Here is a 130,349-nt window from a genome sequence, read left to right as displayed (position 1 = left end):
AAAGCATTGGGGGAAGAAGCACAAAAGAGCAAGGGAACACGAAGAGAAGCACACAGGCGAGAGAGTAAAAGGGAGTGTGGCAAAGGAATGAAGAGAAGAACACGAGGGAGGCAGATGGAAAACAGATGCACTCTCATGCAGTGCTTAACCAAAAAGAAAAACAAATGTGCCTCAGATATAAGCCGTGGAAGGACACATATAATAAGGCCATGCTCAAAGGGAGGGACAACACAATAAGAGGAAGGAAAGCACACACAAGCTAACAAATAAAAGAAAGCACATGAGATTGACAATAAAGCCAACCAATGGTAGCTTATTGACAGTGAAATTGCTCTCCCACCCTCACAGTTCCACCATCAAGTGAGGCCCTCCTGAGCCCCTGCACTCCTGAGTGTTGGTGTTCAAGGCCCTCCGCCACCCGCAAGCTATACCTGCGCCTCATCCCTGGTGGTCCAGTGGACCTCTCGCTCCATTTTTCTGCTTGCCTTTTCCTTTCACCTTTGTTTTTCACTTTCCATCCTCCTTTTCACTTTTACTCTGTTTTCACTCTACTCTTTATTCTGTGCAACTCTCTCCCGCTTTTCCCCGCCGCTGCTGCCACCATGGCCCCTCCCCCCTAGCGCGACCAGCCCAAGCTAGTTTCCCCTCCCCACCTCCCAGCTGTCCAGCCCACCCCGACCCCTACTTAATGGCGGTCGCTGCGCGGGAACGCCACAAAGGCAAGCCCGTCCGCCAGTCCGCGACCCAAACGCGACCAGCACTAGGAACCCTGGACCTCTGAACCGCCAACGTTGCAACCCAGCGGCACTCTACGCACTCAATCCAGGTCACAACAACAATTGCAAGCTAGCATCACCAGACGCACCCACGGACCCTTCAGCTGTCACCGCTGCCGCCACTCCTGCAGCACCGTCAAGACCACGGATCCAGCACAACCCGCCTGCAACAACGAGACTGCACCAAAGACCCTGCAATGCATCCTCCTCAACGTCCGATCCCTCCACAAACATGCCACTGAAATCTAGGACCTCCTCGACAGCACCACCCCGGATGTCGCATTCTTCACTGAAACCACCTCGGGACCTGACATCGCCATCGCCATTCCCCAAGGATATAAGATCTCCCGGAAGGACCGTCCCCCCGCCCTGGGGGGGGGGGGTGGGGGGGGGGGCAATCGCCATCATCCAGAAATCCACCCTCTGACTGAGCACCCTTTCCGAGGAGCCCACAGACCTGATGGAACACCTACACTTCAAGATACAGGCCGTCCCTACCACCACCCTCCGGGGAACCCTCATCTACCGACCCCCGGACCATTCACCATGAATCATCCATCATGGACAGCATCACCCCGCAGGCCATCGTGTCCACCAACTACACCTTGCTGGGAGACTTCAACTTCCACCTCGACAACCAACAAGACACCAACACCACATCCCTCCTGGACAACCTCCACAACGTTGGACTCCGCCAGATCGTGCCTGAGCCCACGCAATCAGCAGGACACACCCTCGACCCCATCCTCACCACAGGAAACTCCATCACTTTCAGCCACACCACCAAACTCCCGTGGACAGACCATCGCTGCATCCATTTCACCTTCAGAACACCCACCATCCACAGAAACCAGCACTTGCTCCCACGCAGAAATTAGACTAAAATCACTGATGACCAGCTCACCACCTCACTCGGCAACTCCACCCAACCATCGCGGACAACAACGACCCCAACACCACAGCTCGATCCTTACACAGATGGATCTCCGACTGCGCCAACGCCATAGCCCCCCTCAAGAAGAACAACAACACACACGCCAGGATAGCCAGCTGGTTCACCACCGAACTCCGAGAGTCCAGACACACATGCTGCCGCCTTGAAAAGGCCTGGAGGAACTCCAAATCTACAGAAGCCCACAACAACTTCAGAGCCACCACCAACACCCACCACCAACTCATCAGAAATACAAGAAAGAAAGCGATCCAAGAAAGAATCTCCACACAAGCGCACAACAGCAAAGAACTCTTCAGCATCATCAAGGAGTTTGCCCAACCCATCAGCGAGTCTGCAGACATCCCTCCCTCACAAGACCTCTGCGACAAACTCAGCACCTTCTTCCACCACAAAATCAAGAACATTTATTACAATTTTGACGAAGACAGCCAACACACAGAACCCTCACAAACCATCCCCAACACCTTGAAGCCAAGGATTGATAGCTGGACAACCCTCACCACTGAAGACACACTGAAGACGATGCAGTCAATCCACTCTGGGGACCCCACGGACCGCTGCCCCCACCACATCTTCAACAGAGGTGCCAAAACCATCGCCCCCATGCTTCGCCACACCATCAACCGCTCCCTCGCGAATGCCTCCTTCCCCTATGACTGGAAGCACGCTGCAATCAACCCCCTCCTGAAGAAACCATCGGCGGACCCCACCGACCTCAAGAACTACAGACCCATCTCCCTGCTCCCTTTCCCAGCGAAAGTCATCAAGAAAGTCATCAACAACCAACTCTCCACCTTCATCGAAGAGCACAACATCCTTGACTCCTCCCAATCCGGCTTCAGAAAGAACCACTGCATGGAAACCGCCCTCTTTGCCGCAACAGACGACTTCCACTCCCTCCTGGACAGAGGAGAGATAGTAGCCCTCATCCTCCTCAACCTTTCAGCGGCGTTCGACACAGTCTCTCAAAGCACGCTAACACGCAGACTTCACAACGCATGGATCCTGGACAAGGCCCTCAACTGGATCCGCTCATTCCTCTCTGGCAGAACGCAGCGGGTCAGACTCCCTCCCTTCCTCTCGGACCCTACACCGACCACCTGTGGTATCCCCCTCCCTCAGCCCCACATTTTTCAACATCTACATGACTTCGCTCGTCCCCATATTCAGAACCCACGGACTCAACATTGCTTCATACGCAGACGACACCCAACTCATCCTCTCCCTATCCAACGAACCCAACACAGCCAAACACAACTTTCAAGAAGGCATGGAAGCAGTCGCCAAATGGATGAAGAGCAGCTGTCTACAACTCAACACAGACAAAACAAAAGTACTCATCATGGGCGCACTCCCCGATCCCTAGAACGACACCTGGTGGCCCCCCGCCCTCAAGAGCCCCCCCATCCCCACGGATCACGCACGTAACCTCGGAATCATCCTGGACTCCGAACTCAAAATGGACCGCCAGATGAACTCTATCGCATCCTCCTGCTTCCACACCCTCCGCCTCCTACGCAAGACCTTCAAATGGATCCCCCTTGAACACAGAAAGACCGTCACACACGCCCTCATTACCAGCAGACTTGACTACGGCAACGCACTCTACACCGGAATCAACAAAAACCTCCCTCGCAAAGTTCAAAACATCCAGAACGCCGCCGCCAGACTAATCCTCAACCTGCCACGTCACTGCCACATCACCCAGCACCTGCGCACACTACACTGGCTCCCCATCGAGGCAAGAATCACCTTCAAGATTCTCACCCACGCACACAAAGACCTCCACAGCACCAGACCAGCATACCTGAATAGCTGACTCACATTCCATGCACCCCAAAGGACCCTGCGATCAGCCTAGCTCTTCCACGCAGTGGTCCCTCGCACCAGGAAGTCCAGATCAGGAGGCCGCTCCTTTTCCTTCCTAGTGGCCAGAGCCACTCCACCTCAGAAAGACGACATCACTCCCCAACTTCACGAGGGACCTCAAGACATGGCTCTTCGATAGGCCTCCTCCTTGATAGACAGGACCCTGCGCCTCCCGCCCTCCCCAGCACCTTGAGACCCTTACGGGTGAGTAGTAACGCTCAACAAACCCATGCTTGATTGATGAATGGTAAGCAATGAGCTCCAAGCTCACCACAAGCTGACAATAGGTCTTTTCACAGACAGACAGCTTGCACTGTCTGAAGGGTGAGACATAAAATCTTTGGGTAAAAGTGCTTGAATTAATCTGAACCACTGGTACTTACTCTGTGCTTATTCCATAGCATTGTTTTATAGACAAGGCAGAGACTGATGGATGATCCCTGTCTATTCCAACAGAGTGAGCAAGAAATGATGGACTGCAGCTAAATCCAAGAACACCATCCAACACTTTTTTGAGATACCGTACTGCAAAGGGTGTGTATAGATGTAGGTCCTATGCTTGCTGTGCATAGGGCACACGCTGCACCTCAGTGGTGCTTAATTTGAACCAGTGGTTTCCGGTGCTCAGCCCCAGCACTTGATCATCAACACTGGTCATGAGCACCAGTTAAGGACACATTCATTTATGGTAGACACTGTGATTAAGTGATTTGCGCAGATTCACAGGGTATTGAGCCGACCCCGAGACTCGAACCTGGTTCCCCAGCTCCGAAGTCGACAGCTCTGGCCATTACGCCACATCCACCACATCCACCCCCCCACTTTTATGGTTTGTAGTTGGTTCTGTTTTAGACGGGGCTAACAGGAGAAATGGGCTGATGCAAGCTGCCTCCTGACGAGAGCCCCAGCACTTTTGTTCTTGACAAATTAACCACTGGGTGTGTCCAAACCGCTGAATCATGCCTGGTATTGCTTGTGTTCCCTTTGCAAAGGCGACATACGTGGCCTAGCATTGTGGGCTACATTGGCCCAAGAGGAGGATGGCCCAGGCTATTCTGCATATGGTTGGTCCCTATCTGAGAGGCACAGAGGCAAAAAAGATGAGTTAGTACCACATTTTGAGATTTATTCCTGCATTTCAATATAAACATTTTGCATGTTTCTCAGTGAGACTCTGTAAGCGTGACAGCTATGCCCAGGGTCCCCTGCTCACTCTGACTTCTGACTCTTGCACAGGGCATGTAGTGTCGCCAGTTTGTGCTGAAATTTCCCGAGAGTGGCAGAATTGAGACTGATTTGCTCATGTTTGATTTCGATCTTAAGTGGTACAGAGGACACAATAATTATGAAATGTGTCCTAGAATAATTACCAGTGGCTGGGATTAGCTCAAGCCTTGCATTCAGCGCTTGATGACTTTTTCTATGTAAATTCATGCCATTTACATTCATAGGAAGTGCATTTCTGCCACAGGGATATCCTGAAAATCTGGCCTGGATCTAGCCCTCTGGATCGATGTTGGACACCCCTACACCAGGCATTACTTGACGTCAAGGTCCTTTTATCCAGCTGTTATTGATGAATTTTGTAATCCGATTAGCAGTCTGGAAAGGTTTTTCCCAATTTCACCGCGCTCATAAGGTCAAACGCCATGAAATCAATTCTACCTGGTAGGTCAGTGGAAATAAAATATCTTTTATTGATTCCAGAGAAGCTCACAGAGTGACATCACCAAAGACTGGACTTCACAGCCACAGAGCCACGGGTTGCAGTGAGTCCCTTAGGCTGTCCCACCAGGTTTTGTGTCACATATGCGGAGGAGGCGCTGCAGATTGTCACAAGCAAGCAGGGAACACAGAAGCCAGTGGGTAAATCCAGGAACACATTCTGCTGATCCACAAGAAAGTAATGAAGTGAGCTAATTATCGCTTCCTTATTCCAAGCGTTGTGCAAAGCAGAGTTAAACTCTCGCTTCTTTATCAGGTCATGTTTTGAGGATTAGCCATTAAATCGGAAAAAGAGAGTGTCTATTAAAATCAAATTAATTTCATTTTTGTGTAGCGATAGGTCAGAATTTCCATAGGAATAACGATTTTTGTTTTCTAATAACTTTGGCGCTGTGTTATAGATCTGCACAAAACTTTTAAAAAAACAATGGATTATCTACCTCGGCTTCTGCATGGAAAGTTTCGCACTGGTCCGTCACGCGGGGCCAAAAAAAAGGGTGGAGGGGATCCCAAAACATTGATTTCCCATTTTAATGCCTATAGGAAATTTTGCTATCCTATATGGAGAAAATGGCTGAATGGGAGTTCTACCAAATTTTGCAGAGCGTTACACTGTACTCCTAAAGCGTGCTTTCATTATTTGGTGTAAATATGTTCAGAAGTTTTTGAGAAATATACATTTAAAAAGAGGCTCGGTGTAGCTAGGACGGAGTTAATTGCATAGAAAGTTTAGTGCTATCTGGACTGTTATTTTATTTTTGGGAGTTTTATATGGTTCAATCTTGACTCGAAGGTATCGGAGTACATTACGTAAGCACCAGTTGCCTTACAGGTGCAAACATTCATTTTGTTGGGCACGGGGAGATTTAGTTATTGGCCCAGAATCACAGGATCTTGAGCGTCCCTGCCCTGGTTCCCCAGCTTCGAGGTTGACCGCTCTAGCTGTTTGGCCACATCCTCTCCTCATGGGATATACCATGGGACTCCCGGGGTAACGAAACTGAAAGAATGCTTGAAGAATCTCATTGGCTGAGGTAGCCTTTTCTCCTGTCAGCCAATGGTGAACCATGGTACCTGGCTGGGACCATAATATGGTACCTCGTGAGCTGATTGGCTAAGCGCAATATCTCAGCAAAATGTTGTGGGAGGCCATTACATGGCATGAGACTCGATCCCGGTCTCCTGAGACAGTTAAAACAAGCATTGCAATGCAATAGGTCTCGCATTTGTTGCAGTTGGAGCTACTGGCATTGTAAATGGCAGTGTTTTTTATCAATGTTTTTGTTTGCAGTGGAGTGATTATTTAAAAATTACACACTATACCATATCATAAGCTATTCTAGCAACTGTACAGTAAAGCTATGGCTATGGCTATTTTAACGCAAAGGAGTGTGAATGGATGAATAAAAACACAAAAAACAGGATCTAAAAATTTACGATGGAATGTATAGCAGGGGACAGGGACTACCGATCACAACAAATGTACTTGAAGCGATTGGGGCATCATAGGCAATAAAAAAATCGGTAGTACGGGGTGTCAGCGACGCTTGTGCAAATGTTGTTCAGCTGGTGAAGTGGTCAGCTCTGTTTGCAGATGCAAAGTGGTGAAAGGTGAAGTATTCAGCTCTGTTTGCAGGCACAAAGGGATGAATGGTGAAGTGGTCACTCTCTTCAGCGGTGAACATGCTCTCTACTGTTGCTCATGGGCATCAAGAGACTCTGCCAGGTCTAAGGCATTCCAGAGACCTTATATGATGGCTGGGGTTTGTAAATGAACCTACATTAAACACCACTAAGAGATTAAGCGATTTCTGCAACATCACATGATTTTTCTCCAAAATGTGTTTTTTCAGTTTTACTTTTTGGATTCCTGGGATGCTCTGGCATAAGATTCCCGGTTCCACCATGATTCATTTGATACAGTAAATAAACACAATAACCAAAAATACTCTCAAACTGCAGTTTAACGGAGACGTGTTTTCTGTGTAACAGACAAACGCCTGACCATGGTCCCAGCAGGGGCACGTGCCACCTAATCTAGAGACACTTCTCTCACAGGAGTTGTGCCAACTCACCTGCAGCCAAAGCTATGGGTCACGGGAAAATGGGATGGAGAGTAAGGGGGGTACAGGGAAATAGAGAAAGGGTGCACAGGGAGAGAGAAATGGGGGCATGGAGATAAATGGCGGACCGAGAGAGAACGGGGGAAGAGAGGCTGGAAGGGTGAAAACGAAAGGGAGAGAGGGCATTAGTGAGGGGGGTACCGGAAGGGGAAGGAGGTGGACAGGTGATATACATTTTAAAAAGCAGGTCTTTGGCAGTAGGTGATGACTGCTGGCAAGGACCAACACCCGGAAAGGAGGTTTGACATCCGAGCCCCCACTATTATAATGTGAAACTATCATGCAACTACAATATCACAAAAAGGTGCTAGTTTTCCAAAGACACATGACCCGCCTGATGTACACACTACAAGATTCTTATAAGTCCCAAGAACATAAAGACAAATTCATCGGGCACATTGGAAAAAAATTATACTTTTCAAATAGCCCTCCATATTAAATTTGCTCCATTTCTACGCTCGGTTAACAGATATAACTACTACCCAATCAATGGTATTCAATTGATCCACCTCGGAAGAATGAAGGCCGAGGCAGACTTGCCAGGAGTGTAACCTCTGCCCCTTACAAGTGTACGTCTCACTGAGCCCTTCTGCCGGTATTGTGTTGGACAGCTGGTTACAATTCGATCAGTTGAGCCCCTTATGTGTAGCCTTTAAACAGAAACACAGCAAAGCCCGCTTTTGTATTCGCCAGATAACTAGGAAAACCAGCTATACACGAGGCGCGAGCAGCAACCGGAGTCACAGAGGTAGAGAGACCAGCCTTGGCTGCGCCGGTTATGAATAACTTAATATCCACGGACCGGCTGTGCAAGCATCCACCCTATAGTACTGCGGTACTGTGCAAGCTTCTCTGAGGAAGGTGGCATTTTATTTATTTATAAGTTTTATATAGCGCTAGCTAGACCCGCAGGTATCTGAGCGCTTAACAAAATCGTGAACAGGAATACAGTAAATCATGCACGGAAAAACAAAAATAGGTGAGAATTCAAAATACCAAAAACAAGAGAACCCGATTTGAGATGATCAAAAGGACAGCCACCGACTATGAGCGAAGGGACTAGACCTGTACATGTGATAGTATTACTGTGTGAAGCTCCATGGGGCATTTCAGAGTTATGCTAACTGCAAAAGAGATTTTCTGACTCTTCACATGGTACCGTGATACCACAGGGTGGAAGATTGTGTGGTAGGTACTGCAGGATTGCTTCTCTTCTCCCCACGGGAGACCTGAATGTGTCCCGGGCTGGACCTTGCATCTGTAGCATTTTGATTCTTTTTAGTACAGTGAAAAAAGTAGAAAATCTGTTTGTCGTACTAGGTATCCACTCCCCGGTCCAATATGTTCTACGAGGAGAGGAACATGTGAGGGAAGTCAAGACAACAGGAGAAGAAAAGGGAAAGGAGAGGTTGAGAACAACATAACAAATCAGGAAGGATGCAATGAAATAGCCAATAGTGTTACCAATATTTAATCTAGAGCGTTAGCTAAACTGGGGACTAGAGTATTGAACAGGGGTTTTAAGTTTTGCACCTATGCACCTGTTTAATGACCCTGTAGCCAAATCGGATCTACTTAAATTCACATGAAAATTGAGACTTAAACCACCACAGGCAAAACATATCGCTGTCAGGAAGGAAGCAAGCAGTACTATTACTCTATAGCTGAGGGATATTTCTCTACTTATGAGCTTGGAAGATGGTCAGGAGTTAGACATAGAAGATATAGCAAGGCAGTAGGATATTGATGTAAGCAGGGCAGAGAGTAGTGGCCTGAAGGATAAGTCAAAATTTGTACCACCTTTGCAGGCAGAGAAGGTCATTGATGTATTAAAATGTGATGTTACATGATGTGGATGACCCGTTGAATTAGGGGGAGGATCTCGCTGTATCAGGTGCGGGAAAGAAGAGGGGGTGCAAATAACAGAGCCACTTATCCAATGTTTAATGGTACAGTAAGGATGTGAACTAAGTACAATGTATACAACATACTATGGTGAATGGATTAATTTAGGTATTTAAATGATTGTTTTCAAGAGAATGTTGAATTTTGTAAGGTTGTAAGGTTGATGAACACTTTATGGCTTTGAGGTTAGTTATACTGGTGTTTTTTGTGTTACAGCTCCGAGGAATTGGCAGAAGCCGTGAATCACGTTTTGGCTGTGCGATTTACATTTTTTATAAATAAAGAAGATAACTTGTGTTGAAGCCAACAACAAATGTTTTATGTATATTTGGAGTAAGCCATTGTGAAACACTCATAGACTGTTTATATGGACACAAAACTCTCATAGTTTTCAGGTTTTATGGCTTTGGCTGGCATCCAGAGAATGAGAAAGCGCTGGGCTTGAAACCTCACTACTGTTCGTTGCATACTGTGTGTGTATATATATATATATATATATATATATATATATATATATATATATATACATACATACAGAAAATCACAGTATCACAGTGGTGCAAGTTATGGTTACACATAACTCACAAATTTCACTATTTTTGGGCGTTTTCAAACTGTAGTGGTTTTTCTGTGAATTTCTAAGTTTTGTTTATCATAAGTGCAAATCTTACTACCTTCTTCACATATAACTCTGCATCCATCCCCGCGAGCGGCCCACCCACGGCACGCATGGTCTTCAGTGGTGCGCAGCAAGGTGCTGGTCACAGGCTCTGGTGGCCCTATGGGCGGTCAACAACCCCACAGTTTGCCATCTGGCCATAGACACATACCCTCATTTTTTACAGTGTTTTAAAATGGCAGCCACACCCTCTTTCTTTATGTTATGGTGTCCAATCACATCGTGCCGTCCAACATCGTGCATTATGTGTTTTGCTGTTTCTTCCCCACAGGGCTCCCGTGGGAGTCCCATGGATGTCCCAAGGCAACAATATAGTTATACATTTTGAAACTTAAATTTTCTAAAATGGCTGAACTCAATGACACCAAATTCCAAAAAAGCACTCTTTTTGAGTAAATATCTAGCTTTCTGCCAAACTTGGTATAATTCTGTTTGGCTGTTTTTCCTGTATCATTGTCTAATTTTGAAAATGCATGGGGAAGAAGTGTTTTGGGACCCACTCTTTTTCTCAACCTTCTCTTGACGGATTATCCTAAAACTTCCAGGAAGGACCTGGGGTGGGTGAACTTTTTCCCCCCAAAAAATTCACCCACCTCAGCTCCTTCCTGGAAAGTTTCAGGTTGATCCAGCAAGCAGGGGCTGAGAATTAGACGGTCCCAAAACCTGTTTTCCCCATGCAATTTCCCATAGAAAGTTTGAACTGTGCTACAAACAAAAAGGGTTGAACGGAAATGCACCAAATTTGGCAAAAAGCTAGATTTTTACCCCGAAGCTTTCTTTTTTGCTATTTGGTCTAAACCTGTTTAGTAGTTTTTGAAAAACTAAGGTTCAAATGTATAACTATTTCAGGCCATGGTAGTACCATTGGACCGGCAGAACAAATTCTAAGAGTTTTTGGCTGCCGTCAACATCAGCAAAGATGGTGGCCAGCCATTTTAGGACTCGGGGACTCAGTCTACATGCCCTGAAAAAATCGATCAAAATAACATACATGGGGGAAAGGCCTTGTCCGGAGGACGCTGCGGCACAACCCTGGAGGCAAAATTAATAAAAATTAATTTTGCTGTGCAGTGGTACTACCGAAGCACTGCGTCCTGCCCTTTTTCAATAAAAGGCTAGGGCCCAAGGGGGTTGGCACAGTAAATATTTTTAATGAAAATAAATACATTAAAGGAAGGGGGTCTTGGGAGGCCTCTTTCCTGCGCCATGTAATGGCCACACACCCAGGGCTTTGCAGCCAGTATGGTGTCTTGGGGACCCCATCCCCAGGGACAAAGAAATGGTTTAATTTCTTTTCCTCGTCCGCACCCACACAGGTAGAGGTCACTTGACTGCTCCTGCCCAGCTGGAGCAAAAATAGAAGCTGCTCCCACTGAGCAGGAGCACATTAAAGAATAGCTGGCTCCCACCAGCACCAGAGGATGGCTGCTGGCAGAGAAGCGGGTGGAGGCCCGGGGGGCCTTGGGTCTCCCCCTGTGGTTCCAGAGACAGAATGGAGTTGTGGGAGACCCAGGTGGGATCAAGGCACCCACAAAATGTTTTTTTTTTAAAAGTGTGTCTGACTCCTGCCCACATCCCAGGATGAGTGCAGACTGGGGAGGTGGCAGGGCTGCAGGGGGCTCAGGCCCGTCTATGGCCCCCAATGGAATGTCAAGATGTGTGTGTCTCAAGAGGGACTAGGATATCCCTAAAAAAGTGGCCAAAAAAAAATATATGAGCGGCCAGAGCTTCTCATTTATTAATCACTCCTCCTTGGCAAGGAGCGCCCTTCGTGGGCTAATTTGCATGTTTTCCTGCTTTGTGGTGCCCAATCTGGGCAGGGGCACCACTAGCATTCTACAAAAAAGTTGTGGAGTCTGCAGGAGTGCAGGAAGCCCCCATTAAATCATTTATTAAAAGTAATCCTATTTTTCCAGGGATGAATACAGCGAGGCTCCCAGGGAAAGCGAACGGTGTTAGTACCAGATCTAGAGCTGGAGTTTGTGCTCTTCAGCTAAGGATTGCAGGGGTCCCTTGTGGTAGTAAAAGAAAGACTCTAATATGTGTTTAATCGTGTTGACAAAGCCAACAGACTTAGCTTATACATTGATGCTGTCACCCTTTGACAAAGCTAATAGGCTTGCCTTTATATAATGATGTGGGCACCCCTTGACAAAACCAATAGGTTTGCTTTTATATATAATGATGTGGTGACTCCTTCAACAAAGCCAATAGTCTTGCCATGTATGTTGATGTGGCCACCTCTTGACAATACCAATATAGGCCTGCCTTTTATATATTGATGTGGTCACCCATGACAAAGCCAATAGGTCTGCCATTTATATATTGATGTGGTCACCCCTTGACAAAGTCAGTATATCATGACTCCGCTTTGTATTATGATGAGCGCTCTCATTGCCTGATCTTGTGGGGGTGTGGTTGTTGGCTGCCTCTGGTGGGGTTGGGTGCATGGGTGTCCATCACAGGCCAGTAACGGTATAGTTAGGTATAGTAGTAAGACAATATTTTGCTTTATAAGGCCCTTGAAATTCACTGAAAGACTCCAAGATGAAAGTGACATTATAGTTTGGTAGGGTAATAAGATTTTACTTTATGTTAAAAAAAATCCTCCAGAAAACAAAGGTTAAGGTGACGTTACAATTAGGGCTGGTAATAATGTCTTACTTTAACTTAAAAAAAACCTTAGCAATTCCCTGCAAAAACATATTACATCACTCATGATATGTTCACCTACATACTGGTTGACATCACTAATGACCTCTCAAATGACATCATTGATGACATCACTGATGACATCATCCAATCAGTTTGCTATACGCTTCTGGCACTGAAAGGTATTTAGTGAGCTACATCTAGTGCAAATTTTCAATAGCTTCTGTCCCGTGAATAAGTGCAAGATTTTGCACAATGCTTGGCCTTCAAAGAGGACCTGCGTGCGTGGATGACTTGAGCTGTCCGTGAAGAGTTCTCCACAGGACAAAGGCTGTGCATAGTAGAGCCTTCATCACCCAACAGGGTTTGAGAGTCTATAATTAGTACGCTGTCCGTAAAATGTTGTGCATAGCACAACAACTGTACGTAGTAGGGGCTTAGGGACTTTCATATATCACTGAGAAAAACAAAGGTTAAACTGATACTATAGTTAGGTATGATAATAACATCTTATTTTACATTTAAAATATTTGTGCCCTAAAGTAACTATAACTCACACTCTGGCTTTACACAGTGTTGTTGTCAATTATGTAATTTCAGATGTCATGAGGGATGTTATCAATGCAGTCATTGAGCATATCATGAGAGATGTAATATATGAGGGTACAAGCAGTGCATGCCAAGTGCGCCAGTTCTAGTTACTTTAGTGCACAAGTTCTAGTTACTTGAGATAACTGGAGAATTCCAGTGGTTTTGTTAGTTTAGTACATTTTTTTAACAACATTTTTCAACCTAACTATAACATCCCTTTAACTTTTGCGTTTCATTGAATTTCTAAGCTTTTTTGTTAAAGGTGAAGTAAGATGTTATTACCATACCCAGCAATAACATCGCTTTAACCTTTGTTTTTTTCAGTGAATTTCTGAGGTTTATGTTTAATGCAGAGTAACAATAAACAAAGGCTGCCATTTTATGAATTTATGTAAGGCAGGCATACTGGCTTTGTCAAATGGTCCAAGTCCAAAATAGAAAAGGCAGGCCTATTGGCTTTATCAGAGGGTCAGCCCATCAGCGCATATAAAGCAGACCTATTGCCTTTATCAATCAATCACCACAATAATTCATCAATACCTATCATTGAATGTATTCCCATGTGCATATGTGTATGTCTATAATCATTAAAAAAAATATGGTTACTCAAATAATCTTAAATAAAAAGTATTCTTATTCAAAGCCACCATTATCATGGGTTGAGTCTTTGTTTTCACATTCTTCAGCCCTCAAAATGCAGACATAGAACCAACCACAAGATGTCTAACTCCAGCTGAAGAGCATACAGCTTCAGCTCGGAGTGGTTTGAAAAAGATGTCAAACTCTTCCGGGGTCACTTATTCAATGATCCACGAGACTTATTGACAGTTTTTTGTAATGTTCTAAGGGGTCTGCTCTGCTCCCTGCAGCCCCCACAACATTTAAAAAATATGCTTGCTGGTGCACCTACTCCTTCTAGGGATAACACCAAGAGCTAAAAAAGCAAGGAGAAATCCCTTGCAGGGAATTATGGGGAACTCCCCAGCATTAGCAGAGTAGATACTGTGCTCATTTCCCCATGTTTATTTTTAATGTGCTTTTTTGGTTGTGTGCCCCGGTTCCAAAGAGGGCACCCAACAACTTTAGGCAATGTTGGCCTATGGCCCCCGTGGCTCTGCTGGCTCCCCTGCTAGCACCCAATCAGTGTGCAGCGGGACCTGGCAATCTTAATTTTTATTAAGTTGGTTAAGTTGGTGCCCTCTTCCCACCCGTGCACCCACAACCTTTTCTGCCAAAATTATTTAGCAAACCAAAAAATCAATTTCCTATGTAAATGTGGTCCTAACTGTAACTACCCAGTGGCAACTGCCACTGGTATGTATGTATATATATCTATATATCTATATATCTATATATCTATATCTATATATATATTCACTGAAAAAACCATAGGTTTCAGACATGTTATAGTTAGCGGAAATTTTACTGATAAAAAACCAATGAAATTCCCCCGTTATAGTTAGTGCAGGCAACTATAACTCACGCGACCGCAATCCTCTGCTGATGCTAATACTGTATTTAGACACTTATTTGCCCATGTCTTCTTCCATAAGTTTTTAGCTATACATATATTAGAAATATTTTTTTTTCATAAAGACACATATGTCATCAGCAGAAGATTGCGGTCGCGTGAGTTATAGTTGCCTGCACTAACTATAACGGGGGAATTTCATTGGTTTTTTATCAGTAAAATTTCCGCTAACTATAACATGTCTGAAACCTATGGTTTTTTCAGTGAATTTGCAAGGTTTTTTAAATGCTAATTCCTAACTATAACGTGTGTGAAACCTATGGTTTTTTCAGTGAATTTGCAAGGTTTTTTAAATGCTAAGTTACTTTACGCCATTCGTGGCTTGCACGCCCACTTAACGCAGTTCGTTCCGTGCGCGCACGGTGCGCTTCGCGCACCGTGCGCGCACGGTGAGCACGCGGTGCGCTTCGCGCACCGCGCGCCCACTTTACGCAGTTAGTGCCATACACGCAAGGTGGGCACGCAATGCGCTAAGCGCACCGCGTGCCCACGTTACGCACCGTGCGCACATGGAGGACATATTATGCGCTTCCTTGTGATAGGTAATCTGTTAAATTTAATTTGTAAGTGATGACAATAATATGCCATGCACAGAGAGTGTTTTTTTTTTTATTAAAATTTTTAGCGTAAGCGCACCGTACGCGTACGGTAAGCGTAATCGGCGAAATTTTCAAAAAATAAAAATTTACCGTTTTTGGCCTTTGAGGACTCAACTAACATGGCTATGTGCATGGGCGCTGTCTAAACAGCCCCTTTATATGTTTTTTGCCTTTATTTACATCCCCCCCCCTCAGAGTGCGAGAGAGAAAATGGCGGACGCCGCTTCCTGGTTTCGACCGATTCGAATGTTTACTTAGATGTAACAGCCAATCAGAATCGCGCTCGCGCACGCCACCGTACGCGTACGGTAAGCTTACGGTAAGCGTACCGTAAGCTGGCTCAGATATATATATTGATTTAAAGGCTATTTTCTCAGAATCTACTGAACAGATTTACACCAAACCTACAAAAGGCACTTCCTTGACCTGAGGACTACCTCTCTGCCAAATTTCTAGTAATTCTGTTCAGCCGTTCGGGCTGTAGCCCTGTCTAAAGGTCCTATGGAAAAATGCATGGGAAAAACGCGTTTTGGGACCCCCCTTTTATCTCAGCCCCCGCTTGACGAATCCCCCCGAGACTTTCAGGGTAGGAGCGGAGCGTAGCGCCCCACCTATTTTGAGAAATTCGCGAGGATTCGTCGACCGGCGCCAAAGTTATTCAAAATAGAATGTTGCGGATTTCCTATGGAAAAGGGGTCCTAACTATAACTACCTACTGGCGACCGCCAGTAGGTAATATATATATATATATATATATATATATATATATATATATATATATATATATATATATATTCCGCAGAGTGGCGTCTTCATGTTCTGGGGCACCTGGAGGAATGTTGTACGCGGCAGGCTCCAAGCCGCGGAAGATGCACCACCTGAAAATGACAGGACTGCGAGGCTGTGAATTTTAATCGCCTGCCAGCACGAGGGATGCGTAATTTGAACCAGGAAAGCAATCCAGCAGCCCACTGGAGGGCTGTGCAAAACAATAAAGAATTTGGGGTTTAAAAACATTTTGGCAGGAAAACGGACCCTACTGGAAGGGTTAAATTGACTTCATTACCCAGCATGCCACTTACTGGCAAGTGACTGCATTTTGGGAGTAAAAGATGTGAAGTACTCACCGGATCTTGCCAAGTTCCCCCTCCCCCTATGATTAAGGTGTTTGTTACATATATATATATATATATATATATATATATATATATATATATATATATATATATATATATATATATATATATATATATATATATATATAGATAGTATAACTTGTGCACCTCCATATACAGTGCAGTGAACTTAATAGCCACACTACATCAACTATAACTCGCGCCTCCTCCATGATACACTCCTTATATCATTTCATTTTATATCACACTCATACCATCTGAACATATAGCATTTATAATAACACCTATGACACCACAAAACACATCATTTGTCATAACACAGTGCATGGTAGAGTGGCGAGTTATAGTTATCGTAGAGTGGCTACTAACTTCATGGCACTGTATATGGAGGTGCGCAAGTTTTGTTAATTTGAAGGTTGTGCGTAAAATATAAATTTAAGGTACAACTATAACGTTGGAATATGTAATGTTTGTATAGTTTGAGCTTGGTTTGTATAGAAGGTATAATCATTGAAATGTGGTGCCTAAATTATAAATTTAAGGTATAACTATAAATTTGGATTTCTAATGTTTGGATCCTTTAAGTTTGGTTTATATAGAAATAATAAATATTGTTTTCCTAACTATCCAACAAGGGCTTAACCTTTGTTTTTTCCATTGAATTTAAATGTTTTTAAAAAAAAGGGTTTTAAATCACAGAGTCCAGTGTCGAGTAGAGTGTTGTACAGTAGAGTGGGGGAGAGTGTCATAGAGTGTAGTGTCGTAGACTGGAGTAAAGTGTAGTGTAGTCGAGTGGTGTAGCATACAGTGGAGTAAAGTGTGACAGAGTTGAGTGGTGTTTTGTACAGTAGCATGGCGTGCAGCGCAATAGAGTGGAGAGTTGTAGTGTAGAGTCAAGTAAACCGTCATCAATGGTTGTGGCATCTTGTACAGTACAATGGAGTGGTGTGACGTAGAGTGTTGGAAAGTGTTTTAGAGTGAAGTACAGTGTCGTACAATGGAGTGTGCGAGCATAGAGTGGAGCAGAGGGTTGTACAGTGTAGTCTAGGACTATAGAGTGGTGTACAGCATGGTGCAGTGGCACATAGTGTAGTAGATTCTTGTAGAGTGGAGTAGAGTGTGGTAGAGTGGAGCAGTGTAGAGTGGAGTGTTGTACCATGGCATATATTGGGGTAACGTGTTGTGCAGTAGAGTAGAGTGGAGTGGAGTCCAGGGGTGTGCTGTAGCATAGAGTAAAGAAGTGTGTTGTACAGTAAAGTGGGATGGAGTAGAGAGGAGCGGCATAGCATACAGTGTAGTAAAGAGTTATAGAGTGGCATGATGTGCTGTACTGTGGAGTGGACTGGTATGTTATAAAGTATTGGAAAGTGTCGAAGAGTGGAGTAGGATGGAGTGCCACAGAGCGTATCACAGTGTTGTCTAATCGAGTGGTGTGGAGTAGAGTACACTGCTGTACAATATGGCAGAGTGGAGTGGCATAGACTGTCATAAAGTTGAGTGGCATAGAATAGAGTACAGTGGAGTGGCTTAGAGTGCAGTAGTGGAGTACAGTGGAGTAATGTCTCATAGAGTAAAGTATAGTAAAGTGGGTTGGAGCGGCAAAGAGGGAGTTGTGTAGAGTATCGTAGACTGGAGCAGAGTGTCGCACAGTGGCATAGAGAAGAGTAGAGTGATGTAGACTTTCATTGGCAGGAGTAAATAGTTGTACAGTGGAGTGCAATAGAATAGAGTATAGTGTGGTAGAATGGAAGGACATACACTATCTTTTAGCATGATGCAATATAGTTGAGCAGAGTACAGTGGAGTGGTGTGGAGTGGAGATGGGCAGATTTAAGTAGCATACATTGGAATAGCGTTGAATTAAGTGGTGTAGAGTGGAATGCCATACCGAGAAAAAGCGTATAGTGGAATGGCATATATCAGAGTGACATACAGTGGAATAGTCTTGGGTGTACAGTGGAGTGACGTAGAGTGGAAGTATGCACAGTGGAATAAAGTAGAATACAGTGGAGTGGCAAAGTGTGGTGTGGTGATGACTGGAGTGGCGTACAATAGACTAGCAGAAAGTGGGATGGAGTGGTGTAGAGTGGAGTGGCATAGAGAGGAATGGGGTAGAATAGAGCACATTGGAGTGGTGTATAGGGTAAAAGCATACAGTGGACTGCCGTAGAGTGGAGTGGGGAGAGTGGAGTAGCGTAGAGTTGGATTGCAATGAGTGGAGTATTGTAGAGTGTTATTGCATGTAGTGGAACAGCATGTAGTGAAGTGGGGTGGAGTACGGTGGAATGGAGTAGACTGAAGTGGCATACAGTGGAATTGGCATAGAGTGTAGTGGCATACAGTGGAGTTGCCTATAGTGGAATAGCGTGGAATGGCGTACAGTGGAGTGGCGTGGACTGGAGTGGCATAGAGTGGAGTAGCACAGAGTGCAATAGCATACAGTGGAGTGGCATAGAGTGGAGTTGTGTATAGTGGCATGGCATACAGTGAAGTGGCGTAGAGCAGAATATCTTACAGTGGAGTAGCGTAGAACCTATATTGGGTAGATTGGAGTGGCGTAGAGTGAAATAGTGTAAAGTGGAGTGGCGTATAGTGTATTGGCAATGAGTGGAATAGCATAGAATGAAGTGACATAGAGGGGAGTTCTATATAGTGGAACAGCATAGAGTGGAGTGGTGTAGAGCGGAAGAGCTCACAGTGGATTTGCATAGACTGGAGTGTCGTATAATGGAGTGGTGCAGAGTATAATAGTGTACAGTGGAGTGGGGTAGAGTGGAGTGGCACACAGGAGATTTGCAGAGTGGAATGGCGTATAGTGGAGTGATGTAGAGTGGAATGCCATAGATTGGAATAGCATACAGTGGTGTGGAGATGAATGGAGTGGCATAGAATGTACTGTTGTAGAGTGGAATGTGGCATTTTAAAGAGACATAGCGTGAAAGTGGGTGAACTGATGTAGATGGAATGTAATTTGGTATTAGGTGTAAATAGTGTGAGTAGTGTTTAAGTTATAAGTGTCAAAATACTTAGTTATATATTGTGCTGCTGTATGCCATTGTAACTTTGCAGCATTCCGCGGTATGTGCCGATGACATGGCATTATATGATTGCTAATGGCTGTCTTTAAAAAACATAAAAGGCAGTCATGTAGTTTTCAGCATACTTTGGCTGTGTTCTGGCTTTGGGCCGTAGAAATAGGTTAAGCAGTAGGTTTTATTGTTGCACCATAGCTATTACCACTTTATTAAAGTGGTAATACATTGTGTATCTGTTTATGTTTTTCTATATATTTGTAAACATTTTATGGTGAACTGCACTAGTACCTAAAAGTGCAGTGGTAGTTAAAGAAAAAATTAAAAAATATCTAAAATTAAAAAGACACTGTGGTACACTATATTAGCGTTTTGACCTTGATCAAGACCGAGAAGGTCGAAACACGTTGGTGATGGCAAGGAAATAAAATTGCTGAAACAAAATTCTGGGGTGTGAGGTATTTTTGTCAATGGTATATAGTGTGTTGTGAACAGCATTACTGTACAGGATTGTAAGATTGCTCCATGTCGGTGGATCATAATTACAGGTGGTTTGGTGTTTATCCCGTCTGGCATTTACTACATATGATAAAGATCGCACCTTCTGATTGTTCACCTGCTAAATTTTGGCATAATAACTCTCCTTCGAATTATCGGGAGGAAAAGACCTGTTAAACACTGGCACTAGTGGATTTTGGTGCACGAAAGTCCTCAGTTAAGCCCTGTTTTTGAGGACAAAACCCAGAATAGGCAATAATTATGGCACCTGGGTAATTATGATGCCCAGGATAGTGAATTTTCTCTGCATCACTGATCAAATATTGGAAACAAAAATATAGTGTGGACAGAATATCGTGCTAAAAATATTGACGACAAAAATATCGAGAAAGTAAGTGCAAATAGGTAAGTCTAGATTTACTATTCTTAACTCCACATCTACGTACCTCGCAGATATATATATCGTCAAGGTACATATATGTGGAGTTATATATAGTAAAACTTTACTTACTTATAGAAACGCATCTTCGCTATATTTTTGTCGACGATATTCATGAAACAACATTTTGTCCCACAATATCGTTGTTTCCAATATTCTGTCTAAACACCAGTTTATCGGGTGTGAAAATTGCTGCATCCAATAATGAGGCACTGGTAATGGAGGCCTTGCTCTTTTTCAAAGTACCCTCTAAATAAAGTACTTTTATTAGCTACATGCCTATAGCTTAAATGCAAACAATGAAGTGATATCCTAAAACTTTTTAAAACATTTAATCTTAGCTGATTCAGTGATTGTTTGTGAAAGGACTCACCTTTTATTATTGCCATCAGGTGCAGATGATAGCGGAGGTCTAAACCACTTCTATGCAATGCCCCCTTTCTTGAAATGGTTTAGACTCCCTGAGTGGCCACTGTTCAATAAGCTTCTGAAGTCTAACAGAACAATGATTATAGAACCAGCTGTATTCTTGTCTTCCAGGTTGACCCACTCTACGCAGATCTTTGTTAACAAGGGCGTAAGCTTGGCAGAGCACAGATGACAGAACCATTTATCTTTGTCTCCAAGGCTGATCCATTCTGTGTGATCAGTGGTCAACAAGACTATACAATTTGGCAGGACAAGGATGACAGAACCACCCCTATTATCATTTCCCAGGCTGATCCACTCTACAAGTGCCCACGGCCAACAAGAGTGTCAAGTTTGCCAAGACTTGTTGGATAAGCCACCCTACCTTTGTATTCTTAGTCGACAAACTCTATGAGCAAACTGTGGTCAACAAAGGTGTCAAGTCTGGCTCGGCATGGAGGCCCGAAAAACCCCTATCTTTGTCTCCAAGGTTTATATATTCTATGAGCAACTGGGTCAACAAGTTAAGTCTAGCACTATATGGCCAATAGAACCACCTCTAGCCTTGTCTCCAAGGTGAGCCACTTGGTGAGCAACCAACAGTCAACAAGGGCATAGAGTTTGGCTGTACGTGGAGGAAAGAGGCACCTATATCCCCTCATCTTCCAGGCTGACCCACTCATTGAGCATCCCGTTGATCTGCACAAGCACATCTGTAGACCTACAGAAGCAAAATTTCTTTGTGAGTCACAGTAGAGCTGGGTATTTGGTCGTGGCACAATGGACAGTGTACAACCTGTGCTTGAGTACCCACCATTGTTTTAAGAACCAGACACATAGTCATTCTGCCACAACTGCAGCTCTGATTGCAATAAATTAGCAGCATCAGCAACCTTGACTCCATAACCAAGAAACCCATTATCACAAAGAAATTATGAACAAAAACACAAGCATATTTTTGTGGGGGATAGGAGAGAATGGATGAGATATGAGCTTCACATGAATGTGGGGAAGTAGAATTCAGGCCTTTCCCATCAAATAAGAAGAGAAATGGCCACAAACATACATTATGTTAATGATAATTGTCCACTCAATTAGAGATCCCAACTGTTTGGGGTGGGAGGTTGTCTTTTTGCCAAACATTCATCTGCTGCTGTGATGGGCACACTGCCAGCAAAACTGATGCTGGATATGTCACCATATTGTTAGACCATGCTAGGCATTGTTTCATTTTTAGATATAAACCCTTTGTGAAAAATGCCACTTTTGTGTGTACACCCCCATTTGTTGCTGTATTTTATTTCGGGTTTGTAGACTGCACACTTTGGTTTCTGCTTCCATTGCCCATTGTATGTGCTCTGATCCTTAAAACATGTAAAATGTGGATAATACCTGATGAGCATACTTAACTTTCCTGTAAGACCATATTATATGGTGTAGAAAGTACACTCATTGTATAGTAAGTTAAATGTTACCTGTGGCCTGCAGCACTTATTTCCATCCACTAATATTATGAGGAAAACAAAGCTTCGGGCCTATTAATGCAACCTGGCTGCTGCAGTTTAAACCTGCAGTCCAACTGTCAAATAACCCTTTTTTTGACATGAGAAAACCCTACCTTTTGAATATTGTTAAATCATCCCTAAGTGAGCCTTGTAGTCCTCAAAGTAGGATGCTAGTATTTAAAAGTGGGACATTGAGAACTTCAATGTTGCCATTGTCCAACTGTGACAATCCCCCAAAAGCTATTTTCACTGTGGAAAGCTAGATTACAGATTAAAATATTAATTTTACCATCTCAGGCTTTTGACACGCTAGAGACATGAATCAACCACAATTTCTAATATTTATTAAAAATTCTATTCAATGATGAAGTTAGAATTTTAATAAATATTTAGGAAAAGTAGCTTTCAGAATGTTACCTTTCCCTGCCTGAAACTCATTGAGGGTAATTTGCATTAGCCTGCCAGCAGCTGCCCCTGTTAGTGCTTAGCTTTGATGATGTGTGAAAACTGCTCCTACAGCAGAGACAATGGCTTGGGCTTCATGACAGGATGGGCTGGGAGTGAGGTGTGGGAAACCTGTCAGCCCACAAAAAGGAGCTGGGAGAGTTCAGGTTTTAATTTACTTCAAAGGGACAAGAGTGAGATCTATCTATTTACAGTCAAGTATAAGGGGAAGCCTGAAGAAACAAGCCATTGATGGTTAGGCACTCTGTAGCCAATTGGGCATCAACCTAGAGGGAAAAGAAGCTGGTTTCAGTACCAATTTGGAGTAGCTGAGGAGGAGGGGACTTCTTGTTTCCCTAAACAGACTCCTTGATGGCCCCCAGGACCTTTCAGGGGCAGAGGGCTTGTGCCAGCTCAGATTTCCCTTAGAATAGTGAACTCTAAGATTTGAAGTATGGTAAAGAATGCGCTATAAAAGTAGTAAAGGTTGCCCCAGGGAACCTTTTCACCATTGGTTATTGAGTGACTAGGAGTGACCCCCACCCACTGGCTAGTGAAAGTTACAAACCTGGCACCTCACCTTGTGGCCGAACAGTAGTTTGCTATGGTGGATACTCTCCGCCATGGCCAAACTTCTCCAACGGCCTGACAGAGTAAAGGCCATCAGAGAATTGGCTATATGTTCACCCACCTAATTTAGATGGGTGGACATATAGCTATTTTTACTGCCCTTCAAACCCTGGTGAAAAGGGGTCATAAAATACTTTAAATGCTCCAAACCCACCATGGGAGAGAACGCCTTCGAAGGGAGCATTTGTTTTTTATTTCCAAAAAGAAAATCCTGCTTTGTGATTTTCTATTAAAAAAAAAAAAAATGTTTCATGGATGACTCCATCAAGTTGACGGAGCCATGCGTCAAACTTAAAAAAGCTTTGACAGGAAATGCCATGATGGAGGATCAGTCTGCGAGATAGGGTTTGTGATGTGCCAGAAAGTGTGGCGCCTTGCTATGTTTGCGTTGTGTGTGTTCAATAAGTATGTAACACGGTGCAACCAGGATAGGGGAGGTACCCTATAACCCCTATGTGTGTGTGGGAGAAAACCCCACACTTTATGAGAAAAGCAAAACCACTTCCGGAACAGAGGTGAACCAGTGCCTGTGCCTCGTACCAGCGTACTCGCTGAAGGTCATGGTCAATGGCGCACCCGCCTGTTAACTGTCGTTGGAACGCTGCAGTTTTAGGATCGCCGGTGCTCTGGTACTCTACGGCATACCCGCTGCGCAACTTACTGCACAGGCACTTTCCTTTCAGGATCTCCGTCTTTTCGGTTTTCCTGCTTTCTAATACCCATTATTGGTTTGATTTTCCGCTTCCGAACTTAGATCAGCCGCTTGGATTTTTTTCACCGGCGAGGCGGTTGCCTTGAACAGTTCTACGTGTTGCGTTACAGGCATACCCACCGCACAACCCTCTACACAGACAATTTCCTCACAGGTTCTCTGTTACTCCGGTTCATTTGCTCCTGTAACCATTGATTTTTTGACTTTCCATTACCGAAGACAGACCAGCTGGTTTGGCATTATCACCGGCTAGACGCTTGTTTAGAAGGTTCCATGTTTTGCATTACAGCCCTGAAGAAGTCACGGGATACTTCCCACTGTGACGAAACACGTATTGGCTGGTTGTGCTTGTCGATAACAATGAGTTAAACGAATTGAAAACTTTCCGCAAACCTTGAATGGAGTTATTAAGGATATTTGTGATATCAGAAACTCTGCTACTAAGCATATCTACCTAAAAACGTGTGCCCCGGGTTTTGTTTTTATGATGGTGGATCATGCCAATGGTTTAAAAATTATAGCCAGCTTGGCGGTCATTTATAAATTTGGCTGGCGGGATTCTGTTAGGGCAATGGAGTAATACACTCCATAGTTCTGACAGAGGTTACCCACCCGCCAAATAAGAAATCAGGCTCTCATTCTGAAATCTCAGAAAATTTCTTGAGGAATGGGACCAACCACCCAAGTCAATCCACTCAAGGTACGGATTTTTTGGACAAGGAAGCCAGGTTGGCCCCTCTCAAAGCTTTTTGCCACCAGAAAATCCAGTTCTGCGAACTCTCTGGGCAAACCTATTCAACTTTGGTGTGAGATTCTTGATACCGCCTGCTGCCTTGTCCCACTGATGGAATACTAGTACCAAAAAAACTGAATAAATCTGAAGGTAGAATTCTTGACTGGGTAAAGCACCAAGAGCATCCCCGAAATGTGTCTGTCTCCCATCTGAGCATTTCCTGCCAAAACCAATGGCTTCAGTAGGTCCTGGCTCACCTTCTATCTAACTTTGAAGGAACTTCACCAGATGTAGCCTGCTGCCTTGTCCCACTGGAAGATTCTCACTTCCAATTTATAGACTAAGTCAGAAGATCACAACTTTGGGATGAGCCTGCTTGGCATATTCAACCAGAACTCCATCACAGATGGCCTGAAATCATGCCTAGGTCAAGGTCACATGAGAAGAGTACTTTTTGGCCCAGCTTACTGGATTTTTACTGTTTTGGTGTCATTTTGTTTATTACATTTTTCTTCATTTCTTTATAAATTGGACTGGGATTTTTAGTTTATGTTTTTGACTTTTTAATTGCTTTGGTACTTCTAAATGCTTCACATGGTATTCAGACCGAATATCGAAAACACAAATATTGTGGGACAAAACATTATGCCAAAAATATAGAGGACAATATTATATGGAAGGTAAGTTCTATAGGTATGTAAACTTTTACTATACATAACTCAACAAATATGTACCTTGAGGATATATATGTCTTTATGGTATGCAGATGTGGAGTTAAGAATGGTAAATCTATACTTACCTATCTTCCCTTACCTTCTCGATATTTTGGTCCTCGATACTTTTGACACATTATTCTGTCCAAACGATATTTGTATTTTCGATATTCTGTCAGTGATCTGCATTCCACATGCTCTCTAAGATAAGCCTGTCTATTCTGTACCACATCTACCAGGGGTTGAACTAATTTTTAATTAATTGAAACCTTTGCTTGTCCCTAACAGGTTAGTGACTTTATTACTGGTTGTGGACCACCATCCACCCAATTAATAATTCATGCTATTACACCATGACAACTGGATAGCGGGATTTTTTGTCTAGGAAAGAAAAAAATAGCCTTGAGGTGCAAGGGGGTTTCTTCCTGTACGTCAACAAAGACTTTGAGGGGCAGCCAATGGTTGCATCTGGCATCTGGCAGCTGGCGACGGCTCCTCCAGCTCAAAATCAGCAGTTGTTGCACCTCGAAATGTCAGTGCTTCTTCTCAACCAAACTTTAAATGAGGCCCATAGTTCCAGGACACTTCATTGATGATGACAGCTGCACTTTAAAAGATCCACAAAATATAACATAGCATAGTATAACATAATACAGGATAGATCTCATGACATAACACACCTAGGTTTTTGTGTCTCAGTAAAGGCACAGATTTATGGATAAGCTAAAGATACATTATCCTTTTTTAATCCGACATTTAAAGTGTGCCCTCCCAGAGGGGTCATCTGGAGTCAACTTGAATTACTAGGATGAGTGTAAGGGTCAAGTATTGAACATATTTGTAAAAATGTTTTTAACAGTACAGTTATACATAACAATGTGTGTCACAGTAGAACTATGAAATGTATCTAGCAGCCCATTCCATTTTAGGAATGGAGAATAACTCAGCAGTTGACTGGGAATTGACTGGACACACAAGGTGGCATATTTAACACAATTTGTGTTTAGGTAATTGACAGATGCTGGAACATCATGGTCATTTTACAACTCATCTTTCTTAGCAACAACAGTTAGATGTGATGAGGACTGAACATTGTACAATGCACACCCACTAACACTCGAATGGGCATACGCTAAGCTCCAAAAATAAAAGAGCTGTTGTTCGCACCTTCCCTCGTGGAATCACTGGCAGCAGTGGGCATGAAAGACTGGACATGGTCCCTTTATAATGCCTCATTTCCAGCACTTTTTGAAGGATGTGTGTGGCTGGATCTTGAGCTTCTGGGGGCACAACAGTTTCCTGAATGCCCGCTTGAAGCTGTAGTGGCAAAGCGGGTACAGAATAGGGTTAACAGCCGAGTTCACCCAAAGAAGCCAGAAGGAGACCTCATACCAGTAGTCGGGCACACAGTGGTCCTGGCAGGCGGCCCTGATGATCATGAGCAGCGTGTATGGTGCCCAGCAGAGCCCAAAGATGCAGACAATTACGGCCAGAGACTTAGCCACTTTCCTGTCTCTTGAGAGACGGAATCGGTGGGCAATGTTCTGCGACATCAGCTTCATCTTCTTCTCTAGGGAGGGTGTTGAGGCTGTAGGGTTTTTGCAGATCCTGTTGAGGGACCTAGTCATGCCCTTGCATGGCACAGTGCTGCCCCCAATGGATATCAGTGATGCCCTCTTGGGGGATGGTGCTGGCGCCTGCGGGGCCTCTTCAGAATCATGGAGGTCCACTGACTTCCTCTGCTTCTGATGCAGGGATGTCATGACCCTTACAGAGCTACGCTTTGAGTCTGGAATGCCCCTAGCATCATCAGTAAAGGACGGGCTCCGGATCTCATGGGGATGATCCGACCGGCCACGGGCGCGCCTTTGGATGTTCAGGTAGATGCTCAAGTTGAAGAAAGTAACACTGAGGAAAGGTGTGAAGAACTCAAGGGTGGAAGCGGTGATGAGGAAGTACCAATTGTAGTAGAATTCTGCAAAGCATTTTCCATCCGGTATGATACTGTGTCCCACAATGTACTCCCAACTGATGATGGCTGGGCCATAGAGGAGAAAGGCCAGAACCCACACCATTGTCATCTTCAGCACTGCGCTCCTGCTGTTGCCCTGCTGGGCTCTATAGGCCACCTAGAAAAACAAGAACATAGTAAAACATTATATTAAGATCATGGAATTAAAATGTATGTTAATAATAATTCATAATTGTGATGGCCTGTGGCAGAAGGGACCATGCCAAGTCCAACAATATTTTTCATGGGTATTTGGATAAAATAAATTTACATTAAGAAATAATATTAAATTTATATAGCTTGTTCTCGCAACTGTTGCGCCAAGGGAGTCCAAGGTGTATATTGCACTGCTAACACCTGAGTCGGTTGCCACCTGCCATTGGACCAATTTGCTGCTCCCATTGCGGTGTACTATCCTCAACCGAGGCAGATATGAAAGCTGTTATTGCAACAAAAATAATGAATTTGCTCTGTTCCTCCCAGACTATTTTATTACAAATTAATATCAGAGTACCTATTATATTGTTATCTTTTTAAAATTAGAAAACATAATAACAGTACAGTTCTGACACATAGGTGCCGATTCCGATCCGGTAAAATTATTTCCCGTACGATTCGTATCCGTATTTTTTTACGTACGAGTCGTACAAGTCCCTTACAAGTACGGGCAAGTACGATTCGTATGTGAAAAATACATACGAATCATATCGGGAAAATTCCCCGACACGTCCTCGTATCGGGAAAAGTCCCCGACACGTCCCCGTACATTTTTACGTACAATTGGTAAAAATGAAGTCCGAGCGCGCAAGTACGATCCGTCCCGTCCGTACGAATATACAACCGCATGTAAAATGGCCCGTACGGAGCGAACGCTGAACCACACATGTACACAGATAAACTTGTGCCCGCGTACGAGTCACACAGCCCCCCCACCCCCCGCATATGTCAGCACCGTACCCCCATACGTCCGCACCGTACCCCCCATGTCCACACTGTACCCCAGCCCCCTACGTGTATGCGCCGTACCCCACCTCCGTACCACAGCCCCATACCTGTGTGCACCGTACCCCAACACTGTACACCAGCCCCGTACCTGTGCGCACCGTACCCCAGCCCCGTGTCTGTACACACCGTACCCCAGGCCCATAAACCATGCCCGTGCCTGTACGTACCTTACCCCAGGGCCGTACACCATGCCCGTGCCTGTACGCACCGTACCCCAACACCGTACACCAGCCCCGTGCCTGTACGCACCATACCCCAACACCGTACCCCAGCCCCGTGCCTGTATGCACCGTACCCCAGGCCCGTACACCATGCCCGTGCCTGTACGCACCGGACCCCAACACCGTACACCAGCCCCGTGCCTGTACGCAACGTACCCCGGCACCGTACCCCAGCCCCATGCCTGTACGCACCGTACCCCATGCCCGTACACCATGGCCGTGCCTGTACGCACCTTACCCCAGGCCCGTACACCATGCCAATGCCCGTACGCACCGTACCCCAACACCGTACCCCAGCCCCGTGCCTGTACGCACCGTACCCCATGCCCGTATACCATGGCCGTGCCTGTACGCACCTTACCCCAGGCCTGTACACCATGCCCGTGCCCGTCCGCACTGTACCCCAACACCGTACACCAGCCCCGTGCCTGTACGCACCGTACCCCAGGCCCGTACACCATGCCCGTGCCTGTACACACCTTACCCCAGGCCTGTACACCATGCCCGTGCCTGTACGCACCCTACCCCTACACCGTACCCCAGCCCCGTGCCTGTACGCAACATACCCCAACACCGTACCCCAGCCCCGTGCCTGTACGCACCGTACCCCATGGCCGTACACCATGGCCGTGCCTGTACGCACCGTACCCCAACACCGTACACCAGCCCCGTGCCTGTACGCACCCTACACCAGGCTCGTACACCAGCACCCTCACCCAGCATCGCGTATGTACGAGTTGTACAACACCATTGCATATGTGACCACTGTACAACAACATAGCGTATGTACGCACCTTACATACGCGAAAACGACTCGTACTGAACCAGGATACTGTCAAACAGCACAAGGAGGGTCAATTCGAAGGCACAACACCACAAAACACGTCCACAGGATAAAATCCATCGAAAACACTGACCTGGCACATCCAAACAGGCAAACAGAGGCCAAAACCACAACCACCTCTTATAACACACCCACCAAAAGTTCAAACCCAGCCACACCCACAAATGGACCAATAAAAAGGGCCCACACGCACAAACCATGAGCCTTTGCAACAGACCCACTGCTGCCAGACCCCACAGACAAACAACTGCACCTTACTCACACCTTAACTACACCTCAAACTCACACACCTTCACACAACCACCTTCACAAACACCCCCTCTTCACATTCACACCCACACCGTCACATCCACACCCACACACCCACAACCATCCACATCCACACCCCACACCATGCCCACAGACAAGAATCCAAAGTTCACAAGGGAGGAGCTGGACATCCTTGTCAACAAAGTCATCAGAGTCGAGCCACAGCTCTTTGGAACATTGGTCAGACAGACCAGCATAGCTGAGAAATCAGCCATGTGGCAGAGGATCGTCGATCGGGTCAATGCTGTTGCGCCCATCAGAAGGGCCAGGCATGAATGCCAAGCCAGGTGGTACGATCTGCGCAGGGCAGTCAAGCGCAAGATGAACGAACAATATGCCCAGAGTAACATCACTGGAGGTGGGCTGCCCCGCAGACCGGTACATTACCATCCCTGGGAGGAGAAGGTGATGGCCACGCTTCCGCCGGTGGGAGTACACAGACTTGAAGGAGTCGCAGAGCCTGGTGAGTACACAAACAACTCACGTAACATGGGGGGAACGGCATCCACACCCCAACCACAGCTAATGCACGCAACTACCCCAAAGCCCTCACCGGACACAACCACACTCAAAAACCACGCACATGCCACTAACGGGTCCATGCCCCATTCACCAAGCAAGGCCATGCCAAGTCACAGGCTACATGAAACACAAACCCAAGACTGGATGTCCGCGATGCTGGGAGGGTGGGGCTCACCAAACACATCATGCAACTCTGAAGCAGACGCCAATGCCCTCAGCCCATATGGCCTAGGGACATACCCATGCACCATGCTCAATGCACAGGGACTGGCCAAGGACTGACAAGGTAGCTGACACTTGGCCCCGCTGTAGACAGCACAAGGCCCTCCTGTGACCACTGTACACTCAAACAACAACTCCACATGCCACAAGCCGAGCACAGGAACTCACACTCACTGTCATGCCAGCATGCACCATGAGGGGACAGACACAGCACCTGGGAGACCCAATGCCAAATCACACTTCACCCAACAGCATGCCCGGTCACACCCCCCCACCCCTTACACAAGCACCCACCCCCGCCGCAGGCAACGGATTCAGCCACTCCCACAATGGACATGTGACACAACAAGACCAATCCATAGCCAAATAAGCATCCTAGCAGTAATTAGACAGGCCAAAGACTCAGGAGAACATATCAATCTCTCCCCCGCAACATACCCATCCACAAGTGTACTTTGAGAGGAATGCTAGGCATATCCAACTACCTAGAGGAACTGTGGCAACTTGAATATGTATGAAACATGGATGTTGCATGAAACACCATTAACATTGTCTCTCTCTCACACACAGGGCAACATCATGGATCTTCCCCCAACACTGGGAGGGAAGAATCACAGTCCCAGGCTCGGCGTGAAGATGATCCCACCGGCAGCGACGACTCTCACCACTCCGTGGATGACCCCGACCAACCTGGCCCCTCTGGTGCCCAAGCCCCTGCAGCACCTGCGTCAGGTACATCTGTGCCAACCACCACCCCCATTCCTGCCACATCCCAGGAAACACCCAGGAGCCCTGCTCGCACTGAACAACAGAGCCTGTCTGACCAGGAGGGACAAGGTTCTCCGGGCAGGGGTGGTGGGAGTGGAGGCAGGCAGGCGGAGGCGAGAACCTGACCAGCCAGCTGAGGGAACCGGTATGTTGCACATTAGCCACATCCTGGACACATACCGGCGTGACACCAGGGGCATCAGCCAGGTAGTGTTGACCCTCACAGACATCAAGGGGACCCTCGACGAGATGAAGAACCTGCAGGCCGAGCAACATGCCAGTCAACAACAACACCAAGGGCGGTTAGAGGTAAGACTGGCTGAGCTCCTGGCGGTGCAAACGGACATGAGCCGGTCACTCCGTCGGATCGCCGACAACATGGGCAACCCTCCCTGTGCCACCAGGCGAAGACCACCACCAGCCACAGGGGGGGGGAGGAGGAGGAGGATTAGTCCGACGGAGCATCACAGGCATCGTCAAGGCCTGCATCTGAGGGTCCCCACAGGAAGGTGGGTCGTCCATGGAAAAGACCGTGAGAGTCAGCGGACCATCCACATCTCCCAGGTCACCTGGCCTGGCACCTGGCCGTCTGGCGCAACAGCAGCACCTCATTCAATGACATTCTCTGCCACATGGACTTGCTGGTCACAGTCTGACCAATGATGACCAACACTGTGGTCTGGACTCTGATGACTTCCAATGCAAAGGATCCCCTGTGAACTTTGGATTCTAAGCACCCAGCGAACACCTCATTTTATCTAACAAAATACTTACCCCACCGCAAATAAATTCTTATTTAAGTCATGAGATGTTGCAGTGAGTTTGCATTAGTCCACAACATCTGCGTGTGTAAATGTCAAACTATGCCTGAGTGTTGAAATAACTCCACCCATCCATACCCTGGGATCTGAGTCTGGCACAGGACAAACATGGGTCACAATGTATCATTCAATACAGACATGGAGCACAATAGTCAGCCGTGATGGGCTCAACCTGCTGAGGGAGGGCTTGCAATACTGTGCGGACAGACCTATGTGGAAGAGTATCATGAAGGCGCAGAGATCATGGCTCATGTGGAGTTTCATGGAGAGGGAGTCCCAGGTATGTTTGGCCAGGTGGGAGAACTATGTCCTGCATGCTGGAGTAAGGTGGATGTGAAGAATGGTGGCCAGGGCAAGGTTGGATGCACGGAGATGTCCCAATGGGGTCTTGGATGGCAGTGGTACAAGGTTGGTTTGGGGTCGGGTCGTGGCCTGCCTCCTGAGTGTGGGTGTGGAGTCTGAAGGTCATCCTGCAGCAGACAGTGATCCATTGCAGCTATATCTGCTGGACGGTGATGTGGCTGGGGCGCTGGATGTTGAAGCTGAGCTGTGCAGATGCACCCTGGATGTGGACAAGTATCTTTGGAGTCTTAATGTACTTGCTCCGTAGAGGGCAGGGCAGTATTTGACATGGATGTCGCCGTGGACATGGGTGAGGGCGTATCACTATGGCGTACGCCTACGGCTACACTACCATAGGGATACGACCCCTACACACGCGTGTACGGCCCGTATCACTATGGCGTACGCCTACGGCTACACTACCATAGGGATACGAACCCTACACACGCGTGTACGGCCCGTATCACTATGGCGTACGCCTACGGCTACACTACCAAAGGGATACGAACCCTACACACGCGTGTACGGCCCGTATCACTATGGCGTACGCCTACAGCTACACTACCACAGGGATACAAACCCTACACACACGTGTACGGCCCGTATCACTAGAATAGTGGTGCCCTAGGGGTACCTGTGTGTGGATTAGAAAATTACAAAGGGGACACATAAGGGGCGACAAGTATTAGGGCCTAAATGCATGCTGGTTGTCATGAATACCCAGTTCCAAGTTAAAATTTTTCCATCATGTGGCCTGGAAAAAGCAGTTAGCCACATTATACATTGTTGCAAAGTGGTTGTTGACTTGACATGATGCTGAAATTTTGAAAAAATGCTAATGCTGTCACTGGTGTATTTTCAAAGGGATTGGAGGAAATGTAGGATGCAAATGAGTCTGACCAATCACTCTGTACTCCTGTACATGAAATAGGCCAGCAAGGCAGATATAACCCATGAGAGGGCACTTTCCTGCACAACCTTTGATTCAACACCACTGCTGCTGTCTTGGCTACCTCTGGCACCATGTCGCGGACTGTGGAGAGGGCCCAGCCTTTCACCCAGGAGGAGAATCAGGCGTTGCTGGACGTCATCCTCCCACAGTACCCCAGCCTGTATGGTCGACCAGGGGAGCAGGTGAGTGCTGACTCCACTAGCTTAGACTGTGCCACTTCTTTTTGTGACTGGCACTTCTGGCATTGTGCCCAGGTGTGACAGACATGCAATGTAGTCTAGAGTGGGTCCCGGGGGGGTGAATGGCTTATGTCTGTCATGCAGTGCATGATGTGGTTCATGTCTGCACTCCTCACTTGCATTGTGCTTACTGTGACATTCACTGCATGGTGCATGGCACATTCAGCATGGCTAATCCTCTTGCCCATTCTAGTTCTATAGTCCTGAGGTAACTCTGCGTTCCCCCCGGTGTGACAGGTGACTGTACCCACAGATGTGTGTGAGTTGAGTGGAGCTGTGGTGAGAGTGTCCAGATGATGTGTACGCCCCCTGGACATTGATGTGTGTGAATGTTCCTTGTCATGTGGGTGAGTGTCTATGTGGAGTGTTGCACCACAGCTGCATGGAGGAGGCAACTGCTCTACCCATCTGATGTGTGAAGGAAGCCGTTCTGTGTGTCTGACTTGGTGGGCTAGCCCCACGCCTGTGACACCCCCCAGGCAAGTGGCACATGTGCAGAGTGAGGTTTATAGCCTCTGTTGCCACTGGCAGGTGAATGATCTGTGCCTGTGTGTGTCTGTGTACTCTGCTGAGGTTGTGTCAGTGGCCTGGGGCATGTGACTGCTTGGAGGTGCTGTCCATCAGCCTTGTGTTGCTTGTGATGTACAGTGTGTGCCATGATCAGGGAGTGTGTCGCATCCCTCATGCCACCTGTGTACTTTCAATGCCATGTAGTGCATTGGGCCTTACACAGAGGCGAATGTCCCTATGACAAAGGTGCTATTAGTTGCCAGCATCCGATGACCTGTTCAACAAATCAAAGATGTTCTAATGTGTGTCTCTGTGACATGGAGCAGGTGTAGTGATCTATTCTCACTTTATCATCCTCACAGGTAACCGCCTACGAGAAGGGCAAGATATGGAAGCGGGCCGTCAGGGCCGTGATCTCCATGGAGGGTCGTAGTTGGCGCCTGGCCCAGGCGAGGAAACGCTGGCAGGACATCCGGTCCTGGACCAGGAGGATCGCCCGGGTCCTGCTGGGGGACTCACCTCCACGCAAACACGGCGGGCGTCGGCGCCTGACCCACCAAATGAAGCGTGTCCTGGCGGTGGTCTTCCATGACTTGGATAGGCGGTTACAGGAGAAGCAGCAGCAGGAAGGGGGTAGGTACATGTGTGTTTGTTGTGTGTCACCAGCTTTTGGAAGTGCTCAGTTGCATGGATGCACTGCGAGGGTTTATATGTGCAGTGCATATCCTGTTCCCCAAAGTAAACCGCTGCTGTTCTTCCTCCCTTCCCCTCCTTGACATGTGTTCCCTGGTCTGTGTGTAATCACTATTGCACATGGTCATCTAGGCTGCAAGGTCATTAAGGTGCACTATGCTTTCTGCATCATGTGTGGGGGTGGTCTGTGACATCTGTTGGTACCTTGCCTGTGCCCTGTCCTGTCCACTCATTTGGGGGTCCATCATTGTTGGCACTGGCCTGAGGGTCCACATAGGAGTGTGAGGTTTAAAATACACACACTTGCAGCATGCATGACCAATGTAGTGGCATCAGACATGGTGTGCATGAGTGGGAGATATGCATAGGGCCGGGACGGTTGCTCCTGTTACAGTCAGATCATTCCAGGACCATGGACCAGTGTGCCCACTACTGTCCTCTGAGACACCTTATCCTAGGAATCATTTGTGGCATCACACACTGTGGCCAGTCTCTGTGTGTTCAGCGTAGTTTGGCCTCTGTGGCATTGTTCCCTGCCCTAATTTGCATTTACGTAAAGTGTGCAACATGTGTCCACTGTACAGGGTGACCCCATTAGGCTTGTGCATACTCACACTGGGCAGTGCCTGTGTGTCTATGTACAACTATCAGTTGATGGTTATTTGTCACAAATATGTGTGGTCAGCCTCACGAGGTGATGTTGAGTCCATTTAGGAGTTCTTGATTCCCCTTTTAGTAAACACAGATTCAGAGGTGTACCTACTTGCTCTGTCTCATTCACATTGTCTCATGTATGGGGGGGTTTGTGCATGAAAGGCCTACATGTCCAAACCTTATGTCTCCTTGCCAGGTCTGACCTGTATGTGATAATTTTCGGGACAGACACTCAAGGTGCAGTGACCCAGGCATGTTGTGCAGGGTGTTATGTTTGTGCTTTGCAGCATGTGTCAAAAGTCAAAAGACATGTTTCCTGCTCATCCATCATTGGCACCGGTGTGTGCTCCAGATGCTATGTAGTTTTGTCTGTGTGTGCTGACATCTGTGTGGACATTCTTCGTTCCCATCAGGGTGTCTCCTCAGTGCAGGTGCTCCTTATTCCAACACTATTTCAGGGCCATTGTCTAATGCACTGTCCTGTGTCTGGCCATGTGTGCCAATCCACATGACAGGTAGTGTGTCAGATGTGTTGCCAACTGTGTCATCATGGTACGGATGGCCATGTGACAGATGGCATGTTTTAAGTTGTTATTCATGAAGTCTTGTACCTTGGCTCTCACTACACTTGTCAATATGTCCCAATCGTTTATATGCTTCCCTTTGATTTTCTGAAGGACAATTATGTGCCTGCATGACAGATGTCTCCCAAGGAAGTGCACAAGAGACCACCTTTACACTTTGGGGGAACACGCTGGCACATTTCAAACAAAGGCACTGTTCTGACAATAATTTATTTTTGTATTATACATATCCATGTTCCCACAGTGTGTTAGCATTTGGGTTAGTCCTTGGTTTTTGTTGATGTCAACTTACCGGTGTCAAGTCATCCGGCCCACCGTGGTGCCATGTATATGTACTTCCTGATTCCACATTTCTTCTTAACAATGGCTTCTTGGCATTAGGCTGGCAGCTCACTCAATGACTGTGTAAATGTAGTTCTGTGTGCACCTCCTTGTGTGACTTCTGATATTCATGCACATGTGTGTTCTGTTCCACAAGTGTAACATTCACACATTCCAAACATGTCAATTGTGTAAAGTTTTGTGATTCCCAATGGATCAGAAAGTGTTTAATTGGTTTTTCTAAAGTACTCACAGGTCTCTGAGTGTGGGCACCCCTTCAGCATTGGCGTCTGTTATTTGGCATTGGGTGCAATAATACTGTTTCGTTCACAGCAACCAAGAGGTGGCATGCATTCATAGTCTGGCTGTGCTCCACTGTTCACAGACACTGGCTTCTCTGTATAATTGGATATACTGTTATTTGCTCTTGTGTCCTGATTTTCATTATTTGAGGTGGCATGGTGGGTGAAACAACTGGGGAGTGCAGGGCTTACATATGTGCGGAGTATTCTAGATGTTACTCATGATGCATTTCCTGATATGCACTGTGACCTATTTAGTTTGGACTCATGTGTCAGATGTACACAGGTGACTGATTATTTCCTGTCTCTTCACCTTGCCCACAGCATCATCGGGGGACACCGAGGGAGACACCTGCACGGACTTGGAGGAGGGATCCAGCACCAGTGCCACCACTCCTGGCGAGTCGTCAGCATCAAGTGGCACGGAGGGCGAGGGGAGTGCGGCGGAGGACCTGGGTAGTACCAACACCGACTACGACACAGACGGGTCCGAGGCTGAACTCCCTGAGGGGGCGGAGGCTGCTCCAACAGCTGGCAGCAGCACTACAACTGTCACCACCCCCTCCATTCCAATCACCACCCTCCCAGTTGCTCTGGTCCCTTCTGTCCGTGCTAGGCACCACCGTGTCTCCTTCGTGACAGGCACCGCACCCCCTGCCCCTGTCCCCCCTGCTGCCCTCACTGCCGAGTCTGTGGACATTCAGCGGCAGTTGCAGGTTGGGCAGACATCGATCCTGACTGTCCTCCATGGCCACACCAGACTGCTGACACAGATGGTGTCGTACATGGAGGGCATGTCATCAGCGATGTCTGACCAACGGATGTTGCTGAGGTCCATGGACTCGTCACTGATGGCAGCAGTGAGTCTCCTGCAGCGCTTCGTCCCCCCACCTACCCCTGCACCATCCACACTTCCCACTCCCATGCCTGTCCCAAGCACACACACACATTCCACGGCAAGCACCACACCAGACACAGCCAGCACACCAACAGGGAAGGGAAAGCGCACACCTCCTGTCACACACACTCAGGGGGAAGTAGGCACACCCACTGGGTCTAGGGCACACAGGCAGATACGCAGCCACAGTCGGACTCCGCATGCCTCACCACCCAGTCCCTCCCATCGCACTCCCCTCGGCTCCCCTGCCCCACAATCGGAGAAGGAAAGCTACTTGGCTGTGCTGGGCCTCAGCCCCACTGGCTCACTAGCGCGCAAACAGGCAAGGCACTCCACGGGTAGGGGAGTTGAGTCCCCCCCCCGTCCACCCCCTCCCCCAGTAGCGCTGCACCCCATCCCTCCGACCCCCCCCTCCTTGGGGCCTGTGGTTTATTCGGATGCAGGGGAGACGCTGGGCGACCTGGCAGTAGTGTGCAGCGCCGTGCTCGAATCCACCTTTGGCGCTGCCCCACCCCCTGTGGTGGAATCGTCCGTCCCTGCACCCACAACACCTACCCTTCCCCCTCCTGTCCCTGCAGTGCCTGGTCCTTCCCCACAGGATGCCCCCACCCCAGTCGATGAACCAGAGGTTTCAGATGTGCAGGCAAGCTAGGGGAGACACGTTGCGATGTGTCCCCCCCCAGGACTTATGATCTGGACTGGCCTATGGCCTTTGTAAATATTAGCCTTTACAACTTTTTTGTTAATGCTGAATAAAGCATTTTGTTTTTCCTTTGAACACAATTGCTTTTCAGGTATTGATGTTGGTGCTGATGCTCCATGAGTTGTGGTGGTGATCATGTGCTAGGTGTCTGGGAAATGTTGGAGTCTGGTGCTCATGGGGTGGAGGCTGGTTTCTGCGTGCCATCACACGGTCTCTGCAATGATTCTTTGGTCGTGTATGCTCTTAGTGTTTGGAGACATTGTCCCAAGGAGTGTCCCTTCCTCTGTGGCACCTGACATCTTCCCTGCAGGGAGTTGCACAATTGTTGAGCTGACCTGTGTCTACATTTCCTTTGTGGCTGACGGATCCCTTCAACTATGTCCATGCCTGCTCAGCAATGTCTCCGGCTGCATCTTCTGTGCCATCCTTGCTAGTCACTGTACCTGTGTCTGGAGTATGTTGCCATGCCTCCATGTGGAAATGGTCCCTTTTCCGCACTATGCATATGTGTACTCCCAGCGTAGCACACATATGGTACTTGTTCTGCAGGGTATTTGGCCACCTGACTGACAATTGAGGGCATTGTATCTGTGGGAAGTCCACCCTATTCCTTCCATGGGAGACAACAACTTGGTGGCTGTGCCAGCACCTGTACATTCCTATCTGTCCTGGAATGTGCGTGACACTGTGTGTTCCCTTTGGCTCTCTTGGTTTAGTAGGCTTTCACATAACTATACAGTCTTGTGACATGATCTCAGTGTGTGTATTGTGCTGCATCCGTCAGGGGTGGGTATGCATGTGTCATTTGCCATCACACCCACATGTGGTGTGTCATGCAGTGGGGGGAAGACATCCATCCTCATGTGTGTGGGACACTGCTGTCAGTGATGTGTTGATTTGGCACTCTCAACATAGTCGCACATTGGGGATGCGTTCATGAACCCATGGAGTTGTGGTCATCTGAGGATGATGCACCCACCCCTCACATGTCTCTGTCCACTGCTGGGAGTGATAGGCACCCACCCCTCACATGTCTCTGTCCACTGCTGGGAGTGATAGGCACCCACCACCATGCCTCTGTTCACTGCTGGGAGTGATAGGCACCCACCCCTCACATGTCTCTGTCCACTGCTGGGAGTGATAGGCACCCACCCACATGTCTCTGGGCACTGCTGGGAGTGATAGGCACCCACCCCCATGTCTCTGTCCACTGCTGGGAGTGATAGGCACCCACCCCTCACATGTCTCTGTCCACTGCTGGGAGTGATAGGCACCCACCCCCATGTCTCTGGGCACTGCTGGGAGTGATAGGCACCCACCCCCATGTCTCTGTCCACTGTTGGGAGTGATAGGCACCCACCCCTCATATGTCTGGGCACTGCTGAGAGTGATAGGCACCCACCCCTCACATGTCTCTGTCCACTGCTGGGAGTGATAGGCACCCACCCCCATGTCTCTGGGCACTGCTGGGAGTGATAGGCACCCACCCCCATGTCTCTGTCCACTGCTGGGAGTGATAGGCACCCACCCCTCATATGTCTGGGCACTGCTGGGAGTGATAGGCACCCACTCCCATGTCTCAGTCCACTGCTGGGAGTGATAGGCACCCACCCCTCATATGTCTGGGCACTGCTGGGAGTGATAGGCACCCACCCCTCACATGTCTCTGTCCACTGCTGGGAGTGATAGGCACCCACCCCTCACATGTCTCTGTCCACTGCTGGGAGTGATAGGCACCCACCCCCATGTTTCTGGGGACTGCTGGGAGTGATAGGCACCCACCCCCATGTCTCTGTCCACTGCTGGGAGTGATAGGCACCCACCCCTCATATGTCTGGGCACTGCTGGAAGTGATAGGCACCCACCCCTCACATGTCTCTGTCCACTGCTGGGAGTGATAGGCACCCACCCCTCACATGTCTCTGTCCACTGCTGGGAGTGATAGGCACCCACCCCCATGTCTCTGTCCACTGCTGGGAGTGATAGGCACCCCCCCCCTCACCTGTCTCTGTCCACTGCTGGGAGTGATATGCACCCACCCCTCATATGTCTGGGCACTGCAGGGAGTGATGTGCACCCACCCCCATGTCTCTGTCCACTGCTGGGAGTGATAGGCACCCCCCCTCACATGTCTCTGTCCACTGCTGGGAGTGATAGGCACCCACCCTTCACCTGTCTCTGTCCACTGCTGGGAGTGATATGCACCCACCCCTCATATGTCTGGGCACTGCTGGGAGTGATATGCCCCACCCCCATGTCTCTGTCCACTGCTGGGAGTGATAGGCACCCACCCCTCACATGTCTCTGTCCACTGCTGGGAGTGATAGGCACCCACCCCCATGTCTCTGTCCACTGCTGGGAGTGATAGGCACCCACACCTCACATGTCTCTGTCCACTGCTGGGAGTGATAGGCACCCACCCCCATGTCTCTGTCCACTGCTGGGAGTGATAGGCACCCACCCCTCACCTGTCTCTATCCACTGCTGGGAGTGATATGCACCCGCCCCTCATATGTCTGGGCACTGCTGGGAGTGATATGCACCCACCCCCATGTTCTGTCCACTGCTGGGAGTGATAGGCACCCACCACTCACATGTCTCTGTCCACTGCTGGGTGTCCTCTGCACCCACCCCTCACATGTCTCTGTCCACTGCTGGGAGTCCTCTGCAGCCACCCACCCGCACCCTTGGTGCAGTACACTGCTGCCCTGTGCATACACACACACCAATATACTGCTTATATGCTGCACCAGGCCCTAAGCCAACAATTGTGGCGTGTGTACGCCTTGTATCCATTCTGTACTGGTGCTGTAGGGGTACGGGTGGGACGGACCATACCCCCACATTCATAGGGTGTACGAGCCGTACCCACGCTGTGGGGGCGTGTGTACGTTCCGTACCATACGTACCCATCCATCCCCACTCCGATGGTGGTACGGGCCGTACCCACGCTCTGAGGGCATGGGTATGGCGCGTACCCCTACATCGCCACTACAATGGTGGTACGGGCCGTACCCACGCCCTCAGAGCGTGGGTACGGCCCATACCACCATTGAAGTGTACCACCATTGTAGTGGTGATGTAGGGGTACGCGCCGTACCCACGCCCCCAGAGCGTGGGTACAGCCCATACCACCATTGAAGTGTACCACCATTGAAGTGTTGATGGAGGGGTACGTGCCGTACCCACACCCTCAGAGCTTGGGTACGGCCCGTACCAACATTGAAGTGTTGATGTAGGGGTACGCGCCGTACCCACGCTCTGAGGGCGTGGGTATGGCGCGTACCCCTCCATCAACACTTCAATGGTGGTACGGGCCGTACCTACGCCCTCAGAGCATGGGTACGGCCCGTACCACCATTGTAGTGGTGATGTAGGGGTACGCGCCGTACCCACGCTCTGGGGGCGTGGGTACGGCGCGTACCACCATCATCGTGGTGACGGGTACGCGTCCATGTCCACTTCCGTTGTGACGGTACGTGGGAATTTGTGGACACGCCCCCGAAGTGACCAGAGCCTGGAGGTCATGTATGTACAGGTTATTTTTAAAATTTTTACTTGGGTGGGGGTTATGTTTCCTGCCCCTCGCCCCCCCTTTGCCCCTGGGTGTTGTGCTGACCTTCTGCGGCGTCTGCGTGGGTTTCTGTGCACCAGGTCGTAGGCTATGAGAGCCGGGATGACACGTAGGATGGGGTCCATGGCCGTCCGTCGCGTACCGGTGCTCCTTCTTCGTGTTGTCCTCGATTTCCCGGCAGTTTTTGGCTGCCGTAAAAAAAGATCCTCGCGGAGTGACGTAGGCACGAATCGTACTTGCTGGTCCGTAAAACGCTGCCTGACTCTGTCCGGACGTCACGTACGCGATGTCCCGGATCGGAATTGTGAGTATTTTTTCCACGCTCGTAATTTTTTACGATTTGTACAGAAATGGTATTTCTGTACGAATCGTACTTGCTTGTTTGTAAGGTGGTTTTCCCCGGGTACGAGTCGTATGGAGAAAACGCTCCGTACGACGATTCGTTCCCGGGTTTTACAGGATCGGAATCGGCACCATAGTAAGTGAAGTATTCTTCTTCAGCACTGGCAGGACTCTCCCTGTTTTGTAAATATCCCTCTCGGACATTACAATATTATGATTGTTTCCATAACTCTAGTAATAGGAATTGTGGGGCAGTGCAAGCAAATGAGACTCCCCCTGGGTGGTGGGGAGGGGAAATAGTTTTCTGGTCTCATTCACTTTAAGGTCACACTTGGTTTTAAGACTTATCCTCTGTGATGTCAAGGACCTTATCAGTAATTGACACAGCATGATATCCTGCAGGTTCAGGTTCTTCATCCTGTACATTTATTATATTACATTAACTAGATCAAGATAACATCTTTTGGCTATAATATAAACATATCTGAAAGAAAAACTACAATCCATGATACACATTGTAGTAGACAGTCTCTTTTCTTAACTCGGTGCCTTTGTGTTTGTTCATGTTGTGCTTTTGTATTAAACCCCTAAACAACATACATCAAACAAATAACCCAACACCAGCTAAACTCGACCACCAAACCTTCAAAAATGATGCTCATAACATCACTCCTACAAGTAGTGCAGTCAACGTAAGATACTCTGAAAACCTGAACCCCTAACAGTGATAGAATGCTATTCACAGCATAAGGACAAGGGAATTTTACAAGAGATGGATTGTAAGCATTTCATGGAATCAAGGAAAAATTACTTTAAGGTAGAATAAGTGGGGTTACAGAGCTCTATATTGATAAACAAATTTTTATTGTGTTTTGCGGCATAAAAGACAGTATCAAGAGTAAGATACAGCAGTGCATTGAACAAGGCATCAGTAACTGCATTTGGATAAGCATCAATAAACCATTGCAAAGACCCTCCCACCCTCCCCCATCCTCCGTCCCCACCCCCCGCGCCCCCACCCTTCAAATCATGCCCCCCAGCCACTTCCCCCATATCTTGCGGAATTTTTTGGGGCAGCCTCGCGCAGCACACAACGACCGCTCCTGGGCCGCACACCAGTCCACCCCTCTACTCCAGGTAGCCACTCTGGGTGGGTCCGGTTGTGACCATACTGCCGCTATGTCTCTCTTAGCCACCATAAGGGCAGTGGTGAGGAAGTACTTTTCGTTACGGGATCCGTCGATCCCATCCATGATGCCCAGCAGGGCCATTCTAGGCTCATGGGGAACCTCCCAACCCAAGACCTCCGCTAGTTCAGTTTCAATCGCTGCCCAGTAATCGCGTAGACGGGAACAAGACCACACCATGTGGAAAAAATCTGCCGGAGCCACCCCACACCGGGTGCAGGAGGCGTCCACGCGGAGACCCGCCCGGTACAGGCGGTCTGGGGTCAGATAGGCGGTGTGTAGGTAGTAGATTTGGATGAGCCGCAGCCTAGCGGAGGTGGTAAGCGACCGAGGGCCCATAAGGGCGTCCCTCCAGTCCGCCTCGTCCAGGGGTCCCACCCAGGCCTCCCATCGCTGTTTGAGCCCGCTCCAGTCCACCGGGGAATTGTTAATCAGGGATTTGTAAATGCGGGATATACCCCCCTTTCCCAGATACCCCAGCATCACCTGAGCTTCAGGTGGGCTATGGGGAGGCAGTCTGGAGTCTAGAGGGACGTGAGCCCGGACCGCGTGGCGCAGTTGAAGGTAGCGGTAGAATTGGGAGGGCCGCAGCGAGAAGCGGGTCTGAAGCTCTTGGAAGGAACACATGCGGCTCCCACGCCATAAGTCGCCCAGACAGGAGATACCAAGAAGATCCCACTGCCGAAAGCCCGCCAATCCCACCACCTCCCGCAGCCAGGTCCCGTGCCAAAGCGGAGTGAGTTGTGTGGACGTCCCCGACCATCTAGTGTGCCGCAGTGCCGCGCGCCACGCGAGGAAAGGAGCCCGCACGACGTCGGGGAGTGATAGGGGGACCGTTGTGCCATAGAGCATGTTTTGGATGGAGGAGAACCCAAGGCCTTGCACCTCGAGACGGTAAGCCGGGTCGCCCCAGCCTCCCGAGAACCAGTCATGGATCACCAGTAACTGGGTGGCCAGGTAATAAAGATATAGATTGGTCATGCTCAGACCGCCATCATAGGAGGGGACCCTGCATCGATCCAAGGCCAGCCGAGGCCTACCGCCGCCCCAGAGGAATTTGGTCACCATTTTATCCAGGTCTCGGAACCACGGGCGCGGAAAAGGGCATGGAGTATTTTGTAGTATGTAAAGAAATTTGGGGAGGATCATCATCTTGTATAGAGCGACTCTCCCTAGCGGATTCAATGGGAGGGACTGCCACCGGAGCATGTCTGACCTGGTTTTGTTGACTACCGGAGCCACATTAAGGGCCCAGCATAGTTCCGGAAGGAGGGTGACCCAAATCCCCAGGTATTTAAAGGAGAGTCTCCGGAGGGGGATGTCCGACTGCCAGTCGAAGCATTCCCGCGACGGGTGTAGCGGGACTAGGACGGATTTTTTGGGGTTCAGGTGAAGACCCGACGCTTGGCCAAATCGATGGAGGATCCGACGGACCCGGGGTCCCGAGGTCGCTGGGTCCGAGAGATAGAGGAGGACGTCGTCCGCGTATAGGGCGATTTTGTCGGGGGCCACATCCGGCCATTCCCATCCTCGAAGAACAGGATCCGCGCGAATCAGCACCGCCAGGGGTTCCATCGCCAGAGCGAAAAGGAGGGGCGAGAGCGGACAACCCTGGCGCGTCCCCCGGCCTATGGGAAATGGGCGAGAAAGTGCCCCATTGACCAACACACGGGCCCGCGGGCGCGCATAGAGGACCATTACCATGGCTCGGAACCGGGGGCCGAAGCCCATACGCTCCAGGACCTCACCCAAGTACGCCCATCCCACGGAATCAAAGGCTTTTTCAAAGTCGACCAAGAGGAGGGCCAGATAGGGGGAAAGGCGGCCGCGGTGCGCCATCGCGAGGTGGAGGCGCCGTAGACAGTGTCTGGTCCCCCGCTCCGGCATAAAGCCACATTGGTCCGGATGGACCAGGGAGGCGAGCGATGGGCGTAACCGTTGCGCCAGGACCGTGGCATAGATTTTGAGTTCTGTGTTAATAAGGGATATCGGCCGGTAGTCGGAGCAGGACCGCGAGGGAGGCTGTGTCTTGGGGAGTACAACTATGGTTGCTGTATCCGTTTCGGGCCGGAACGAGCCCGTCTCCACCACGGCCGCAAAGAGGTCTCGAAGCCTCGGGGCCAGTGTCTCACGGTAGTGAGCGTAATATTCCTGGGGGAATCCGTCAGGTCCCGGGGTCTTCCCGGGTGCCAGGCGGCCGATCGCTTCTTCAATCTCCTGTAGCTCGATCGGCGAATCCAGGGTCTCAGAAATCTCAGGCTGCAGCCGCGCAAGTGTCGCCCCGTTTGTTCCCAGTAACTCATTCAGGGAGAGCGTGGACGGTCGGAGACGGTACAGCCGGGAGTAGTAGTCAGCGAATGCCTGGGCTATCGCCACTGAGACCGTGTGGACTCCACCCGCGGGGTCCGCGATGGCTGGAATGATCCTGCCCGCCCGGGGATAGGTCGCCAGGCGGTGGAGAAGAGTGCCGTTTTTGTCTCCCCAACCGTACACCCGGGCCACCGAGGAGCGCCATAGGATCTTCGCCGCTTCCAGGGAGTGCAGGCGAATCTCTTCCCGCAGGAAGGCCAAGCGACGAGACCGTGCGGCATCGGCTAAGTTACCCAGACTACGCTCCAGTTCTAAGGCCTGGGCCTCACAGTCCGCGAGCTTCTGGGATTGAGCCCGTCGTTGACGTTGCAGGTGCCCTTTAGCGGCGCCCCGAACAGTCGCCTTGCCAGCCTCCCAGAGGACGGCGGGGGAGACGACAGAGCCCTCATTATGAGAGTAGTAGTCGACTATCTCGCCCCCGACCGCCCTCCGAAAAGCCTTGTCGTGAAGGAACCAAGCGTTCAGACGCCATATCGGACGGGCAGAGAGGGGGGGGGGACCGAGAGCGAGGAGCACCGGCGAGTGGTCCGAAAGGCCCCTCGGAAGAATGCGTGCGTCCCGCACCCCCACGCAGTCGGTAGAGGGCACAAAGATGAGGTCGATCCGGGCGTGGGAGTGATGGGCCGCCGACGTGTGGGTGTATTGGCGCTCCTGCGGGTGCCAGATCCTCCAGACATCGCAGAGGCCCTGGGATTCCGCCCAAGAGGAGAGTTGTTTTGCGCGGGCGACGCGGGTCGAAGAGACCGGACCCGTCGAGTCCATATGGGGCGAGTAGACAGCGTTAAAGTCCCCGCCGAGTATCAGGGCCCCTGCAGGAAGTGTCGGGAGGATATCCGCTGCGTGGGAAAGGGCTGACGGCAGGAGGGACGGTGCTGCGTAGAGGGACATCAGGGTAAGGGGTCGGCCCTCCAGAGTGCCACACACTACCAGTAGCATACCCTGTGGGTCTAAAAGCACCCGAGTCAGGACAAAGGGAAAAGACTTGCGAAGCAATATGGCCACCCCCCGGGATCCCCGAGCAAAACCTGAGTGCCATACCCTGTCATAGCCGTAACGGCCAAGGAAGGGGCAGTTGTTACCCAACAAGTGAGTCTCCTGGAGGAGGAGTACATCGATCTCTGCCCGTTGTGCATATTTGAGGACCGCCATGCGTTTGAAACGGTCCAGGAGGCCATTGACGTTCCAGGAAAGTATGCGCATGGCGGCCCTAGGGACAGGTGGGTCAGCCATAATCAAGGACAGAAGAATGAGCCAGTGGAGGCGCGTCCGAGTAGGTGCCCAGAGAGGAGGGACAGCGGAGCGCCGGGTGAGAGAGCGGGATAGACAGTACATGATACCTTAGCACAACAGATAAGGGGGAGTCACCCCCCACCAACAAATTCTCCCCAACGAGGAAGAAGCAACCCCAAACCAACCCCAACCCCCCACCCCCCGCCCTATACTTCGAAAACGGAAGCATCTGTCGCCCGAACCAAATGGAAGAACCACCAAACTAAAACGCTTGGGCTTGAGCGCTAGTGGACCCCTGATACATCAAAAGTGAAGCCTGATTTACCTGCCCTGGCCTAGAGCAACACTGACAGCGGGACGTTCCACCCCCGCCCAAACATTTCCCACCCCCCCCCACCCCAAAGGTAAGCAAAGAAAGTCAGATGGTAGGGCTGCGAGAGAGGTCCGAAGTGTCCGCCAATTCAACCGGGTGGGTTGCAGGGCCTGTAAGCCGAGGTGACGCGGCCCGCTGCCCATCCGCCACGGGACTGGCGTGCGCGGCTGAGGAGGCCGATGAGGTTCTCGATCTCTGGCTTGGCCGGCCCCTAGAGCGCGTGGTGATCGCCTCCCCCGTTGTGCGCTCCCGGGGCAATGTCCGATGCCGCCGACGGGTCTTCGATGTCCGGGGTCTCCCCCAGAGGCGATCCGCGCCCAGAATGCTGCAAGGGGTGCTCCTCCGCCAGCCAGGTCCAGGCCGCCCGCGGGGTATCGAAGAAGAGAGTCTTTTGCTGGAAGATGACCCGGAGGCGGGCTGGGAATTGGAGCTGGTATTGGAGTCCCAGGGAGCGCAGTTTTTGTTTCACTTCAATGTAGGAGCGGCGCAGCTCCTGGACTTCGCGAGTGTAGTCCGGGAAGACCATGATTTTGTGGTTCTGATAGTGGAGGGCATCCCTGCGCCGGGCTTCACGGAGAATGGCGTCGCGGTCACGGAAGTTCATGAGCTTTAGGATGAACGGCCGGGGTGGAGCCCCTAGGGGCCTGGGGGCCAGGGAGCGGTGGGCTCTCTCCACCACGAACGAAGCCGACAGGCTGTCCTCCGGCATCCAGGATCGGAACCAGCGCTCCATGAAATCGTCCGCCCGGCCCGATTCAACTCCTTCCGGGAAACCCACCAAGCGCAGGTTGCTGCGTCGGGCGCGATTTTCCGCATCCTCGACCCGGCGGTGCAACTCCTTAGAGTGGGTGGTCAATTCCCGAACCTGGTCTTGCAGCTGGCGGATGTCGTCCTCGGCCGTGGATATCCGGGACTCAGCTTCTGAAATGCGGGCGGTGGCGTTCCTCAGATCTTGCCGGAGAAGAGCAACGTCCACTTTGACCTCACCCACCATGCCCTCGAGCGAGGCGCGGGACGAGTTGATGGCCTGCAGGATGGCAGCCAGGTCTGCAGCAGGGGCCGGGGCCTGTTCGCCCGTGGGGCCGGGCCCCTTGTCGGAGGTTGTGAATTTGTCCATCCTGGTTTGGGTGGCCCCGGACACCGGCTTGGCGGCTCTGTCCTTACCCATTTCTGGGCCGTCCGTCAGCGAAGGAGGGCAACTAGCCGGTGACAGGCCCGTGGGACGGCAGCGGGCAGCTGGGCCGCCGCGGGACAAACAGGAGGCTCGTCCGGGAGGGCCACCGGCCGGGGACGGCCCGGAAGCACCAGCCTCAGCGGTCAAGCCCTGCCGGGCAGCTCAGCAAAGCGGGATCCAGCAATGTAGGTCTCAGTGCCAGGCCCCCGGCCGTCGCCCCCCAGCCGGCCGCCGCAGGGCCGCAACCTCCGGCGCAGCCCAGGTCTCCAAGGGAACAATTAGCCGGGTCTCCCCTCAGTGCCCAGGAGGGGCAAAGTGTCACTCGTCAGGGTCCGCAGCCGGGATTCCAAGCGATGGAGGGGGGAGGGGGGGACAGCACATACACCCCCTCCGACCGCCGGTATGCGGCCCGAATCCGCGAGGGCCCCCCCGCACCCGGAGTCCGCAGCCGGTCTGGGATCGATGGAGCCGGTTCCGCGCCGCCACCAGGAGGAGAGGGGAGGGAGAAGGGGGGGGAGCCAGGGGCCCAGGCCCCCCCGGCCGCCGACACACGGCCCGATGGGGGGGGGCTCCCCCGGACAGCCAACCCCGCAGTTGCCCCGATGCAGCGGTCGCGGCCAGCCCCACTCACCGCCTGATTCGCCGCTCTGCGTCACGCGGGGGGGTCCGATCCAGCACCCCCGGGGCTCCGGATGGCGTCAGCAAAGCAGGGCAGCACCGGGCCAGTGTCAGCAGCACCCGCGGGAGCCCCGCGGCCACCGCGTCCCCCAGCCAGCAGTTTTAGGCCTGCTCCCCTCGTGGGCGCCGCGGGCTAAATTTCTTCAGCGTGGCCGCGCCGCGGTTCCACAGCCGCCACTGCACGCCGTCGGTCTGGCTCCGCGACGGCTAGGGAGGCTCCCAGAGCCCGCAGCGCCCCCAGATTCGGTACGGGGCGGCAGGGCAGCTTCACGGACCCCCGCACTCCGAGGGAGCCGGCCAGGGCAGTCCAGGAAAGGAGGAAGCCGGATTTGCGGGGACCGATGCCGGGAGCCTTAGTGAAAGGCGGCCATGCCGGTCAGGCGCCACCTAGCGCTTCCACAGAGCTCTATATTAGATGCAAGATGGTGGCTATAAAATTAATAGGGTGGATTTTAATTACATTTGCACTTTGTGACGATCGGTTTCTTTTTGCTTTTCAGGGGTTGTCAATGAAACAACAGAACGTTTGATTCCCTGGGAAGAATGTCCGTTGCAGATGTGAGTTCTTTTTTGGTTTATTCTCAGTGTTTTGGTAAATCCTAGAGTGGATTTAAAAATCAACTGCTGTTCTTTCCTTTTTTTCTGTTGTGTTTTCAGATGGAAGTGGAGTAAAAAATTGAATTTAGATCAAGACAAAGCTTTTGAGGAATGGAGGTAGTTGGGTGTGGAAGTATTGTGATGAATGAGAGTTGAATGGTGATGAATGAATATGGTATTTTTCATTGTATTTTATTGTGTTTTAGCTCATTTGTGTTCTGAGTCCTGAGGAGAACCTGGAAATAGATATAGATGGGTTCGAAACGCGTCAACTGGTTTTTTCATCACCAAACAAGTGTTTTACATATGCAGCACCACTGTGCTCATTATCAATTATTTTGATTTGCTAATGTTGCCTTGGAGCTCAGTAGGGCCACTGTTTGGTATTGCTCTTGTAGATCATTATATTATTGTTTTACAATGTTAGTCCCTAGGGTAATTTTTTCTAAATACTGTAACAGAACTTGGGAATGTGTTTGAATATTCATTTGCGATGTGTTGTTTGTTAGATTTGTCCAATTTTTCTAAATATGCTATCAGCCAAAGGTTCGATGTGCGAAGGTCACCATTTTTCCAGCTTTCAGAAACAAGCAGAGTTGTAAAAGAAAACAATATTTACCACAGTTGTTGAAGTTTTCTAACTAGGGGTCAATTTTTTCAAATTTTGGTGGTTTCACCCTAATTGCAGTTTGTGGTAGAAACAGGTTTGGAAATCATGGATGAATCCAGAAAGTTATACATTTCTGAAAACTAGACTATATTTTAAAACAGTAATAACAATTATACTAACAATACTAGCAGTTGCAATTAATATATTAACAAATATCTATTAAATTACTTAAAAAACGATATTTATTATAACTATTTTAAAGTAAATAATATTAAACTTTTTCCAAACATTTGGTCAGTCACCGATGTCTAGTGTGCTTTCTGCCCCCCAATGACTGATTTGGGGTAAACAGACCCGAAGTGCTTCCTGGGGAGGCGGAAATATTGTTCTTCTTATGCAAGGGTGGGGTCATGGCCCTATGGCTTTTTGGGCCACCCCACAACTCTTGTATTTGTTGACTTTTTTCCACCTGGTGTATAGTGGCTTTCTGCTCCACCCCTCCGGGTCCAGGTTCGGGGTAAACACCCTGCAATCACCCACTTGGGAGGCAGAAAGACTATTGTGCCTGGGAGGGGAAGCACTTCCCCATGAATAGGGAGGGCTGCTTCCTTCCAACAAACATGTCCCTGGTGTCTAGTGCGATGTAACCTGGTTGTGTATTGTCCTCCTAATGTAAACTCCAAGCAGGGATCCTCTAGGGAGAGACAGCTCTGGAAAGCAGACAAGGTCCTGTTTCCAGTGCAGACTCTTACACATTGATCAGTGCTTAGGGCAGCGTTATGACCTTTGGCACTGATCAAAAGGGAAAGCAGTCTGTACTATTAGTGTGGTCTGCTTTCACTTTGGCTTTGCTGTGATGTTAGCGTGCACTGCGCATCACAGCAAAACAAAAATAATCAAACTCAAGAAGCTAGGGAAGCATTTTTCTTGTGTTCCGACATTGATTTTGATTTTGAAAAAGAAAATGTTTCTGGTGTTTTCACCAGAAACATTCTCTTTTCCATTATGGTGGACTACCCATCAACATCAACTGCACTGTGAAAGTAGAGTAGTAGACGCCAATGGGTCATCCACTACACTGAAGTGGGTTATTGGAAATCAAACAAATAACGGCTAAAGCTAATTACTATACTAACAGCAGCTAAGTTCAGCTACTACATCATCAACATAGAAACTATTAGATCAATGCATTATTAGAATAAGGTGCCCGACCAACTACCACCTGTCCACCCTCTGGCCAAAAGAACTTGGCTCACCGCCAAACACTTAAAATCAAGACAGGAATCTGAGGTAATTATGGTCTCTAATGTATCACCTGTAGTTCAAATCAATTAAGTTACTCAAAGAGTTTTTACATAATTCCCTACACATGAAGCTCTTTCTCTTCGGTAGATGTCCCTCAAAGGGTACAAGCTAGTCTTGTCTTAGTACTTTGCCAAGTAGACCATGCCAGCATTTTTTATCTCAATCCCCTTTCTACATGCTTCACAAACTACATACAATTTAGAATGCAGATGCAGGATAATTCTTTAATCTTCCTATCATGGCACACATCATATCAATATTCAGTCATTGCACAGGCTGCCAGTGACTAGATAGATCACTTTAAGTCAGTCTACATCACACATTGAGCCATCCAGTGTCCTTGAACTCTCAACCATCAGCTGAAGTATCTCACCATTCTCAAGGCTGTTGTCCAGAATCAGAACAGATGACTGATCAAGAATGGAGCTTATTCAGGCTCGAGACTGAGGAGAATGGGCCAGTGGAACCTGAAGAGGTGAGAAACTCTAGACCACTAACTCGGTGACTCACCCTCACTCCCACTTCAAGGTTATGAGTACACTTCTGGGGAGTTATTGGGAGAGCCAGTATTTATGACCACTTCTGATGTGTAGCTTTTGAATGGCAGTGTGTCAAGAGTTACTGTTGCTCTTCGATTACAAATTTGCACTCGCAATCCTTCCTTAATTTTTATTATTTCTGACCTATTGGTTTTCTCATTTTAGAGTCCCCTTTTGACCTCCTTCCCTACACTGTACATTTGTTTTAAGCTCAATACATTTTGGTATCTATCTCTTGCTTACCTCCTCAGCAGTGGCAGCTGACACATAACGGAGGTGGCGGGGGAGTTGAAAACAAATCACTTATCTTTCCACGGCCGCCATCTTCTGACGTCGCCTGTACTCGCTTCTCTTCCCAGAAGAACACAGGCTCCCCAAAGCCAATCACGTCACTGATGTCACCATGAAAGCAATGTCGTGATTGGTCTGAGCACCGTGGTTTGGCGCTTAGACAGCGAATGCAAGCCTGTGCATAATCTCCACCCACGCTGTGCATTACAGACTGGTGGAGAACATGCAAAGTGCACATGTCTGTTTGGCCGGCCCAAGATGGCCAGCCAAACCATCATGCACACTTAAAAGCACATACAAGTCCTCCCCCTGCTGGCTGAGATGACAGCCAGGCGCCGCCCCAAAACTGGCTCCAGCAAGGAAAAATAAAATGATTATAACAGCTCCTCAGCTCCTGACCAGTCTGGTTTGCGGGGGCATCTTGGAGTCCTCATCTGGTATCCCGGTCTGCTTAAGAGGTCAACACAGTATCATCTGCTACTGAAACCGGTAAACCTCGTATTGTTTCTATACCATATGAGTTCACTCAGGGTAGCATTCTTATACTTGACTCTGCCTCCCCTTCAGCCAGTTCAGTGATCTCCCATTCCTCAAGTACCAAGATAGTTCTGTTCAGTCCCTCTCTTGTGACAAATCCATTCTGAAAAATTAGATCCAGCTCAGGGTTTCTCTCTCACTTCTCTTCACTGTTTTCTCTAAGTTCTTACCACTGGTTAGCAAACTATCTTTTGCACATGCTAAGGTGTTCACAGACATCAGCGGCTTTCAGCGGGTTTGAACATCAGGAGCATCTTGTCCCACTCTTGACTATTCATCTCTTTAGAAAGACTAAAACAGCTGAACGCCCGTTCCCATTCATTACAGCTAAGATCTGGAGTGGATTCCCTTTAAAGTAGGAATAATTCACAACCACTGAATTTTAAAGAGTATTAAAATTGTGGTTTTTCCCCTCTCGTAACTGTATTTGAAGACCAATCCTAAAAACAAGGAAGAAAAAGCGGGGAGGCATCCGCATGTGCAACTGCTTCTAGTCTCCCACATTTCAACAATACCTCCTGCTTAAATGAATCTACCAGTTCACTGCACCATTATTATGTCCCCAGTCCCATGCACCACAATCAGAACAGGTCATATAAGCCAAACCACAACCCACTTCATGCCAAGAATGCACTACAAAAGGGCACTGAGAAACCCATTGTAAATCGCAGCGCTTAACAGCCTCATCAGAGCATAAGAAGTACTACATAAGTTCTACAATGTATTACATCTAAAACCAAACAACATACTTCATCGACAGAGCCTATTGATATCACAACAGCTAAACCCAACTAACACTATTCAGAAGCCAGACTGCTAAACACAACAGCTTCACATTCAACACCTAAACCTCACCATATTACCACAACTGGATATGGTATCAGGAAAATGAGTATTTAATATTGTGCTAACATATTATCATAGCAAAAAAAACAATGACAAAAATATCAACAAGGTAAAAATGTATATATAAGGATAAGTATTATATACTTAACTCCACATAAATGTACCTTGATAATGATATAGCTTTAAGGTACATAGAGGGGGATTTAAGATTAGTACATATACGTTTACCAATATAAACTTACCTTCTCAATATTTCAGTTGTAACTACATTTGCTGCAAAATTGTGGTAGCACAATATTATAAACCTGATATTCTTACATTCAATCCTTCAACTACAAACAAAACCTGTGCATTGCAATGTCATCTCATGTACAGCACCCAAACAGTAAATCCAAAAACCACTCCAATAACAATTATACTAAACCACATACTTTGAGAAGTCATACAGTCATGCCCAACCACATTATCCCAAGCCACCAAACACTGCCACATCACTCACAACAAACTAAAAGAAACATTATCAATTTAACAGGCCAATATACACCCTAACATTAAACCACCAACCACACATACAGCCAAGCACAACCACCACATGCGAAAACAAAACCAACCACCACCACTTAACAGTAAAGGAGTGTCAAGAGCCACCACATTAACCTGACAACCAAAGCCACATATTAATAACTGAAAAAAATAATAGACACCTGAGCCTCTAAATTTCAAAGTGACTGTTGTACACAAATAGATAAACTTGATTATCATACAATCAAGTTAAATCTAACAACCACATGTCTAATGTTTAATCTCAACCACCATATCTTCCAACAACTAATTTCATCAATTGCACCACAAACAGCTGAAAATAACCAATATAAATCACACTACAAAGCATATGTAGTCATCAAATCATTTCAGCAAAATCTAAGCATTACTTCAATAGCTAAACTTAATTGCCACAAAGCCAAAGTCCATACCAAACTATCGAATTCCAAAATCCTGAAACAAACTACTACCCCTCAAGAGCTAAAATAAACTACTACACCCCAATAGCTATTCCCAAATATGGTATTCCTAGCAGCTAATAGCAGTGGCCATACCAACACAGCCAAACCAATATCCCACAAAACTGCCAACTTAAAAACAACCCCACAACTCCCATACCACTAACAAATAAAAGCAACTACCAGAAAAAAGCTAACCACCACACCCCAACAGGCAAACAGAAAAAGCAATGTTTAACGTTGTAAAAGTAAAGATCACCATACGCAAAATGAGATGTTTAAATTTACACCAGGCTCTTTACAACCATGTTTCTTTCATGAGCTTCACAGCTAAAGGTATGTCAGTCAGTGCAAAAACTGAAAATATTCACCAAACAGCTTCAGAAAAGCTGAACCACATTCTCCAATTGCTGAACTTACCCACATCAGACATTATAAATGAATCATACAAACTAAACCACCACGCCCCAATAGGTAACAACAATCACCATCTCCAAGTACTAAAACCTGTAGTCACCTCCTACCATTCAATCTACCCACCACAAATCGACATTGCATTTGTGTGATTTGATGCATAATTGCATGAATGACCTGACGAGAAAACAAATGTTCTCCAGGATTTCCTGTGGTAAATAGTGAAAGAAATGAACTCATACAAATAATTTTTTGTAATTCTTTTTTAAAAACTTTTGGGTTATAAGCAGTGCTTTGCATGTGAAAGACTATATGCAAGAATTATAGTCGACATTCAGACAGTATGCGTGCATACATATGCACACACACAGAAATAGAAATAAATTCAAACTGATCTAAAGAAACAAATATATTCTTTCATATGTGTGCTAGCTCAGAATATAAATGATAGTAAAACAAATGCCTTTATAAACAAATGACAAAACTAGACAGACAAAAACACACAAGAACATAAAGATGGCTGCACACCAGGAAACAGAAACAGAATTATATAGAGGCACAAACATGCAGATCTAGACAGAGGGGATCCTTTACAGTACGAAGGTGATCCGCTAGGCCACCAGGTCCGTGGATGACATTACCTCTGCCTTGCCAGTGGAAGACCTCCTGCCATACTTAGAGATCTCCACCAGGTAGGCAGGTAGCTCTCTGCCTTCAGTAGAGCTGCTGCTCGGACGTCTCCAGAGATGTTGTGTGTGATTTCACAGAAAAACGTTTTCATGAAATACCAATACTGAGAAACCATTTAACTTAAACTATTTAATGGAAATTTGCAGGATGAATGGCATTAACCATTTCATGGAAAACAATACATTTCTCCAAATTGACTTTTGCATGCCTATTTATGGTATAAATACAATGGTTGCAGGGCTTTATGTCAGAAACATTTTCGTCAGGGGTATTTATTACAGTTTTTTACATCAAGGAAAATTATTTCAGAGCTATTTATTTAACACTATCAACCAATTACTTTGGATGCTTTTAATTTGCTGGCCCCTCCCCCCTAAACACCATCCATCCCTGACCACCTCCTTCACAACCCTAAAATTGCGGTCCATCCCTGTTCCCTATAAATCCTTCACTACACCTAAACTCCACCCCTCCCTGAAGCCTAAAACGCCTCACTATCCACAACTCCTTATTCCTGAACCCTAAAACCCCCTGTCCCCACCTAAACCCCACCCATCCCATAACCCTTAAAGTCCTCCCCACCCCTAAACCCCACCTGTAGGATCTGCTTCCTATAGTTACCCCCACTTTTTGCCTGATGTTTCACTGTTTTCGGCTTAGTATGGCTGGGATCCTGCTATCCAGGACCCCAGCCTAGCTACTTTCTCCTCTAAATTGATTGCAGTTACTTTAGGTACACTCCAGATTGGATTCTGGGATACCCTTATAAGTCCCTAGTATATGGTATACTATGTACCCAGGGCATAGGTACCCCAGAGGCCTCTCAGGGGCTGCAGCATGTATTATGCCACCCCTGGAAGACCATTCAAAATGACATAACAGGTCTGCTACAGCAGCCTGTGTAAGGTGGTGCATGCATCCCTTACTTAAATATAGGTTCACTATATCTATCCTATATCACTGCACGTATAAATCTATCAGTCACCCCTATGGCAGGCCTTATCAATCCTGAAGACAGGGTGCTGGGTTTTATGTGAGAGGGTGCACTTGCATGAGCAGAGCCCCTCTGCAGCCTTCGGAACCTCTATTCTGGAGTTGCTTGTGATGCAGCCAACCATATACTCGTAAGTGCATTATAACCTTGCAGTAAATGCTAACTTTAAAACGGCTGCATGGAAACATGTCGTGTTCGGTGTCAAACACCTTGGAATCATACCTCCACATCAGTAATTGGTGTGGGAGGTATGATTCCACCCTCCTAGAGGGAGAAATATGCAACACCGGTACACACGGTACCAGCTCAACAGAACCTGGCATCACAAAATGGATGCTGCCAGCCACAGACACGAGTCTGCCCTCCTGCTGCTGGATGAAACTCCGGCAGGGGAATGCTGGAAAATAAGTTTCCTGTCCCAGACAGGCTTTAGTGTATTGGGGCTGGGTGGGTGCAATCTAAGAGTGCTTTGATATCTGCACTGTGGGCACATTTGGTGTCACTGTGCATAGTCCAGCTCAAACCGGTTGCAGGAGCCATTTGCTCCTGTTCTGGCGCAAAACTGGACAAAGGACATGGGTGTAGCCACCCCTCTGTCCTGACCCTCCCATAGGTGGGTTCCCAGAGTTTGTCCCACCCCTTCCTTGGGTATAAAGTAGGAACCCCTGACTACAGGACTTTAGATTTACATGGATGAAACTCTGATACAGAATCCCAGAACTTCTACTATCTACACGACGTTGGATGACCGAAGAATCTCCCTTGGAGTAAAGGAGTTACTCCCCTGCAAGGCAGGCACCAAAGATGCATCTGTCTGGTTTGCAACTCTGCAGCTCCTGAAGGACTCTGAAGACTGTGCAACACAGGAGGGGAGTTTCCAAGCTTCCCCGAGGCCGATCCATGCTCTCAGCAATCCTGAGATCCAAAGCCCTCGTGGGGACCATGCAATCCGAACCCCTGGACACCGTGCACATTTGCAACAGCATATGCTTTTTGGCAATCCCTGAGGCTCTGCTTTTGGCTACTTGTAGCCCAGACGCCGAGCAGTGATTCCACTGAAGATTACTGGCCTACCCTCCATGAGTGTCCCGTGGGTTGGTATTTAGTGATTCCTCTTGAGGTCCCTTTGCAATCCCTTGTCCTTCGACTTATGGGTCCCTGAAAAAAGTACTTTGACTTTCAGCAGGCTTCCCTGGTTGTTCCAGACGTGCCCTGACTCTCCACCGCATGGGGAGTCCAGAGGAGCTTGCTGGTTCACACCAAAGCCGTTTTACTCTCACCGCATGGGTTGAAGTTGTCAAGGCTTGTTGGTCTACAATCCGGACACCGACTCCCCAGCACTCGACATCCTTTGTGGGACAGCTTGCCTTCATACTGTGGTCATCATCGACATCTCCTGGTCCCCGTGGCAGCGGAGTCACGCTTCAGCTCTTCACACCTGAAACACCCGACATCAGTGGCCATTCGTCTATCGTGCCCCTGGTCACTGGCAAGTGACCCAGACTCTGTCCCCTCTGCTTTCTGGTTCTTCACATCTTCGAATCAGGCTTGGATCACACCGGAGACTTTTCCTTTCCACGACAGCAGCACTTTGCAGCATCACGCCATTGAAAACAGCGAAGATTTCCAACACCATTTGACACCTATGCACCCGGCTTCCCTGGGTTAGGTAACACGAGGACTCCAATACTCCCATGGGTGCGGGCCTTAGAAATTTCTACGTTTAAAAGGGTTTGCTCAAAGTCCTCTCCTAAGTGTCCTTAATCTTTAAAATTCCAACCGCGACTTTCCCATAGGACTCTATGGAGCTCGCGGCTGTGTTCTTACACTGCACGCGTCCCCCGTGGGTCCCCTGTGTCACTACCTTGGGTGGTTCCTTGGGGTCCCAGCGATTCTACGTGCTCTAGGCACTGCGTCTAGTCAAGTCGTGGTTCTTAATATATGGTTTGGTCTGCCCCTGGGGCCCATTGTATACTGTGCTATTTACTGTCGTTCTAGTGCTTTAATATTGTGTATCTAATCTTCTAATCTCATAAAGAGGTTAGTAGAGAGTGTTTAGTAATAAATTCATATATTTTATATATATACCTTGTGTGGTTCTCCTTTCATTTGGTCATTCAAGAGGTTATAATTGGGTAAACCAAGCTGCTTTACATTCCTTCGAGACTTAACCTGAAGGCTGCTCTCCATAGCTGCCACTAGGATAGCTTTCAATAAAGGTTGTCTTAAACCTAATCATCAATAAGGGTTGTTTGGACTGGTGCAAGGTGCCCACTATAACTAGTGGACAGCATATACCAGGTCAACTTCTCACACGACCCACCCCTGAACCCTAAAACAACCCTCACCACCCCTAACACCACCCATCCCTGACCCCTAAAAACCCGTCACACCCCTAAATGCCACCCAACCCTGAACCCTAAAAAAACACTTCCTATATCTAAACTCCACTCATCCTTCAACCCTTAAAACCCCTCATGAACCTTAACGCTGCTCATTCCTCAACCATACAACTCTTTCTGCCCATAAACTCTGCCCATGTTTGACTCCTAATTCCCCTCAATACCCCTATTTTACTCCTATTCCTTAACCCTAAAAAAGATTCACCAGCCCTAAACGCTACCAATCATGGAACCTTAAAAACTCTCACCACCCCTAAACTCCACTCATCTGTGAACCATAAAAGGCCCTCACCACCCCTACACGTCTCTCTTTTCTGAGCCACAAAAAACGCTCACTGCTCCTAAACTCCACTGATCTCTTATGACTATAACCCCTCATTGCTCCTAAATATCACCCATCTCTGAACTCAAATACCGCACACTGTCCCAATACTCCATCCGAATTTTATGTACTTTTGGATTTTTCTTAAAATTATCTTTCCTTTAAAATCTTTCCTTTAATTTTTTTATCTATTTATATTTCCTTAAAATTGTCTTTCCTTAAAACTGGTTTTCCATTATTTGGTTTCCTCCATTGTGGGTTCTCAGTTTTTGTTTTTCCATTAATTCACATACATCACTCCACAGAAGCTTTGGTGAGCAGACACCTTATTTGATGCACTCCTTAGAGGGGCTTTTTTAATTTCAAGAATATTATTCCAAAGCATGAGCTTTTTCTTGAAAAGCCAAAAGCAATGTGCAGGGAGATTTCTCCCTACATGGGCCATTGGGTGATGCCCTCTGGCGCAGACAGGTCAGAGTTTTCAGACTGCAGATTCAGTGGAGGCTTTGTCCTTGCAAATCTAGCTCTTTCCCTGACTCTACATAGACTGGCGGAACTGCTGGTTTGGTGGGTTGGGAACACAGATTGACTGCAGCCTTTCTGTCCCATCAAACTGTAAATGATCGCATAGATGTACAAAACCTCACAGAGAAACATGCACAAAACTTACAGCGCACACAGATGCACATGCACATGCACACACATGCACACCCACCCACATACACAGACACAGACACATACACACACACATACAGTTATGGAGACACAGATACGTAAAATCAGACGAACTAAAAGAGAAACAGACACAAGCAGGCATACACACAGTCACAAATATGCACAGCGTTAACAAATCACACACATTGATTTATTAGCAAACTGCTCTGAAGACATAGGGCCTTAAGACATAGGGCATGCCATATCCATGGTGGCAGTGTGGGCACCGCTGTACTGGCGGTCGGACTGCTCCATTATGACTTTGGTGGTCGGACCGCATTGACAGTACCACAACTGCCAGGGGTCAGGGATCCCTGGTGGTGTTGCGGCGGTCTTGAGACCCAATATGCTTGGCGAGGCCGCTACTGCCCCGCCAAGTATATTACGAGTTTCCTCCCCACCAGGATTTTCATGCCAGAGAACCCCCCATGAAAAGTGTATCATAGAGGAAACAAAGGGTGCCCTACAGGGCCCCTTTTTGCCTCTGCGCCAGGGGATGCATGCAGGGGGGCACATAGTGTGACCCCCTGTCTGAATGCATCTCCAGTTCCTGCAGGGCATGGACTTAACAGTCCATGCCCTTCAGGAACTTGCAATGGCGTTCCCATTGTGGTGCCTGTTACGGCTCTCCTATGAGCCTTTGAACAGGCACCGCCATGGGCCTGCTGCCACACGACTGCCCGACCTGGATTCCAGTCGGAATCCAGTGGGCGGTCTAATTATGGCTTTGGGGGTACATGAGACAGGCGCTGCTGTGGTGCCCCGCTCCCGCACCACCAAACTCATAATAGGAGCCATACACAGACATGCAGTTCCAGCCTCGTAGAGTCAAACACATCCTTTCACTGGTTCTGATAGACTCCTGTACAAACTGAAAAGTACACAATATACACACAAACACAAAACAGATGGGAGTGATCAGGAAAAGTAGAAAACAAACAACAAGGCTAGCCATGCAGGCAAGAGTACACAATGGCAGGTGGAAAACAAAGGAATGGAAACAAGCCAACTTCTACAAGGGCACGCTTTTAGCCTGATACAAACACCCAAAGACACAGACACTCTGCGTCTGCATTCATTAAAATGCACATTACAAAAAGATATGGCTGACAAACAGATGTGCAAACACGCACACATGTGTGTATTTATGATTAAAGGGACCGCTCTTTGTTCCCACGCTGCTAGGCGGCCATGCTGCACGACTGCCCCTGTTTGCACAAGGGATCGGCTCATATTATTGTGAGGGACTTTGAGCCCGGCTTTCTAAACCTTTAAGTGACAGGCGGTGAAGTGTTGCTATGGGGATTTCAAAACCTCACAACCCCCCTGTGGAGCGGGCCTGCGCCACAATTAAGAAGGACCTGCCTGCCAGTGTATTAAAGTGTCTAGTGCAATACTGCTCACAATTAGCCTTCGTGGCACCCTAATATTCTGTGCCAGGAAGAATTATAAACTGCAAAGTAGATCTGTCTGCATGTAATGTCCCTGTTTCAGATGGGCACAAGCACCACGTTGGCACCAACACAGTATAATTGATGGTAGCCTGGTAATTGGTCATCGCCTATGAAAGGAGAGTGAATTTTCTGTCGCTCCTCATGCTCCATGTTGATTACATTTGCAGCGGGTAGAGCCATCTGACACTCCTAAGGGAATAAATAAATTACCAACTTATTGCATGGACTCACCGCTCTGGTCACAGAGAGGAACCTGTCGTAGCTGATTAAGACGATGTTGAAGACGGAAGAAGTGCAGAGGAGGTAATCGAAGACTAGCCAGAGCTTGCACAGGTGCCTTCCGAAGGTCCAGCGCCCCGTCAGCACGTAGGGCACGTAAAGCGGGATGCAGAAGGCACCTTAGGGAGACAAGATATCCAGGGGTTACTCTTTTTATGGGGCGGTCATCCATGTTTGGCTTGAAAGTTGCAATGTTTCATATTGAGCTTCATACTGGAAGTTGACTTCTCTATAAGGGCAGCTCATTTCACCACACTAAGGCTCAAGGAGCTACCATTTTGGGTCTAGGATTATACAATTTTGTCAAGTGTGGATTCCAATGTTGGAACTCATGTCTCTAAGTTGCATAGTAGAAAACTTAGACACTGGCCCATACTATTTCCAAGTTCACAACAACTTCACCCTCCTCCAACTCATAGACTACATAATATTTCCACTGGCCTAAAAACAAGACCACGCCTCTTCCAACCGAGCCGCAACACCATATCCTCTCAGCCTAAACCACTAGACCAAATCTTCTCCCACTTAGCCACCAGCATACATCTCCTCAACGTCAAACACTAGACCTACCTCTTCCAATATTTATACTAGATGGCATCTCAACTTTGCCACTTGACAATACCTACCTCAATGTAGCCACAAGGCCCTACATCATCCAGCTTAGACACTGGTCCACATCTCCTCAACCTTAACAACTAGGTCATATCACTTCCAACATTGCGGCAGACCACATCATGACAGTCCTTATTACTATACCATAATTCTTCCAACTTAGATACTTGATAACAACTTCTCAAACTTAACTACTAGACCATACTTCTTCCATTTAGATAGCAGACACCTTCTCCTCATTCCTAAACCCTAGACTACTCCTCTTTGAAATTAGATACCAGAGAGCATCTCTTCAAACCTAAACATTCGACCACATCTCTTCCAAATTAGATACCAGACAGATATTCCACAAACCTAACTACTAGATCAAACCTCTTCCTGTTTAGTCACTGGACCACATATCCTCAACCTCTACAACTTGACCACACCTCCTCCTATTTCTGTGATGCTAGCACACCTCATCTGACCTAGACACCACGCCACGCCTCCTCAGCCATAAAGAACTAGCCCACACGTCCTCTGACCTAGCCTCTGGACAACTTCTCCTAATATTAACAACTAGTCCCTATTTCGTCTGTCTTTCCCACTGGATCACATCTTATCTGACCTAGCCAGTAGGTCACATATCCACCTTTAACATATGACCACTTTTGACTCAGATGTGTCCAATAGAACATATATCGGAGTAGCCATTAGACAACACCTCCTTTGATTAGCTACTCGGTTACCCTTCCTCCATCATGTCCTTTAGATGCCACCTCCTCAGCCTTGGTCAGGCTTGCCATCTGCTGGGCTGTGAAAGCTGTTTTGAACCACAGATCCCGACATTTCTACGGGCTGCCGTTTTCAGCGTAAGATGTTATGACGTACCTTTTCCAATATCGCATCTTGCCACAATGTGTAACAGAAAGGAATGCTTTAGTTAGTTCTTGTCTTGGCTTTAAAAAGGCTTCATATCTTGGCCTAACAAACAATACATAACTCTGCTACCTGACTTCTTCTTAGCTTCACATTTCCCCATGGTCTTCACCTGCTGAGTGTGTTCAAAGCATTGTATGTGGCTCATCAAGTCTTTGGTGATTCTGGACCTTTGTCCAGAATCAAAAACAATACAAAACAAAAACAAATTTCTAAAATTCCATCCATATTCAGCTCTATTTAGTTATTTATTTTCTGACTCTAGAAGTTTCTTGAGAGTTCAATCATGTCACCTTGCAGGGTTTGACAGGTATGCTTCTGCGAACAAGCTGTACTGTACTGCAAGGCTTCTCCACTCCATTTTAGACATTAAAAGAACTATGAACACTTTCAAGAAAAGCTTAAATCATTGCCTATTGCTGCATAACAACACAAACCATGAATCCGAAGTGCCATGGCACCTATCCAACTAAGTTCAACAGTACTGTGTAAAACGTTTTTAAAAACATAACTTAGCAACAAGGTACCACTCCTCATGCGTAGCAATTGCACCATATCTATTTCTGCTTAGCCGCAAAGCAATTCTTCTTTAGCTTGACCATTATACCACAATTTTTCCCATGCCTCTTCTCAAAAACCACACCACCTTGACTTGCGCATTATACTGCATCTCCCCTGTCCTATTCTTTAAACCACACAGCCAAATAGTCTACACCTACTGCAACTTATCAACTAAACCACATTTCCTCTGCTTTATCCACTAAACCATATCACACCCTGTTTCTCCACTAGACCACATCTCTACCAGTTTAGCCACTAGATCAGATCCCTTCTAGCTTGCCCAGTAGACTGCACCATTCCCCATTTCTCCACCAGACCAGATATTCTCTAGTTTGTTTACTAGACCATATCTCCTCCAGTTCACCCACTTAACCACCTCATGTTGTAGTTTGCCCACTAAAATACATCAGTTTCCCTAAGAGACCACAGTACCTCCAGTTTGTCCATTACACCACATCACCTCTAATTTACCCAATAGAACACATCACCTACAGTTTGTCCACTGAACATATCTCCTCTAACTTGCCCACTAAGTATCATCTCACCCAGTTTGTCCAATATTATACATCACCTCAAGTGTGAAGCAAATCTCTTCCCGTTTACTCAATAGACCATATCACCTTCACTTTGTTCACTAGATCACATCACCTCTAGTTCGTTCACTCAACCGCATCGCTTCTACTTTGTCTACTAGGCCACTTCTCCTCTAGTTTTTCCATTAGACCACATCTCCACCAGTTTATCCACTAGACCATATCTCCTTTAACTTGCCCCCTAGACTCACTCGGCTCCCATTTCTACACCAGACTACATATCCTCTAATTTGTACACAAGACCATGTCACCTCCAATGTATCCAGTAGACCTCATCAGATCTAGTTCGCTACTAGACCACATCTTCCCCAGTTCACCAACTAAACCACCTCATGTTCTAGTTTTCCCACCAAACGACATCTCCTTCTGTTTCCCTACGAAACCACAGCACATCCAGTCTGTCCACTAGACCACATCACCTCTAGCTTACCCTATATAAAACACCAGCTCCAGTTTGCTCACTTGACCACATCACCTCTAACTTGTCCACTAGCTGACATCTCAAGCACTTTACCCAATAGAATATAACCTCTGGTGTGTACCACTCACAGATGTGTACGACCACATCTCCTCCCATTTACGCAATAGACCACATCCCCTTCAATTTGTCTACTAGACCGCATCTCTTTCAATTTCTCCACTTCACCACATCACCTTTCCTTTGTGCATTAGACCACATACCCACTACTTTATGCACCGGACCACATCTCCTGCGGTTTACCCACTAGACCACATCACTACCAGGTTGCCCATTAGACCATACTCCGCCTCCATAAGCCATTAATCTACATGTTCCTAGCCTCAGCTGTTAGGCCACATCCTCTCCCATGTTCAGGGAAATTCTAGTTCCAGTGCACAACCCTCGAGCCAGAGAACACATTGATTTTTTAACAAAGCAGCCGCAGCTCCCACTCGCTGTTTCATCGCTATATTTATAGCATGAAAAGAATTAATTCCAGAAAGAATGAGTCCCATGCTAGAAAGCATATTATGGCTGAAGAGAGCACTGGGGCAGCAGGGAACTGTCTTCAAGTTGTGATTGTTTAGAGTTAATTAAAGGACACTTATGCCGATTGGAGATCACGTTGCACTGTGGAGGACTTGGGAATTAACTTGTTACTATACAAATGGAGACTCATCACAGGAAAAGCAATGTTTTGGATACATTTGTGGATTTCTGTTGCATTTGTAATGCAGAAATAGTAATTCCTGCAATACCCTTTTTTGCTTTAGTCTTAGCATTACAGAAAATATTTACTGGTCTGTTGCAGATGTAAATAAAATGTAACGTATGAATGTTCCATTTATCTATAGTTCTGGATTGAGGTTTTTTGGTAGTTATTGCTCATTCCCAGAGTAGACAGGCATGGGAATTGATGGAGATAAAGTGATTTGTCCAGGATAACACAAGTTGTCAAGTAGGGAAGCTGGGCTCAGAGCTCATATTTACGATCCACACCGATTACTCAAACCAGCAGTGCCCAGAGTAGGTCCAGAAGGGCTGGCTCTATGACAGATTTTAAGGATAACAACTAAAATAATGAGTTCGAAATACATTAATTGAATCAATTTTGCCTGCATGGACATTTTAAAATGCTACCTGGATCTGACACTATGGTGAACATGCCTGATAAAGAGCCATATCTGCTCCAGCTCAGTCATTGGACGATATCTCCTGAAATGTCAATACTAGACTACATTATCGCCAACTTCGTGGCTAGACAAAATCTCACTAATCTAAGGCCGATGGAATTACACGGAAGTGGGGGGCCAAATCATGCACCAAGGTTGGCAAAATGATTCAGCTAGAAATGGTCAACGGTGTGGTATAATGCAGCACTATCTGTTGCAGGAATATTTAATTATTTTGTAATTCAACAATTATTAATAGTGTCTGGGCCAAGTAACACCTCAAACTACAAATTGCATCCCTGAATACCGCAAGCAGCACTGAAAGGAACTGTTAACCTCGGAAAAGGAACTTCTTCGAACTACGTGTAGCGCTCTCTGTTTAGTAAAGTTTCATTCATTTGAGCTAGAAATAACTTTTTGGGGAAAATCTGCACGTTATGCAGCAGATGCTGGATTGTGTGTCAAATGTGTCAAATCCATGTTTATGCAGAACATGCAAAAGCCACAGGATCGCATAATTGCAGTGTCACCGCCCTGAATCCAAGTACCTTACCACATCTCCTCAAATCTAGCCTTTGAGCCATGTCTCCTCCAGCTTAGAAGTGACTCCATATTTCGTCCAACATATTCGCAAAACCACGTGCCCTCCAAAGTAATCACTTGATCAAATCTCCCTTAACTTTGCCACTAGGTCACCAGATCTCTTACACCTTAGCCCTTGGAAAATATAGACTAAAACCTAGACCGCATCTCCTCAAAAATGTCCACTAGACAACATTTCCTCAAACATATCCACTGACTCACATTCCCTCAAACTTTGTCAGTATTCCACAACTCCTCGGAGTTACTAGATACATGACACTGTGTCTAGCTTAGCCACAAGGCCGTGTAATGTAAAGTGATTTAAGGTGGATTTGTAGAGCGCTGCTTGTCACCCGTGATGGTATCCAGGCGCGGAAGACCATATCACAATATCACCTATAACATCACCACACGACAAAGTTTGCTGTTGGACCACATCTTCTGAAAAGTAGAGTCTAAACTACCTCTCAAATATCATAGCATGTAGATCCCCCCCTTAACCTCATTCATCAGATCACACATCTTACCTCTTAACCACAACATTTACAACATAGCAGTGAGACCACATTTCCACAAACCTAGTCAGTAGACCACCAGTGCTCAAACCTATGTATTAGACCACATCTCCCCCACGTAAAATCCTAGACCACGTCTCCATTAAAGTACTCTTTTGAAGTTACCACCAGGAGTCCTTATGAGATCAGCCACTATGTGTATTGAGATCAGTCACTATGCTTCTTCATGCAGCAGCCGAGCGTGGCTACAGCTAGCCGGCCAACACGCCAGGTGCCTTGAGTAGAAGCCTCGCTCATACATTACTTGGATTGAAATCACATGGAGCAAGATTCCATAGTGCCTTGAAGGAAGTATCTTCCGGAACGCACATTGTCAGCTTCAACATATTCACTAACCTACATTTCCTTAAATTAAAGCACTAGACCAAATTGTCTCCAAAGTGGTCACTAGAGAGCTACTGGGCACTAGTTTGCAACGTTCCGAAAGTAGGTCTGGCAACATCTCCCCAAAATCAATAATAAGATTACTTTCCCCCAACGTTTGTTCCTTCCCGTCTCTCCACACTTACCTACTAGATCACATCTCCTACAATTTGATTATTAAGCAACAACTTCGTAAGCCTAGGCATTAAATAATATCTCCCACAACTTAGCCACTGGACAACATCTTCTGAAGCCCACGCTTTGGATACTTTCTCACAATGTGGCCTCTAGACCACAGCTCGCATCTAGGTATTGGACCACATCACCCGAAGACTAGCCACAAGACCACACATTCTCAAGCCCAATGATTGGCTAACTCCTCCTACAGCTCAACCACCAGATCACATGTTTTCATCCCTAGACATTAGTCCACATCTTACATTGCCTAGCTACAAGAGTGTGTATTCTCATGCCTAGGCATTAGGCCACATTTAAACAATTTAGTGCCCGACCACATTTTCTCAAGCCTAGGCAATGGACTACATTGCCCACCATCTACCCATAAGAACATATCTTCTTCGAACTTCGGCTTTGGCCCACATCTACAGCAATGTAGCCACCAGCCACATGGTCTCAAGTCTGGGCATTGGACCATATGTCCCACAGCCCGGTCACTAGACTGGATCTTCTCAAACATCGCCGCTAAGGCCCTGGCACTGGCTCATGGGTGCAAGGCGTATGACTTGAAAGTGTAACTTCTAGTAACGTAAGGGTGTATCACTTTACCTACTAGGAAATCAGAGATGGCAAGGTTGAGTAGGAAGTAGTTGTTTTGTGTTCGCAGACTGGAGTCCACGATGAAAGCCAGCATCACTAATGCGTTCCCCACCACAGTGGCGATGATCAGTATCGACATTAGGGTGGCCAGCACGATGGTCCAGGCCACTGGGAACGTGCTGGTGTAGAGGTCCTCTTCGGCATCCTCCTCATCCTCCATCACAGTCCAAGCCGAGGCATTGGGGAGCCAGCTCTGCATGGGGTGGGCCATTTCAGAAGCCACAGGTGGTCCACTGCTAAAGAAAAGTGGCCATCGCAGCTCCTTTCTTCATCCCTGCAGGGTTCTGGCCATCAGACCAGCAGCAGGCTAAGCACTACCACAGGGAGCTGGCCATTGTCGGTCCAACACTAGTTGTGAGTCCTCTCTTCCATCTGTCTACTTCGGATCATCTCTTCACTTCCCTGGGGAGCTGTCCCCTTCAGCACTGGCCAGATGTGCAGGGCAATAACAAAACGAAATGTCAAATCCATCACCAGCCCTGCAGCTGAGCCCTGCAGAGGTCTATTCTGGCACCTCTATGCAGTCTCTCCCCACGTATGTCCAGTCCACAGTAGCCTGCAATCCAGACCCACAGATGTCTAGTTCAGACCTGTATGTGATCCTTACATAGAGATGTCTAGTTCAGCAACAGCCTGCAGTCCAGTCCCACAGATGTCTAGTCCATACTAGCCTGCAGCCCAGTCCCACAGATGTCTAGTCCATACTCGCCTGCAATCCAGTCCACAGATGTCTAGTCCATACTAGCCTGCAGTCCAGTCCCACAGAAATCTAGTTCAGACCTGCCAGTGCTCCCTACGCAGATATGTCGAGTCCCACAGATGTCTAGTTCATTGCCGATCCGCAGTCCATCCCATCAGTCTCTACCTCTTCATAAGGTAGCGGTCCAATCAAATAATGTCTGGTTCAGCACCTGCCGGCTGTCTCTTCGTATATGTCTATTCAGCACCTACCGGCCGTCTTTTCCTACTGATGTCTAGTTCAGCTCCTGCCTGCAGTCTCTTCTTAGGAATGTCTTGCTCAGCACCGAACTGCAGTCTCTCCCTACTGATACCTAGTTAAGGACCAGCCTGCCGTCTCTTCCTACTGATATGTAGTGAGGCACCTACCTGCAGTCTCTTCCTGTGGGTGTCGAGTCAGCACCTGCCTGCTGTCTCTGCGTATAGATGTCTAATTCAGCACCTGCCTGCGTGAAGGTCAATCAGATGTCTGGCCAGCTCCTGCCTGAAGTCTCTTCTTTTGGATGCCTAGTTCAGCACCGACCTGTAGTCTCGTCCTACTGATGTCTAGTTCAGCTCCTGCCTGGAGTGTCTTTCTATGGTTATCTAGTTCAGCGCCGACCTGCAGTCTCTCTCTTTCTACTGATGCCTATTTCAGCAACGACGTGCTGTCCGTTCCTGTTGATGTCTAGTCCATCACTAGCCTACAGTCTCTTCCTGTTGATGTCTAGTCCAACACAAGCCACAGACTCTTTTTATGGATATCTAGTTCAGCGCCGACCTGCAGTCTCTTGCTAGTGGTGTCAAGCTCAGCACGTGCCTGCGGCCCAGTCCAAAAGATGTCTAGTCCAGCACCAGCCTGCAGTCTCTTCCTATGGATGTCTAGTTCAGCACCTACCTGCAGTCTCTTTCGATGGATGTCTAGTTCAGCACTAGCCTGCAGTCTCTTCCTCTGGATGCTCAGCACCAGCCTGCAGTCTCTTCCTATGGATGCTCAGCACCAGCCTGCCGTCTCTTCCTAAGGATGCGCAGCACCAGCCTGCAGTCTCTTTCTATGGATGCTCAGCACCAGTCTGCAGTCTCTTCCTATGGATGTCAGCACCAGCCTGCAGTCTCTTCCTATGGATGTCAGCACCAGCCTGCATTCCAGCCCTTTAAGTGGCGCCAAGCTCCGGGTCAGACGTGCCGACGTTGCCCAACTCAGCACTCGTCCGAGCTTCCGTTCCACAGGGAGCTGTCCCTTTCAGCACCACCCTTCAATCCTGCGGGGAGCTCTGTATTTTAGCGTCTCGCTTTTTCAAGGCAGGAGTAGTCCATATCAGCAGCTCACCCCAGCAATCCCGTGAGCTCTCCACTTTAGAAACTCACCCCAGACATCCCGCGTGCTGTCCACTTCAGCACCGCGCATCAGAGAGATGCACAGAGCTGTCCACTTCAGCACCTCACGGCAGAGATGTCCAGAGCTGTCCACTTCAGCACCTCACTGCAGAGATGCCCAGAGCTGTCCACTTCAGCACCTCATTGCAGAGATGCCCGGAGCTGTCCACTTCAGTACCTCACCTCAGAGATGCCGAGAACTGTCCACTTCAGCGTTTCATCTCAGTTGATGCCCAGCGCAGTCCAATTCAGCATTTCAGTGATGCCGAGAACGGTCCACTTCAGCACTTCAGAGATGCAGTGAGCTGTGCACGTCTGCACCTCACCTCAGTGCTGCTCCGAACTGTCCACCTCAACACCTCAAACTTCAGCACCTCCCCTCAGTGGTGACGGGAGATGAGCATTTTTACTCCTCATCCCAGTGATCCCATTCGCTGTACACTTTAGCGCAGCACCTGAGTGATACCGTGAGCTGTCCACTTCAGCGCCTCAGCTCAGTGACACCCAGAGCTGTCCACTTCAGCACCTCTCCTGAGTGATGCAGTGAACTGTCCATTTCGGCACCGCACCTGACTGGTGCTGGAAGCGCTCAGCAGCTCATCTCACTGATGCAGGGAACGCTCGGCAGCTCATCTCACTGATGCCGAGAACGCTCAGCGTCGCACCTCAGCAATGCCGTGAGCTGTCCACTTCGGCACCTCAACTGAGAGACGCCAGGAGCGCTCCATACGTGTAGATGTCTAGCGCAGTGTCAACCTGCAGTCCATTAATACAGATGTCTAGTCCATACTAGCCTGCAGTCCAGTCCTACGGACACACTGATGCCAGGAGCTCTCCACTCCAGTCCTTCTTCACAATGATGGTGGCAGCGCTCAGCTCCTCTTCACACTTATCATGTCAGCGTCCACTTCAGACCCTCGTCACAATGATGCCGAGAGCGCTCAGCATCTCATCACACTGATGCCGGGAACGCTAAGGTCCCTCATCACACTGATGCCGAGAGCGCTCAGCATCTCATCACACGGATGCCGGGAGCGCTCAGCATCTTACCACACTAATACCGGGACCTCTCCATTCCAGCCCCCATAACACCGATGCCGGGAGCGCTCGGCATCTCATCACACTGATGCTGGGAACGCTCAGCCCCTCATCACACTGATGCCGGGAACTATCTACTTCAGCCCCTCTTCACACAGATGTTGGCAGCGTCCCCTTCAGCATCATTCTGCAATGAAGCCCACCGGTTGAGCTTCCGTTCCAACTCCGTGTGTTCTATCGGTGCATGCTGTGGGCTCTGCTCCTGTGGCCCCGGCAGGCAGCACAAGTCATGTTATGTCCAGAGGAGTCCTGTGGGGGCCGAAGAGAAGTCTTCATCGGACCGTGCAGTGCAACCTGTGGAGCGCCCCGTCAGTCTGGCGGCATCCTTGGGCTCCGGAGCCCGTCTGGCTTCAAGCCCTGGGGGACGTGCCTGTGAATCCCACTTCAGAGAAGCACAACGCCGCCTCCGCCTATTCTGCTTTCAGCGCTACCTGTCCATCATTCCTCCTCGCGGCGCTGCCAGCGCTGGTATCCATTCCCAGTGCGGAGAGGGTATTCTACTTCTAGTGACAGGTACTGTACTCCCAGTGGCATGTGCCCTGCTTCCATTGACAAGCACGGCACACCCCGTGTTGGTTATTCTATTCCCAGTGCAGGGAGGGTGTCTTGCATCCAGTGCCATATATTGGACTTCCAGTGGCAGGTACTATACTTCCAGCACAGGCTACTGTACGCCAAGTGATAGATACCTACTTCCAGTGCCTATGTACTGCAGTCCCAGTGGTGGGTGTTGTGTTCCCAGTGCAGGAAGGATGACCTTCTTCCAGTGCTAGATCCTGGACTTCCAATGACAGGAACCGTACTTCCAGCACAGACCAGTGTACGCCAAGTGACAGGTACTCCATCTCTAGTGCCAAGCACTGCACACCCAGGGGCTTATTTACAAGCCTCTTGTGCCGCCGGTACGTCACTTCTTCCCATATTAAAAGTGACGCACAGGCGAGGCAAGGAGCTTGTAAATAAGCCCCCCCCCCCCCCAGTGTTGAGTATTGTGTTGCCAGTGCAGGGAGGCTGCCATTGCTAGGTACTCAACTTCCAGTGACAAGTACCCTACTTCCATTGCCAAGTACTGCGCAGTCAGTGTTGGGTATCGTGTCTACAATGCAGGGAGGGTGTCCTGCATAGTGCCAGATCCTGGACTTCCAGTGGCAGGTACCATACTTCCAGGCTATTGTACTCTCCGTGACAGGTACACTACTTCCAGTGCCTATGCACCGTAGCCCCAGTGTTGGGTAATGTGTTCCCAGTGCAAGAAGGATGTCCTTCATCCAGTGCCAGTCACTGGACTTCCAGTGGCAGGTACCATACTTCCAGCACAAGCTGCTGTTCTCCAAGTGACAGATACCTACTTCCAGTGCCTATGCACTGTAGTCTCAGTGGTAGGTATTGTGTTCCCAGTGCAGGGAGGATGTCCTTCTTCCTGATCATTGATCCTGGATTTCCAGTTGCAGGTACAGTTCTTCCAGCTCAGACTACTGTACTCCAAGTGACAGGTACACTACCTCTATTGCCACGTACTGCACACTCAGTGTTGGGCATTGTGTTCCCAGTGCAGGGAAGGTGTCCTAAATCTAGTGCTAGATCCTCGACTTCCAGTGGTAGGTGCCTTACTTCAAGGGGAAGGCTATACTCCTTGTGACAGGTACCCTAATTCCAGTGCCAATGCACTGGAGTCCTAGTGTTGAATATTGTGTAACCAGTGCAGGGAGTGTGTCCTGCATCCAGTCCCAAACACTAGACTTCCAGTAGCAGGTACCATACTTCTGACGCAGCCTATTGCACTTCCAGTGACAAGTACCCTACTTCCAGTGCCAATGTACTGGAGTCCCAGAGTTGGATATGGTGCTCCCAGTGCAGGGAGGGTGTCCTGTATCCAGTGCCATATACTGAACTTCCAGTGACAGGTACAATACTTCCAGCACAAGCTACTGTACTCCGTGACAGACACCCTACTTCCAGTGCCAATGCACTCTAGTCCCAGTGTTGGATATTGTGTTACCAGTGCAGGGATTTTGTCCTGCATCCAGTCCCAGATACTGGACTTCCGGTAGAAAGTACCATACTTCTGATGCAGGCTACTGTACGTCAAGTGACAGATACCCTACTTCTAGTGCCGATGCACTGGTGGCCAAGTGTTGGATATTGTGTTACCAGTGCAGGGAGAGTGTCCTGCATTCAGTGCCAGATACTGGACTTCCAGTGGTCGGAACCATACTTCCATCGCCGGCTATTTTACTCCCAGTGACAGTTACCCTACTTCTATTGCCAAGTACTGCACACTTAGTGTTGGGTATTCTGTGCCCAGTGCAAGGAGGGTACCCTTTAACCGTGCTAGGTACAGGACCTCCAGTGGCAGGTACCATACTTCTAGTGCAGGCTATTGTACTTCAAGAGAGCAGTACCCTACTTCCATTGTCAGGTACTGCACATTCAGTGTTGGGTATTGTGTTCCCAGTGCTGGGAGGGTGTACTCCTTTCAGAGCCAGGTACCGTACCCCCAGTGGCAGGCACTGCTGGGTAATGCACCCCTAGCGGAATATATCTTACACGCGGTCCTGGGTACTGTATTTCCAGTGCTGGGTATTGCATTCCCAGTGCCGACAGAGTTTCTTATATCTGGGTATCGTACTCACGTACCCAGAGCCAGATATGCTATTCCGAGTTCTAGTTATCATACTCTTGGTGGCAGATATCTTACTTGCACTGCTAGGCACAATACACCCAGTGACGATTATGGTAATGACAGTGCTATTTTACTTCCAGTGCTGCATGTCATGCACTAAGTGTCAGGTATTGTGCTTCCAGAGCACAGTATCTTACATCCAGTGCTGGGCATTAAGTTGCTAGCGTGGGGGATGTTCTCACATTGATATGTATTGCTCTCTTAGTATCATGCGACCAGTGCTGCATATTGTACTCTAGTGCCAGGTATCATACTGCCAGTGATGAGTAGTAGTCACTTCCTATGCTGAACATCATAAACCCAATGATGGGTGTGTTACTCCAAGTGAAGCATATCACACCCTACCAGTGATGGGTATCATCGTCCAAGTGACGCATATCGTACTCCCAATGCTGGGTATGTTACTTCAAGTGAAGAATATAACACCCGATCAGTGATGGGTATCGTATTCCCAGTGTGGGCATTGTACTCCCGATGATGGGTATGTTACTTCAAGTTAAGAGTATCACACCCTACCAGTTATATGTAACATCCTCCCAGAGCTGGGTATCATACTCCTGATGCAGGGTATGTTACTCCAAGTGAAGAGTATCACACACTAACACAGAAGGGTATTGTCCTCCCAGTGCCGGGTATTGTGCTCCTGATGCTGGGCATGCTACGCCAAGTGAAGAGTATCACACCCTACCAATGATGGGTATCGTACTCCCAGTGCCGGACATCGTACTCTCTATGCTGGGTTTACTACTCCAAGTAAAGAGTATTACACCCTACCAGTGATGGGTATCATCCTCCCAGTCCTGGCTATTGTACTTTCGATGCTGAGTATGCTACTTCAAGTGAAGAGTATCACACCCTACCACCAACGGGTATCATCCCCTCAGTGCCGGGCATTGTACTCCGGATGCTGTGTATGCTATTCCAAGTGAAGAGTATCACACTTGCTGGGTATGCTACTCCAAGTGAAGAGTATCACACCCTACCACCAACGGGTATAATCCTCCCAGTGCCCGGCTTCATACTCACGTAGCTCAGTAAGCTACTCCATGTGAAGAGTATCACACCCTTCCACTGCCGGGTATTGTCTTCCCACCCAGTGCCAGGAATCATACTCCAGATGCTGGATATGCTACCCCAAGTGAAGAGTATGGCATCCTACCACCGACTGGTGTCGTCCTCCCAGTGCCGGGCATTGCACTCCCTATGCTGGGTATTGCACCCTAAGTGAAGAGTATCACACCCTAACACCGACGGGTATCATCCTCCCAGTGCAAGGCATTGCACTCCAGATGCTGGGTATGCTACTTCAAGTGAAGAGTAGCACACCCTACCACTAACGGGTATCGTCCTCCCAGTGGCGGGCATCTCACTCCCGATGCTGGGTATGCTACTCCAACAGGTATTGTCCCCTCAATGCCAGGTATCACACTCCTGATGCTGGGTATGCTCCTCCAAGTGAAGAGTATCACGCCCTTCCACCAATGAGTATCCTCCCATTAGTCAGTAAAGTAGGTGTGCAGTTCCAGGAACTGCACACCCACTTTACTGACTGACCTTTCAGGAGCATAGTGCAGGACCTATTTAAAAAGCTCCTGGTTCCTCCCTTTTGTTTAACTAATATCCTCCCCTCAGTGCCACGTACCTCAGTTCCAGGTATCCTACTCCTGATGCTGGGTATCTACTCCAAGTGTAGAGTGCCACACCCTACCACCGAAGGGTATTGTCCCATCAGTGCCAGGCATAACACACCCTGATGCTCGGTATACTACTCATAGTGAAGAGTGTCACACACGACCCCCGACGGGCATCGCACTCCCAAAGCTAGGCATGTTACTCCAAGTGAAGAGTATCACAGCCTACCACCAATAGGTATCGTCCTTCCAGTGTCAGGTGGTAATGCTACTCCAAATGAAGACTATCATACCTGTTAGACCTGGCACCTTGGCGTGGGTCTCCCTTCCACTTTTTGCTGTTGCCTCATGTGTTTTTGCTGGTTATGGATGCTTTGGGCACTGTGCCACTGCTGTCCAGTGCCACAGTGCAAGTGCTCCCTATTGTAAATTGATGTATGGGTTAGTGATTCCATGATTGGCTGATTTGGTTAACTTGTCAGACCTAGTACAGTGCACTGAGTGAGCCCAGGGCTTGTAAACCAAAATGCTGCTTGTGGGCTTGCAGCACTGGTTGTGCCACCCACAGGAGCAGCCTGTAAAAGTTTGTCTTAGGTCTGCCATTGCAGCGCCTATGTCCAGTCTGGTACTGCCATGTTGACTGGGCAAGGAGACCCTGTGGATGAGGAGAGTCCGACCGGAGGAGCTCCGCGATTGAGCAGTGAGTTACGCAGGAGAAGGCAGAGACCCGCCCCACACACACACAAGGCAGGAGGAGGAGTTTCGCTTTGTTTCGCTTGGTTCGGTGCTCGGTGCGTTGAGCCGTGGCTGGCTGGAGCCGTCAACGCCAATGCCAACACCAACGCAGGAGACCGGGTTTTTTGGAGACTGGGGCCAGACCGGTGAGATCGGCAACCGGAGCAGGAGCCAGAGTTAGAGCGCGTCCGCCATTGAAGGCAAACGCTCGCTCACTCACACACCGTGTTCTCTCCCTCTGAGGGGAGGTGCTGGGGAAGAAGCCCTCGAGCAGAGCAAAGCGGCCTGGTGCTGAGCCGCGATTGTTCCGGAGACCGGCAACTGGTTACTGGATACTGGATTCCGGATACTGGTGAGACTGACAACCGGCAACCAGAGCTTGAGCTTGAGCGAGATTTACGATAGTAGGCACACGCTTGCTCACTCACTCATGCACATTTTGTTGCCCTTTGCTTGTGCATTTGCTCCCTCCCTCACCCTTTTGCCCGCAACAGTTACAACAGTTATTAACAGTTATTACGGAAGCCTGTTTTAGCCGCGTGTGATCGCTTGAGTCATTTGCTGTCTTGCGGCTGACTGTGAGGCTCCCAGGGGCCTGGCAACTTTTTACAGCACCCTCACAGTACTTTTACAAGCACAGGTGCTGAAGTGGCAGAGGTTGCGAGGGGGCGAAGGGCGAGCGGTGGCGAGCAGCGGCTAATGTCAGAGGCTGACTGCCTCACACATTATAGCACAACCTACCTGCACATATGTGCTACGAGCATGGGACTTTGAGCCACTTGGAGCTTTCAGGCAATTTGTGAGAGGTTAGCTGCATGACTATCTGTTGAAGCGGCAATAGGTTTGGAGGGCAATGTGAGCAGATTTTCAGGAAAAGGAAGAAAAGCACCCAGTAGCAGCAGCAACTGATAGCAACAACTAGTGACTTGGTTTCAGCGGCTCTTGAAGTAATGACTCAAGTGACTCTTTAAGTGCTATATGTAAATCACGCTACTAGTTTTTACTTGGTCAGTAACGTATTTATATTGTTATTAATTTGGACACTGATCCCTTGTTGTGGTAAATAATGGGGAAGAGTACTTTCCCCCAACTCTGTCCTGCTACTAAGCAAAAAGTAGTTCCTAATACTCCCCTCCCTAGTTTGACAGCGATTGATCGAATGCTGCAGCAAACTATTGGGGTAGTTGCTTCTGCTATTGAAAGCACAGAAAGGCGACTCTCTCTTCCAGTTGGCACACTTCCTCCCATGCCTGCTACAAATGTTTCGTTGCTTACAATAAACTCCCAGGACTCGATATTAGTGCCTTCTTTTGCTGGCCTCCCTGGTGTTCGATCGACACATTCTGCCCAGGACTTTGTTTCTATCTTGCCTAACTTGTCATCTCCCTCTATGGCTATTATTAACAGGTTATCTTTAACACCAACAATTCCTCCAGCAAATATATCCTCGGAGATCACACCCTTGCCTAAGGATTCAACAGAGAAAGGAGGGTCTGACTCGTGTTTAAGTTCGCCCTTGGTTTCGGCATCAATTGTTAGTTTAGATAGTCACAGTCCTCGAGTAACAACTAGAGGGCAGAAGGCAAAGCGTAAACAAAATCATATTAATAAGGAAGGACCAAATGTATTGACTGCCAAAGGGAAGATTACCCGTAAGCAACGTAAATCTACTGCAATAATAAATGAAACGAAAGGTAATAAGGGTAGTAGGCAGACAGAGATTGTCTTTCCCTCGATTAGTACAGGTGAACCAGTAGTTGGGGAATGTTTTTGGGGGAAAATGGAGATATTGTTATCAACTCTCCTAGAACCTATTTGTATTAAAGTATCGAATATAGAATCTAGGGTAATTAATATGGAGAAACAGCTTACCGGAAATCTGCAGTCTACGCAGGTTAAATTACCCCTTATCTTACCCCAAGTGACTCCGCCTGAAGCAAATAGTAACCCCAAAAAAAATAACGGGGGCCTTGGAAAAACATGTCCAATTTAAAACCAATGTGGAATTGGGACGTTTGGAGTTTAATAAACCCAGGGGTTTAGAACCTAGCGTAGCAGGTGTATCCGGTCCCCCTCAAGTGCTAACTAACAACTCTAAGACTGTTATGAGAAGAGTTGAAGATATTAGGGAGGCTGATTTGATATCAATTTTACCAACTCTTAATTTGCCCCCTGAGGCTATTCCATATACAGTGGTGTTACCAAATGTTCCTCCTCTCCTTCCCAATGTTTACGAACACTGGTCGACTCTCAGGAATAAAGCACTTCATTTCCTTTCTACCAAGCTTGGACCCAATAGTTCCTTGTTTCCTGAGTTCAAGATGGTTAGAAGAGTTAGTTGGCTAGGTCCATCGACTAAATCTCTGAGTGGTGATTGTGTAATTTTAACATTTCGGTCACCACCATTGGTTCGGAATATAATTGAGAGGGGTTGTACTGGGTCAGCTAGTTCTGATTTTGTTAACATTCTCCCCCTTGGCTTTTTCTACTCTCCCCAACGCCTGGATAGGTTTTCAGGTTCTCTTTGCCAAACATTAAGTCGGGGGGTCCATGGGAGGGAGATATGGTATCCCGACATTTAATCCCTTTGACACCCTTAGTGGTTTGGACACAAATGATTGACCACAACTCTATTCCCTTCACAACTCCCCAGAGATAGTCACGGATCTTATGCCTGTTATTACTTTAAGGGAAAACAGCAAGGAAGGAAAGGGGTTAGATCATAGTCCTTCTCCGTCTGAGGGTCTCAGGGGGGCCGGAGGCTCTGGTTGGTGGGTTAGAGAAGCGGAGTGAGTGTGGTTTTGTATCTCTACCTGTTGGTCTGAGTGTGGACTCTTCCATCTCCCCCCCTTTGGGTCCTCCTTTATGTAATGTTTGTTCTTGGAACATTGCTGGTATCAAATCTAAGATTGGTAACCCATTGTGGCAGGCCTTTATTCAGACTTACTATCTGATTTGTCTACAAGAAACATGGAGTAATTGTTAAAAGTATGTCTGAGGTAGTGACTTGTTTGAGGGAGGAGTCTACATCTGAAGAGATTCTTGCATCCTTCCTATCTATTTGTAATGAAATCAGGTCCTCCCTTATTAGACAATGTAAAACTAAAAACAAACAAAACGGAGGCTGGTTTAATTCTAGGTGCACAAGAGCTTATTCTCTCTTAAAGAAAGAACTGCATAAATCACCTAGGTGTGCAAAGGAAGTGAGTAGACTTAGGATTGAGTATAAGCTCGCCCTAAAAGTTAGAAAGAACGAGCTAAAAATAGAATCTTGGGAAGCATTGCACGACGCTGCGGTAAGGAAGGATAGTGCGGGCTTCTGGAAGATCATTAGAACTCGTTTCCTTAGCGATACTACTGGCCCAACTCTAGAGATAGCAATTGCTGAAACAGATTGGATTAATCATTTTACTAAAGTATACGAAGGACTAGGTAAGTCTAGCCCTCTTTTGAATCCCTCTGCTTATCCCATCTCAAGAAACTTAATGTTCACCCTGGAAGAGGTTGAACTAGCCTTACGTGTGAGTCAGGGCGGGAAGGCACCAGGTCCGGACCATGTCCCTATAGATATTTTTAAGGCAATTGTTCCTTTGTGGGGTCCCCTTCTGGTCCAGGTGCTTAACGCTAGTTGTATCACAGAATTATTGCCCACTTGGGTGGAGTCCATAATTGTGCCCATCTATAAAAAAGAGGATAGACACCACCCGGGTTGTTACAGACCCATTTCTCTTTTAGATTCTTTTACTAAAATAGTGGGTCGAATAATTTTGGACCGCCTTTTGCTTTGGGCTGAGGATAATTCTATTTTATCTGATTTACAATATGGTTTCCACTCCGGTCTAGGAACAGTGGAACAGAGCTTAAATCTTCTAATGCTGACCGGGAAGTACACGAGGGCCAGGAAAGGGAGTTTGTTCCTGGCCTTTGTTGACCTCTCGGCCGCATTTGATTGCGTTGATCATCCCACTTTATGGACTGTGCTGGGACAACTTGGGGTTGAATCCAATATTATTCATTTTCTCAAACGATTTTATAGTGACGCTTCAGCTCGCGTCCGCTATGGCCTTAGGGGGCAATGCACGGGCAAAATCCCAATCAGGAGTGGTGTCAGGCAGGGCTGTGTCCTCGCCCCATTCCTTTTTAATTTGTATATAAATGGTTTGGAGAAAGCCCTGTGCAATAGTAAATTAGACCCCCATACGCTGCTGGTCGTCCAATTCCGGCGTTGATGTACGCAGACGATGCAGTGTTAATGTCCCGTACTCAAGTAGGATTACAGCGCGTGGTGGATAGTTTTGCCCTCTTTATGAACGAGTTGGGCCTTAGAGTGAACATCTCGAAAACTTTCATCATGCGCTGTGGTCGAAATCCCAAAATTAAAAAGGCCATTTTTATAGCAGGACAGAAGCTTGATTCCACTAAACAATTTTCTTACTTGGGTATCTTGTTCAACCAGAATGACTCTTGGGGTCTGGCAGTGGCAGCGAAAAAACTTGCATTGGTTCGCTTGACTGCCGCCCTTAAATCCTTCTCCATGAAACTAGGTACCAGACCGCCGGCAGAATTAATTAAGATTTACAAAGCTAAATGCGTGTCTGGTGCAATGTACGTTAGTGGGGTTTGGGGCTTTGCTGACTCTGCTCCCATTCAGGCAGTTGAAAACTTGTCATGCAGAATTTGGTCTTCCTTTTATATCTGATCTTATTAAACTTGAACCAGTGCTACTATGGCACAGGATGTGGACTAAAGATGAAACCAAGTTTAATAGAGATATACTGATAGATATCTTGGAATTGGAAGGAGTGATGAGGATACCATGGCTGAGATATGTACGTAAATTTTTAGCTGTCATGGGAAAGTTGGATTCTTTTTTAAATCCTCTTACTATCTCAGCCATATCGCGTAAGGAGTTGAAGAAGGAGGGCCTTGCTTTTTAGGATTCCGCAAGAATTTCTGTGGAAATCCTAAAACCTACTCTCCTGCAACATCAGTAAATTTTAACAGCTTTTAATATTCAACCCTATTTGCTGCATGTCCCTGGCAACTATGATAGATTCCTACTATCACGTTTCAGATTTGGAATCTTCCACAGATTGGTTAGTTTTCCTATAACAAATGATTGGACGCACAAATTATTGCCCTGTCCTTGTGATGATGTTTCCCCTCAAAGTACTATTCATGTTGTTTTATTTTGTAAATTTTACAGTTATATTAGGCACACAGTTTTACTGCCATTTTTGAGAGAGGTGGGTCATCGGCAATGTCGTTTGGCTATGTTAGATATCCTACATTTGGATAATTATTTTTGTGTTGCCACAATTACATTGTTTTAAAAAAGAAAGTGATTTGCACTAGGAAAAGTATAATATAATGCACTTTATTAAGTCCTTGAATGATTTGTATTCATAATTCTGGTGTTTAAGCCATTGAGTTATCGCTAAATGAATTGTTGTGACTTTTTTAAACGCAATGATTTTTTTATGTATGCTTTTATGGTTGTTTTTAACAATCGCATAAAGTTATATTTGATTTGATTTGACTGGGCAAGTGCACCCACTTGCCAGTCCCTAAACCTTTCCTTTTCTGCATATTAGTCACCCCTATGGTAGGCCCAAGTGCAGGGTGCATTGTAGGTAGGACAAGCCCTGATATATGTGGCATGTCCTAATAGTGAATTACAGCCATTTTCGTTTTTCACTATTGCAAGGCTAACTGTTCCCCATAGGCCAGATGGGCAGTATGATTATTACATCTTATAATCCTAACTGACTCAGGAAACTAGGTAGAGAATCGAGTTTAGTATGCCTGAACTCAGAATAATAAAATGCATCTTTTAGTGAAGTTGGCTTCAACATTCTGTGTTTGAAAATACCACTTTTAGAAAGGTGGTATTTTCTTGCCTAACTATCCAAGCCTGCCTCTGCTAGGTTGTGTATTCCTTGTCTTGAATTTGAGTGACAGGGGCTGGGTGATTCCAGGAGACAGGGTGTGTCAGCACAGGGCTGGATAGAGAGATCTGCATGTAGATGGGTGGGAGGAGTTGCACCTGGGACCTGAATGGGGCTGTGCCTTCCCTCCACAATGCTGGCTCCACCTCCTGTGGTGCGTCTGATGTCCCTGGCCTGCACTGTGAAAGGAAAGAAGGAGTCTTGTCAACAAATTGCTCCAGGACTGACCAGAACTGGTTTGGACTAGGCAAAGGCCTCTCTGCCTTCAGAGAACAAAGAAAAACTGTGTATAAAAAGGGGGACCCAGATCTTTAGATCACTTTTGGGAAACAAGAAGAAACCATTGCTGAGGAGAGAAACCAGAGACTGAGGAGATACTATCCCTAAACTTGAGGGATTGGCCTGCAGTCATTGCCTGACTGTCAAAGAGAGGAGAGAGGAACTTTGTGTGTACTTTCATCAACTTGTGAAGGATCTCCAAGGGCTTGAGAAAGAGCTTGCCTCCTGCTGAAGTCTCAGGGACAACAGACTTCAATCACCAGCCCCCCAAGAGTTCTTTGGAAGTGCCTGCAGTTGTGTTGGGCTTTCTGAGGGACTGCGTGGCGCGAGGAGCTGGAAGCACGACGCTCGAAGAAGAAGCGTGTTGCCGAACTGCCGCTGTCTCTTCACAAAGTAAAAGCGCCTCGCATCGCTGGAGAAGAGGATCGACGTTGCATCAGACGCCGCTGCATCACCGGGAAGCGTGTCGCAGGGCCTGTCGCGGGTCAGAAGAATCGTTGAGTCGCCGCATGGCCGTCGGGTGGGCACGCATCGTGTCGCATCAAAAAGACGCTATCTTTGTAGCATTGTACCGGATCTTCCTCGCATCACGGCGTTGTGAGCCGCATCGCCACGGAAGCGCAGTGAGAAACCGACGCATCATCCTCCCTTGCAGAGAAGAACCGACGCATCCCCTACGCATCAGTAGGGACCCGATGAATCACTGTTCTTGCGTATAAGGAACCGACGCATCACCTTCCCTGCAACACTTTCGTTGTATAGCGTTACGCATCCTAAGGTACATTGAACTCAAAAGTGTCGCATTTTACATCTTAAGAGAATTAAGCTATTTCTACCATTTTTTAAGTACAGTATTGTGGATTTTTGTCGTTTATGGTCTTGTGATAAGTTTATATAAAAATACTTATTTTTATTCTACAACTTGTGTGGTGTCCATCTGTAGTGTTGTCACTGGGCTACTAAATGTGTTCACAAATGCTTTACACACTGCCTCTGAGATAAGCCTGTCTGCTTGTGCCAAGCTACCAAGGGGGTGAGCAGGGGTTATTTTAGGAGTGTACCCCCTTACCCTGACTAGAAGCAAGGGTCCCTCTTTGGTCAAAGGTACCTACCTCTGCCAACTAGAGACCCCCAGTTCTAACATTGGTGGTCAGCAGTGAGGATTTTGGACTTGCATTTGTGACTCATATACAGTGATTGGTGAACACTACTAGTGAGTGCAGACCAGAACACGACCACATACTTTTGGTAAAATGTGTTTCCTGGAATTTTCTAGTTTTGCAAAGAACAGCCGAGTTTAACCACCATGAGTAAAGCAGCATCCATAGCATCTGTTGATTTTGATTGGGAAGAGGAGAAACTAGAATGCTACAATGTGAAACAGCTAAAGCACTTCTGCAGGAAATGTAAAGTTGCTATGACCGGTCTCACCAAGAAGGATGAGTTCCAAAAGGCTCTAAGGGCCTGGATCGAAGCAAGGAACACCCCTGAGGATGAGGAAGGGGATGAGAATGCAGATGGGCAGCTGGAAGGGCCATTGGGTCCAGGGGGAAGGAGAGCAATTTCCCCAGCAGGTAGCAGTGTTTCTGACAAAGGCCTGTCCCCAAAGGAGTTGGAGGGACAGGAAGGAGTGTAGGATATATGAAATGGAGCTAGCCAAGCTCAAGTTGGGTGGGCAACTGGAGTTAGAGAATAGGAAATTGGCCCTAGAGGAAAAGAGAATGCAGTTGGAGCATGAGAAAAGTTTGAGGGAGTTGGAATTGAAAGCAAGGAGCTTAGAAATTACTCCCTCTGGTGGCAGCACACCGTCAATGCCTGTGGAAGCTAGAGTGTATATTCCTAAAGATGTGGTGAAAGAGTTTTATATGAATGATGACATTGGGAAGTGGTTTAAGGCCTATGAGGTAGTCATGTCTTCCCACCAGGTCCCTGAGATGGATTGGGGAGTGGGGTTGTGGGGGCGGTTCCTGAGTGAGGGCCGGGATACACTGTTAGACTTGCCCTTTGAAAGCCATAATTCTTATAGCCGCATGAAAGAAGCATTGATGTCCAGGTATGGGTTGACTCCTGAATTGTATAGACAGAGGTTTAGAAATTGCAAGACAGTGGAGTCAAGTACATTGGTAGAGTATGTAACTTTTTTTTGCAGAGCATTGGATGGTTGGGTGAAGGGTAGCAAAGTTGATTATTTTGAGGGGCTCTTTGATTTAATTGCATGGGAGCACTTGTCAAGTAATTGTTTTCCAGAGCTATGCCAGCACCTGATTGATAGCAGGCTGACTAACCCTAGGACGCTTGCAGGGGAGACGGACCGCTGGGTGAGCACCCGGGTCCACAGCAGAGGAGTGGGGGGACAAGGGTAAACAGAGGGAGTTCCAGAGAGGGCCCTAAAGTAATTCCCAAGGGAACCAAGGGAAAGGTTCCCAGCCTCCCCCTGAGAAGAAGCACGGGGCCCCGACAGGTAATGCTGTTCCTAGGGGACTGCTGAAGTGCTACAAGTGTGGAGAAATGGGCCATAAGTCTACTGATCCCCGGTGCCCACAGTTTGGAAAGACAGCACCCACTGGTGCTCCACCTTGGCAGATGGCGAGTGTAGCCCTGGGGGAGGAGAGGGGTGTCCAAGGTGGGTGGGGTCCCACAGAGATGTCCCTTGTCTCTTTAGGAGACTGTGAGGTGGTTTCCAGGACCCAACTTCCTGATAACACTAAGAAGTACAGGCAGTGGGTGACCATCAATGGCCATAGAGTGGAGGCTCTTACAGACACAGGAGCCAGTGTGACAGCTGTCAAGTGTCACCTGGTGTCTCAAGAGCAGGTTGTCCCCAATGCATTTTACCCAATGTTGCTGCTGACAACACAGAGAGCCACTGCCAGGTGGCTCAGGTTCCCTTTGAGTGGGGGGGGGGGGGTCTCTGGTACTCTTCAAGTAGCTGTGAGGCTAGCCATGCCTGTTGACTGTTTGTTAGGGAACAATTTGGAGAGCTCACCTTGGGCTAAGGTGGAGCGAAGTTTGGAGATGTTGGGTTTGCCTGACTGGGCGTGTGTGACCACATGGTCCATGGCAGCCAGTAAGGATGGTCAAGAGGACCAAGAGCCTGAGAGGGGGGCCAGGTGTCTGCCGTGAAGAGAAGAGCCAGGGGGCATGGGACACCGGCCCCCGAAGTTCCCACGGTCCAGGAGGAGACAGACCTTGAGGAGGATGCCCTGGAGCCTACAGGGGAACAGGTTGCTGAACTGGGGGACCTGCCTGAGCTGACCTATTAGCAGCAGGAAGGAGGACACTCCAGGAAAGAGTTCTGCAAGGAGCAGAAGGAATGCCCTTCTCTTGTGGGTCTGCGGCAGCAGGCTGCAGACCAGGCAGCAGGTGATCAGTCTAGATCACATTGGATCTACTGGGAGAATGGTCTCCTGTATAGTGAGCCTAAAGTTGCTGAGCCTGGGTCAGCCCATGGGCTGGTGGTACCCCAGTGCTTCAGAGCCTTCCTACTGGGGCTGGCTCATGATGTACCGTTGGCAGGACATTTGGGGCAGGACAAAACCTTTGAGAGGCTTGTCACCCACTTTTATTGGCCCCAAATGCGCAAGAGTTCAGACACTGAGGACATGTCAGACTTGCCAGGCAAGTGGAAAGAGTGGGAGGAATCAAAAGGTTCCTCTCCAGCCAATCCCTGTGGTCAGCACCCCCTTTGAATGGGTGGGTATTGACATTGTGGGGCCACTGGACCCCAAGACAGCCATGGGCAACAGGTTCATCCTGGTCTTGGTGGACCATGCCACCCGGTACCCGGTAGCCATAACCCTGAGGACAGTGACGGCCCCCGTGGTGGGACGGGCACTGATGGGAATTTTCTCCCGAGTGGGATTCCCTAGAGAGGTAGTGTCTGACCGAGATACAAACTTCATTTCCAAGTATATGAAGTCCCTGTGGCAGGAGTGTGGGGTATCCTACACGTTTACCACCCCTTACCTCCCCCAAGGAAATGGGTTGGTTGAGAGATTCAACCGAACCCTAAAAAGCATGATATGGGTCTTGAGGAACCTATGAGGCGTGAGTGGGACGTCCTCTTACCATGCCTACTGTTTGCATACTGTGAGGTGCCACAGAAATCTCTATGGTTCAGTCCCTTTGAGCTTCGCTATGGCCACCCCATGAGAGGACCTCTGAGTCTGGTCAAGGAAGGCTGGGAGCAATCTCCCAGGAAACCTCCCCAGGATGTATATAGCTACATGCTGGCCTTCAGGAACCAGACTAGGCGTTTCAGGCAACTCGCTGAGGCGAATCTGGAAGCCAGCCAGGAGGAGATGAAACGGTGGTATGACCAGAATGCCACTCTTGTAGAGCATGGTCAGAAAGGGTGGGTCATGGCCCCAGTGGAGCCTTGTGCGCTCCAGGATAAGTGGACCAGATTATTTGAGGTGGTGCAGCGCAAAAGTCCTGTTACCTACTTGGTGGACTTGCGGTCCCCCAAGAACCCCTTGCGGGTCCTGCATGTCAACCGCCTGAAGCCACACTTGGAGAGGTCCGAAGTGGGCATGCTCTTAGCGATAGATGATGGAATGGTGGAGACTGAGCCTTTTCCTGACCTACTGTTGGCGACAGAGCGAGATGAGTCAGTGGATGGTGTAAACCTCTCTTCCACCCTGACCCCTGAGCAACAGAATGACTGTCACCAGTTGCTGGGACAGTTTTCTGATCTGTTCTCCCTGATTCCCAGTGTCACTGATTGGTGTGTCCATGATGTGGACACTGGAGATAGTCCTCCTGTGAAGCACAAAACTTACAGGGTGACTGACAGGGTGATAGCTTTCATCAAGGAGGAGGTCTCCAAGATGCTTGTGTTAGGGGTGATTGAGTCCTCCAACAGCCCAGTGGTCTTGGTCCCAAAGGCTGCTGCACCGGGTGCCATGCCAGAACTCCAGTTCTGTGTGGACTACCGAGGGCTCAATTCAGTCACAAGGACTGACGCGCACCCCATCCCCAGAACTGATGAGCTCATCGTTCGGTTAGGGACTGCCCGGTACCTCAGCACATTTGACTTAACGTCTGGGTAACTGGTAGATCGCCTTGACTGATGGGGCAAGAGAGAGGTCATCATTCTCCACACCAGATGGGCAGTACCAGTTCCAGATTATGCCCTTTGGGATGAAGAATGCCCCTGCCACCTTTTAGAGGTTGGTTAACCAGGTGTTGGTTGGACTGGAAGAGTTCAGTGCCACCTACCTGGATGACAATGCAGTGTTCAGCGCCAGTTGGGAAGAACATCTGCGCCACCTCTGGGAAGTGTTGATGGCACTGCGGAGGGCAGGCCTCACAATCAAGGCAAGCAAGTGCCAGACCGGGCAAGGTTCTGTGGTGTGCTTGGGACACCACGTTGGGAGCGGCCAGGCAGCGCCCCTACAGCCCAAGATTTAAACCATCCTGGCTTGGGAACCCCCCAAAGCCCAGACAGAAATGAGAGCCTTTTTAGGACTCACTGGGTATTACAGGAGGTTTGTCAAGGGGTATGGCAGCATTGTTGCACCCTTGACAGAGCTGACTTCCAGGAAGCAGCCCAAGAAAGTGATTTGGACTGACACCTGTCAGAAAGCTTTTGAAGCCCCGAAAACTGTAATGTGCACGGGACCCATGCTCCTGGCACCCAACTTCTCCAGAGAGTTTATCATTCAGACAGACGCTTCAGAGCATGGTGTGGGAGCTGTTTTGTCACAGATGAATGAGGAGGGCCTAGATCAACCTGTAGCCTTCATCAGTAGGAGGTAACTTCCACAGGAACAGAGGTGGAGTGCTATTGAACGTGAGGCATTTGCTGTGGTCTGGGCACTGAAAAAGATGAGACCGTACCTGTTTGGGACTGACTTCCGGGTTCAGACAGACCACAGGCCCCTCATATGGTTGATGCAGATGAGGGGTGAGAATCCAAAGCTGTTGAGGTGGTCCATTTCCCTACAGGGGATGGGTTTCATGGTGGAACACCGCCCTGGTACAGAGCACGCCAATGCTGATGGTCTGTCCAGATTTTTCCGCCTTAGTGATGAGAACTCCCAGGAAGTAGGGTAGTTCTCCCCATATTTCAGTTGGAGGGGACACGTGTTAGACCTGGCACCTTGGCGTGGGTCTCTCTTCCATTTTTTGATGTTGCCTTATGTGTTTTTGCTCGTTGTAGATGCTTTGGGCACTGTGCCACTGCTGTCCAGTGCCACAGTGCAAGTGCTCCCTATGGTAAATTGATGTATGGATTAGTGATTCCATGATTGGCTGATTTGGTTTACTTGTCAGACCCTAGTACAGTGCACTGAGTGTGCCCAGGGCTTGTAAACCAAAATGCTGCTGGTGGGCTTGCAGCACTGGCTGTGCCACTCACAGGACCAGCCTGTAAAAGTGTGTCTCAGGTCTGCCATTGCAGAGCCTATGTGCAATCTGGTACTGCCATGTTGACTGGGCAAGTGCACCCACTAGCCAGTCCCTAAACCTTCCCTTTTCTGCATATTAATCACCCCAATGGTAGGCCCAAGGGCAGGGTGCATTGTAGGTAAAAGGTAGGACAAGTCCTCATGTGTGTGGCATGTCCTAATAGTGAATTACAGCCATTTTCATTTTTCACTATTGCAAGGCTACCTGTTCCCCATAGGCCAGAATGGGCAGTTTGATTATTACATTTTATAATCCTAACTGACTCATGGAACTAAGGTAGAGAATCGAGTTTAGTATGCCTGAACTCCTAATGATGAAATACATCTTTTAGTGAAGTTAGTTTTAACATTCTGTGTTTGAAAATACCACTTTTAGATAGTAGGTATTTACTTGCCTAACTATCCAAGCCTGCCTCTGCTACGTTGTGTATTCCTTCTCTGGAGTTTGAGTGACATGGGCTGGGGGATTCCAGGAGACAGGGTGAGTCAGCACAGGGCTGAATAGAGAGATCTGCATGTAGATGGGTGGGAGGAGTTGCACCTGGGACCTGAATGGGGCTGTGCCTTCCCTCCACAATGCTGGCTCCACCTCCTGTGGTGCGTCTGATGTCCCTGGCCTGCACTGTGAAAGGAAAGAAGGAGTCTTGTCAACAAATTGCTCCAGGACTGACCAGAACTGGTTTGGACTAGGTAAAGGCCTCTCTGCCTTCAGAGAACAAAGAGAAACTGTGTATAAAAAGGGGGACCCAGACCCCAGAACTTTAGATCACTTTTGGGAAACAAGAAGAAACCTTTGCTGAGGAGAGGAACCAGAGAGACTGAGGAGATACTATCCCTAAACTTGAGGGATTGGCCTGCAGTGGTTGCCTGACTGTCAAAGAGAGGAGAGAGGAACTTTGTGTGTACTTTCATCAACTTGTGAAGGATCTCCAAGGGCTTGAGAAAGAGCTTGCCTCCTGCTGAAGTCTCAGGGACAACAGACTTCACCCCCAGCTCCCCAAGAGTTCTTTGGAAGTTGTGTTGGGTTTTCTGAGGGACTGCATGCTGCAAGGAGCTGGAAGCGCGACGCTCGAAGAAGAAGCGTGTCACTGAACTGCTGCTGTCGCTTCACAACGCGAAAGCGCCTCGCATCGCCGGAGAAGAGGATCAACATCGCATCAGACGCCGGCACATCATCGGAGAAGCGTGTCACAGACGCTGTCGTCGCATCGCTGGGAAAGCGCGTTGCCGCTGCAGTTGTCGCATCGTTGCCGAAGCGCCTCGCATCACCGGACAAAAGGATCGATGTTGCATCAGATGCTGCCGCATCACCGGGAAGCGTGTCGCAGGGCCTGTCGCGGCTCAGAAGAGTGCACGCATCATGTAGCATCAAGAAGAAGACGCCATCTTTGTCGCATTGTACCGGATCTTCATCGCATCACGGCGTTGCGAGCCGCATTGCCATGGAAGCGCAGTAAGAAACCAACGCATCACCTCCCCTCGCAGAGAAGAACCGACACATCCCCTACGCATCAGTAGGGACCCGACGCATCACCGTTCTTGCGTGTAAGGAACCGACGCATCACCTTCCCTGCAACACTTTCGTTGTATAGCGTTACATATCCTAAGGTACATTGAACTCAAAGTGTTGCATTTTACATCTTAAGAGAACTAAGCTATTTCTACCATTTTTTAAGTACGGTTTTGTGGATTTTTGTTGTTTATGGTCTTGTGATAAGTCTATATAAAAATACTTATTTTTATACTACAACTTGTATGGTGTCCATCTGTAGTGTTGTCATTGGGTTACTGGATGTGTTCGCAAATGCTTTGCACACTGCCTCTGAGATAAGTCTATCTGCTCGTGCCAAGCTACCAAGGGGGTGAGCAGGGGTTATTTTAGGAGTGTACCCCCTTACCCTGACTAGAAGCAAGGGTCCCCATTTGGTCAAAGGTACCTACCTCTGCCAACTAGAGACCCCCAGTTCTAACAATATCGTACCACTGATGGGTAACATCCCTTCTTTTGCCGGGCATCGTACTTCTGATGCTGGGTATGCTACCCCAAGTGTAGAGCATCACACACTATCTCGGATGGATAGCGTACTCCCAGTGCTGGGCATCGCACTCCCAATGCAGGGTATGCTACTTTAAGTGAAGAGTATCACACTGTACCACTGACGGGTATTGTCCCTTCAGTGCCGGGCATCATACTCCAACTGCTCCCACTGCTGGGTATGGTACTCCAAGTGAAGAGTATCACAGCCTACTACTGACTGGTACCGTCCTCTCAATGCCAGCTATTGAACTCCCAATGTTGGATATGTTACACCAGCTGAGGAGTATCACACGCTACCTTCAACGGATATCATCCTCCCAGTGCTGGGCATCACACTCACGATGTTGGGTATGCTACTCCAAGTGAAGAGTTTCACACCTTACCACTGACGGGTATCGTCCCCTCAGTGCCGGGCATCGTACTCCCACTGCTAGGTATGGTACTACAAATGAAGAGTATGACAGACTACCACTGACTGGTACCATCCTCTCAATGCCAGGTATTGGACTCCGAATGTTGGATATGTTACACTAAGTGAGGAGTATCACACCCTACCACCTAGGGGTACCATCCTCCCACCCAGTGCCAGACATCATACTCCCAATGCTGGGTATGCTACTCCCAGTGAAGAGTATCACACTCTACCACCGACGAGTATCGTCCCCTGAATGCCAGGTATCGCACTCCCAATGCTGGGTATGCTACACCCAGTGAAGAGTATCACACCCTACCACCGATGGGTATCGTCCACTGAATGCCAGGTAGCACACTCCCAATGCTGGGTATGCAACGCCCAGTGAAGAGAATCACCCTACCACCAATGGGTACCGTCCTCTCAGTGTCAGGTATTGCACTCCAAATGCTGGGTATGCCACTTCATGTGAATAGTATCACACCCTGCCACCGACGGGTATCATCCCCTCAATGCCGGGCATCGTACTCCCGAAGCTGGCTATGCTACTCCAAGCGAAGAGTGTCACACCTTACCACAGACAGGTATTGTTCTCCCAGTGCTGGGCATCAGACTCCCGATGCTGGGTATGCTACTTCAAGTGAAGAGTAGCACACCCTACCACTAACGGGTATCGTCCTCCCAGTGCCGGGCACCATACTCCCGATGTTGGGTATGTTACTCCAAATGAAGAGTATCACAATATACCACCGATTGGTAACGTCCCCTCAGTGCCGGGCATGGTACTTCCGATGCTGGGTATGCTACTCCAAGTATAGAGTATCACACCCTACCACCGACACGTATCATCCTCCCAGTGCTGGACCTTACCACCATCGGGTATCGCCCCCTCAGTGCCAGGCATCGTACTCCTACTGCTAGGTATCTTACGCCAAGTGAAGTGTATCACAGCCTACCGCCGACTGGTACCATCCTCTCAATGCCAGGTATTATTCTCCCAATGATGAATATGTTACTCCAAGTGAAGAGTATCACACCCTACTACCAACGGGTTTTGTCCCCTTGTGGAAATATGGATTTTTCTGGTCAGTTATGTCCCCTATCTTGGACCCCAACGGTTCTATGTGCATGTTACAAGTACATGTATGTTCCCTCCAGTTCCAGTTATGAAGACGCAAACACATGTGCGTCCACCGTCAACATGTCCTCTGTCAGATCCGCCATGAATAGGCCGGATATTCCATTCCTAAGTATGAAAAGCCACCGGTTTTATATGGTTCACTTATGCCATTTTACAGTCCAGGCAAGTAGGCCCTGATTCTGTCGTCAAACTCTTCTTGCCTTCTGCCTCTGAAAACTCCAGTCTGAGCCTGCATCTGTGACCATGAACTTTGTCTCATTCTCTGCGCGGCTCACGAAGCCTGACATCAGCCTATTCTCTGCCAAGAACTGTATTTCACCTTCGAGTTATCTGCTTCACCCCTCAGCCGATGCATTCCTGTCTAGTAGTTTAAATAAACATTCTTCCAGCTACCGAGCAATGGCTCGGCTTCTCTGTCCTCATGCAAGTAATTCATAGTCCTGTTACCATGGAATATTCCTACCCCCTCGCATTTAGTGTAGACACTTAGACGCTTGTACACGCACGCACAGTCAGTATAGAATAGATTCTGTCCGAGAGTCCTTCTTTTGTGGATAACATAGTTCTTTAAACATAGGATGTTAGATATGATTTGGGATTAGGTTGACTTGACCCCCCAGACTTTTCGTCTCCACATGTAGAGCTAAATGTCAAGTCCCCTTCACCCCCTAGTTGCACGTCAATCACACGTCATGCTGCTGCGCGCGCATCTATGCCAAGTATTATCTTATAGATCCACCTATATATGACATCATAACCAATTATGTTCCTTTTTACTCCTTATTACACCCATTTTCGGTTACGCATATGAATCGTCATTTTCCTTATCAATTGTTACGCCTACTGCATCTATTTCATTGTAATGTATGTACTATAAAAGTCATTTCTTGTCAATAAAGTATGTACTTCACTTCCTGAACCTTCGTGGTGATGGAACTTGGAGCAACCGATTATAATCGTTCATTGGAATAAAGCCCATTCCGAACCTCTGATACCACGGATTCTGCCTCTCATTTTACTGAGCTATTTTATTATGTTTCCGTATCAAATTAAGTCCCGGTAATGAATTTTATTTACCACATGAATGGCGCCCGAACAGGGACACTTTCTCATCTCACGCGCCGGCGGTGAGTTGCAGGCCCGGTCTCCTGCCACAGCTGGACGGACAATAACGCGTACCAGCAGGATTTCCTGTATCTCCCTCCGGTCAAGCGGGGGCGACTGAGGCTGCGATCAACACCCAGACGAGGCGGTGAGAAGTGCGAAGTATCCCGACCAGAGCCTAGCTGAGAGAGCAAGATCCGAGGTATACAGAGGCCCACCAGTTTCCGAAGTCCCAAGTCGAGTCCAGTTTCCGACGAGTCGAGTCGAGTCCAGTCCGGTCCAAGTCCAGTTTCCGAGGCCTTCCGTTTCCGAAGCTACCCGGTGAGTACCATTGCTGGGGAGGCATTTCTGACGTGCACATAGGTTGTGCCGGTCAAGACGGGTTTGGGTACACAAATCCGGTCTGCACTGTTTTAGCAGTGTATATGTACTGTTTAGCAGTATATCAAGTATTCCGAAGTATCTAGTTATTGTCAAAGAATTATGCTTGGTGATTAGTTATGCAGACGATCATCATTGTTGATTATTTTAAAGAATAAAAAAAATGTTTAATGTTTAATGTTTAATGTGTTAAACGTCCTGCATATTGTGGTATGAATGGTTGTTCATTATTGTGCTTTTGTACTAAGTGTGTTCAAGATTAAGTATCAGATCAGTTTTCAATATGCCACTCTTTTCGAAACTAAGACAGATCACAACTAGAAAAGGGGTACTCGAAGAAGCTGTTCCCATTCCTCCTAGGGACACTCCAGGGTACTTCATGTATCATAAACATGGCCTAGACGCCATATTATTTCTTGATCTATGGGTAGACTACACTAAGGAATTACCAGAAAGTCAGAGGTGGCCCGCAGCGGGGACCTGGGATGCAGAGTGCATCGTGAAAGTAGAGGAAGAATTATGGAAAAAGAAAGCTAGACAATCACAGAAAGACGCCATTGAATTATGGCGTAAAGAATCACATAGACGAACAGAAAAAGCACGTAGACAGGAAGAGAAGAGTAAAGAGAATTCTAATGAAGTCCGAGAAAATCTATTAATTAAAGAAGGTGCACGAGTGAAATCAGAACAAGTAGACAGACAAAGAAATGCCCTTATGAATGGTATGTATCCCCTTCTGGCCGAAGGATTACCTAAGGCTACTCCAGAGATACCGAAAGACTTGCCAACCCCATTGTTTCCAATAAAGGTACATCCTAAGGGGCATCCTAGAACGGCAGAAGATGTTTTTCTTTCCTCATATTTAGATGACGCAGCTCCCGAGTATGCTAACTCCGCCCCACATAGACCGCCTGTCAGGGAGGTTCAACGCCAAGATCCGGTACCCGTATCTCTACAGCAATGAGTTCCGGCAAGCACATCTGTTTCTACATCTGTCCCTGCAGATACTTCTATAGCTGTGTCCACACCTATAGTTGCTGTATCACGTTCAACGAATCCTTTCACGCCCGATACCCCAGACGGGGCTACGGGAGGTGCTACCAATATCTTTTTTACGCCACCTAGAATAAATAAACTTACTTTTCAAGAGTCAGCACATTCACGTACACCCAAACTCATAAATGCCCGCACGCTTAAGGAACTTCTTGTAGATTGTAGATATGACCCTGTGCCCGGCAAAGAGGACGAAATGACCCTGGCATCATTACGTATCAGACGAGCCGCAGTGTATTTAGGGAAGTTACCAGGAATGACTGCGCATCTAGATAATATATATCATTTTGTTCAAACAGGGCGAGATTCTGAATGTATTAACAGAGCTATGGAATACCAGAAAGTGGAAATACAGGGGGAACTGTTGCGTTTCCTCATAAATTGTGTGATCAGAAATCAAGACCGACCGGGGGTAGACCCGGAAGCAATGCAGATTCTTACCAGATGGAGTCAGAATATATCAGAAGGGAGACATGATAAGCAAAACTGTATAATAGCCATGTGCCGAAAGATCCGTAAAGAAATAGAACGCCTACACGAAGAAAGATTAGCGGTAGATCAGTTCGAACAAAGCGAGGAAGAAGGATCAGGACTGCCCACAGGACAGTCAGAAACTATAGCCTATGTAGGTAAAAGAAGATCTTGTAATAGTACTAGATGTCTTACTGATCCGATACGTCCGATATGTCCAGACAATAACAGGAGTTTCCCAACACCCATAGTCCATATAAGGTCTAACGAGCATTCGTTCCAAGCAGCTGACAAATTACTCCGAGAACGAAGGGGTTATCATTTTCTCGATTCTATGGATGAACAAGAATTAGCCAGGTCAGCTGTCCATTGGGTTGACAGTCCCGGGAAATATAGTGATGATACAGTAGCACGCGCATTTTTGAATCTCACCCCAGATGAACAGCGGTTAGCTGGGATTTATATGATTCAACAACTCATTATACTATATCAGAGTCAGCGTTCGGACCCTGGTCCCTTACCTGACATATTGACTGAATTGCTTATGAATAGATGGAAAGGTTCAGGTACTAAATTAATTAAAGAAATTCTAGAATCAAGAAAGCAGTATATTCTTTTTGTATGTTCAAACCGTATCTCATTGCCCATCAAGGAAAGAACCACGTATTACATGGATAGACAGAATCCCTTACGAGAAGTGCACCCAATAAAGGGCGAGGACAACGAGTTTAAGCGCGTATTTGTATATACGCCCATATCAAAAATAGAATTGTTAGAAATGAAGAAAGTGGTACCCAGTCATGACAAAGATCCAGCGGGTTTTCACCGAGAAATTAAAGACATGTTACTCATGGGAGAGTATACCTATCCCGACATTATGACAATATTAAAGGTATTGATGCCTGCTGGCATTTATGAGAAACTCAGGGAAAAAGAGTGGGAGGTAGGAGACCAAAAGATAGAATGGTCAGTATTAGAAGCAGAAGAAAAGGCCCGAACTGCAGGAGCAGGGCTTGGGGACAAAACTAAAGCACTACCAGGTTTATTAGTACAGGTACTGCCACGTTTACTAACTACAAAAAAGGAAGATTGGGGTACAATTTCAGCCTGTAAACAGAAGCAAGATGAAGACCCTAGTGATTACTATGCCCGATTTGAAAAATGTTTTGGTATAAATAGTGGCATAAAAGCGAGTAGCGAATCATACCCACATCTGTTTGTAACAAAATTAGTAGAAAATGCCCTGCCCCAAGTAAAGAATAGAGTATTAAAATTCGAGAGTACCTGGCAAGGTAACACTCCATCACAAATGTTACAAATGTTACAGTACCATCACAATAGAATTAGAGAGGAACAAGAACATGAACACAGACGCATGAAAGACACGAAAATGAAAATGTTAGTTTCTCAGACAGTTCCAGCTGAAGGACATAAAAAGGGTGTGACACATTCCGATTCAGCCGGACCTGTAAAAGGGACATGCAATTATTGTAAAAAGCCAGGTCATTACGTACACGATTGTCCAGTTTTGAAACATAATATCGCCATAGGTAAAACACAAGAAAGACCACGGCCACCTAGACAGGACCAGAATGAACAAGGAGCTCCGCAGCATGCACAGTCCATGCCAGCTTCACAACAGTCTATACAGTTTGTGCCAGCTGCACCAGCGCTGCCCGTTGCTGCCACACACACCACGACACGACAACTGTACCAGACCGCACAGTACGACTATCCTGATTATCAACGATACGCATGAACAAGCCTAGAGAGGGAAGTTGACTTACCCCTTATCGAGGTCCCTGTAGATCAAGAAGGACCTTATGTACATAGTGAATTATTAGGCCAAGACAGAAAATTTTTACTCGATACAGGGGCAAGTCGAACGACCATAAAACGTAGTGAAGTTCCAGGGCCACCCCTCTCAGGCTCTCAGAATATTTCCCTTGGTTTTTCAGGAAAACCTATTGTTAATGAAGTGTCACAACCTCTCCCACTTACGATAGGACCTTTGACCCGAACTACAGATTTATTGCTTACTAAATCATGTCCAGAAAATCTGTTAGGAATAAAAACACTGAAAGCTCTAGGAGCTATAATATGTTGTTCTCCGGAAGGAGTAAGGTTGTTTTTACGTGATTTTAAAGGTCATTATGTGTCTAGAGACATGGATCCCCGACTGCAGACTTTACCTACACATCTATGGGCACAAGGCCCTACTGATGTTGGATGCATGAATATTACACCATATCGAGTCACATTAAAGGCAGGAGTGGTGCTACCACGAATGCGACAATACAAGTTACCACCAGATGCTGTAGTGGCTTTGCTGCAAATCATTGACGAGCTCATTGCCCAAGGAGTAGTTGTAGAAACCGACTCCAACATATGTAATTCACCGATAATTCCGATTCTTAAACGAACAGATCCAAAGGCCCCGCCAGTATATCGATTGGTTATTGATCTGCGCGAATTAAACAAATGCATTGTGCCACAATTTCCTGTGGTCCCAGATATCTCGTCATTACTGACAGCTATTGATTCCGAAGCGACATTCTTTACTGTAATCGATCTCAAGAATGCCTTTTTCAGCGTCCCAATAGATCCGGAAAGTCAATATTTGTTCGGATTTAGTTTAAATGGACGTAGCTTTAAATTCTCACGCGCACCTCAAGGATTTACAGAAAGTCCCAGCATCTATAGCCAAGCACTGAAACGAGAACTTGACAGTATCCACATGCCAGTTAACACTGCTCTGCTTCAATACGTCGATGATCTGTTGATCACCGCGAGAAGTGAACCGGAATGTGAAAAAGCATCACTGACAGTTTTACAATTTCTAGCTGAAAAGGGACACAAGGTGTCCCCTTCTAAGCTGCAATTCTGTGTCCAGCAAGTTATTTATCTTGGACACTCGCTGTCCAAGGAGGGAAGGCAGCTTACACCCGACCGCATTCAGTTAATAGCTAACATGCCAATACCCAAGACACAAAAGGAGGTGCGGGCTTTCATAGGCCTCACGTCATATTGCAGGCAGTGGATCCCTCAGTACGCATTTCTAGCAAAACCACTCATTCAGTTGACAACACAGGAGGCAGCCACATCGACTGTTCTCCCTTGGACTCAGGAACACACACAAGCTTTTGAAAGCCTAAAGAAAGCTTTATGTCAAGCACCTGTTTTAGCAACGCCATGTTACAGAAAACAGTTTACACTCTTTGTTACAGAACGCGAAGGTACTGCCTTGTCAGTACTCACACAGGAACAAGCAGGAGCACACAAACCATGTGCTTATTTTTCTAGTACATTAGATCCCGTAGCTCAGGCTTTGCCTGCATGCCTAAAATCAGTGGCAGCGACAGCTTTAGCAATCAGACAAAGCGATGCCATAGTGTTAGGACATCCATTGACAGTTCAAGTACCACATGCAGTAGAGGTTCTTGTAAATAGAACGCAAACACAACACTTGACTATAGCGCGACTTACAGGGTACGAACTTACATTGTTTCAGCCACACATAGAAATCAGACGCTGTAACACATTGAATCCTGCCACACTTTTGCCAGTAACCGGAACAGACCCACTAGCCCATGACTGTATTGAAGTTATTACTATAACGACGAAACCCAGACAAGACTTAACCGATGTCCCATTGTCAGATCCAGACCTGACATTGTATGTAGATGGTTCATGTATGAGAACAAATACAGGAGAGTTAGTGGCTGCTTACGCAGTCACAACAGATACTGAAGTCATTGAAACTAATCGTATAAATACTTTGTCAGCTCAAGCCGCAGAGCTTATTGCTCTGACACAAGCCTGTATTCAAGCCACAAATAAAAAAGTCAACATATACACTGATTCACGTTATGCATTCGGAGTTGTACATGACTTCGGCGTGCTATGGCGAGAGAGAGGTTATTTAACTTCCCACGGTGCCCACATTCAGCACGGACCCCTCATTCATGCCTTATTAGATGCAATACATCTACCTACTGCAATATCAATTATGAAATGTAAGGCTCATACGAAGGTTACTGATATCATTTCTCAAGGCAATGATCTAGCCGACAGAACAGCTAAACAGACTGCTCAAACCCAAACATCCGACATGACAAAGACAATAGTCCCGATGCCGACACATTGTATGACAGTTAAAGATCCTACCCTTGACGTAATTGACATACAGACACATGCTACACCAGACGAAATAAAGAAATGGACTGAATTAGGAGGGATCCAAACGGACCAAGGATGGATGATGAAGGAAAAGTCTGTGTGGTTCCTTCCTGATTCAATGGTCCAAGTTATAGTTAACACTATACATAGTCCAGCACATCTAGGAGAAAAAGCTATGCTAGATAGCATTCAACACATTTGGTTCAATAAACATTTACGAGCAGCAGCCAAACAAAAGGTCCGTACCTGTATGATCTGTTGCCAGTTCAACCCAGGAAAAAGTGTTCCCGTAGAACAAGGTGGATTTCATCCTCCTAATCACCCTTTTGAAGTCCTCCAGATGGATTATATCCAGATGGAACGATGTCGAGGATTCAAATATGTTCTCGTAGTTGTCTGCGCTCTGTCCCGCTGGACGGAGGCATACCCGGTTTCAGATTACACTGCCCCAACTACTGCCAAACAGTTGGTTCGAGAATTCTTCCCACGATACGGTTTACCACGTGTTGTTCACTCAGATAACGGCCAGCCGTTCTCATCCGAATTAATGAAACATGTTTCACTTTTGTTAGGTTATCAGTGGAAATTCCACTGTGTCCGACACCCCGAAGCAGCAGGTCTCGTAGAAAGACATAATCAGACTCTGAAAATAAGATTATCCAAAATATGCAGAGAAAAAGGTGTCGACTGGGTAGTAGCACTACCAGTTGCACTCTTTTTCACAAGAATGGTAGCACACTCTCGAACAGGGCTATCCCCGTATGAAGTGATCTTCGGCAGACCACCAAATATGTGGGGGACGCCTATACCACGCAAAATAACTGATATTGACTGTAATATGCTGACAGATTACTTGGCTTCCTTGATGTCTGCACTACAATCTTGTCGTTCACAGGTAGCTGCAGCCTTTCCCGACAACACTGAGGTGAAACCCCATGACGTAATTCCGGGGGACCTCGTCCTTGTGAGGAATTTCGACCGAAAGACTCAGCTGGAGCCCAGGTGGAAGACACCCAAGTTGGTCTTGCTGACCACAAGGACAGCCGTGAAGATTGAAGGCAGGAAAGGATGGATTCATTCAAGTCATATCAAGAAATTTCATGGACTTCCTTCAGATGTAAACAGCCCACCTCGTGTGTCCTCACCAATTGACTCAAAACTACCTCTGGCTGAGGCCGACAGTAAAGAACTTTATAAACTAAAATTAAGGACTAGACCGTCGGACGATTTGATTGTTTAAGTCCTCTCCTAGGTGAAGCGGTTGAATCTGTCTCCGACATGTATCGCCTAGACCTGAATCATGGACAGTCGCGAAAAATGATGAAACGACAGGCGTATTGTAAATCACTGCGTAGCCATTGCATAGTGACATTATTAATCTTGTTTTTCTTAAGTCTTTTAATAATTACTGCAAGTATATTGTTGCACATATATTACCCTATTGCCAGAAATGTTTACAATGTTACTGCTGAACATTCTTTTAGTGACTTACCCCCGAATGAATTGTCTTATAGACTTGCGCTGCGCAATAACACTTTCATTAGTATGTTACATCATTCCCATCAGACTAGTAATGCAACTAATTGTTGGGTGTGTGGCCGGCTCCCTCCCTATCAGAATTATGAAGGAGTCCTGCCTTTCTATCCACATCCGTTTACACATAATGGCTCCTGTGGAGCATGGTTTAGTTTAATCAATTCCATAGACTCAGATACAGCCGTTTACCAAGACCAGTGGGTATGGGGAAATCTGAACCTAGTTTTATTCAAAGTCTGTTACCCTGACAAGGAGGGTCGCCCCAAAGGAACAGGAACTGATCTAGAAAATGAAGTATATGGATTAGGTAACTTTACTCCTAATCTCATGGTTCTAAATGTCGAATCCGAAGTTGAACTAGTTTTACCAACCATGTCAGTATTCCCAGCGAAAGGTGAATTGTGTGTAAGAAAAGTTGGTTCCATACATATGGGCCATAGTAAATGCACTACTATAGTAGAATTCAGTGATCAAGGCAAATCCTCATTTAGAGCTTATCGCCACTCCTACTTTATATGTGGTCAGACTCCATATATGCGTCTACCCCTAGATTGGGATGGTACCTGCTACATTGCATTCCTTTTGCCACCTGTTTTCCTAGCTCCTCCTGATTATTATAGAAATATTCATTTAGTACACAACAGAGAGCGGAGAGATCTCCCAATTGTCGATTACACTGAAACAGCATGGGAAAAATACACAGATTTCAATAAAGGCATCTTTCCCTATATAGGTACTGTTACTAATAGTAAGCTGATACGTAGATTAACTAGAACCCTTGAAGCAGTAGTGAATGAAACTATTTCCGCCTTAGGCAATTTAACAGAAGAGCAGTCTGCTATGCGGATTGTTGTGCTTCAAAATCGTCTTGTCCTTGACGTCATCCTGGCTGATAGGGGCGGAGCTTGTAGGGTCATCGGATCAAGCTGCTGCGTATTCATACCAGAAAATTCGCCATCTGTATATAAAGCTATAACTCGCCTTCATAAGATTGTAAGCCAGATACACCAGAACCCAGGCACTTGGACTTGGTCCGGTTGGTTTTGGAGTGTGATATCAGCCTGGGGATGGAGAGTTCTATCCTTCCTAGGTATTGGCCTTCTCATACTATTCAGTTGCTGTCTATGTCTACAATGTGGACCAGCGATCTGTGGTCTGTGTGCCACATCGTGTATTCCACCACCAAGATCTCATTCGTCACGGAAGAAGAAAGAAGAACAAATGATGTTATATGAACAGATCAATGGATTAATGAAGATTGATATCTCTTGACGGGCAAGTAGGGGACAAGGAGGGAATGTGGAAATATGGATTTTTCTGGTCAGTTATGTCCCCTATCTTGGACCCCAACGGTTCTATGTGCATGTTACAAGTACATGTATGTTCCCTCCAGTTCCAGTTATGAAGACGCAAACACATGTGCGTCCACCGTCAACATGTCCTCTGTCAGATCCGCCATGAATAGGCCGGATATTCCATTCCTAAGTATGAAAAGCCACCGGTTTTATATGGTTCACTTATGCCATTTTACAGTCCAGGCAAGTAGGCCCTGATTCTGTCGTCAAACTCTTCTTGCCTTCTGCCTCTGAAAACTCCAGTCTGAGCCTGCATCTGTGACCATGAACTTTGTCTCATTCTCTGCGCGGCTCACGAAGCCTGACATCAGCCTATTCTCTGCCAAGAACTGTATTTCACCTTCGAGTTATCTGCTTCACCCCTCAGCCGATGCATTCCTGTCTAGTAGTTTAAATAAACATTCTTCCAGCTACCGAGCAATGGCTCGGCTTCTCTGTCCTCATGCAAGTAATTCATAGTCCTGTTACCATGGAATATTCCTACCCCCTCGCATTTAGTGTAGACACTTAGACGCTTGTACACGCACGCACAGTCAGTATAGAATAGATTCTGTCCGAGAGTCCTTCTTTTGTGGATAACATAGTTCTTTAAACATAGGATGTTAGATATGATTTGGGATTAGGTTGACTTGACCCCCCAGACTTTTCGTCTCCACATGTAGAGCTAAATGTCAAGTCCCCTTCACCCCCTAGTTGCACGTCAATCACACGTCATGCTGCTGCGCGCGCATCTATGCCAAGTATTATCTTATAGATCCACCTATATATGACATCATAACCAATTATGTTCCTTTTTACTCCTTATTACACCCATTTTCGGTTACGCATATGAATCGTCATTTTCCTTATCAATTGTTACGCCTACTGCATCTATTTCATTGTAATGTATGTACTATAAAAGTCATTTCTTGTCAATAAAGTATGTACTTCACTTCCTGAACCTTCGTGGTGATGGAACTTGGAGCAACCGATTATAATCGTTCATTGGAATAAAGCCCATTCCGAACCTCTGATACCACGGATTCTGCCTCTCATTTTACTGAGCTATTTTATTATGTTTCCGTATCAAATTAAGTCCCGGTAATGAATTTTATTTACCACACCCTGAATATCAGGTATTCCACTCCGAATGCTGGGTATGGTTCTCCCAGAGAAGAGTATCTCACCCTATCACTGATGGGTATCGACCTCCCAGTGCCAGGCATTTCACTATAAATGCTGGGTATGCTACTCCGTGAAGAGTATCACACCCTACCAACCAAGGGTATCGTCCACCCACCCAGTGCCGGGCATTATACTCTGGATGATGGGTATGCTACTCCAAGTGAAGAGTATCGCACCCTGCCACCGACGGGAAATCATCCCCTCAATGCAGGGCATAGTACTCCCAATGCTGGGTATGCATACCAAGTGAAGAGTATCACACTGTACCACCGACGGGTATCGTGCTCCCAGTGCCGGGCATCGCACTCCCAATGCTGGGTATTCTACTCTAAGTGAAGAGTATCACACTCTACCACTGACGGGTATCGTCCCCTCAGTGCCGGGCATAGTACTCCCACTGCTGGATATGGTACTCCAAGTGAAGAGTATCACAGGCTACCACCGACTGGTACCGCCCTCTCAATGGAATGTATGACGTTACATCGCATACATTCACTACGTATGGCTTTACAACGCGGTTGTTACAACTACCGCATTGTTACCATGCGTGCCATTACATCGCATGTCGTTTCCACAACGTGCTGTAGGGGGCGCGCGTGACTTATGAATAATATTAATTACTATTCCTACTCCAGTTTGCGTAACAGCAGGGAAGGTGTTGGATTTAAAATCCAACACATTCCCTGGTGTTGCACGCCCCCTACAGCAAGTCATAGATACGACTTGCGATGTAATGGCACGCGTGGCAACCACGGGTATCGTCCTCCCACCCTATGCCGGGCATCATAGTCCTGATACTGGGTATGCTACTCCAAGTGAAGAGTATCACACCCTACCACCGACTGGTACCGCCCTCTCAGTGCCAGGTAACCTACTCCCAATATCGTGTACCATACCAGCGAGGGGCATCATATTTTTACATGCCAGTATTGTCCACTTTCAGTGCCTGGTACCATTCTCCCAAGAGCCATATGGGCGCTAGTCGTCTCTCATGGATTAAGATCCAGTGAGTAGTGCCTTGAAGCCACGCCTCATGCATCAGCCCAGCGTCGAGAGCTCTTGCCACAATGTTCACAGCGAGAGGGGACACAGCAACCCCGTTGCCGCTCATTGAAAGCCATCTGTAGAGATACGGGGTGGGGGGGGCTGCATCTATACAGAGCCTGCTCCACGCAGCCCACGACCGCCCGCGCATCCCCCCTCTATGCATTAATGGCCCTCATTGCACGGAACACACGCCACTTATTTCGGCCTTTGATGGAAACCAGGCCGAGCTCGGAGCTATAGGCCTATAATTGGCCTCGCTGGACATAAACGTCCACAGTGGGGGGGGGGGGGGGGCGTCAGCGTGAGAGATGTCTTTCATTCGTAGCTTCTCATTGGGGGAGGGGGCCGCTATCACTGTTGATTTGCACTGCCCTGGTCTGAGGGAGGGGCTAACCCCGGAGTGGTGTGTAACATTGCGCTGAATTTCGCAGGCTTCTTTCTCTCGAGAGATGTTTATGCGATGGGAGCTCTCAGGGCAACGGGCGCATGAAACATTTATTGGAAGGATATAAAACATTGGAACCATTTCCGTTATTCTTTTTTTTTTTTTTTTTACAAAAGAGATGTTACTCCCAGTCGACCTTTTCTCTTTTCTCCTTTTCCTTTCTCATCTTTTCACACTCCCTACTTCCTCCCCTGCCCCTCAGTCATTTTTCTTCCTCACTCGCATCTCTACCCCCTACCATTCAGTTCCCTTCATTTTCGTTTCCCCTTCATGCCATCTTGCCGATTTTGTTTTCCTTCAGTGACTTTTGCAGGTGAATGTTCTCCAGATCCCTCCCCTTCATCTCTTCCGAAATATACTTCTATCGAACATTCGTAGCCTTCCAAACTCGACGATTCTATTACGGAACAAAGCAAACACTCAGGTTCGCCCTCTTTCCTGCCCGGGAATCTGTTTTCTCAAGATGTGCTCTGAGCTCAGCTGGCCCTGCTCTCAGAGCAGAACGCGGTGCAGCCTGGGATCGATTCTAGCTGCACAATCTGCAGCCCGGAAATCGAAGACAGTGCTCCACGAAAATAGGCAATTTCTCAGTAATAATGTAGGTTGTCAAGTGACCATTGGGGGAAGGATGATGCTCGCTGGTGCGACACTGGCTGAAAGGATGCGGCCTTCCTAAGAGACACTTGGAGAGAGAACATTTGCTAAGCAAATATTAGCCCGGCTATGCCTGCGTGCCACCAATTTTCGCAGAACTCTTGTTGGTCTCACACACAGCTGTAAATTGAGTCATCCTCCTGTTTTAAAATGTAAATAAAGATCTTCCCCATCTCAGATTCCTGGGCCAGGCACTTTGCATCCATGCAATGATGCATTTGCAACCAGTGTCACTTCATCAGAAGTCTTCTTTGCCCTTGAGCTAGGTCAGCTGCTTAGCATGTGCTCAGCAGCCATTGTTTCTTCCAGGGCCCTGGTAGGGTTTCTCGTCAAAGGGTCATAAGCAAGAGTACAATGAAGGGCAAAGAGAACCTGGTCTGCTGTCAATGTGCTGATGATTCTTTTGTTTCGGGTAAACTTTTATAGTCTATGTGTTGTCCGTGGGCCACAGTGGCTTTGCCTTTCTGAATCGAAGTGCAGACTTAGGGCCAAATTTAGATTTCGGCGGACGGGTTACTCTGTCACAAACCTGACAGATATCCTGTCCACTGAAATATAAATCCCTTAATATCCTATCAGATTTGTGAAGTCTGGCGTCAAGGATGCTTTGCACAGTCGGGGCAATTCGTCGGTTCTGAGGAGCTGCGAGGCTGCAATGCAAAGTCCACCATTGTCGTTGAGGCTGCCTTTGATGAGGGATGTGAGGACCAGCGATGCGTCACGCAGCAGCAATTCTGAAGAAGCTGTGGGCGGCTGAGGTGCTGCAGCCTTTGTGACTGGTTCGATCCCCGGTCTGCTCAGGAGTTGGCTGTGCCGCAGAGGACATGCATAAGTTACACTGGTTCCATAGAGCCTGGCAGAGCACCGTAGGCCCACTTCCAAGGGTCCAGGACTGCAGTGGCACCACATGGCTAGGTAGACTCACAGATGGCAGAGTCCAATTGCTGCGGGTAACGTTGTTAGAACCTTCTTTCCCTGAGGCTCAAGTCAGGAGACCAGCCAACTAGCCCTTGAAGTCACTCTGGGATTCTGGGTTCACCAGATGCAGGTCGAATCCTTCACACCCAGGCAAGAGAGAGGCAGGCAGCAGATGAGCACAGCAGGAGAACAATTCTTTCAGAACAGCTGGCCAACAGAGTGGCAGTCTTTTCAGGAGCACAGCAGTCCTTTTTCCTGGCAGAGTGTCCAGAAGTGTACTGAAGAAGTGGTGTCCGAGTCCAATATTTATACCCAAGGCCTACTTTGAAGTTGGAGAAGCTTCTAGAGATTTCCACCCACCTGAGGTGTCAGGCACCCCTTTCCTCCCTGTCCTGGCCCTAGCTTGTCTGGGGTCACAATAGCATGGTGAGAATCTCTTTGGCAGTGTTCTCAGGCATGTCTTTGTGATGTGCAAGTGTGGAGGTGATAGCTCTACCCCCTCGTTAACTCAGAGTGGCCCATCCTGCCAACACCTGTCTTCCCTTTGTCTCACTGTCTGAGAGCAATACACAAATATCACCTGCCAGCTACACCTAGTCCTGTGACCCAGGAACAGGCTGCAGGCACCAATTGGTTAGGACAAGAAAATGGCAACTTTCTAAAAGAGGTATTTTTCAGAACTGTAAATAAAATCCTTACTTTACCATTAAAGAAGGTTTTTCATTACAATTCTTTAGACACCAAACTGGATCTGTCTACCTGGTCCCAATTGGAAGTTACAGCTTATTACATGTAATAAGGTACCTCCAATATTATTCTATGGGTGAGGTAGGTCTTGCAGTAGTGAAAAATGAATTTAAGAGTTGTTCACTAGCAGGACATGTAAAATGTAAAAGTACATGCCCTACGTTTTTAAATACACTACACACAGCCATCTGGGCTGTCCAGGCCTGCCTACTATAGGGGTGAGTTATATTTATTAAAAGGAAAGTGTGGCTCTGGCATAAGGTTTAGTTTGCCAGGTTGAAATGGCAGTTTAAAACTCCACACACAGGCTTCAATGGCAGGCCTGAGACATGTTTAAAAAGCTACTTAAGTGGGTGGCACACTCAGTGCTGCAGCCTACCAGTAGCATTTCATTTGCAGGCCCTGGGCACAGGTAGTTCCACTTTACTTGGGACTTACCAATAAATTAGATATGCCAATTGGGTGTAAGCCCATTCTACCATGATTTAAAAAGAAAATACAAGCACTTTTGCACTGGTTAGCTGTGGTAAAGTGTGCTGAGTCCTAAAAGCCAATAGAAAGGTGTTTGGAAAACAGTTGGGTGAAGGCAAAAAAGTTTGGCGATGACTCTGCGGAAAGGGCACAGTATAACACGACCCCTCTCCAGCCAAAAGCCAGGATAGACTAATCAATACCTTGATGGGATTCCCTGCTTAGGAGATAGAAGATGGACGAAGGCCCTGCTCAGCGGGGGTACTAGTCAGTTATATGCCTCTCTGAATCCCTCAGCTGGATCCCTCTGTGTATAAACTCCTAGTCCACTGGACTGACCCATAGGGAACCCTTCTCTTCATCTGTGGACCCCATCTGTGAAGTGCCTAACCGTAATTTGCTCACAGATGCATCCCAGTAGGCAGACAGTACCACCATGGTCAACAAAGTGATGTGGCCCATTTCACCCCTTGGATCAGACTTCTGTCTCCAACCCAAGGAAATCTCCTTGGGTTGGAGTAACCAACATAGGCCACTGACTTCAGTCAGCATCAAGAGCCAGGACCCAGGCCATCCAGGGTTATCTGACCTCTGCTGTTTCTCAGAGCCCTCTTCTTCCACTCTCCCTCCTGCAAGTTCAGGGGTGGTATCCTGATACTGGCCACTCAGCCCAAGATGTATACCCTGAGGTTGAACAGGGGTCAGGGGTGAGTCCTCCCTCACCCTGCTCCTCCATCTGGTGTCCCGTACCCTCTGCTTGGGAGTGTTAACCCCAGAAAACTGGGCACCTCGGACAGCTGCCCCTCCCACCTCTTCTGACACCTGGGGCAACTCATTCCTCAGAATGCTGTCTTAGCGCGGTCTTCTATACCATGTCCCACGGCCTTCTACTTGAATGGCTGGGGAGCTGCGGAATTGGTTACAAGGCCTTGCGCAGGCTCACTTCTTTTTTACAGAACTGCACCTTCCAGGTGGCACAAAACTCTTTTTCATCTTAGGTTTTTCCACTGCAGCATGGGGTGCCTCAGGGTTCCTCGTTGAGTCCTACTCTATTTAATCTTTATATGTTCACCCTAGCTGAAATAATCGAGCACTACGGTTTTAACATCATATTGTATGACGATGATATGCATCTGATTATCACACTGTCCCAGGATGAAGCCAATACAGCGGTTCTGTTAAGGTCCTGCATGTCAGAGGTGGCTGAGTGGATGTACCTCAGTGGCCTTAAGCTGAACATGGGGAAAAGTGAGGACCTCATCCTAGGCAAGCAGCCGTTAATGTGGTCCTCTGCTTGGTGGCCCGATTCACTTGGGCCATTACCTGACCCTAAGCCTAAAGTTAAGAACCTTGGCAGCAGATTTGATGCAAGACTCCTGTTCGACAATCAAATTAGGAGTCTAGCGGCGAAATGTTTCGGGGTTTTAAAAACTCTAAAAAAGATCCTCTGCCGTCTCCCGGAAGCCACTAGAAAGACAGCAGTATAGTCCCTGGTTATGTTGTGGTAAATAAAATATCACGCTGTCATAATTTTTCAGATATCAATAAGATCATGCATAAAGCAAGAGGCTGAGTCTGTGGTATCAGATTCATAAAGGGCTTTATTCCAATAACTCGAGTTAAAGGGAGAATATCTCCTTCACCAAAAAGGATCTGGACGGGGCTGAAAAGTATTCTCAATATTCTCAAAACATTATTCACAGAGTACAGTATATATACATTTCTCAATTGTACGTAAGCAAGAGAGCAAGAGAGAATGAGATAAGAGCATGTGGGCGTGTAAGTAGGCGTGAAGGTGGGCGTCCATGTGGGCGTCCACTTGATGATAAGGGGTAAATTGTCATGTGTGGGTGGATACCTGGAGATGATTTCGCAATGTCAGCAGAAATACTTGGCAGAGATGCGCGCGCAGCAGCATGACGTGTGATAGACGTGCAACTAGAGGGTGAAGGGGACTTGACATTTAGCTCTACATGTGGAGACAAAAGTCTGGGGTTATGTCAACCTAATCCCAAATCATATCTAATATCCTATGTTTAAAGAACTGTGTTATCCACAAGGGAAGGGCTCTCGGACAGAATCTATTCTATACTGACTGTGTGTGCGTGTACAAGCGTCTAAGTGTCTATATGAGATGCAAGGGGATGGGAATATTCCATGGTGACAGGGCTATGAATTACTTGCATGAGGGCAGAGAAACCGGGCCTTTTGCTTGGTAACTGGAGGAATGTTTACTTAAGCTACTAGGCAGGAATGCATCGGCTGAGGGGGAAGCAGATAATTCGAAGGTGAAATACAGCTCTTGGCAGAGAATAGGCTGATGTCAGGCTTCGTGAGCCGTGCAGAGAATGAGACAAAGTTCATGGTCACAGATGCAAGCTCAAGCTGAAGCTGTCAGAGGCAGAGAGCAGGGAAAGGCTTTGAGGACAGAATCGGGCCTACTTGCCTGAACTGTAAAAATGGAGTAACTTAGCCATATAAAGTCGGTGGCCTTTCATACTTAGGAATCGAATATCCAGCCCATTCATGGCGGATCTGACAGAGGACATGTTAACGGTGGACGCACATGTGTTTGCGTCTTCGAAACTGGAACTGAAGGGAACATACATGTATTTGTAACATGCACATAGAACCGTTGGGGTCCAAGATAGGGGACATAACTGATCAGGGAAATCCACATTTCCACATTCCCTCCTTGTCCCCTACTTGCCCGTCAAGAAACATCAATCTTCATTAATCCATCGATTTGCTCATGGAGCATCATTTCTTCTTCTTTCTTCTTCCGGGATCTTGAGCGAAAACCTTGATGTGGAATACACGATGTGGCACACAGACCACAAATCGCTGGTCCACATTGCAGGCATAGACAGCAACTGAATAGTATGAGAAGGCCAATACCTAGGAAGGATAGGACCCTCCATCCAAAGGTAGATAATACACTCCAAAACCAACCGGACCAAGTCCAGGTGCCTGGATTCTGGTGTATCTGGCTTACAATCTTATGAAGGCGAGTTATGGCTTTATATACAGATGGCGAATTTTCTGGTATGAAAAATGCAATAGCTTGATCCGATGACCCTACAAGCTCCGCCCCTATCGGCCAGGATAACGTCAAGGACAAGACTATTTTGAAGCACAACAATCCGCATAGCAGACTGCTCTTCTGTTAAATTGCCTAAGGCGGAAATAGTTTCGTTCACTACTGCTTCAAGGGTTCTGGTTAATCTACGTATCAGCTTACTATTGGTAACTGTACCTATATAGGGAAAGAAACCTTTATTGAAATCTGTGTATTTTTCCCATGCTGTTTCAGTGTAATTGACAATTGGGAGATCTCTCTGCTGTCTATTGTGTACTAAATGAGTATTTCTATGAGAATCAGGAGGAGCTAGGAAAACAGGTGATAGGAGGAATGCTATGTAACAGGTACCATCCCAATCTAGAGGTAAGCGTATATATGCGGTCTGGCCACATATAAAGTAGGAATGACGAGAAGCTCTAAATGTAGACTTGCCTTGATCACTGAATTTTATTACAGTGGTGCATTTACTATGGCCCATGTGTATGGAGCCATTCTTTCTTATACATAATTCCTCTTTTACTGGGAATACGGACATGGTGGGCAAGATTGGTGTAGCTTCAGATTCAACGTTCAGGATCATGAGGTTAAGTGTAAAATTACCTAATCCATATACTTCATTTCTTAGATCAGTTCCTGTTCTTTTGGGAAGTCCCTCCTTGTTAGGGTAGCAGACTTTAAGCAAAAACTAAATTCAGGTTTCCCCATACCCAGTTGTCTTGATAAACTGCGGAATTCGAATCTAGGGAATTAATCAAACTAAACCATGCTCCACAGGAGCCATTGTGTGTGAACGGATAGAGAAAAAGGGGCAAAACTCCCTTATAGTTCTGATAGGGGGGGAGTCGGCCACAGACCCAGCAGTCTGTAGCATTGCTAGTCTGATGTGAATGGTGCAGCATCTGAATAAAGGTATTGTTGCGTAAGGCAAGTCGATATGATAGCTCATAGGATGGCAGATCACTAAATGTGTGCTTTATGGTATCATTAGTGGAGGAGTGTAAAAGTGAGGCAATAGGAGGAAAAATAGCATGTAGTATTAAGCTGATACATATTATCGTGATGCTCTTAAGATATTGAAAAATTACAGTCACTATACATCTATTTGCTTCTTATCTAACTCTCTTATTTTTGCTTTATGTTATTGTCCAAGATCTTATGCGAGCCAGAATACATGTTCAACCGCTTCACCACCTAGTGGACTTAATTGATCAAACGGGTTCTGACTTTTTGAATCAAGGTTTAGCTTTGTGGAAACTTCTGGGCATTCTCCTCTAGAAAATGTTGTTCAAAATCCAAGTTCAAAGTTTTTTTTCCTTTGTAAAAGAGTGGTGAAGGTGCACTTTGACTTTAACGGCCGTCCCCGTGGTCGTCCCCGTGGTCCAGAGCACTTCATCCAGGAGCGATGGAGTATTCTTTGACCTGGGTGTTGTCAGGGAAGGCGGCAGCAACCTGCGAACAACAAGAGAGTAGTGCAGACATCAAGGAAGCCAGGTAATCTGTCAGCATGTTACTGTCAACATAAGTAATCTTTTAGGCATTGTAGTGCCCACATATTTTGGTGGTCTACCAAAGACCACTTCATAGGGAGATAAGCCTGTTCTAGAATGAGCTACCATTCGCATGTAAAAGAGGGCAACCGGCAGGGCTACCATCCAGTCTATACCTTTGTCTGCGCAAAATTTTAATGTCTGATTATGTCTTTCTACAAGGCCTGCTGCTTCAGGATGTCGCACACAATGGAATTTCCAGGTATACCCTAACAGAAGGGACACATGCTTCATTAGTACCAGGACATATTTGTAACCTCTACATCTGTTTATTTGGATATAATCCATTTGGAGCACTTCAAAAGGGTGGTCAGGTGGATGGAATCCACCTTGTTCCATCGGAATGCCTTTACCTGCATTGAATTGGCAACAGATCATACATGTTCTGACCTTTTGTTTCGCTGCTGCACGCAGGTGCTTGTTGAACCATATATTCTGTAAGCTATCTATCATTGCTTTCTCTCCTAAGTGTGCAGGACTATGTGCGGTATTTATAATCACTTGTACCATGGTATCAGGAAGAAACCATGTGGATTTGCCCTTTGTCATCCAACCTTGATCAGTCAGTACCCCTCCTTGTTCCGATCATTTCTTTAATTCGTCTACAGTAGCATGTGTCTGTATGTCTTGTACATCCTTGGAAGGATCCCTAACTGTCATGGCTTTGGACAGTGATAGTATCTGTGATTTTGTCATGTCTAGTGGGGTCTGAGCTGTCTGTTTAGCAGTTCGGTCTGCCAGATCATTGCCTTGGGAAATGGTATCTGTGGCTCTAGTATGTGCTTTACATTTTAGGATAGCTATGGCTGTTGGTAAATGTATTGCTTCCAGTAGGGCTTGAATAAGGGGGCCATGCTGTATCTTGGCCCCATGAGAGGTCAAGAAACCTCTTTCTCTCCACAAAATCGGTGTAAATGTTTACTCTCAGGTGCTTAGCTCTTATGCACGCTTGTGTCAGGGCGGTGAGCTCTGCTGCTTGTGCTGACAATATGTCTATTCTTTTAGTCTCTATTATTACAGTATCAGCAGTCACTGCATATGCTGCCACTAATTCTCCCGCCCCTGTCCTCATGCATGAGCCGTCAACATATAGTGTTAGCTCGGGGTCTGGGAGTGCAACATCTGTCAAGTCTTGTCTTGGTTTAGTCACGGTATGTATTACTTCAACACAGTTGTGTGGTGAAACGCTTTCTGTACTGGAGGGCAAAAGGGTAGCAGGATTCAGTATGTTGCATCGTCTGATCTCTATGTGTGGTTGAAATAACGTCAGCTCATAATCCGTCAGTCTAGCTACAGTCAGGTGTTTGTGTCCGGTTCAAGAGAACCTCTACTGCGTGTGGTACTTGTACTGTCAGAGGGTGGCCCAGCACTATCGAGTCACTTTGTCTTATGGCTAAGGCCGTTGCTGCAACTGATTTTAGGCACGCAGGCAAAGCCTGTGCTACTGGGTCTAATGTACTAGAAAGATAAGCACAGGGCTCGTGTTTTCCTGCATGATCTTGTGTTAGGACAGATAGTGCTGTTCCATCCCGCTCTGTCACAAAAACATAAACGATTTGTTGTAATCAGGGTTTGCTAAAACTGGTGCTTGACATAAAGCTCTCTTTAATTCTTCAAATGCCACGGTGTGTTCTTGTGTCCAAGGGAGGACTTTAGTAGAAGCTGTATTAGGGGCTTGGACTAATTCCCCTGAAAGATCACAATAAAACATGAGGAAAAGGGGAAAACACCATACCTATTTCCTTGGCTTAATTTCTAAGGGGGCTAATTTCTAAGGGGCTTAATTTCTTAAGGGGCTAGCGGGAAGCGAACCTCCTCAGGGGCCAGCAGAAAGCCAATATTCTCCTCCTTCCCTCCCTTTTTGACAGGAGGAAATCTGAAACAGATTTCACTGCTGTCAAACACTATCAAACCCTGTGTCTTGTCAACACTATTAATCCCTGTGTGTAGCTACTGGGCGTAAGCAAAATTATAGGAGATACACAGCGTATGTGAAACGGCGAGAAATCCTTCAAATTAATGTACAAACCTCATTGTGTTAGCTCATAAGCTGGCCAAATGACATCTCATATGCAAATGTCCCTATTACATGAACCTACACCAACCTGAAGTCAATATTAATGCTAGGAGGCCCTACTAGGAATGCTAAATTACCTAAATATTCGGAAAACCAAGTTTAAGAACAGTTGTTAATGTTGATAATTAATAATTTATCTGCTAAAGAAATCAGTCAATGTGCAATAATTTCCACCTATACAATAAATAGCCTAATTCAAAAACAAGTCAACTTTTGGGGCCACTACTCACAAGAATGAGCTTACTAAAGCAAACTTTAAAAAGGAAATCCTGTCAGATATTTTCTCATTACCCTAAATACCGGGCCTCATATGTCCCTCTGTGGTGGCAGTCCTTATTTAAAACAGGCCTTTCAAGAGTTAAAATGCGAGTGCACAGATCATAATTGTTCCTTAATGTCCAATCTGGAAACATATGACCGAGGCTGCCTGTCTATAAGAGAAAGGCAGTTATGTGAAAAATATTTTAGTCTTGCATAGCCTTTTTCTTTTGTTTCATTCATCTCCAACACCAATTAGACATACACTGATAACGTGTTGTCTGCTATTTTGACAGCATGATAAAGGTAATATCATGTCTGTGAAATTTAGTAATTGTGCCAAGCCATCAGTATACCGGGCACAGAAAGCATAGATAATTACACTAACATATATAAATGAGCAGCGATGCGTAATTACAGTACCTACAGCTCAGATGCGAACATTCTGGCCTGCTTAATTTGTCAGGCTTATAATCAATAACTTATTTACCTGCCCTATACAACCCCATCTGGCAGTGGGTCATCCCAATGATGACCGCGTCAAGTCTGACACACAGGATCAGCAACAATAATCAAAAAATGACGAACACACGAACCTGTCTCTTTTTTTTTTTTTTTTTTTTTTTTTTTTTTTTTTATAAAAATGTGCTATGCTTCTTTGTACACAATGTACCCTCATGTCCTAGTCGAAGATGCATCTCACATCTTTCCTCACAGACCCGTAACCACTGGATCATTTATCCAATGCAACTGGTGGCAGCTTGTGGCCACAATTCAAAAATGTCTGAATTTGAAAATCGTTTTTATATAGGCACATAGCCCTTAAAATTCCAAGCAAGAGCAACATTTTACTTTCTGACCAGAAGCAATATAACAATTGCTAAAAAATAAAACAAATCTTCTCCATAGACATTTCCTCGGGGCACTTGTTTTGCACAGAATAGAACAAGGGAATCTTTCTCGACTTACATTTCTCAGCTGCCCTGTCTTATCAGAGAAGTTAAAAATAGCCCCTCTGCGCGGCCTGAGCCTGGGCTGCCAGCCATCCTTTGTTTGTTTTTCCTACTCCTGGCCCCAAGGCTCTCCAGCTGCAGGCATTACACAGATGCGATGTCAGAGAAGCCTTTTAAGCAGTGCCCTGTTCTGCTCCTCTCATCGGCCCCCACCTACACTGGCTACAAGGTCAGAATCTGTCTCCGATTTCTGTATCACATTCTGCTCTACACGGCCCCCACCTTCTCCTCACTCTGAAGCTGTCAAAGACAAAAAGACTACTCAATTCCATAAAAACTGCAATAATTCGCTCAATTGAAAAATTATTTTTACATACAATTTGCACTCAAGGGGTCATAATCATACCGACTTGACCCAGCACATTGGCTCACTGGACCATCAAGAACACAAACCTGTATTCATGAAAAATTTGCAAATTCGAAATACCCACAATTCTTTTTCCAAGCTAAACTTGTCACTAATTATTTTTCGTTAACACTTTGTACATTAGGGGTGTCACAGGAGTTGCTCCTTCTCTAGCTGCACCCCTCTCAATTTCCTATTGCCAACGTAGTCAAATGTTGGACCATGTAAACACCAGCTATGCGCTGTTCATTTGGTGGGAGGCTCAAGAACCTTCGGGCTACTATATCATTATTATTTGTATCGCTGTACTTGCTGTTACACTCTAACTGGTCTTTCTACTGGGGCCACTCTTGCTAGGTCCTCTGAAAGGACGGGATAAATACCAGCAACGTCAGTATTTCTTTTTCTGTCAGCCTGCGCTCATTTTACCAGCTCAAATTCCTCCTGTAACATCTCATCCTTGGCTTTTCCAGACTCCAGTCCACTCCTCTCTGCTTCGTGAAACACTTACTCTGACCTTCTATGTGACGCCTTGCGCCAAAAACTCAATGGCATCCTTCCAAGCTGGTCTACATTTTCTCTTTCATAAGAGTGTTTCGTTGTCCATCTACTTGTTCTGCTTTTACTCAGATACCTTCCTCAACTAACACGTTTTCTCGGGCTTTGTCTGAATCCTCCATACTTTTCTCTTCTTTTCTGAGCGCTTACTCTGTGCGTCTATGCTATTCTTTACGCCATAATTCAACAGCGTCTTTCTGTGACTGTCTAGCTTTCCTCTTCCACAACTCTTCTTCGACTTTCATGATACATTCGGCATCCCAGGTCCCAGCTACGGGCCATCTCTGACTTTCTGGTAACTCTTTGGTGTAGTCCACCCATAGATCAAGGAATAATATGGCGTCTAAGCCATGCTTGTGATACATAAAATGTCCTGGAGTGTCCCTAGGAGGAATAGGAACTGCTTCTTCAAGCACCCCTTTTCTGGTAGTAATCTGTCTTAACTTCGAGAAGAGCGGCATATTGACAACTGATCTGATACTTACTCTTGAACTCACTTAATACGAAAAAAACACAATAATGAACAGTGAACAATGAACAATCATTCATACCACAATATTTGAACACTTTAAACATTAAACATTAAACATTTTAACAACGACCGACAATGATGACAGTCTGCCTAACTAATCACCACGCTGAATTCTTGACAATAACTGAATACTTCGGAATACTTGATATACTGCTAAACAGTACATATACACTGCTAAACAGTGCAGACCGGATTTGTGTACCCAAATCCGTCTTGACCGGCACAACCTATGTGCGCGTCAACACGCCTCCCCGGCGATGGTACTCACCGAGTAGCTCCTTGAAACGGAAGGCCTCAGAGAATGGACTGGACTCGACGACTGCGGACATCGGACCCTCTGGACATCGGGACTTTGAAAACCTGGTGGGCCTCTGTATACCTCGGACGCAGCTCTCTCGCAGGTGGGCTCTGGGTAGACAATCTGCGTTCCTCACCGCCTCGTATGGATGCCTGGTCGCAGTCTGTCCCCTTCGGTGGCCTGAGGGAGTTGGCGGGAAAACCCGCGACGTGCACGCTTGAAGTCCATCACGGCTATGGAAGGGGGCAAAACAGGACCTTCATCTCCGGCGTGTGGGGAAAGAGATTAAACTATTCGGGCGCCATTCTGTGGTAAATAAAATATCACGCTGTCATAATTTTTCAGATATCAATAAGATCATGCATAAAGCAAGAGGCTGAGTCTGTGGTATCAGATTCATAAAGGGCTTTATTCCAATAACTCGAGTTAAAGGGAGAATATCTCCATCACCAAAAAGGATCTGGACGGGGCTGAAAAGTATTCTCAATATTCTCAAAACATTATTCACAGAGTACAGTATATATACATTTCTCAATTGTACGTAAGCAAGAGAGCAAGAGAGAATGAGATAAGAGCATGTGGGCGTGTAAGTAGGCGTGAAGGTGGGCGTCCATGTGGGCGTCCACTTGATGATAAGGGGTAAATTGTCATGTGTGGGTGGATACCTGGAGATGATTTCGCAATGTCAGCAGAAATACTTGGCAGAGATGCGCGCGCAGCAGCATGACGTGTGATAGACGTGCAACTAGAGGGTGAAGGGGACTTGACATTTAGCTCTACATGTGGAGACAAAAGTCTGGGGTTATGTCAACCTAATCCCAAATCATATCTAATATCCTATGTTTAAAGAACTGTGTTATCCACAAGGGAAGGGCTCTCGGACAGAATCTATTCTATACTGACTGTGTGTGCGTGTACAAGCGTCTAAGTGTCTATATGAGATGCAAGGGGATGGGAATATTCCATGGTGACAGGGCTATGAATTACTTGCATGAGGGCAGAGAAACCGGGCCTTTTGCTTGGTAACTGGAGGAATGTTTACTTAAGCTACTAGGCAGGAATGCATCGGCTGAGGGGGAAGCAGATAATTCGAAGGTGAAATACAGCTCTTGGCAGAGAATAGGCTGATGTCAGGCTTCGTGAGCCGTGCAGAGAATGAGACAAAGTTCATGGTCACAGATGCAAGCTCAAGCTGAAGCTGTCAGAGGCAGAGAGCAGGGAAAGGCTTTGAGGACAGAATCGGGCCTACTTGCCTGAACTGTAAAAATGGAGTAACTTAGCCATATAAAGTCGGTGGCCTTTCATACTTAGGAATCGAATATCCAGCCCATTCATGGCGGATCTGACAGAGGACATGTTAACGGTGGACGCACATGTGTTTGCGTCTTCGAAACTGGAACTGAAGGGAACATACATGTATTTGTAACATGCACATAGAACCGTTGGGGTCCAAGATAGGGGACATAACTGATCAGGGAAATCCACATTTCCACAATGTCCAGGCTGGACTACTGCAATGTCTTGTATCTGGGTGTCTAACAGTCAAGAGTGATAAGACTCCAGTGTGTGCAGAATGCCGCAGCTTGTCGGCTGTTAAACCTTACAAAGCAATCCCCCACGGGTCCTGCTCTCGCTAAACTGTAGTGGTTACCTTTGAAGAAAAGACTCTTGTTCACAGCCATGTGCTATTGCCATAGAATCTTGATTAGCGAAGTTCCTCGATTTGCACCCTTTGGTCAAACCTTATTTTCCTACAAAGGAATATAAAATAAGCAGGGGCTTTTCTGGCTTATATTCATACGGTGAAAAGAGCACTCATTGGTGGGTGTTCCTTTAGTTTCCTAGCCTCCAAGATATGGAATTCTTTTTCCTTTGCACACAGACAAGAAACAACTGAATTATCTTTTCGAAACAAATTAAAAACCTGGCTGTTTAGATTGATCTGATTGGCTTGCTCATTTTAGCATGTTGTTTGGCCCTGCAGCTGGGAAACCTTAGCGCTGGGAAACTTTGTTAGAAGTAACTAAGTACTTTACAAATGATTTTATTATTTATTATAAATATTCTGGGCATCTGGGGACTAACTATGGCCCTCCTCTGGGTCACTGCCCCACCCCATTCCAGGGATACTAGGGCCATGGTGTGGACAAGGACCTGCCCCTGGGCTGAGTTATCCTGCACACCTGGCCGTTGTACTGCTCCGGGGAAACCAGCCTCTCCGCTACCATGGTCTGGCTGCCCCCACAGTCCCTTGGAGCAATTAGAAGGACCCTATTCACCTTCACCTGGTGGAAGTGACGATTCCCACCCTCAGGGATCACCAGTCTTCCCTCTGTGTTCCTCTCCCAACTAAAGAGATTAAGACATAACCTGCCTCCTTTACAGGAGGCAGGTTATGTCTTAATCTCTTTAATTGGGAGACAACTAATATGGCCTTAGGGGCACTATTTACCCCTAAGGCCATATTAGTCACTCCTGTAGAGATCCCTCCTTTGGGTGTTTTTATAGGATACACAGAGTCCCCCGTGTGTGTCCTAGCTGAGAACATTCAAAGCAGTGGGATTGTAAATGGGGCACCCTCGAACACTGCCCACCAGAACCTCCTCCTTGTTTCCCAGAAGGGGCATGGGAACCCATTCCTGCCCCCTTACTCTGAAACTTGTCTGGGTTACTTTTAAACTCCCTCTCACTCTGCTGGGAGAACATGAACCACCCTTTTTGGAGTCACTTTCAGGTATCCTCTTATGGGCCCTGGTCCTGAGCCAGTACTCCGCCTACTTAGCAAGCCCTGGGACCAGTGAGCTTGCTATCAATAAGGTGTTGGTACAGATGTGCATAACAAACGCTGAAAATGTGCTCTCTTACAATCGAATTGTGCAGGCCTTGATAATTCTTTACTTCTGTGCCCTGCACCCAGCCATCCAGTGCATTGCAAAAGAATACCCACAATCCACCCAGGTCTCTTGGTCCTGCTTATAGCTGTCCTCAAACTTCTGCCTGCACTTCTCTGGGGTGAAGTCATACGTCATGACAAGGGTGTCTTTCATGGGGCGATACCTCATCCTGCCCCCCTTATCTAGGGCCAGTAGGACATCCCTCCCCTTGCTAGGGATATGCTTACAGAGGCTAGCCACCCAATCCTCCTCAAGGATCCTATGGACATGCAAAGCCACCTCATGCACTTCAACCCACTTGACAATCTCATCCCTCACAAGACCTTTGGGGATATAGACCCTCTTGTCTCCAGAGGGTACTGTGGAAATGCTACCACCATCACTGCTAGGCCATGCCTGCCTGGCCTTGAGGTCCAGCTTCTTTAGACTCAGTTCATGAGCCAGCCAGATTTTAATCTGCACCAGGGCTCTCTCAGCCTTCTTCTCCTCCATGGCTAGCTTCTTTTGCTCTGCTTCCATGGCCAGTGTCTTCTCTTCTACTCTCAACTAGGTCATCTGCAGCTTAAACTTCCTCTCCGCCTTCAGGTCGGCCAGCTCCTCTGGGGACAGGCTTCAAGATGACACACTATTTTCTGCCCTGGCATAGTGTTCCATCTTGGGGGTCAAATCATTCCCCCTTAACTGTATGCTGTACCACGGGAAGATCCTCTCCATGCCCTTCCCTCTCATCATCTCCCTCTGTGGCTGCAACCAATGACTGGTGGGCTTCCCGCTCAGGCTCTCAGCACCTTTTGGAGCGCCACCTTCCTGGTAGTGTTCTTTGCTGGAAGTTCCCTCTGCTTGCAGAACTCCTTGAGCTGGACTAAAATGTAAGCATCCATGTTGACCAGTTTAAAATCCATTCTTGCAGGTGTGGTTTCAAGCACAATAGTCAGGGAAAGATTTTAGAAAAAGCAAAAAAAGCCAATCAAGGGATGGTAGGGTACACAAAATTACTGTATGTCACTGCACAAACACAAGTCCTAATCCTGACCACTGATCACCAATGTAAGAAACTGGGGTGTTGGCTGGCTGGGTGTAAGCCCCGGTCAAGCAGCAATCACAATCCTTGTCACGGTGAGGCACAAGCCAACCCTAAATTAAACAGTGCTCAACCCCTTGGTAGGTTGGCAAAGAGCAATCAGGCTTAATTTAGAGACAATGTGTAAATGATTTGTGCAAAACTTCAAACAGTAATAAAGTGAGAACACAGCAATAAAAAGTTTCCAACACCAAGTTAGAAAGAAAGAGTAACTTTCAATGAATACAACAAAACACAAATGACAAAAATCCCATCAGTAGAACCGGAGAAATGCAAATTTAAAGATTTCAGTGAAAATAGCTCCAAAAAGCACAAAGTGGCAACTATGGATGGGGCATATTATCAAGGACGGCGTTAAAAATTATTGCCGGTTTAGCGGCAGAAAACTGCTGCTAAAGCGGCGATAATGGGCTTGATAATATGCCCTTGAGAATTCCAATAGAAGCCCATGTTCTGGTGTGAACCTGGGCTTCTATTGTAATTCTCCAGGGCATATTATCAAGCCCATTATCGCCGCTTTAGCTGCAGTTTTCTGCCGCTAAACCGGCTATAATTTTAACGCTATCCTTGATGATATGCCCCGACATCTGTCTCAGCCAGACCGGGATAAATTAACATGTTCAGGCCAGCTACTGGGATCCAGTTAAGCCAGCTTAACAGAGTATCCTAAATCCTGGTTTGCAGAGAGTTGCGTGGGTCCGCGTCGAAGATGCGACGCACAGCCGAAGCAATGTGTCAGTTCCGAGATGCTGCTCTTTGAGGGCCTGCATCATCATCGAGAATCCCGTCGACAGAGCTTGTGATGCAAAGTCCACACAGGCTACAATGAAAGGCCTGAGACATGTTTAAAGGTCACTCGTTTGCAGTGGTCAAGTGAGCAGAGTCCTAAAAGCCAACAAAAAGGGTTAAAAAACACAGGAGGGTGAAGGCAAAAAAGGTTGGGGATGACCCTGCAGAAAGGGCCAAGACCAACAGAGATAATATACAGTGAAGAAAATGACATGTGTCCAACTATAGCAGTTGTTGAGTTATGACCCCTAAACCAGAAGGGTAATATTGCAACTCTTGCCATACCTGTCTAGGCTAATATCACACAGAACATTGATACAAGTAGAGTTATGTTTTTCATATCTGTTTCTTTCTTGTTGCGTTGCGTTTGCTTGATGGATTTCAAAAAATACTTTCATTATAAATTAAAAAGTAATCCAGGTCCCACAAATCACCCATTGAATAGTGCCTCGACTGTTTCAAGCATACATGAACCAAGGTTTTAATGATTCCAACCTATTCAAGCTCTGAATTGAGTCAAGCAAGCAGGCAAAGGCCATTGGTAGCCTGGGATGAGGTATCAGGTCTCATCATTGTGTTAAGTGACCCATGCTTGGATGACTGGCACAGAGTCATTTGAAGCAATTTGCTGTTTGACTCTCCTGAAAAGTCACATTTCAGAAGAGATAGTTTCAACCTGCCATAGATGAGTCCACTTGCCATTTGTGAGAGATGCTTGGTGTGATAAATTGCCGGACAGTGCAACAAATTGAAAACCTGAACTTGAAGGGCATACCCTTGAACAGAGGTCACTGCTGTTTTAGACACACAGCTTAAAAATACAATATGTTATCATATTTCATTTGGAAATGCTACTATTGTGCCACACATTTCTAAATGTCTTTATGCTTGCCTGCAGAAGCCACATAGAAGTCAAGTGTGACCCCTCACCTACTCCAAACTTTTAAAAAGCTAAATAACTTTGCATTCTGGGACTCATTGTTTGTTTGATCACGTCAGAAGCCTTGGTTTGAAACTGACAGCATACAAAGTGATACTGAAGACAAATTCAGTACTAACTGTGGGTGCCACATAGTAAGACTCTGATTTCGAGTCAGACTAAGGGCCTTATTCTGAGTTTGGCGGTCTTCGTCTGGAACCGCCTCCGCGCCAGTTCCAGGAAGACCGCCAAGCCTGTGGTGCACCCGCCTGCCAGATTCCCTGTTGAATCTGGGGCGGGTCAGTTGTGCGGAGGTGGTGTCATGGCGGCAGTCTATTAAGCTCATAAGAGAGCCTGACAAGCATACCGTCGCCGTGACAGCACACACCCTCATGGCCGGATGCTGTCAGCCCTGCAATTCTGCCACCCTTTTCATGGCGGGCTCCCCACCTTGAAATAGGTGGTAGAAAAGCAGCTTATAATATGCTTGGCGGTGGCTGCATCGGCACCACCAGCATTTACTGCCTCTTTTCTACACCGCCCCCTCTGTGGGATCCTGGATCCCCGGCAGAGGAGATGGTCTTGTGCGGACTCACTGTCATCATCGTACTACCGCGGGCAGACCCACCGTGGTGGTCGGACCGCCACTGCGATTATGGTGGTCCCAGTACCGCGGTACTCGTAATAAGGCCCAAAGTGGTATCTCTGGTGGCAACTCTACTTTCCTTCATCACAAGTAGCCTGGTGTTCCTGTATTCTGATTATCTGGGTGTGGGAAAAGTGTGGCACATTGTACCAGCCTGAAAATGCAGTACTAAAAATGGCAGCAGGATATGACAAGGCCTGTAGGCAAAAGTGGTGCCGGGCTCTCACCCAACTGCCCCCTACAATACGAGTGAGTTGAATGACTTCCCTCTGTATGTATGTACGTAAATGGTATTTTCAATCAACTGAACCTAGCCTAAAGGCAAGGTTCTGCATTGCTCCACCCTCCCCTGCCATGGTCATCCACCACCACCTCGACTCACACTGATCCTTCTCTCCCATTTGCCAACCTGCACCTTGCTAACACAAGTCTTCATGGAATTTCTGAAGGTAGCCCAGTCTCCACACTACCCATGCACTCAGAATCGACATACACAGAGGATGTGGTTTGGAGGATATTATAAATCTGTATTCTCATTACCTTTGCCTGAATTAGAATAAATTCTCACTCAGCTGAAAATGTTTAGTAATCGTACTAGTTTTATCCCAAAATGCAATTTCTATAATTCCAGTAAGTACGCTTATTTTAATCTTCCCCCAAAATATTTTCACATGGCAAGTATCTCATTCAAATGCCCAAAATTGCATATGCGTGCCATTCATTGCATTCACATTGCAGACATTGCATTTAACCATGTAGGAATGATGCACTATTACATTCACATGTGGATATAGTCACTCCTAAACATAACACCTATGTTTTGAATTAAGATATTTCAGACTCGGATACAATAGGCTTGATTAACATAGCAGCATCCAAGAGACTAGGCCTCTGAACCTGCAAAGAAACAGTCTTCTTTCATTTTAATTGGAGCCCTCAAATTGTAAGAAGGAGTCAATGTTCAATCCAACAGTAGATGATTTCAAGTCCAATTTAATTCATTACATCTGTTCAGGTCAAAGGAGGTTTTAGTCCGATAATCTTCAAATATAAACCCAGTTGACTTTCACGTAGCCAATGAGAACTCCAAACACTAATGGAATTGCACATCCAACACAGAATAATTCAGCCAACACGTGTTTCGTCTGTAGGCATGTAATACCTCCACTTCTTCAGGGCTGGTAACAATTAAATAAGGAATATTAGAAACAAGTAAAACAGAAACTAAAAATAGCACTATTTTCCACCCACAACAGGTGTCAGGCTTAAAAGAAGATAGACACACAAAGGAAAGAAAATTGTAAGCGCACAAGTTGTGTGCATTAATAATACCAAAAATACAAGCAAGCAACCAGCTAATGCTGGTGAGTAAAAGTAGTAACGGGATCTGGCTACAATTCAAAACCATACCCGCACTATCATTCTAAAAGTATATAATCTCAAATAACCACTAGTAAGTAGTTAGCACAGGCGTGTTATTCATGAATCTCTATAAACTATTTTGCGAAAGTTGCAAAATACGACAAATCTAATCGTTAAATCAAATAACAAATAACCAAATATATATCATTGCAGAAACATCTTAAATAGATACAATAAAAGGGTGCAACCCCACGGTAACATATTAGCAGGAGGACAAGATTAATTTACAGTACAGCAGCAATGTGAGGCATAAGGAGAGTACTCCAATTTGGACCACAGGCGCCATTTTTAAGGTGTGATGCTGCATGATGAACTATACTGATTTATGCTGTTTTGTCTTGTGTTTTGGGTATTATTAATGCACACTACTTGTGCGCTTACAATTTCTTTTCCTTTGTGTGTCTCTCTTCTTTTAAGCCTGACACCTGTGGTGGGTGAAGGTTAGAACTATTTTTAGTTTCTGTTTTACTTGTTTCCGATATTCCTTATTTAATTATTTTTAGCCCTGATGAAGTCAAGGTATTACATGCCTACAGGCGAAACACGCGTTGGCTGAATTATTCTGTGGTGGATGTGCAATTCCATTAGTGTTTGGAATTCTCATTAGCTATGTGAAAGTCAGCTGTTTTTTTATTTGAAGATTATTGGACTACACCTCCTATGACAAGAACAAATGCATTGAATTAAAGTGGACTTGATATCATCTACTGTTCGATTGAATCTTGACTTTTTCTTACAATTTGAGTGCTCGTATTAGTCCATTGACATCGTTTGTCCCCCCCCCCTTTCTTTGAGGGGCATATTTGGGTTGTTTGGTAACCAACCCTTTTTCCTTTGAGCACCACTTAAGATACTTGATTTGTTTTACTTTCGCATACGCAGTGCAGAGCACCTATTTCTGTGTTTTGACCTGGTTACCAAAGTTCTTCCATTTTAACAACATAGATGGTTTATTCATAAACTGCTTTCTTCGATTTATGAGCTTGGTGCAAGGCATATTGGAAATTCAATAAGAATAAGGATGAACACTATTCTACGGCTGACAAAGAGAACTGTAAACTTATGATTTTAGATTACAAAGTGATAATTGATAATTAAATGACAATTTTATTGTATTGTTTTCATTAACTATCAATAAATATTATTTTATTATTACCAAAGGTAAATTTACATGTGTGCATTTACTCAAGTGTAAATCTACTCCTACTACTAGGAGTAACATTACACTGTTTTTGCTATTAGCCATTTCCTAGTGTAAATATACTCTTAGATGTAGACTTCTATGTGTCCACCCCTTGGTGGAACCTCCTTGAACAGATTTTTTTAGCAGTGTAAATTATTCCCCGAAACTATTCACATGTAGGCAGGGGTATCCTGTCCTAGGGTGAAGATCTCTCTATGGTAAAGTTTAGGAAAAATGAATAACGTTTGAAAAAAATATATATGATTTTTTGGGGAGAAAATATTAATGTAAAATAAAAATATGCATTTATTTTTAATCTAGAATTAATGAAATAAATGTTATAGCAAATTTCTTATAGGTGTATCAAATAATTAATTATTTAAAATATATTTATTTCATTTAAAAATAATATCCCAGAAGAATTCATTAAAAAACTACAATACAATGTTTAACTTTATTTAATAAGTATTAACATTTATTAGAAGTTATGTATAGATAGAATTTAAATACTATTAGTTATTTTAAATATTCTACAGTTTATTATCATTTTAATATTCAAATAACTTTATTAGTAAGGATCTGATAACAAGTTTCTGTAGTCTTGGACAGACTGCACGCCATGCTCTGCTAAGACTGCCCAAACTCACGACCACCCACCCGCCCGCCCGCCAGATTACAAGTAATTTTGTGGTCTGGCAGGTGGGTGACGTGGCTGTACCATGGCAGTGCTGTTTAAAGGCTCATTGTGAGCCTTAAACAGCACCGCCACGGGGCTGCAAGGGTATGTTCCTGCACAGGAGGCAATGCACCATGTTGTTCTTTCCTTCCCGTGCAGGAATTGAGGGTGCAAAAACTACAGGGAGCACACGTGCACACGGGCAAGAGGAGGCCCTGTAGGCCCCCTTTGTGTTGCCTCACCACCACCCTTTTCATGGCGGTGCAATCGCTATGAAATGGGTGGTGGAGAGGCAACTCAAAATATGCTCGGCGGTGCTGCTGCGGAACCACCAGCATATTTTGGCCTCGAACCTCTGTCAGACCACAGCAGGATCCTTGATCCCCGGCGGTAGCAGCGGCTCAGTGGTGGTCCAACCACCACACCTATAATACTGTGGATGGTCCCACAGTGTGGCAGGGGTCAAACTGCCACCAGAACTACGACATTCCCATGGGCCCCCGTAGTTGTAACAAGGCCCTAAATGTTTGAGTAAAATAATATTTATTTATTAATCTATATATTTTTTTAATTTAACAACATTGATATATTTATTTAAAAAGTCCAAATACTTGTATTTATTTAACATTATTGCTAAAGTGTGTTATTTGAGTCCCCGACTCCATTGTTTTCAGGAGTGTGTTGTAGTACCTGTCAGGGGCAACATGTGGTGCTGGACTTACTCCAAGACTGGGCTGGAGTACATTTATGACTGTTCAGGGACCTTTTTGTCTGTGGTAACTTTAAAAGTGCAGTTTCTGTATAGTATTGTGTGGGTGTGTGTTTTGTTTTTTCATGCCCCTCGCTGCACCGCCCCTCCCCCCTATATCACTTCCTAAACCCTCCCACTTAGGTATAAAAATTCCCAATCCTCCAGCCACTCCCCCTTTCCATCCCACATTTACTGGTAAATCGTAGACCTACATGTGAATACATCTCTGCACTTGTGGCCGAGATCTCGGCACAGAAAAGATAGGAGAGCTGGAGGAAGAGGGCTACGCACGTAGGTTTGTGAAGTGCATTTTGTAGTACGTAAGGAGAAGTACTGTAGCACTACTAAACATACAGCAAAATGCAGTTTGTCAATCGGGCCCAATAATAAAAAAGTTAGATGGGTGGAAAGTAGCCCGGTTTTTAAGTCTCTGCAGAAAGTGAGGTGATGAAGTTGACTGTGAGGGATTAGAGGCCCAGTTAAGAGCTCAGAACAGAGAAGGATCTACCATCTTGCCTTAAGCGGTGGAGGCTAGACTCTGCCTAGAAGTGTCCTGTAGAGGACTGATTTGTTCAAATATTCTTTGGTCTGGTGAAGCGATACTGAATTGTGTAAGTGCCTTGGCTTTATACGGGTGGAGTTGGTACAAAGCATGTTGGACATTCTATAAAACTAAGGATGGTCCATATTCTACAGCTGACAAAGAGAAGTGAACTGTAAGCCTATGATTTTATATTACAAAATGATAATTGGTAGTTGAATGACCATTTTATTGTATTGTTTTGATGAACTATGACTGAAAATAATTTTATTATTACCAAAGGTAAATTTACACATTATTGTATTGTTTTGATTAACTATCAATACATATCATTTTATTGTTGCCAAAGGTAAATTTACATGTGTGGATTTACTCATGTGTAAATCTACTCCTGCACCTAGGAGTAACATTAGACGTTTTTTGCTAATCGCCATTTCCCAGTGTAAAGTTACTCCTAAGTTCAGATGCTCTTAGAAGCAATACTGCTGGTTTTAGGAGCCAGTGCAGTGCTGTAGGATGGTTACGAACCAAAACCCTGCATGCTATTCCAAAGAGGAACCTGGCTTCCAA

General features: G+C 47.0%; 1 protein-coding gene across 1 annotated transcript; it reads right to left on the bottom strand.

Moving 5' to 3' along the window:
* Nucleotides 1-26,467: 26,467 nt before the first annotated feature.
* Nucleotides 26,468-69,449, bottom strand: HRH3 (histamine receptor H3). Its single transcript, XM_085614612.1, has 3 exons — nucleotides 69,122-69,449; nucleotides 62,452-62,618; nucleotides 26,468-27,784 (listed from the first exon to the last, which is right to left on the bottom strand). The coding sequence occupies exons 1-3, from the start codon at nucleotides 69,381-69,383 to the stop codon at nucleotides 26,888-26,890; spliced, it is 1,326 nt and encodes a 441-aa protein (XP_085470738.1). The 5' UTR covers nucleotides 69,384-69,449; the 3' UTR covers nucleotides 26,468-26,887.
* Nucleotides 69,450-130,349: the final 60,900 nt, after the last annotated feature.

This window comes from Triturus cristatus, chromosome 7 (assembly GCF_964204655.1).
Source record: "Triturus cristatus chromosome 7, aTriCri1.1, whole genome shotgun sequence".
NCBI classification, from domain to species: Eukaryota; Metazoa; Chordata; class Amphibia; order Caudata; family Salamandridae; genus Triturus; species Triturus cristatus.
The sequence above is the reverse complement of the archived record's forward strand: the minus strand, read 5'-3'. Positions and strand labels throughout refer to the sequence as shown.

Bases quoted from the DNA above. Each gene is read 5' to 3' on its own strand.
- HRH3 (XM_085614612.1), bottom strand. From the start codon at position 69,383: ATGGCCCACCCCATGCAGAGCTGGCTCCCCAATGCCTCGGCTTGGACT. The intron at 62,619-69,121 runs GTAAAGTGATAC...TGTCTCCCTAAG, and splicing joins CATCTCTGATTTCCTAGTAG to GTGCCTTCTGCATCCCGCTT. The intron at 27,785-62,451 runs GTGAGTCCATGC...TTGTTTTTCTAG, and splicing joins TCCTCTCTGTGACCAGAGCG to GTGGCCTATAGAGCCCAGCA.